Consider the following 141,433-nt stretch of genomic DNA (forward strand, 5'->3'; position numbering starts at 1 on the left):
CCAAAATTTTTCAAAATTTTTTTTTGGGTCAAAATTTTTCGAACTTTTTTTTGGGTCAAAATTTTTTTGGTCCCAAAATTTTTCGAACTTTTTTTTGGGTCAAAATTTTGTTGGTCCCAAAATTTTTCGAACTTTTTTTTTGGCTCAAAATTTTTTTGGTCCCAAAATTTTTCGAACTTTTTTTTTGGCTCAAAATTTTTTTGGGTCAAAATTTTTTCGAACTTTTTTTTGGGTCAAAATTTTTTTGGTCCCAAAATTTTTTCGAACTTTTTTTTGGCTCAAAATTTTTTTGGTCCCAAAATTTTTCGAACTTTTTTTTTGGCTCAAAATTTTTTTGGGTCAAAATTTTTTCGAACTTTTTTTTGGGTCAAAATTTTTTTTGTCCCAAAATTTTTCGAACTTTTTTTTGAGTCAAAATTTTTTTGGTCCCAAAATTTTTCGAACTTTTTTTTTGGCTCAAAATTTTTTTGGGTCAAAATTTTTTCGAACTTTTTTTTGGGTCAAAATTTTTTTGGTCCCAAAATTTTTCGAACTTTTTTTTGGGTCAAAATTTTTTTGGTCCCAAAATTTTTTCGAACTTTTTTTTGGCTCAAAATTTTTTTGGTCCCAAAATTTTTCGAACTTTTTTTTTGGCTCAAAATTTTTTTGGGTCAAAATTTTTTCGAACTTTTTTTTGGGTCAAAATTTTTTTGGTCCCAAAATTTTTTCGAACTTTTTTTTGGCTCAAAATTTTTTTGGTCCCAAAATTTTTCGAACTTTTTTTTTGGCTCAAAATTTTATTGGGTCAAAATTTTTTCGAACTTTTTTTTCGGTCAAAATTTTTTTGGTCCCAAAATTTTTCGAACTTTTTTTTGGGTCAAAATTTTTTCGAAGTTTTTTTTTCGTTCAATATTTTTTTGGTCCCAAAATTTTTCGAACTTTTTTTTGGCTCAAAATTTTTTTGGTCCCAAAATTTTTAGAACTTTGTTTTGGCTCAAAATTTTTTCGAAGTTTTTTTTGGGTTCAATATTTTTTTGGTCCCAAAATTTTTCGAACTTTTTTTTGGCTCAAAATTTTTTTGGTCCCAAAATTTTTCGAACTTTGTTTTGGCTCAAAATTTTTTCGAAGTTTTTTTTGGGTTCAATATTTTTTTGGTCCCAAAATTTTTCGAACTTTTTTTTGGGTCAACATTTTTTTGTTCCCAAAATTTTTCGAACTTTTTTTTGGGTGAGAATTTTTTCGAACTTTTTTTTGGGTCAACATTTTTTTGGTCCCAAAATTTTTCGAACTTTTTTTTGGGTCAAATTTTTTTTGGTCCCAAAATTTTTCGAACTTTTTTTTGGGTCAAATTTTTTTTGGTCCCAAAATTTTTCGAACTTTTTTTTTGGTCCAAAGTTTTTTTGTCCCAAAATTTTTCGAACTTTTTTTTGGTCCCAAAATTTTTTCGAACTTTTTTTTGGCTCAAAATTTTTTTGGTCCCAAAATTTTTCGAACTTTTTTTTTGGCTCAAAATTTTTTTGGGTCAAAATTTTTTCGAACTTTTTTTTAGGGTCAAAATTTTTTTGGTCCCAAAATTTTTCGACCTTTTTTTTGGGTCAAAATTTTTTTGGTCCCAAAATTTTTCGAACTTTTTTTTTGGCTCAAAATATTTTTGGGTCAAAATTTGTTCGAACTTTTTTTTGGGTCAAAATTTTTTTGGTCCCAAAATTTTTCGAACTTTTTTTTGGGTCAAAATTTTTTTGGTCCCAAAATTTTTCGAAGTTTTTTTTGGGTCAAAAGATTTTTCGAACTTTTTTTTGGGTCAAAATTTTTTTGGTCCCAAAATTTTTCAAACTCTTTTTTGGCTCAAAAGTTTTTTTGGGTAAAAATTTTTTCGAACTTTTTTTTTGGTCAAAATTTTTTTGGTCCCAAAAATTTTCGAACTTTGTTTTGGTTCAAAATTTTTTCGAAGTTTTTTTTGGGTTCAATATTTTTCGAACCTTTTTTTGGGTCAAAATTTTTTTGGACCCAAAAATTTTCGAACTATTTTTTGGATCTAAAAATTTTTTTTGGTCCCAAAATCTTTCAAACTTTTTTTTGGGTCAAAATTTTTTTGGTCCCAAAATTTTTCGAATTTTTTTTTGGTCAAAATTTTTTTGGTCCCAAAATTTTTCAAACTTTGTTTTGGCTCAAAATTTTTTCGAAGTTTTTTTTGGGTTCAATATTTTTCGAACCTTTTTTTGGGTCAAAATTTTTTTGGTCTCAAAAATTTTCGAACTTTTTTTTGGCTCAAAATTTTTTTGGTCCCAAAATTTTTCGAACTTTGTTTTGGCTCAAAATTTTTTCGAAGTTTTTTTTGGGTTCAATATTTTTCGAACTTTTTTTTGGTACCAAAATTTTTTTGGTCCCAAAATTTTCGAACTTTTTTTTGGGTCAAATTTTTTTCGAAGTTTTTTTTGGGACAAAATTTTTTTGGTCCCAAAATTTTTCGAACTTTTTTTTGGCTCAAAATTTTTTTGGCTCAAAATTTTTTCGAAGTTTTTTTTGGCTCAAATTTTTTTGGGCTCAAAATTTTTTTGGTCCCAAAATTTTTCGAACTTTTATTTGGGTCAAAATTTTTTCGAAGTTTTTTTTGGGTTCAATATTTTTTTGGTCCCAAAATTTTTCGAACTTTTTTTTGACTCAAAATTTTTTTGGTCCCAAAATTTTTCGAAGTTTTTTTTGGGTCAAAACTTTTTAATCCCAAAATGTTTTCGAACTTTTTTTTGGGTCAAAATTTTTTTGGTCCCAAAATTTTTCAAACTTTTTTTTGGCTCAAAATTTTTTTGGGTCAAAATTTTTCTAACTTTTTTTCGGGTTCAACATTTTTCGAACTTTTTTTGGGTCAAAATTTTTTCGAAGATTTTTTTAGGTCAAAATTTTTCTAACTTTTTTTCGGGTTCAACATTTTTCGAACTTTTTTTGGGTCAAAATTTTTTTGGTCCCAAAATTTTTCGAACTTTTTTTTGGCTCCAAATTTTTTTGGGTCAAAATTTTTTCGAAGTTTTTTTTGGGTCAAAATTATTTTGGACCCAAAATTTTTCAAACTTTTTTTTGGCTCAAAATTTTTTTTGGGTCAAAATTTTTTAGAACATTTTCTTTGGGTCAAATTTGTTTTCGTCTCAAAATTTTTGAACTTTTATTTGGGTCAAAATTTTTTTGGTCCTAAAATTTTTCAACATTTTTTTTGGTTAAAAATTTTTTTGGTCCCGAAATTTTTCAACATTTTTTTTGGTTCAAAATTTTTTTGGTCCCGAAATTTTTCGAACATTTTTTTTGGCTCAAATTTTTTTGGTCCCAAAATTTTTCAAACTTTTTTTTGGCTCAAAATTTTTTGGTCCCAAACTTTTTCGAACTTTGTTTTGGCTCAAAATTTTTTCGAAGTTTTTTTTGGTCCCAAAAATTTTCCAACTTTTTTTTGGCTCAAAATTTTTTTGGTCCCAAAATTTTTCGAACTTTTTTTGGCTCAAAATTTTATTGGTCCCAAAAATTTTCGAACTTTTTTTTGGCTCAAAATTTTTTTGGTCCCAAAAATTTTCGAATTTTTTTTGGCTCAAAATTTTTTTGGTCCCAAAATTTTTCGAACGTTTTTTTGGGTCAAAATTTTTTTGGTCCTAAAATTTTTCGAACATTTTTTTTGGCTCAAAATTTTTTGGTCCCAAAATTTTTCAAACTTTTTTTTGGCTCAAAATTTTTTCAAAGTTTTTTTTGGATTCAATTTTTTTCAAACTTTTTTTTTGGGTCAAAATTTTTTTGGTCCCAAAAATTTTCGAACTTTTATTTGGCTCAAAATTTTTTTGGTCCGAAAATTTTTCGAAGTTTTTTTTTGGTCAAATTTTTTTGGTCCCAAAATTTTTCGATCTTTGTTTTGGCTCAAAATTTTTTCGAAGATTTTTTTGGGGCAAAATTTTTTTGGTCCCAAAATTTTTCGAACTTTTTTTTGGATTCAACATTTTTTAAACTTTTTTTTGGGTCAAATTTTTTTCGAAGTTTTTTTTGGCTCAAAATTTTTTTGGTCCCAAAATTTTTCAAAGTTTTTTTTAGGGCAAAATTTTTTTGGTCCCAAAATTTTTCGGTCTTTGTTTTGGCTCAATTTTTTTTCGAAGATTTTTTTGGGGCAAAATTTTTTTGGTCCCAAAATTTTTCGAACTTTTTTTTGGATTCAACATTTTTTAAACTTTTTTTTGGGTCAAATTTTTTTCGAAGTTTTTTTTGGGTAAAAATTTTTTTGGTCCCAACATTTTTCAAAGTTTTTTTTAGGGCAAAATTTTTTTGGTCCCAAAATTTTTCGGTCTTTGTTTTGGCTCAATTTTTTTTCGAAGATTTTTTTAGGTCAAAATTTTTCTAACTTTTTTTTGGGTCAAACTTTTTTTGGTCCCAAAATTTTACGAACTTTTTTTTTGCTCAAAATTTTTTTGGTCCCAAAATTTTTCGAAGTTTTTTTTGGGTTCAACATTTTTCAAACTTTTTTTTGGGTCAAATTTTTTTTTATCTCAAAATTTTTCAAACTTTTTTTGGGTCAAATTTTTTTGCGAAGTTTTTTTTGGCTCAAAATTATTTTGGGTCAAAATTTTTTCGAACTTTTTTTTGGGTCAAAATTTTTTTGGTCCCAAAATTTTTGGAACTTTTTTTTGGCTCAAAATTTTTTTGGTCCCAAAATTTTTCAAACTTTTTTTTGGGTCAAATTTTTTTAGAACTTTTTTTTGGGTAAAATTTTTTTCGAAGTTTTTTTTGGCTCAAAATTTTTTTGGGTCAAAAATTTTTTCGAACTTTTTTTTGGGTCAAAATTTTTTTGGTCCCAAAATTTTTGGAACTTTTTTTTGGTTCAAAATTTTTTTGGTCCCAAAATTTTTCAAACTTTTTTTTGGGTCAAATTTTTTTCGAACTTTTTTTTGGGTCAAATTTTTTTCGAAGTTTTTTTTGGCTCAAAATTTTTTTGGTCCCAAAATTTTTGTACGTTTTTTTTCTCTAAAATTTTTTTGGTCCCAAAAATTTTCGAAGTTTTTTTTGGTTCAAAATTTTTTTAGTCCCAAAATTTTTCGAAGTTTTTTTTGATCCAAAATTTTTTTGGTCCCAAAATTTTTCGAAGTTTTTTTTTGGGTCAAAATTTGTTTTGGTCCGAAAATTTTTTCGAAGTTTTTTTGGTCCCAAAAACACAAAGGAAATCTAATGGGAAAAAATAGGTATTCAGGGAAATAGGTGCAATTTATTTATTTATTTAAATTTTTTTTTCTGTTCACTTTTTAATCTCTTTTACAAAAGTTTATTTATTTTACAATGTCCATCCTACTTTAAATCACATGTTGGTCATGAGCTCTTTAGTGAGTTAGGTTAGTTGTTTTGCGGCACTGGCTTTGTATTTACTGTTTTTTTTAATATATAAAATAGGAACACACACTGACCAACACATGGTCATGTGATACTGTGACATAGAGCTTACCCATGATGCATTGGGGTGTAGTTGAATTTTTTAATTTGATTAATAATTAGGGAATTGTGTATGGAGGATTTTTTCTGAGGTATTGTGGTGTTAGTTTGTGGTGAAATAGATGTTTTAGGGTTGTTGTTTTGCGTTTTTGGGCGTTTTTGGGTCATTCTGAGCAGTCACCATGAAGAAGTAAAGCGTGCTGGGACCGTGCTTTAAAAGGCCCCCATCCCCCAGGCTCTAATGTATTGGCTCTGTAGTCATTACTAAACACTGGGAAACTGCTACTTGTCTAAAGTATGTGATATATTTTTTGGGTCAAAAATTTTTTGCTCCCAAAATTTTTCAAAGTTTTTTTTGGTCCAAAATTTTTTTGGTCCAAAAATTTTTGGAACTTTTTTTTGGCTCAAAATTTTTTTGGTCCCAAAATTTTTCAAACTTTTTTTTGGGTCAAATTTTTTTCGAACTTTTTTTTGGGTCAAAATTTTTTCGAAGTTTTTTTTGGCTCAAAATTTTTTTGGTCCCAAAATTTTTCAAACTTTTTTTTGGGTCAAATTTTTTTCGAACTTTTTTTTGGGTCAAATTTTTTTCGAAGTTTTTTTTGGCTCAAAATTTTTTTGGTCCCAAAATTTTTGTACGTTTTTTTTCTCTAAAATTTTTTTGGTCCCAAAAATTTTCGAAGTTTTTTTTGGTTCAAATTTTTTTTGGTCCAAAATTTTTCGAAGTTTTTTTTGGGTCAAAATTTGTTTTGGTCCGAAAATTTTTTCGAAGTTTTTTTTGGGTCAAAAATTTTTTGCTCCCAAAATTTTTCAAAGTTTTTTTTGGTCCAAAATTTTTTGGTCGCAAAATTTTTCGAAGTTTTTTTTGGTCCAAAATTGTTTTGGTCCGAAAATCTTTCGAAGTTCTTTTCGGGTCAAAATTTTTTTGGTCACAAAATTTTTCGAAGTTTTTTTTGGGTCAAATTTTTTTTTTGTTTGTTTTGCCTTTTTGGGTGTTTTTGGGTAATTCTGAGCAGTCACCATGAAGAAGTAAAGCGTGCTGGAACCGTGCTTTAAAAAGCCCCCGTCTCCAAGGCACTAACGTATTGGCTTTGTAGTCAGTACTGAACACTGGGAAACTGGTGCTTGCCTGAAGTATGTCAAATCAAAAACACAAAGGAAATCTAATGGGAAAAAATAGGTATTCAGGGAAATAGGTGCAATTTATTTATTTATTTAAATTTTTTTTTCTGTTCACTTTTTAATCTCTTTTACAAAAGTTTATTTATTTTACAATGTCCATCCTACTTTAAATCACATGTTGGTCATGAGCTCTTTAGTGAGTTAGGTTAGTTGTTTTGCGGCACTGGCTTTGTATTTACTGTTTTTTTTAATATATAAAATAGGAACACACACTGACCAACACATGGTCATGTGATACTGTGACATAGAGCTTACCCATGATGCATTGGGGTGTAGTTGAATTTTTTAATTTGATTAATAATTAGGGAATTGTGTATGGAGGATTTTTTCTGAGGTATTGTGGTGTTAGTTTGTGGTGAAATAGATGTTTTAGGGTTGTTGTTTTGCGTTTTTGGGCGTTTTTGGGTCATTCTGAGCAGTCACCATGAAGAAGTAAAGCGTGCTGGGACCGTGCTTTAAAAGGCCCCCATCCCCCAGGCTCTAATGTATTGGCTCTGTAGTCATTACTAAACACTGGGAAACTGCTACTTGTCTAAAGTATGTGATATCAAAAACGCAAGGGAAATCTAATGGGAAAAACTGGGTCTTCAGGGAAATAAGTCAAATTTTTTTATTTATTTATTATTATTTTTTTTCACTTTTTAATCTCTTTTACAAAAGTTTACTTATTTTACAAAATCATCCTACTTTCAATCACTTGTTTGTCATGAGCTCTTTAGTGAGTTATTTTAGCTCCTTTTTGGCATTGGCTGTGTATTTACAGTGTACTTTTTAATATATAAAATAGGAACACACACTGACCCACACAGTGTCATGTGACACTGTGACATAGGCTTTCCCATGATGCATTGGGGTGCAGTTGAATTTTTAAATTTGATTAATATTTGAGGAATTGTGTATGAAGGATTTTTTCTAAGGTATTGTGGTGTTAGTTTGTGGTGAAATAGATGTTTTAAGGTTGTTGTTTTGCGTTTTTGGGCGTTTTTGGGTCATTCTGAGCAGTCACCATGAAGAAGTAAAGCGTGGGGGGACCGTGCTTTAAAAGGCCCCCGTCTCCCAGGCTCTAATGTATTGGCTCTGTAGTCATTACTAAACACTGGGAAACTGCTACTTGTCTAAAGTATGTGATATCAAAAACACAAGGGAAATCTAATGGGAAAAACTGGGTCTTCAGGGAAATAAGTCGAATTTATTTATTTATTTTATATTTTTTTTTTTCACTTTTTAATCTCTTTTACAAAAGTTTACTTATTTTACAAAATCATCCTACTTTCAATCACTTGTTTGTCATGAGCTCTTTAGTGAGTTATTTTAGCTCCTTTTTGGCATTGGCTGTGTATTTACTGTGTACTTTTTAATATATAAAATAGGAACACACACTGACCCACACAGTGTCATGTGACACTGTGACATAGGCTTTCCCATGATGCATTGGGGTGCAGTTGAATTTTTAAATTTGATTAATATTTGAAGAATTGTGTATGAAGGATTTTTTCTAAGGTATTGTGGTGTTAGTTTGTGGTGAAATAGATGTTTTAGGGTTGTTGTTTTGCGTTTTTGGGCGTTTTTGGGTCATTCTGAGCAGTCACCATGAAGAAGTAAAGCGTGGGTGGGACCGTACTTTAAAAGGCCCCCGTCCCCCAGGCTCTAATGTATTGGCTCTGTAGTCATTACTAAACACTGGGAAACTGCTACTTGTCTAAAGTATGTGATATCAAAAACACAAGGGAAATCTAATGGGAAAAACTGGGTCTTCAGGGAAATAAGTCGAATTTATTTATTTATTTTATTTTTATTTTTTTTTCACTTTTTAATCTCTATTACAAAAGTTTACTTATTTTACAAAATCATCCTACTTTCAATCACTTGTTTGTCATGAGCTCTTTAGTGAGTTATTTTAGCTCCTTTTTGGCATTGGCTGTGTATTTACTGTGTACTTTTTAATATATAAAATAGGAACACACACTGACCCACACAGTGTCATGTGACACTGTGACATAGGCTTTCCCATGATGCATTGGGGTGCAGTTGAATTTTTAAATTTGATTAATATTTGAGGAATTGTGTATGAAGGATTTTTTCTAAGGTATTGTGGTGTTAGTTTGTGGTGAAATAGATGTTTTAGGGTTGTTGTTTTGCGTTTTGGGGCGTTTTTGGGTCATTCTGAGCAGTCACCATGAAGAAGTAAAGCGTTGGTGGGACCGTGCTTTAAAAGGCCCCCGTCTCCCTGGGTCTAATGTATTGGCTCTGTAGTCATTACTAAACACTGGGAAACTGCTACTTGTTTAAAGTATGTGATATCAAAAACACAAGGGAAATCTAATGGGAAAAACTGGGTCTTCAGGGAAATAAGTCGAATTTATTTATTTATTTATTTATTATTATTGTTTTTTCACTTTTTAATCTCTTTTACAAAAGTTTACTTATTTTACAAAATCATCCTACTTTCAATCACTTGTTTGTCATGAGCTCTTTAGTGAGTTATTTTAGCTCCTTTTTGGCATTGGCTGTGTATTTACTGTGTACTTTTTAATATATAAAATAGGAACACACACTGACCCACACAGTGTCATGTGACACTGTGACATAGGCTTTCCCATGATGCATTGGGGTGCAGTTGAATTTTTAAATTTGATTAATATTTGAGGAATTGTGTATGAAGGATTTTTTCTAAGGTATTGTGGTGTTAGTTTGTGGTGAAATAGATGTTTTAGGGTTGTTGTTTTGCGTTTTTGGGCGTTTTTGGGTCATTCTGAGCAGTCACCATGAAGAAGTAAAGCGTTGGTGGGACCGTGCTTTAAAAGGCCCCCGTCTCCCAGGGTCTAATGTATTGGCTCTGTAGTCATTACTAAACACTGGGAAACTGCTACTTGTCTAAAGTATGTGATATCAAAAACACAAGGGAAATCTAATGGGAAAAACTGGGTCTTCAGGGAAATAAGTCGAATTTATTTATTTATTTTATTTTTATTTTTTTTTCACTTTTTAATCTCTATTACAAAAGTTTACTTATTTTACAAAATCATCCTACTTTCAATCACTTGTTTGTCATGAGCTCTTTAGTGAGTTATTTTAGCTCCTTTTTGGCATTGGCTGTGTATTTACTGTGTACTTTTTAATATATAAAATAGGAACACACACTGACCCACACAGTGTCATGTGACACTGTGACATAGGCTTTCCCATGATGCATTGGGGTGCAGTTGAATTTTTAAATTTGATTATTATTTGAGGAATTGTGTATGAAGGATTTTTTCTAAGGTATTGTGGTGTTAGTTTGTGGTGAAATAGATGTTTTAGGGTTGTTGTTTTGTGTTTTTGGGTCATTCTGAGCAGTCACCATGAAGAAGTAAAGCGTTGGTGGGACCGTGCTTTAAAAGGCCCCCGTCTCCCAGGGTCTAATGTATTGGCTCTGTAGTCATTACTAAACACTGGGAAACTGCTACTTGTCTAAAGTATGTGATATCAAAAACACAAGGGAAATCTAATGGGAAAAACTGGGTCTTCAGGGAAATAAGTCGAATTTATTTATTTATTTATTATTATTTTTTTTCACTTTTTAATCTCTTTTACAAAAGTTTACTTATTTTACAAAATCATCCTACTTTCAATCACTTGTTTGTCATGAGCTCTTTAGTGAGTTATTTTAGCTCCTTTTTGGCATTGGCTGTGTATTTACTGTGTACTTTTTAATATATAAAATAGGAACACACACTGACCCACACAGTGTCATGTGACACTGTGACATAGGCTTTCCCATGATGCATTGGGGTGCAGTTGAATTTTTAAATTTGATTAATATTTGAGGAATTGTGTATGAAGGATTTTTTCTAAGGTATTGTGGTGTTAGTTTGTGGTGAAATAGATGTTTTAGGGTTGTTGTTTTGCGTTTTTGGGCGTTTTTGGGTCATTCTGAGCAGTCACCATGAAGAAGTAAAGCGTTGGTGGGACCGTGCTTTAAAAGGCCCCCGTCTCCCAGGGTCTAATGTATTGGCTCTGTAGTCATTACTAAACACTGGGAAACTGCTACTTGTTTAAAGTATGTGATATCAAAAACACAAGGGAAATCTAATGGGAAAAACTGGGTCTTCAGGGAAATAAGTCGAATTTATTTATTTATGTATTATTATATTTTTTTTCACTTTTTAATCTCTTTTACAAAAGTTTACTTATTTTACAAAATCATCCTACTTTCAATCACTTGTTTGTCATGAGCTCTTTAGTGAGTTATTTTAGCTCCTTTTTGGCATTGGCTGTGTATTTACTGTGTACTTTTTAATATATAAAATAGGAACACACACTGACCCACACAGTGTCATGTGACACTGTGACATAGGCTTTCCCATGATGCATTGGGGTGCAGTTGAATTTTTAAATTTGATTAATATTTGAGGAATTGTGTATGAAGGATTTTTTCTAAGGTATTGTGGTGTTAGTTTGTGGTAAAATAGATGTTTTAGGGTTGTTGTTTTGCATTTTTGGGTCATTCTGAGCAGTCACCATGAAGAAGTAAAGCGTGGGTGGGACCGTGCTTTAAAAGGCCCCCGTCTCCCAGGCTCTAATGTATTGGCTCTGTAGTCATTACTAAACACTGGGAAACTGCTACTTGTCTAAAGTATGTGATATCAAAAACACAAGGGAAATCTAATGGGAAAAACTGGGTCTTCAGGGAAATAAGTTGAATTCATTTATTTATTATTATTTTTTTCACTTTTTAATCTCTTTTACAAAAGTTTACTTATTTTACAAAATCATCCTACTTTCAATCACTTGTTTGTCATGAGCTCTTTAGTGAGTTATTTTAGCTCCTTTTTGGAATTGGCTGTGTATTTACTGTGTACTTTTTAATATATAAAATAGGAACACACACTGACCCACACAGTGTCATGTGACACTGTGACATAGGCTTTCCCATGATGCATTGGGGTGCAATTGAATTTTTAAATTTGATTAATATTTGAGGAATTGTGTATGAAGGATTTTTTCTAAGGTATTGTGGTGTTAGTTTGTGGTGAAATAGATGTTTTAGGGTTGTTGTTTTGCGTTTTTGGGCGTTTTTGGGTCATTCTGAGTAGTCACCATGAAGAAGTAAAGCGTGGGTGGGACCGTGCTTTAAAAGGCCCCCGTCTCCCAGGCTCTAATGTATTGGCTCTGTAGTCATTACTAAACACTGGGAAACTGCTACTTGTCTAAAGTATGTGATATCAAAAACACAAGGGAAATCTAATGGGAAAAACTGGGTCTTCAGGGAAATAAGTCGAATTTATTTATTTATTATTATTTTTTTTCACTTTTTAATCTCTTTTACAAAAGTTTACTTATTTTACAAAATTATCCTACTTTCAATCACTTGTTTGTCATGAGCTCTTTAGTGAGTTATTTTAGCTCCTTTTTGGCATTGGCTGTGTATTTACTGTGTACTTTTTAATATATAAAATAGGAACACACACTGACCCACACAGTGTCATGTGACACTGTGACATAGGCTTTCCCATGATGCATTGGGGTGCAGTTGAATTTTTAAATTTGATTAATATTTGAGGAATTGTGTATGAAGGATTTTTTCTAAGGTATTGTGGTGTTAGTTTGTGGTGAAATAGATGTTTTAGGGTTGTTGTTTTGCGTTTTTGGGTCATTCTGAGCAGTCACCATGAAGAAGTAAAGCGTTGGTGGGACCGTGCTTTAAAAGGCCCCCGTCTCCCAGGGTCTAATGTATTGGCTCTGTAGTCATTACTAAACACTGGGAAACTGCTACTTGTTTAAAGTATGTGATATCAAAGACACAAGGGAAATCTAATGGGAAAAACTGGGTCTTCAGGGAAATAAGTCGAATTTATTTATTTATTTATTATTATTTTGTTTCACTTTTTAATCTCTTTTACAAAAGTTTACTTATTTTACAAAATTATCCTATTTTCAATCACTTGTTTGTCATGAGCTCTTTAGTGAGTTATTTTAGCTCCTTTTTGGCATTGGCTGTGTATTTACTGTGTACTTTTTAATATATAAAATAGAAACACACACTGACCCACACAGTGTCATGTGACACTGTGACATAGGCTTTCCCATGATGCATTGGGGCGCAGTTGAATTTTTAAATTTGATTAATATTTGAGGAATTGTGTATGAAGGATTTTTTCTAAGGTATTGTGGTGTTAGTTTGTGGTGAAATAGATGTTTTAGGGTTGTTGTTTTGCATTTTTGGGCGTTTTTGGGTCATTCTGAGTAGTCACCATGAAGAAGTAAAGCGTGGGTGGGACCGTGCTTTAAAAGGCCCCCGTCTCCCAGGCTCTAATGTATTGGCTCTGTAGTCATTACTAAACACTGGGAAACTGCTACTTGTCTAAAGTATGTGATATCAAAAACACAAGGGAAATCTAATGGGAAAAACTAGGTCTTCAGGGAAATAAGTCGTATTTATTTGTTATTTTTTTTTTCACTTTTTAATCTCTTTTACAAAAGTTTACTTATTTTACAAAATCATCCTACTTTCAATCACTTGTTTGTCATGAGCTCTTTAGTGAGTTATTTTAGCTCCTTTTTGGCATTGGCTGTGTATTTACTGTGTACTTTTTAATATATAAAATAGGAACACACACTGACCCACACAGTGTCATGTGACACTGTGACATAGGCTTTCCCATGATGCATTGGGGTGCAGTTGAATTTTTAAATTTGATTAATATTTGAGGAATTGTGTATGAAGGATTTTTTCTAAGGTATTGTGGTGTTAGTTTGTGGTGAAATAGATGTTTTAGGGTTGTTGTTTTGCATTTTTGGGCGTTTTTAGGTCATTCTGAGCAGTCACCATGAAGAAGTAAAGCGTGGGGGGGGACTGTGCTTTAAAAGGCCCCCGTCTCCGAGGCTCTAATGTATTGGCTCTGTAGTCATTACTAAACACTGGGAAACTGCTACTTGTCTAAAGTATGTGATATCAAAAACACAAGGGAAATCTAATGGGAAAAACTGGGTCTTCAGGGAAATAAGTCGAATTTATTTATTTATTAATTTTTTTTTTTTTCACTTTTTAATCTCTTTTACAAAAGTTTACATATTTTACAAAATCATCCTACTTTCAATCACTTGTTTGTCATGAGCTCTTTAGTGAGTTATTTTAGCTCCTTTTTGGCATTGGCTGTGTATTTACTGTGTACTTTTTAATATATAAAATAGGAACACACACTGACCCACACAGTGTCATGTGACACTGTGACATAGGCTTTCCCATGATGCATTGGGGTGCAGTTGAATTTTTAAATTTGATTAATATTTGAGGAATTGTGTATGAAGGATTTTTTCTAAGGTATTGTGGTGTTAGTTTGTGGTGAAATAGATGTTTTAGGGTTGTTGTTTTGCGTTTTTGGGCGTTTTTGGGTCATTCTGAGCAGTCACCATGAAGAAGTAAAGCGTTGGTGGGACCGTGCTTTAAAAGGCCCCCGTCTCCCAGGGTCTAATGTATTGGCTCTGTAGTCATTACTAAACACTGGGAAACTGCTACTTGTCTAAAGTATGTGATATCAAAAACACAAGGGAAATCTAATGGGAAAAACTGGGTCTTCAGGGAAATAAGTCGAATTTATTTATTTATTATTATTTTGTTTCACTTTTTAATCTCTTTTACAAAAGTTTACTTATTTTACAAAATCATCCTACTTTCAATCACTTGTTTGTCATGAGCTCTTTAGTGAGTTATTTTAGCTCCTTTTTGGCATTGGCTGTGTATTTACTGTGTACTTTTTAATATATAAAATAGGAACACACACTGACCCACACAGCGTCATGTGACACTGTGACATAGGCTTTCCCATGATGCATTGGGGTGCAGTTGAATTTTTAAATTTGATTAATATTTGAGGAATTGTGTATGAAGGATTTTTTCTAAGGTATTGTGGTGTTAGTTTGTGGTGAAATAGATGTTTTAGGGTTGTTGTTTTGCGTTTTTGGGCGTTTTTGGGTCATTCTGAGCAGTCACCATGAAGAAGTAAAGCGCTGGTGGGACCGTGCTTTAAAAGGCCCCCGTCTCCCAGGGTCTAATTTATTGGCTCTGTAGTCATTACTAAACACTGGGAAACTGCTACTTGTCTAAAGTATGTGATATCAAAAACACAAGGGAAATCTAATGGGAAAAACTGGGTCTTCAGGGAAATAAGTCGAATTTATTTATTTATTATTATTTTGTTTCACTTTTTAATCTCTTTTACAAAAGCTTACTTATTTTACAAAATCATCCTACTTTCAATCACTTGTTTGTCATGAGCTCTTTAGTGAGTTATTTTAGCTCCTTTTTGGCATTGGCTGTGTATTTACTGTGTACTTTTTAATATATAAAATAGGAACACACACTGACCCACACAGTGTCATGTGACACTGTGACATAGGCTTTCCCATGATGCATTGGGGTGCAGTTGAATTTTTAAATTTGATTAATATTTGAGGAATTGTGTATGAAGGATTTTTTCTAAGGTATTGTGGTGTTAGTTTGTGGTGAAATAGATGTTTTAGGGTTGTTGTTTTGCGTTTTTGGGCGTTTTTGGGTCATTCTGAGCAGTCACCATGAAGAAGTAAAGCGTTGGTGGGACCGTGCTTTAAAAGGCCCCCGTCTCCCAGGGTCTAATGTATTGGCTCTGTAGTCATTACTAAACACTGGGAAACTGCTACTTGTCTAAAGTATGTGATATCAAAAACACAAGGGAAATCTAATGGGAAAAACTGGGTCTTCAGGGAAATAAGTCGAATTTATTTATTTATTTATTATTAATTTTTTTCACTTTTTAATCTCTTTTACAAAAGTTTACTTATTTTACAAAATCATCCTACTTTCAATCACTTGTTTGTCATGAGCTCTTTAGTGAGTTATTTTAGCTCCTTTTTGGCATTGGCTGTGTATTTACTGTGTACTTTTTAATATATAAAATAGGAACACACACTGACCCACACAGTGTCATGTGACACTGTGACATAGGCTTTCCCATGATGCATTGGGGTGCAGTTGAATTTTTAAATTTGATTAATATTTGAGGAATTGTGTATGAAGGATTTTTTCTAAGGTATTGTGGTGTTAGTTTGTGGTGAAATAGATGTTTTAGGGTTGTTGTTTTGCGTTTTTGGGCGTTTTTGGGTCATTCTGAGCAGTCACCATGAAGAAGTAAAGCGTTGGTGGGACCGTGCTTTAAAAGGCCCCCGTCTCCCAGGGTCTAATGTATTGGCTCTGTAGTCATTACTAAACACTGGGAAACTGCTACTTGTCTAAAGTATGTGATATCAAAAACACAAGGGAAATCTAATGGGAAAAACTGGGTCTTCAGGGAAATAAGTCGAATTTATTTATTTATTTATTTTTTTTCACTTTTTAATCTCTTTTACAAAAGTTTACTTATTTTACAAAATCATCCTACTTTCAATCACTTGTTTGTCATGAGCTCTTTAGTGAGTTATTTTAGCTCCTTTTTGGCATTGGCTGTGTATTTACTGTGTACTTTTTAATATATAAAATAGGAACACACACTGACCCACACAGTGTCATGTGACACTGTGACATAGGCTTTCCCATGATGCATTGGGGTGCAGTTGAATTTTTAAATTTGATTAATATTTGAGGAATTGTGTATGAAGGATTTTTTCTAAGGTATTGTGGTATTAGTTTGTGGTGAAATAGATGTTTTAGGGTTGTTGTTTTGCATTTTTGGGCGTTTTTGGGTCATTCTGAGCAGTCACCATGAAGAAGTAACGCGTGGGTAGGACCGTGCTTTAAAAGTCCCCCGTCTCCCAGGCTCTAATGTATTGGCTCTGTAGTCATTACTAAACACTGGGAAACTGGTACTTGTCTAAAGTATGTGAAATCAAAAACACAAGGGAAATATAATGGGAAGAACTGGGTATTCAGGGAAAAGAGTGAAATTTATTATTTTTTTTTTCACATTTTTTAATCTCTTTTACAAAAGTTTACTTATTTTACAATATCTATCCCACTTTCAAATACATGTTTTCATGAGCTCTTAAGTGAGTGAGTTTAGTGCTTTTCTGGCACTGACTTCGTATTTACAGTGTACCTTTTAATATATAAAATAGGAACACACACTGAGCCACACATGGTCATGTGATACTGTGACATAGAGCTTACCCATGATGCAATGGGGTGTAGTTGAACTTTTTAATTTGATTAATAATTAGGGAATTGTGTATGGAGGATTTTTTCTGAGGTAATGGGGTGTTAGTTTGTGGTGAAATAGATGTTTTAGGGCTGTTGTATTGCATTTTTTTGTGTTTTTGGTTAATTCTGAGCAGTCACCATGAAGAAGTAAAGCGTGAGGGGACCGTGCTTTAAAAGGCCCCCGTCTCCCAGGTTCTAATGTATTGGCTCTGTAGTCATTACTGAACACTGGGAAACTGGTACTTGTCTAAAGTATGTGAAATCAAAAACACAAGGGAAATATAATGGGAAGAACTGGGTATTCAGGGAAAAGAGTGAAATTTATTATTATTTTTTTTTCACATTTTTTAATCTCTTTTACAAAAGTTTACTTATTTTACAATATCCATCCCACTTTCAAATACATGTTTTCATGAGCTCTGTAGTGAGTAAGTTTAGTGCTTTTTTGGCACTGACTTCGTATTTACAGTGTACCTTTTAATATATAAAATAGGAACACACACTGAGCCACACATGGTCATGTGATACTGTGACATAGTGCTTACCCATGATGCAATGGGGTGTAGTTGAACTTTTTAATTTGATTAATAATTAGGGAATTGTGTATGGAGGATTTTTTCTGAGGTAATGGGTTGTTAGTTTGTGGTGAAATAGATGTTTTAGGGTTGTTGTATTGCGTTTTTTGGTGTTTTTGGTTAATTCTGAGCAGTCACCATGAAGAAGTACAGCGTGGGGGGACCGTGCTTTAAAAGGCCCCCGTCTCCCAGGCTTTAATGTATTGGCTCTGTAGTCATTACTGAGTACTGGGAAACTGGTACTTGTCTAAAGTATGTGAAATCAAAAACACAAGGGAAATATAATGGGAAGAACTGGGTATTCAGGGAAATGAGTGAAATTCATTATTTTTTTTTTTTCACATTTTTTATTCTCTTTTACAAAAGTTTACTTATTTTACAATATCCATCCCACTTTCAAATACATGTTTTCATGAGCTCTTTAGTGAGTAAGTTTAGTGCTTTTCTGGCACTGACTTCGTATTTACAGTGTACCTTTTAATATATAAAATAGGAACACACACTGAGCCACACATGGTCATGTGATACTGTGACATAGAGCTTACCCATGATGCAATGGGGTGTAGTTGAACTTTTTAATTTGATTAATAATCAGGGAATTGTGTATGGAGGATTTTTTCTGAGGTAATGGGGTGTTAGTTTGTGGTGAAATAGATGTTTTAGGGTTGTTGTATTGCGTTTTTTGGTGTTTTTGGTTAATTCTGAGCAGTCACCATGAAGAAGTAAAGCGTGGGGGGACCGTGCTTTAAAAGGCCCCCGTCTCCCAGGCTCTAATGTATTGGCTCTGTAGTCATTACTGAACACTGGGAAACTGGTACTTGTCTAAAGTATGTGAAATCAAAAACACAAGGGAAATATAATGTGAAGAACTGGGTATTCAGGAAAATGAGTGAAATTTATTATTATTTTTTTTCACATTTTTTAATCTCTTTTACAAAAGTTTACTTATTTTACAATATGCATCCCACTTTCAAATACATGTTTTCATGAGCTCTTAAGTGAGTAAGTTTAGTGCTTTTCTGGCACTGACTTCGTATTTACAGTGTACCTTTTAATATATAAAATAGGAACACACACTGAGCCACACATGGTCATGTGATACTGTGACATAGAGCTTACCCATGATGCATTGGGGTGTAGTTGAACTTTTTAATTTGATTAATAATTAGGGAATTGTGTATGGAGGATTTTTTCTGAGGTAATGGGGTGTTAGTTTGTGGTGAAATAGATGTTTTAGGGTTGTTGTATTGCGTTTTTTGGTGTTTTTGGTTAATTCTGAGCAGTCACCATGAAGAAGTAAAGCGTGGGGGGACCGTGCTTTAAAAGGCCCCCGTCTCCCAGGCTCTAATGTGTTGGCTCTGTAGTCATTACTGAACACTGGGAAACTGGTACTTGTCTAAAGTATGTGAAATCAAAAATGCAAGGGAAATATAATGGGAAGAACTGGGTATTCAGGGAAATGAGTGAAATTTATTATTATTTTTTTCACATTTTTTAATCTCTTTTACAAAAGTTTACTTATTTTACAATATCCATCCCACTTTCAAATACATGTTTTCATGAGCTCTTAAGTGAGTAAGTTTAGTGCTTTTCTGGCACTGACTTCGTATTTACAGTGTACCTTTTAATATATAAAATAGGTACACACACTGAGCCACACATGGTCATGTGATACTGTGACATAGAGCTTACCCATGATGCATTGGGGTGTAGTTGAACTTTTTAATTTGATTAATAATTAGGGAATTGTGTATGGAGGATTTTTTCTGAGGTAATGGGGTGTTAGTTTGTGGTGAAATAGATGTTTTAGGGTTGTTGTATTGCGTTTTTGGTTAATTCTGAGCAGTCACCATGAAGAAGTAAAGCGTGGGGGGACCGTGCTTTAAAAGGCCCCCGTCTCCCAGGCTCTAATGTATTGGCTCTGTAGTCATTACTGAACGCTGGGAAACTTGTATTTGTCTAAAGTATGTGAAATCAAAAACACAAGGGAAATATAATGGGAAGAACTGGGTATTCAGGGAAATGAGTGAATTTATTATTATTTTTTTTTTGTTCACATTTTTTAATCTCTTTTACAAAAGTTTATTTATTTTACAATATCCATCCCACTTTCAAATACATGTTTTCATGAGCTCTGTAGTGAGTAAGTTTAGTGCTTTTCTGGCACTGACTTCGTATTTACAGTGTACCTTTTAATATATAAAATAGGAACACACACTGAGCCACACATGGTCATGTGATACTGTGACATAGAGCTTACCCATGATGCAATGGGGTGTAGTTGAACTTTTTAATTTGATTAATAATTAGGGAATTGTGTATGGAGGATTTTTTCTGAGGTAATGGGGTGTTAGTTTGTGGTGAAATAGATGTTTTAGGGTTGTTGTATTGCGTTTTTTGGTGTTTTTGGTTAATTCTGAGCAGTCACCATGAAGAAGTAAAGCGTGGGGGGGACCGTGCTTTAAAAGGCCCCTGTCTCCCAGGCTCTAATGTATTGGCTCTGTAGTCATTACTGAACACTGGGAAACTTGTACTTGTCTAAAGTATGTGAAATCAAAAACACAAGGGAAATATAATGGGAAGAACTGGGTATTCAGGGAAATGAGTGAGATTTTGTATTTTTTTTTTCACATTTTTTAATCTCTTTTACAAAAGTTTACTTATTTTACAATATCTATCCCACTTTCAAATACATGTTTTCATGAGCTCTTTAGTGAGTAAGTTTAGTGCTTTTCTGGCACTGACTTCGTATTTACAGTGTACCTTTTAATATATAAAATAGGAACACACACTGACCCACACATGGTCATGTGATACTGTGACATAGAGCTTACCCATGATGCATTGGGGTGTAGTTGAACTTTTTAATTTGATTAATAATTAGGGAATTGTGTATGGAGGATTTTTTCTGAGGTAATGGGGTGTTAGTTTGTGGTGAAATAGATGTTTTAGGGTTGTTGTATTGCGTTTTTTGGTGTTTTTGGTTAATTCTGAGCAGTCACCATGAAGAAGTAAAGCGTGGGGGGACCGTGCTTTAAAAGGCCCCCGTCTCCCAGGCTCTAATGTATTGGCTCTGTAGTCATTACTGAACACTGGGAAACTGGTACTTGTCTAAAGTATGTGAAATCAAAAACACAAGGGAAATATAATGTGAAGAACTGGGTATTCAGGAAAATGAGTGAAATTTATTATTATTTTTTTTCACATTTTTTAATCTCTTTTACAAAAGTTTACTTATTTTACAATATGCATCCCACTTTCAAATACATGTTTTCATGAGCTCTTAAGTGAGTAAGTTTAGTGCTTTTCTGGCACTGACTTCGTATTTACAGTGTACCTTTTAATATATAAAATAGGAACACACACTGAGCCACACATGGTCATGTGATACTGTGACATAGAGCTTACCCATGATGCATTGGGGTGTAGTTGAACTTTTTAATTTGATTAATAATTAGGGAATTGTGTATGGAGGATTTTTTCTGAGGTAATGGGGTGTTAGTTTGTGGTGAAATAGATGTTTTAGGGTTGTTGTATTGCGTTTTTTGGTGTTTTTGGTTAATTCTGAGCAGTCACCATGAAGAAGTAAAGCGTGGGGGGACCGTGCTTTAAAAGGCCCCCGTCTCCCAGGCTCTAATGTGTTGGCTCTGTAGTCATTACTGAACACTGGGAAACTGGTACTTGTCTAAAGTATGTGAAATCAAAAATGCAAGGGAAATATAATGGGAAGAACTGGGTATTCAGGGAAATGAGTGAAATTTATTATTATTTTTTTCACATTTTTTAATCTCTTTTACAAAAGTTTACTTATTTTACAATATCCATCCCACTTTCAAATACATGTTTTCATGAGCTCTTAAGTGAGTAAGTTTAGTGCTTTTCTGGCACTGACTTCGTATTTACAGTGTACCTTTTAATATATAAAATAGGTACACACACTGAGCCACACATGGTCATGTGATACTGTGACATAGAGCTTACCCATGATGCATTGGGGTGTAGTTGAACTTTTTAATTTGATTAATAATTAGGGAATTGTGTATGGAGGATTTTTTCTGAGGTAATGGGGTGTTAGTTTGTGGTGAAATAGATGTTTTAGGGTTGTTGTATTGCGTTTTTGGTTAATTCTGAGCAGTCACCATGAAGAAGTAAAGCGTGGGGGGACCGTGCTTTAAAAGGCCCCCGTCTCCCAGGCTCTAATGTATTGGCTCTGTAGTCATTACTGAACGCTGGGAAACTTGTATTTGTCTAAAGTATGTGAAATCAAAAACACAAGGGAAATATAATGGGAAGAACTGGGTATTCAGGGAAATGAGTGAATTTATTATTATTTTTTTTTTGTTCACATTTTTTAATCTCTTTTACAAAAGTTTATTTATTTTACAATATCCATCCCACTTTCAAATACATGTTTTCATGAGCTCTGTAGTGAGTAAGTTTAGTGCTTTTCTGGCACTGACTTCGTATTTACAGTGTACCTTTTAATATATAAAATAGGAACACACACTGAGCCACACATGGTCATGTGATACTGTGACATAGAGCTTACCCATGATGCAATGGGGTGTAGTTGAACTTTTTAATTTGATTAATAATTAGGGAATTGTGTATGGAGGATTTTTTCTGAGGTAATGGGGTGTTAGTTTGTGGTGAAATAGATGTTTTAGGGTTGTTGTATTGCGTTTTTTGGTGTTTTTGGTTAATTCTGAGCAGTCACCATGAAGAAGTAAAGCGTGGGGGGGACCGTGCTTTAAAAGGCCCCTGTCTCCCAGGCTCTAATGTATTGGCTCTGTAGTCATTACTGAACACTGGGAAACTTGTACTTGTCTAAAGTATGTGAAATCAAAAACACAAGGGAAATATAATGGGAAGAACTGGGTATTCAGGGAAATGAGTGAGATTTTGTATTTTTTTTTCACATTTTTTAATCTCTTTTACAAAAGTTTACTTATTTTACAATATCTATCCCACTTTCAAATACATGTTTTCATGAGCTCTTTAGTGAGTAAGTTTAGTGCTTTTCTGGCACTGACTTCGTATTTACAGTGTACCTTTTAATATATAAAATAGGAACACACACTGACCCACACATGGTCATGTGATACTGTGACATAGAGCTTACCCATGATGCATTGGGGTGTAGTTGAACTTTTTAATTTGATTAATAATTAGGGAATTGTGTATGGAGGATTTTTTCTGAGGTAATGGGGTGTTAGTTTGTGGTGAAATAGATGTTTTAGGGTTGTTGTATTGCGTTTTTTGGGGTTTTTGGTTAATTCTGAGCAGTCACCATGAAGAAGTAAAGCGTGGGGGGGACCGTGCTTTAAAAGGCCCCCGTCTCCCAGGCTTTAATGTATTGGCTCTGTAGTCATTACTGAACACTGGGAAACTGGTACTTGTCTAAAGTATGTGAAATCAAAAACACAAGGGAAATATAATGGGAAGAACTGGGTATTCAGGGAAATGAGTGAAATTTATTATTATTTTTTTTCACATTTTTTAATCTCTTTTACAAAAGTTTACTTATTTTACAATATCCATCCCACTTTCAAATACATGTTTTCATGAGCTCTGTAGTGAGTAAGTTTAGTGCTTTTCTGGCACTGACTTCGTATTTACAGTGTACCTTTTAATATATAAAATAGGAACACACACTGAGCCACACATGGTCATGTGATACTGTGACATAGAGCTTACCCATGATGCAATGGGGTGTAGTTGAACTTTTTAATTTGATTAATAATTAGGGAATTGTGTATGGAGGATTTTTTCTGAGGTAATGGGGTGTTAGTTTGTGGTGAAATAGATGTTTTAGGGTTGTTGTATTGCGTTTTTTGGTGTTTTTGGTTAATTCTGAGCAGTCACCATGAAGTAAAGCGTGGGGGGACCGTGCTTTAAAAGGCCCCCGTCTCCCAGGCTCTAATGTATTGGCTCTGTAGTCATTACTGAACACTGAGAAACTGGTACTTGTCTAAAGTATGTGAAATCAAAAAACACAAGGGAAATATAATGGGAAGAACTGGGTATTCAGGGAAATGAGTGAGATTTATTATTTTTTTTTTTCACATTTTTTAATTTCTTTTACAAAAGTTTACTTATTTTACAATATCTATCCCACTTTCAAATACATGTTTTCATGAGCTCTTTAGTGAGTAAGTTTAGTGCTTTTCTGGCACTGACTTCGTATTTACAGTGTACCTTTTAATATATAAAATAGGAACACACACTGACCCACACATGGTCATGTGATACTGTGACATAGAGCTTACCCATGATGCATTGGGGTGTAGTTGAACTTTTTAATTTGATTAATAATTAGGGAATTGTGTATGGAGGATTTTTTCTGAGGTAATGGGGTGTTAGTTTGTGGTGAAATAGATGTTTTAGGGTTGTTGTATTGCGTTTTTTGGGGTTTTTGGTTAATTCTGAGCAGTCACCATGAAGAAGTAAAGCGTGGGGGGGACCGTGCTTTAAAAGGCCCCCGTCTCCCAGGCTCTAATGTATTGGCTCTGTAGTCATTACTGAACACTGGGAAACTGGTACTTGTCTAAAGTATGTGAAATCAAAAACACAAGGGAAATATAATGGGAAGAACTGGGTATTCAGGGAAATGAGTGAAATTCATTATTATTATTTTTTTTCACATTTTTTAATCTCTTTTACAAAAGTTTACTTATTTTACAATATCCATCCCACTTTCAAATACATGTTTTCATGAGCTCTTTAGTGAGTAAGTTTAGTGCTTTGCTGGCACTGACTTCGTATTTACAGTGTACCTTTTAATATATAAAATAGGAACACACACTGACCCACACATGGTCATGTGATACTGTGACATAGAGCTTACCCATGATGCAATGGGGTGTAGTTGAACTTTTTAATTTGATTAATAATCAGGGAATTGTGTATGGAGGATTTTTTCTGAGGTAATGGGGTGTTAGTTTGTGGTGAAATAGATGTTTTAGGGTTGTTGTATTGCGTTTTTTGGTGTTTTTGGTTAATTCTGAGCAGTCACCATGAAGAAGTAAAGCGTGGGGGGGACCGTGCTTTAAAAGGCCCCCGTCTCCCAGGCTCTAATGTATTGGCTCTGTAGTCATTACTGAACACTGGGAAACTGGTACTTGTCTAAAGTATGTGAAATCAAAAACACAAGGGAAATATAATGGGAAGAACTGGGTATTCAGGGAAATGAGTGAAATTTATTATTATTTTTTTTCACATTTTTTAATCTCTTTTACAAAAGTTTACTTATTTTACAATATCCATCCCACTTTCAAATACATGTTTTCATGAGCTCTGTAGTGAGTAAGTTTAGTGCTTTTCTGGCACTGACTTCGTATTTACAGTGTACCTTTTAATATATAAAATAGGAACACACACTGAGCCACACATGGTCATGTGATACTGTGACATAGAGCTTACCCATGATGCAATGGGGTGTAGTTGAACTTTTTAATTTGATTAATAGTTAGGGAATTGTGTATGGAGGATTTTTTCTGAGGTAATGGGGTGTTAGTTTGTGGTGAAATAGATGTTTTAGGGTTGTTGTATTGCGTTTTTTTGTGTTTTTGGTTAATTCTGAGCAGTCACCATGAAGAAGTAAAGCGTGGGGGGACCGTGCTTTAAAAGGCCCCCGTCTCCCAGGCTCTAATGTATTGGCTCTGTAGTCATTACTGAACACTGGGAAACTGGTACTTGTCTAAAGTATGTGAAATCAAAAACACAAGGGAAATATAATGGGAAGAACTGGGTATTCAGGGAAATGAGTGAAATTTATTATTATTTTTTTTCACATTTTTTAATCTCTTTTACAAAAGTTTACTTATTTTACAATATCCATCCCACTTTCAAATACATGTTTTCATGAGCTCTGTAGTGAGTAAGTTTAGTGCTTTTCTGGCACTGACTTTGTATTTACAGTGTACCTTTTAATATATAAAATAGGAACACACACTGAGCCACACATGGTCATGTGATACTGTGACATAGAGCTTACCCATGATGCAATGGGGTGTAGTTGAACTTTTTAATTTGATTAATAATTAGGGAATTGTGTATGGAGGATTTTTTCTGAGGTAATGGGGTGTTAGTTTGTGGTGAAATAGATGTTTTAGGGTTGTTGTATTGCGTTTTTTTGTGTTTTTGGTTAATTCTGAGCAGTCACCATGAAGAAGTAAAGCGTGGGGGGACCGTGCTTTAAAAGGCCCCCGTCTCCCAGGCTCTAATGTATTGGCTCTGTAGTCATTACTGAACACTGGGAAACTGGTACTTGTCTAAAGTATGTGAAATCAAAAACACAAGGGAAATATAATGGGAAGAACTGGGTATTCAGGGAAATGAGTGAAATTCATTATTATTATTTTTTTTCACATTTTTTAATCTCTTTTACAAAAGTTTACTTATTTTACAATATCCATCCCACTTTCAAATACATGTTTTCATGAGCTCTTTAGTGAGTAAGTTTAGTGCTTTTCTGGCACTGACTTTGTATTTACAGTGTACCTTTTAATATATAAAATAGGAACACACACTGAGCCACACATGGTCATGTGATACTGTGACATAGAGCTTACCCATGATGCATTGGAGTGTAGTTGAACTTTTTAATTTGATTAATAATTAGGGAATTGTGTATGGAGGATTTTTTCTGAGGTAATGGGGTGTTAGTTTGTGGTGAAATAGATGTTTTAGGGTTGTTGTATTGTGTTTTTTGGTGTTTTTGGTTCATTCTGAGCAGTCACCATGAAGAAGTAAAGCGTGGGGGGACCGTGCTTTAAAAGGCCCCCGTCCCCCAGGCTCTAATGTATTGGCTCTGTAGTCATTACTGAACGCTGGGAAACTTGTATTTGTCTAAAGTATGTGAAATCAAAAACACAAGGGAAATATAATGGGAAGAACTGGGTATTCAGGGAAATGAGTGAATTTATTATTATTTTTTTTTTGTTCACATTTTTTAATCTCTTTTACAAAAGTTTACTTATTTTACAATATCCATCCCACTTTCAAATACATGTTTTCATGAGCTCTGTAGTGAGTAAGTTTAGTGCTTTTCTGGCACTGACTTCGTATTTACAGTGTACCTTTTAATATATAAAATAGGAACACACACTGACCCACACATGGTCATGTGATACTGTGACATAGAGCTTACCCATGATGCATTGGAGTGTAGTTGAACTTTTTAATTTGATTAATAATTTAAGGAATTGTGTATGGAGGATTTTTTCTGAGGTAATGGGGTGTTAGTTTGTGGTGAAATAGATGTTTTAGGGTTGTTGTATTGCGTTTTTTGGTGTTTTTGGTTAATTCTGAGCAGTCACCATGAAGAAGTAAAGCGTGGGGGGGACCGTGCTTTAAAAGGCCCCTGTCTCCCAGGCTCTAATGTATTGGCTCTGTAGTCATTACTGAACACTGGGAAACTTGTACTTGTCTAAAGTATGTGAAATCAAAAACACAAGGGAAATATAATGGGAAGAACTGGGTATTCAGGGAAATGAGTGATATTTATTATTTTTTTTTCACATTTTTTAATCTCTTTTACAAAAGTTTACTTATTTTACAATATCCATCCCACTTTCAAATACATGTTTTCATGAGCTCTTTAGTGAGTAAGTTTAGTGCTTTTCTGGCACTGATTTCGTATTTACAGTGTACCTTTTAATATATAAAATAGGAACACACACTGAGCCACACATGGTCATGTGATACTGTGACATAGAGCTTACCCATGATGCATTGGGGTGTAGTTGAACTTTTTAATTTGATTAATAATTAGGGAATTGTGTATGGAGGATTTTTTCTGAGGTAATGGGGTGTTAGTTTGTGGTGAAATAGATGTTTTAGGGTTGTTGTATTGCGTTTTTTTTGTTGTTTTTGGTTAATTCTGAGCAGTCACCATGAAGAAGTAAAGCGTGGGGGGACCGTGCTTTAAAAGGCCCCCGTCTCCCAGGCTCTAATGTATTGGCTCTGTAGTCATTACTGAACACTGGGAAACTTGTATTTGTCTAAAGTATGTGAAATCAAAAACACAAGGGAAATATAATGGGAAGAACTGGGTATTCAGGGAAATGAGTGAAATTTTTTATTATTTTTTTTCACATTTTTTAATCTCTTTTACAAAAGTTTACTTATTTTACAATATCCATCCCACTTTCAAATACATGTTTTCATGAGCTCTGTAGTGAGTAAGTTTAGTGCTTTTCTGGCACTGACTTCGTATTTACAGTGTACCTTTTAATATATAAAATAGGAACACACACTGAGCCACACATGGTCATGTGATACTGTGACATAGAGCTTACCCATGATGCAATGGGGTGTAGTTGAACTTTTTAATTTGATTAATAATTAGGGAATTGTGTATGGAGGATTTTTTCTGAGGTAATGGGGTGTTAGTTTGTGGTGAAATAGATGTTTTAGGGTTGTTGTATTGCGTTTTTTGGTGTTTTTGGTTAAGTCTGAGCAGTCACCATGAAGTAAAGCGTGGGGGGACCGTGCTTTAAAAGGCCCCCGTCTCCCAGGCTCTAATGTATTGGCTCTGTAGTCATTACTGAACACTGAGAAACTGGTACTTGTCTAAAGTATGTGAAATCAAAAAACACAAGGAAAATATAATGGGAAGAACTGGGTATTCAGGGAAATGAGTGAGATTTATTATTTTTTTTTTCACATTTTTTAATCTCTTTTACAAAAGTTTACTTATTTTACAATATCTATCCCACTTTCAAATACATGTTTTCATGAGCTCTTTAGTGAGTAAGTTTAGTGCTTTTCTGGCACTGACTTCGTATTTACAGTGTACCTTTTAATATATAAAATAGGAACACACACTGAGCCACACATGGTCATGTGATACTGTGACATAGAGCTTACCCATGATGCATTGGGGTGTAGTTGAACTTTTTAATTTGATTAATAATTAGGGAATTGTGTATGGAGGATTTTTTCTGAGGTAATGGGGTGTTAGTTTGTGGTGAAATAGATGTTTTAGGGTTGTTGTATTGCGTTTTTGGGGGTTTTTGGTTAATTCTGAGCAGTCACCATGAAGAAGTAAAGCGTGGGGGGGACCGTGCTTTAAAAGGCCCCCGTCTCCCAGGCTCTAATGTATTGGCTCTGTAGTCTTTACTGAACACTGGGAAACTGGTACTTGTCTAAAGTATGTGAAATCAAAAACACAAGGGAACAGGGCCGCTGCTAAGGTTTTGGAGGCCCTAAGCATAACTGGTCAGGGAGGCCCCCTATTTGTTTATTTTATTTTAAGTTTTTAACTTACACAAATATTGCACTGGACAAGTTTTTGTATAGAATGGCCACATACACTTTAAAAATGGTTAAACATGCGCAAGATTTAGCGCCTCCATGCATTTTTTGATTATTTATTTGACTGGAAAATGTCACATCTGGCAACAACCAACAGAGCAAACCGAGCCGTGCCATTTCAGGCAATAGGGGTGGGGGCATTATATTATGCACAAAAATAATAACGTGCCGCTTTTAAGTAGTGGAGTAGGTGCCCCATGCAATGTTTAAAGACAAAAAAGATGAGCGTATCATAAATAATTCACATTGGGTTTTAAATTTAATAATGTCATAATTTCAACACATTTCATTCTCAGTCAATTTGGCTCTCTGCAACTGCAAAATGGTTGAGGCCTAACGCTGGCTGCGTTGTCTGCGTATGCAGAGCGGCGGCCCTGCAAGGGAAATATAATGGGAAGAACTGGGTATTCAGGGAAATGAGTGAAATTCATTATTATTATTTTTTTTCACATTTTTTAATCTCTTTTACAAAAGTTGACTTATTTTACAATATCCATCCCACTTTCAAATACATGTTTTCATGAGCTCTTTAGTGAGTAAGTTTAGTGCTTTGCTGGCACTGACTTCGTATTTACAGTGTACCTTTTAATATATAAAATAGGAACACACACTGAGCCACACATGGTCATGTGATACTGTGACATAGAGCTTACCCATGATGCAATGGGGTGTAGTTGAACTTTTTAATTTGATTAATAATCAGGGAATTGTGTATGGAGGTTTTTTTCTGAGGTAATGGGGTGTTAGTTTGTGGTGAAATAGATGTTTTAGGGTTGTTGTATTGCGTTTTTTGGTGTTTTTGGTTAATTCTGAGCAGTCACCATGAAGAAGTAAAGCGTGGGGGGACCGTGCTTTAAAAGGCCCCCGTCTCCCAGGCTCTAATGTATTGGCTCTGTAGTCATTACTGAACACTGGGAAACTGGTACTTGTCTAAAGTATGTGAAATCAAAAGCACAAGGGAAATATAATGGGAAGAACTGGGTATTCAGGGAAATGAGTGAGATTTATTATTTTTTTTTTCACATTTTTTAATCTCTTTTACAAAAGTTTACTTATTTTACAATATCTATCCCACTTTCAAATACATGTTTTCATGAGCTCTTTAGTGAGTAAGTTTAGTGCTTTTCTGGCACTGACTTCGTATTTACAGTGTACCTTTTAATATATAAAATAGGAACACACACTGACCCACACATGGTCATGTGATACTGTGACATAGAGCTTACCCATGATGCATTGGGGTGTAGTTGAACTTTTTAATTTGATTAATAATTAGGGAATTGTGTATGGAGGATTTTTTCTGAGGTAATGGGGTGTTAGTTTGTGGTGAAATAGATGTTTTAGGGTTGTTGTATTGCGTTTTTTGGTGTTTTTGGTTCATTCTGAGCAGTCACCATGAAGAAGTAAAGCGTGGGGGGACCGTGCTTTAAAAGGCCCCCGTCCCCCAGGCTCTAATGTATTGGGTCTGTAGTCATTACTGAACACTGGGAAACTTGTACTTGTCTAAAGTATGTGAAATCAAAAACACAAGGGAAATATAATGGGAAGAACTGGGTATTCAGGGAAATGAGTGGAATTTATTATTATTTTTTTTCACATTTTTTAATCTCTTTTACAAAAGTTTACTTATTTTACAATATCCATCCCACTTTCAAATACATGTTTTCATGAGCTCTTTAGTGAGTAAGTTTAGTGCTTTGCTGGCACTGACTTCGTATTTACAGTGTACCTTTTAATATATAAAATAGGAACACACACTGAGCCACACATGGTCATGTGATACTGTGACATAGAGCTTACCCATGATGCAATGGGGTGTAGTTGAACTTTTTAATTTGATTAATAATCAGGGAATTGTGTATGGAGGATTTTTTCTGAGGTAATGGGGTGTTAGTTTCTGGTGAAATAGATGTTTTAGGGTTGTTGTATTGCGTTTTTGGTTAATTCTGAGCAGTCACCATGAAGAAGTAAAGCGTGGGGGGACCGTGCTTTAAAAGGCCCCCGTCTCCCAGGCTCTAATGTATTGGCTCTGTAGTCATTACTGAACACTGAGAAACTGGTACTTGTCTAAAGTATGTGAAATCAAAAAACACAAGGGAAATATAATGGGAAGAACTGGGTATTCAGGGAAATGAGTGAGATTTATTATTATTTTTTTTTCACATTTTTTAATCTCTTTTACAAAAGTTTACTTATTTTACAATATCCATCCCACTTTCAAATACATGTTTTCATGAGCTCTGTAGTGAGTAAGTTTAGTGCTTTTCTGGCACTGACTTCGTATTTACAGTGTACCTTTTAATATATAAAATAGGAACACACACTGAGCCACACATGGTCATGTGATACTGTGACATAGAGCTTACCCATGATGCAATGGGGTGTAGTTGAACTTTTTAATTTGATTAATAATTAGGGAATTGTGTATGGAGGATTTTTTCTGAGGTAATGGGGTGTTAGTTTGTGGTGAAATAGATGTTTTAGGGTTGTTGTATTGCGTTTTTTGGTGTTTTTGGTTAATTCTGAGCAGTCACCATGAAGTAAAGCGTGGGGGGACCGTGCTTTAAAAGGCCCCCGTCTCCCAGGCTCTAATGTATTGGCTCTGTAGTCATTACTGAACACTGGGAAACTGGTACTTGTCTAAAGTATGTGAAATCAGAAACACAAGGGAAGTATAATGGGAAGAACTGGATATTCAGGGAAATGAGTGATATTTATTATTATTATTATTATTTTCACATTTTTTAATCTCTTTTACAAAAGTTTACTTATTTTACAATATCCATCCCACTTTCAAGTACATGTTTTCATGAGCTCTTTAGTGAGTAAGTTTAGTGCTTTGCTGGCACTGACTTCGTATTTACAGTGTACCTTTTAATATATAAAATAGGAACACACACTGAGCCACACATGGTCATGTGATACTGTGACATAGAGCTTACCCATGATGCAATGGGGTGTAGTTGAACTTTTTAATTTGATTAATAATCAGGGAATTGTGTATGGAGGATTTTTTCTGAGGTAATGGGGTGTTAGTTTGTGGTGAAATAGATGTTTTAGGGTTGTTGTATTGCGTTTTTTGGTGTTTTTGGTTAATTCTGAGCAGTCACCATGAAGTAAAGCGTGGGGGGACCGTGCTTTAAAAGGCCCCCGTCTCCCAGGCTCTAATGTATTGGCTCTGTAGTCATTACTGAACACTGGGAAACTGGTACTTGTCTAAAGTATGTGAAATCAGAAACACAAGGGAAGTATAATGGGAAGAACTGGATATTCAGGGAAATGAGTGATATTTATTATTATTATTATTATTTTCACATTTTTTAATCTCTTTTACAAAAGTTTACTTATTTTACAATATCCATCCCACTTTCAAATACATGTTTTCATGAGCTCTTAAGTGAGTGAGTTTAGTGCTTTTCTGGCACTGACTTCGTATTTACAGTGTACCTTTTAATATATAAAATAGGAACACACACTGAGCCACACATGGTCATGTGATACTGTGACATAGAGCTTACCCATGATGCAATGGGGTGTAGTTGAACTTTTTAATTTGATTAATAATCAGGGAATTGTGTATGGAGGATTTTTTCTGAGGTAATGGGGTGTTAGTTTGTGGTGAAATAGATGTTTTAGGGTTGTTGTATTGCGTTTTTTGGTGTTTTTGGTTAATTCTGAGCAGTCACCATGAAGAAGTAAAGCGTGGGGGGACCGTGCTTTAAAAGGCCCCCGTCTCCCAGGCTCTAACGTATTGGCTCTGTAGTCATTACTGAACAATGGGAAACTTGTACTTGTCAAAAGTATGTGAAATCAAAAACACAAGGGAAATATAATGGGAAGAACTGGGTATTCAGGGAAATGAGTGAAATTTATTATTATTTTTTTTTCACATTTTTTAATCTCTTTTACAAAAGTTTACTTATTTTACAATATCCATCCCACTTTCAAATACATGTTTTCATGAGCTCTTAAGTGAGTAAGTTTAGTGCTTTTCTGGCACTGACTTCGTATTTACAGTGTACCTTTTAATATATAAAATAGGAACACACACTGACCCACACATGGTCATGTGATACTGTGACATAGAGCTTACCCATGATGCATTGGGGTGTAGTTGAACTTTTTAATTTGATTAATAATTAGGGAATTGTGTATGGAGGATTTTTTCTGAGGTAATGGGGTGTTAGTTTGTGGTGAAATAGATGTTTTAGGGTTGTTGTATTGCGTTTTTTTGGTGTTTTTGGTTAATTCTGAGCTGTCACCATGAAGAAGTAAAGCGTGGGGGGACCGTGCTTTAAAAGGCCCCCGTCTCCCAGGCTCTAATGTATTGGCTCTGTAGTCATTACTAAACACTGGGAAACTGCTACTTGTCTAAAGTATGTGATATCAAAAACACAAGGGAAATCTAATGGGAAAAACTGGGTCTTCAGGGAAGTAAGTCGAATTTGTTTATTTATTTTTTTTTTTTTCACTTTTTAATCTCTTTTACAAAAGTTTACTTATTTTACAAAATCATCCTACTTTCAATCACTTGTTTGTCATGAGCTCTTTAGTGAGTTATTTTAGCTCCTTTTTGGCATTGGCTGTGTATTTACTGTGAACTTTTTAATATATAAAATAGGAACACACACTGACCCACACAGTGTCATGTGACACTGTGACATAGGCTTTCCCATGATGCATTGGGGTGCAGTTGAATTTTTAAATTTGATTAATATTTGAGGAATTGTGTATGAAGGATTTTTTCTAAGGTATTGTGGTGTTAGTTTGTGGTGAAATAGATGTTTTAGGGTTGTTGTTTTGCATTTTTGGGCGTTTTTGGGTCATTCTGAGCAGTCACCATGAAGAAGTTACGCGTGGGTGGGACCGTGCTTTAAAAGGCCCCCGTCTCCCAGGCTCTAATGTATTGGCTCTGTAGTCATTACTAAACACTGGGAAACTGCTACTTGTCTAAAGTATGTGATATCAAAAACACAAGGGAAATCTAATGGGAAAAACTGGGTCTTCAGGGAAATAAGTCGAATTTATTTATTTATTTATTTATTATTATTTTTTTTCACTTTTTAATCTCTTTTACAAAAGTTTACTTATTTTACAAAATTATCCTACTTTCAATCACTTGTTTGTCATGAGCTCTTTAGTGAGTTATTTTAGCTCCTTTTTGGCATTGGCTGTGTATTTACTGTGTACTTTTTAATATATAAAATAGGAACACACACTGACCCACACAGTGTCATGTGACACTGTGACATAGGCTTTCCCATGATGCATTGGGGTGCAGTTGAATTTTTAAATTTGATTAATATTTGAGGAATTGTGTATGAAGGATTTTTTCTAAGGTATTGTGGTGTTAGTTTGTGGTGAAATAGATGTTTTAGGGTTGTTGTTTTGCGTTTTTGGGCGTTTTTGGGTCATTCTGAGCAGTCACCATGAAGAAGTAAAGCGTTGGTGGGACCGTGCTTTAAAAGGCCCCCGTCTCCCAGGCTCTAATGTATTGGCTCTGTAGTCATTACTAAACACTGGGAAACTGCTACTTGTCTAAAGTATGTGATATCAAAAACACAAGGGAAATCTAATGGGAAAAACTGGGTCTTCAGGGAAATAAGTCAAATTTATTCATTTATTATTATTTTTTTTTTCACTTTTTAATCTCTTTTACAAAAGTTTACTTATTTTACAAAATCATCCTACTTTCAATCACTTGTTTGTCATGAGCTCTTTAGTGAGTTATTTTAGCTCCTTTTTGGCATTGGCTGTGTATTTACTGTGTACTTTTTAAGTAATATAATACAGGAAATTGACAAATCCTGCACCTAAGAGCTGGGGTTATGCATAGGGCTCAGCCAGGATCTACTACTCACTCAACTAACAACAATAGCAAAACCACCACAATCTGATACTGGCTCGACAAGAATCCAGAAGCACAGCCTAACACTATGTTCATGGTCCATTGCCTCAACTGCCAAGTAACAGACCTACCAAAAAATAACCTATGAACAAACAGAATCCCTCCTTAATCTAAGCTCACTTCCTTTAACTATGGCAACAACACATTTACCTAAGCACAATCACACACAATAAATCACATTATAAGTTGCGTGAGCAGAACACAGCAACCACTACCATCTGATACTGGCTCGACAAGAATCCAGAAGCATAGCGAACTATGTTCATGGTCCGTGCCTCAACTGCCAAGTACTCAGACGTCTACAAAAACTCATGAGACAAATTATTACAAGAGCAGGACCACACCAATCCCCTTCATCCAAACTCTAACACAAACTTCAGTGCAAGCTCTTCTCAGGGGTCATCAGGCAGGCACCTTCCTTCGTCAGTGTTTCGCTGAATTAGGCCCACGACACCTCCAGAAGGCTCAACAGTGAAGTCTGGCGTCCCAGACCCACCCCCCTCCAAGCTTGCTGTAGAAGCACAAACTCACTCCCTTCCCCACACAGCCTCAGCCCTTCTGAACCACAACCACTGACTAGATCTTTCAGCTACATCTGACAACTCCTTCACTACAGTCCTTAGCACACGACCTCTAATTCCGAATTCAGACAGCAGTCTTGTGGCAGACTTCGCAACAAAGCCTCTAGTACCTACCTCCACTGGTCTAATATACGCTTGCCACCCACGCTCTCTCACCTCAGCCACCAAGTCTGTATACTTCAGCCTTTTCCTTTCATAAGCTCCATCTACCTCGTCTTCAAACGGAACAGTCAGCTCTATAAAATACACTATCCGCTTACTTTCAGAGTACAACACTACATCCGGCCTCAAGGTTGTAACCAGAATGCACTCTGGGATCTGCAGTTTACTACCTACATCCACTAATAACTTCCAATCTCGTGCATTGGCCCACTTACCCGCAGTTTTCAAGCACTGTGCTGTTTCTCCAGTATGCTGCCCCTCACGCACAAACGTGATTACCCTACTGCAACCTACCACGGGCATGTTATTAACTTCTAACCGTTTCTTATCAAGTGCACCTGCAAGAGATCTAAGTACCTGATTATGCCTCCATGTGTAGCGCCCCTGGGATAGACTCACCTTACATGCCGACAAAATGTGCTTCAGCGTGCCACTTCCTGCACATAGCTTACAACTTGGATCCTCACCCACCCACTGAGCAAGGTTTTGTGGCGTTGGCAGAACATCATATGTAGCTCCCAAAAGAAACTTTATATGGCCTGTATCCAATCCCCATAACTCTCGCCAGGTGATTCTCTGCTTCTCTACACTTTCCCATCTCATCCACTGCCCCTGTTTACTCTGCCCTGCTGCTTTTGCCCTCCTTGCTTCCTCCTCCTGCTCACGAATAAACCCTGTAACCATACGCCTTTTCTCAGGTGATGTGGCCTTGCCGAATGCTTTCCAAGAATCAGCTAAACCTAATCCTGCCCTCCCATTTTGCACCTGCCCCACAACATCCCTGTGCTCCAGTGCCCTCCTTGCGGCTTGAGTAGCTTCTCGAGCATTCCACTTTCTCCCAGACCTAGTCACTGGTGCTGTTGCTTTAACCAGTCCGTCTTTTGACCCTAACAACTGCATTTCACGTCCTACCTTAGCACATTTGAACTCCTCAACCAAGCTCGTCAACGGCAGTTCCAGCATCCCTCTCCCACACTACTAAGGCAACGCGGCACCCCCAACCATGTCCTTATAGCCTTGCTCATAACCCTTTCTAACCTCTCAACCTCAGAAATCGGAATATCATAAACTGTAAGTGGCCACCTTAGACGAGGCAACAAACCAAACTGCAGACACCACAATTTTAATTTACCTGGCAGAAAAGACTTATCAATTCTATTAATGGCCTCCACCATTTCTGTCCTCAACCCTTCCACCTGCTCTTTATCATTCAGTGCTGCAGTATACCACCTACCTAAACTCTTAACTGACTTTTCCAATATAGATGGTATGACTTCTCCCTCCATCATAAACCTTCCTTGTATCAATTTCCCTTTAACGATTGATACACTCCTAGACTTGCTCGGTTTAACTTTCATCCTAGTCAGCCTAAGATTATCATTTAACTTCCCTAGCAGTCGCCGGGTACATGGCACCGTGGTCGTTAATGTTGTCATATCGTCCATAAACGCCCTAACTGGTGGGAGCCGGGTGCCATCATGCAGCCTCTCCCCGCCTACGACCCACTTAGAAGCCCTAATAATCACCTCCATTGCCATCGTAAATGCTAGCGGTGAAATTGTACAACCTGCCATTATACCTATTTCCAGTCGTTGCCAAGATGTGACACACTCCCCTACACTAAAGCAAAACTGTATGTCTTCAAAATAGGCTTTAACTAACCTTGAAATCTCTTCTGGAACCCTAAAAAAATTGAATGCCTTCCACAACAATGCATGCGGTACCGAACCAAAAGCATTAGCCAGATCTAAAAACACCACATGTAGATCCTTTTTCTCGGCTCTTGCTGTTTGAATCTGATGCCAAATCATACTATTATGCTCTATGCAACCAGAAAAACCTGCAATTCCTGCCTTTTGTACAGACGTATCAATTAAATTATTTCTTTTCAGGTACGTTGCTAGTCTACGTGCAACCACACTAAAGAAGATCTTACCCTCCACATTCAACAAGCTTATGGGACGGAACTGATCAATAGCCACAGAATCCTTTTCTTTTGGGATAAGAACACCACCTGCTCTGCGCCACTCCTTTGGAATAATCCCCTTCTTCCACACTATAGCCATTAGTTTCCATAGAAACTTCAAAACATCTGGTGCACTTTTATATAATCTATATGGAACCCCATTTGGCCCTGGGGCAGAACCTGCCTTTGCAGCCTTCACCACCTCCTGAACCTCACTCCACCTAGGGGGGTTACCATCCATCTTCCACTCTATATCACCTAACGGCGGCATGTCTGCTGGTAGGTCCAGGTCGCTAGACCTTTCCTTCTCTGTGTAAACACTCTTAAAATGCTCCTCCAACTCCCTCTTTCCGACCTTTAGATTTCCTGATTTCTCCTTACTAAACAGACTCTTAACAAACCTAAATGGATCTCTAAAGAACTCTATCCTAGCACGCTCCTTCTTCTTCCTCCTTTTCCTCATGGCCTCTGCTCTCCGCAATTTTACCAACTTACTTCTCAACTCCTCCTGCAATAACTCAATGCCCTCTCTTTCTGCCTCATTCCCCTTCTTCCACTTCTTTCTGAGTAACCTTGATTCCTTAACCAGTTTTTCTATTTCTACCTGCCGCCTTGATTTAACTACATCTTGACACTTTACGTTCCTCTGCACAACACCAAATCTTGCCATTCCATAATCATAAATGACTTTACCTAGCCTGTTCAATTTACTCTCTGCTGTTCCCTTCAAACCCTCAAGCATACCTTTCAAATCATCATTAATACTCCTCCATGCCATCTTGTCTCCTGTGCCTGGCCATTTAACTTTGGATCTTTGACCGATTCCTTTTTCCCTACCCATCTGCTTTCCCTTAGCCTTTGACCTATCAACACCTCCTTCATCCTCCACTCCTTCTGTGCTTAAGTTAGCCTCCCTAGTATCAAAGGTATTGATATCCTGCGGACTGTGGCACGTAACCTGCCGCTGGACTGACTCAAACAATTCTGTTCAAAGTATTGTTCAATGCGGGGCCCCTGCACTCCTTCACTCAAGCACCTCATCTTTCCTTGGTGTATCCTCAGCCCTCTCACTGATGTGACCTTGCTCCACCCACACACACAGGTCAGCAACTCCTTTCCACTTACCATCCCACCTGCCTCTATGCTTAACCCACTTCTCGTAGTCATGTCCGTTCCAGAGTCCGTAACCATGTTATCCACCTGTGAGTCATCTTCCACCCCTGCTCTCGCTGACTCCTGGGGTATTGCTTTTAATATATAAAATAGGAACACACACTGACCCACACAGTGTCATGTGACACTGTGACATAGGCTTTCCCATGATGCATTGGGGTGCAGTTGAATTTTTTAATTTGATTAATATTTGAGGAATTGTGTATGAAGGATTTTTTCTAAGGTATTGTGGTGTTAGTTTGTGGTGAAATAGATGTTTTAGGGTTGTTGTTTTGCGTTTTTGGGCGTTTTTGGGTCATTCTGAGCAGTCACCATGAAGAAGTAAAGCGTTGGTGGGACCGTGCTTTAAAAGGCCCCCGTCTCCCAGGGTCTAATGTATTGGCTCTGTAGTCATTACTAAACACTGGGAAACTGCTACTTGTCTAAAGCATGTGATATCAAAAACACAAGGGAAATCTAATGGGAAAAACTGGGTCTTCAGGGAAATAAGTCGAATTTATTTATTTATTTATTATTATTTTTTTTTTCACTTTTTAATCTCTTTTACAAAAGTTTACTTATTTTACAAAATCATCCTACTTTCAATCACTTGTTTGTCATGAGCTCTTTAGTGAGTTATTTTAAAAAATTTTCGAAGTTTTTTTTGGGTCAAAATTTTTTTGGTCCCAAAATTTTTAAAACTTTTTTTTGGCTCAAAATTTTTTTGGTCCCAAAATTTTTCGAACTTTTTTTTGGCTCAAAATTTTTTTGGACCCAAAATTTTTCAAACTTTTTTTTGGGTCCAAAATTTTTCAAACTTTTTTTTTTGGTCAAAATTTTCACGAAGTTTTTTTTGTGTCAAAATTTTTTTGGTCCCAAAATTTTTTCGAACTTTTTTTTGGCTCAAATTTTTTTTTGGTCCCAAAATTTTTCGAACTTTTTTTTTGGTCAAAATTTTCTCTAAGTTTTTTTTGTGTCAAAATTTTTTTGGTCCCAAAATTTTTCAAACTTTTTTTTGGCTCAAATTTTTTTGGGGTCAAAATTTTTCCGAACTTTTTTTTGGCTCAAATTTTTCTGGGGTCAAAATTTTTCCGAACTTTTTTTTGGGTCAAATTTTTTTTGGGTTCAATATTTTTCGAACTTTTTTTTGGGTCAAAATTTTTTTGGTCCTAAAATTTTTCGAACGTTTTTTTGGGTCAAAATTTTTTTGGTCCCAAAATTTTTCGAACTTTTTTTTTGGGTCAAAATTTTTTCGAAATTTTTTTTGGGTCAAAATTTTTTTGGTCCCAAAATTTTTTAAACTTTTTTTTGGTTCAAATTTTTTTTGGGTCAAAATTTTTTCTAACTTTTTTTTGGGTCAAAATTTTTTTGGTCCCAAAATTTTTCGAACTTTTTTTTGGCTCAAAATTTTTTTGGTCCCAAAATTTTTCTAACTTTTTTTTGGCTCAAATTTTTTTTGGTCCCAAAATTTTTCTAACTTTTTTTTGGCTCAAAATTTTTTTGAAGTTTTTTTTGGGTTCAATATTTTTCAAACTTTTTTCTGGGTCAAAATTTTTTTGGTCACAAAATTTTTCAAACTTTTTTTTGGGTCAAAATTTTTTTGGTCACAAAAATTTTTCGAACTTTTTCTGGGTCAAAATTTTTTTGGTCCCAAAATTTTTCGAACTTTTTTTTGGGTCAAAATTTTTTTGGTTCCAAAATTTTTCAAACTTTTTTTTGTTTCAAATTTTTTTCGGGTCAAAATTTTTTCGAACTTTTTTGTGGGTCAAAATTTCTTTGGTCCCAAAATTTTTCAAACTTTTTTTTGGCTCAAAATTTTTTTGGGTCAAAAATTTTTCTAACTTTTTTTTGGGTCAAAATTTTTTTGGTCCCAAAATTTTTCGAACGTTTTTTTGGGTCAAAATTTTTTTGGTCCCAAAATTTTTCGAACTTTTTTTTGTGTCAAAATTTTTTTGGTCCCAAAATTTTTCTAACTTTTTTTTGGGTCAAAATTTTTTTGGTCCCAAAATTTTTCGAACTTTTTTTTGGGTCAAATTTTTTTTGATCCCAAAATTTTTCGAACGTTTTTTTGGCTCAAAATTTTTTTGGTCCCAAAATTTTTCAAACTTTTTTTTGGTCCCAAAATTTTTCAAACTTTTTTTTTGGTCAAAATTTTTTTGGTCCCAAAATTTTTCTAACTTTTTTTTGTGTCAAAATTTTTTTGGTCCCAAAATTTTTCGAACTTTTTTTTGTGTCAAAATTTTTTTGGTCCCAAAATTTTTTCGAACTTTTTTTTGGCTCAAATTTTTTTTGATCCCAAAATTTTTCGAACTTTTTTTTTTGGTCAAAATTTTCTCTAAGTTTTTTTTGTGTCAAAATTTTTTTGGTCCCAAAATTTTTCAAACTTTTTTTTGGCTCAAATTTTTTTGGGGTCAAAATTTTTCCGAACTTTTTTTTGGCTCAAATTTTTTTGGTCCCAAAATTTTTCGAACTTTTTTTTGGGTCAAAATTTTTTTGGTCCCAAAATTTTTCGAACGTTTTTTTGGGTCAAAATTTTTTTGATCCCAAAATTTTTCGAACGTTTTTTTGGGTCAAAATTTTTTTGGTCCCAAAATTTTTCGAACTTTTTTTTGGGTCAAAATTGTTTCGAACTTTTTTTTGGGTCAATTTTTTTTTGGTCCCAAAATTTTTCAAACTTTTTTTTGGCTCAAAATTTTTTTGGGTCAAAAATTTTTCTAACTTTCTTTTGGGTCAAAATGTTTTTGATCCCAAAATTTTTCAAACTTTTTTTTGGCTCAAAATTTTTTTGGGTCAAAAATTTTTCGAACGTTTTTTTGGGTCAAAATTTTTTTGGTCCCAAAATTTTTCGAACTTTTTTTTGGGTCAAAATTTTTTCGAACTTTTTTTTGGGTCAAATTTTTTTTGGTCCCAAAATTTTTCAAACTTTTTTTTGGCTCAAAATTTTTTTGGGTCAAAAATTTTTCTAACATTTTTTTGGGTCAAAATTTTTTTGATCCCAAAATTTTTTGAACGTTTTTTTGGCTCAAAATTTTTTTGGTCCCAAAATTTTTCAAACTTTTTTTTGGTCCCAAAATTTTTAAAACTTTTTTTTTGGTCAAAATTTTCACGAAGTTTTTTTTGTGTCAAAATTTTTTTGGTACCAAAATTTTTTCGAACTTTTTTTTGGCTCAAATTTTTTTTGGTCCCAAAATTTTTCGAACTTTTTTTTGTGTCAAAATTTTTTTGGTCCCAAAATTTTTCAAACTTTTTTTTGGCTCAAATTTTTTTGGGGTCAAAATTTTTCCGAACTTTTTTTTGGCTCAAATTTTTTTGGGGTCAAAATTTTTCCGAACTTTTTTTTGGGTCAAAATTTTTTTGGGTTCAATATTTTTCGAACTTTTTTTTGGGTCAAAATTTTTTTGGTCCCAAAATTTTTCGAACTTTTTTTTGGGTCAAAATTTTTTTGGTCCCAAAATTTTTCGTACGTTTTTTTGGGTCAAAATTTTTTTGGTTCCAAAATTTTTCGAACTTTTTTTTGGGTCAAAATTTTTTTGAAGTTTTTTTTGGGTCAAAATTTTTTTGGTCCCAAAATTTTTCGAACGTTTTTTTGGGTCAAAATTTTTTTGGTCCCAAAATTTTTTGAACTTTTTTTTGTGTCAAAATTTTTTTGGTCCCAAAATTTTTCTAACTTTTTTTTGGGTCAAAATTTTTTGAACTTTTTTTTGGGTCAAATTTTTTTTGATTCCAAAATTTTTCGAACGTTTTTTTGGCTCAAAATTTTTTTGGTCCCAAAATTTTTCAAACTTTTTTTTTGGTCAAAATTTTTTTGGTCCCAAAATTTTTCGAACTTTTTTTTGTGTCAAAATTTTTTTGGTCCCAAAATTTTTCGAACTTTTTTTTGTGTCAAAATTTTTTTGGTCCCAAAATTTTTTCGAACTTTTTTTTGGCTCAAATTTTTTTTGGTCCCAAAATTTTTCGAACTTTTTTTTTGGTCAAAATTTTCTCTACGTTTTTTTTGTGTCAAAATTTTTTTGGTCCCAAAATTTTTCAAACTTTTTTTTGGCTCAAATTTTTTTAGGGTCAAAATTTTTCCGAACTTTTTTTTGGCTCAAATTTTTTTGGGGTCAAAATGTTTCCGAACTTTTTTTTGGGTCAAAATTTTTTTGGGTTCAATATTTTTCGAACTTTTTTTTGGGTCAAAATTTTTTTGGTCCCAAAATTTTTCGAACTTTTTTTTGGGTCAAAATTTTTTTGGTCCCAAAATTTTTCGAACGTTTTTTTGGGTCAAAATTTTTTTGGTCCCAAAATTTTTCGAACTTTTTTTTTGGGTCAAAATTTTTTTGATCCCAAAATTTTTCGAACGTTTTTTTGGCTCAAAATTTTTTTGGTCCCAAAATTTTTCAAACTTTTTTTTGGTCCCAAAATTTTTCAAACTTTTTTTTTGGTCAAAATTTTCACGAAGTTTTTTTTGTGTCAAAATTTTTTTGGTACCAAAATTTTTTCGAACTTTTTTTTGGCTCAAATTTTTTTTGGTCCCAAAATTTTTCTAACTTTTTTTTGGGTCAAAATTTTTTTGGTCCCAAAATTTTTCGAACGTTTTTTTGGGTCAAATTTTTTTTGGTCCCAAAATTTTTCAAACTTTTTTTTGGGTCAAAATTTTTTCGAAGTTTTTTTTGGGTCAAAATTTTTTTGGTCCCAAAATTTTTCGAACGTTTTTTTGGGTCAAAATTTTTTTGGTCCCAAAATTTTTCGAACTTTTTTTTGTGTCAAAATTTTTTAGGTCCCAAAATTTTTCTTACTTTTTTTTGGGTCAAATTTTTTTGATCCCAAAATTTTTCGAACGTTTTTTTGGCTCAAAATTTTTTTGGTCCCAAAATTTTTCAAACTTTTTTTGGTCCCAAAATTTTTCAAACTTTTTTTTGGGTCAAATTTTTTTGATCCCAAAATTTTTCGAACGTTTTTTTGGCTCAAAATTTTTTTGGTCCCAAAATTTTTCAAACTTTTTTTGGTCCCAAAATTTTTCAAACTTTTTTTTTGGTCAAAATTTTTTTGGTCCCAAAATTGTTCTAACTTTTTTTTGTGTCAAAATTTTTTTGGTCCCAAAATTTTTCGAACTTTTTTTTGTGTCAAAATTTTTTTGGTCCCAAAATTTTTTCGAACTTTTTTTTGGCTCAAAATTTTTTTGGGGTCAAAATTTTTCGAACTTTTTTTTTGGTCAAAATTGTCTCTACGTTTTTTTTGTGTCAAAATCTTTTTGGTCCCAAAATTTTTCAAACTTTTTTTTGGCTCAAATTTTTTTGGGGTCAAAATTTTTCCGAACTTTTTTTTGGCTCAAATTTTTTTGGGGTCAAAATGTTTCCGAACTTTTTTTTGGGTCAAAATTTTTTTGGGTTCAATATTTTTCGAACTTTTTTTTGGGTCAAAATGTTTTTGGTCCCAAAATTTTTCGAACTTTTTTTTGGGTCAACATTTTTTTGGTCCCAAAATTTTTCGAACGTTTTTTTGGGTCAAAATTTTTTTGGTCCCAAAATTTTTCGAACTTTTTTTTGGGTCAAAATTTTTTTGGTCCCAAATTTTTTCGAACGTTTTTTTGGGTCAAAATTTTTTTGGTCCCAAAATTTTTCGAACTTTTTTTTGTGTCAAAATTTTTTTGGTCCCAAAATTTTTCTAACTTTTTTTTGGGTCAAAATTTTTTTTGGTCCCAAAATTTTTCAAACTTTTTTTTGGTCCCAAAATTTTTCAAACTTTTTTTTTGGTCAAAATTTTTTTGGTCCCAAAATTTTTCTAACTTTTTTTTGTGTCAAAATTTTTTTGGTCCCAAAATTTTTCGAACTTTTTTTTGTGTCAAAATTTTTTTGGTCCCAAAATTTTTTCGAACTTTTTTTTGGCTCAAATTTTTTTTGGTCCCAAAATTTTTCGAACTTTTTTTTGGGTCAAAATTTTTTTGGGTTCAATATTTTTCGAACTTTTTTTTTGGGTCAAAATTTTTTTGGTCCCAAAATTTTTCTAACTTTTTTTTTGGTCAAAATTTTCACGAAGTTTTTTTTGTGTCAAAATTTTTTTGGTACCAAAATTTTTTCGAACTTTTTTTTGGCTCAAATTTTTTTTGGTCCCAAAATTTTTCGAACTTTTTTTTGGGTCAAAATTTTTTTGGTCCCAAAATTTTTCGAACGTTTTTTTGGGTCAAATTTTTTTTGGTCCCAAAATTTTTCGAACTTTTTTTTGGGTCAAAATTTTTTCGAAGTTTTTTTTGGGTCAAAATGTTTTTGTTCCCAAAATTTTTCGAACGTTTTTTTGGGTCAAAATTTTTTTGGTCCCAAAATTTTTCGAACTTTTTTTGAGGTCAAAATTTTTTTGGTCCCAAAATTTTTCGAACTTTTTTTTGGGTCAAATTTTTTTGATCCCAAAATTTTTCGAACGTTTTTTTGGCTCAAAATTTTTTTGGTCCCAAAATTTTTCAAACTTTTTTTTGGTCCCAAAATTTTTCAAACTTTTTTTTTGGTCAAAATTTTTTTGGTCCCAAAATTTTTCTAACTTTTTTTTGGCTCAAAATTTTTTTGGGGTCAAAATTTTTCGAACTTTTTTTTTGGTCAAAATTTTCTCTACGTTTTTTTTGTGTCAAAATTTTTTTGGTCCCAAAATTTTTCAAACTTTTTTTTGGCTCAAATTTTTTTGGGGTCAAAATTTTTCCGAACTTTTTTTTGGCTCAAATTTTTTTGGGGTCAAAATGTTTCCGAACTTTTTTTTGGGTCAAAATCTTTTTGGGTTCAATATTTTTCGAACTTTTTTTTGGGTCAAAATTTTTTTGGTCCCAAAATTTTTCGAACTTTTTTTTGGGTCAACATTTTTTTGGTCCCAAAATTTTTCGAACGTTTTTTTGGGTCAAAATTTTTTTGGTCCCAAAATTTTTCGAACTTTTTTTTGGGTCAAAATTTTTTTGGTCCCAAATTTTTTCGAACGTTTTTTTGGGTCAAAATTTTTTTGGTCCCAAAATTTTTCGAACTTTTTTTTGTGTCAAAATTTTTTTGGTCCCAAAATTTTTCTAACTTTTTTTTGGGTCAAAATTTTTTTTGGTCCCAAAATTTTTCAAACTTTTTTTTGGTCCCAAAATTTTTCAAACTTTTTTTTTGGTCAAAATTTTTTTGGTCCCAAAATTTTTCTAACTTTTTTTTGTGTCAAAATTTTTTTGGTCCCAAAATTTTTCGAACTTTTTTTTGTGTCAAAATTTTTTTGGTCCCAAAATTTTTTCGAACTTTTTTTTGGCTCAAATTTTTTTTGGTCCCAAAATTTTTCGAACTTTTTTTTGGGTCAAAATTTTTTTGGGTTCAATATTTTTCGAACTTTTTTTTTGGGTCAAAATTTTTTTGGTCCCAAAATTTTTCTAACTTTTTTTTTGGTCAAAATTTTCACGAAGTTTTTTTTGTGTCAAAATTTTTTTGGTACCAAAATTTTTTCGAACTTTTTTTTGGCTCAAATTTTTTTTGATCCCAAAATTTTTCGAACTTTTTTTTTTGGTCAAAATTTTCTCTAAGTTTTTTTTGTGTCAAAATTTTTTTGGTCCCAAAATTTTTCAAACTTTTTTTTGGCTCAAATTTTTTTGGGGTCAAAATTTTTCCGAACTTTTTTTTGGCTCAAATTTTTTTGGTCCCAAAATTTTTCGAACTTTTTTTTGGGTCAAAATTTTTTTGGTCCCAAAATTTTTCGAACGTTTTTTTGGGTCAAAATTTTTTTGATCCCAAAATTTTTCGAACGTTTTTTTGGGTCAAAATTTTTTTGGTCCCAAAATTTTTCGAACTTTTTTTTGGGTCAAAATTGTTTCGAACTTTTTTTTGGGTCAATTTTTTTTTGGTCCCAAAATTTTTCAAACTTTTTTTTGGCTCAAAATTTTTTTGGGTCAAAAATTTTTCTAACTTTCTTTTGGGTCAAAATGTTTTTGATCCCAAAATTTTTCAAACTTTTTTTTGGCTCAAAATTTTTTTGGGTCAAAAATTTTTCGAACGTTTTTTTGGGTCAAAATTTTTTTGGTCCCAAAATTTTTCGAACTTTTTTTTGGGTCAAAATTTTTTCGAACTTTTTTTTGGGTCAAATTTTTTTTGGTCCCAAAATTTTTCAAACTTTTTTTTGGCTCAAAATTTTTTTGGGTCAAAAATTTTTCTAACATTTTTTTGGGTCAAAATTTTTTTGATCCCAAAATTTTTTGAACGTTTTTTTGGCTCAAAATTTTTTTGGTCCCAAAATTTTTCAAACTTTTTTTTGGTCCCAAAATTTTTAAAACTTTTTTTTTGGTCAAAATTTTCACGAAGTTTTTTTTGTGTCAAAATTTTTTTGGTACCAAAATTTTTTCGAACTTTTTTTTGGCTCAAATTTTTTTTGGTCCCAAAATTTTTCGAACTTTTTTTTGTGTCAAAATTTTTTTGGTCCCAAAATTTTTCAAACTTTTTTTTGGCTCAAATTTTTTTGGGGTCAAAATTTTTCCGAACTTTTTTTTGGCTCAAATTTTTTTGGGGTCAAAATTTTTCCGAACTTTTTTTTGGGTCAAAATTTTTTTGGGTTCAATATTTTTCGAACTTTTTTTTGGGTCAAAATTTTTTTGGTCCCAAAATTTTTCGAACTTTTTTTTGGGTCAAAATTTTTTTGGTCCCAAAATTTTTCGTACGTTTTTTTGGGTCAAAATTTTTTTGGTTCCAAAATTTTTCGAACTTTTTTTTGGGTCAAAATTTTTTCGAAGTTTTTTTTTGGGTCAAAATTTTTTTGGTCCCAAAATTTTTCGAACGTTTTTTTGGGTCAAAATTTTTTTGGTCCCAAAATTTTTTGAACTTTTTTTTGTGTCAAAATTTTTTTGGTCCCAAAATTTTTCTAACTTTTTTTTGGGTCAAAATTTTTTGAACTTTTTTTTGGGTCAAATTTTTTTTGATTCCAAAATTTTTCGAACGTTTTTTTGGCTCAAAATTTTTTTGGTCCCAAAATTTTTCAAACTTTTTTTTTGGTCAAAATTTTTTTGGTCCCAAAATTTTTCGAACTTTTTTTTGTGTCAAAATTTTTTTGGTCCCAAAATTTTTCGAACTTTTTTTTGTGTCAAAATTTTTTTGGTCCCAAAATTTTTTCGAACTTTTTTTTGGCTCAAATTTTTTTTGGTCCCAAAATTTTTCGAACTTTTTTTTTGGTCAAAATTTTCTCTACGTTTTTTTTGTGTCAAAATTTTTTTGGTCCCAAAATTTTTCAAACTTTTTTTTGGCTCAAATTTTTTTAGGGTCAAAATTTTTCCGAACTTTTTTTTGGCTCAAATTTTTTTGGGGTCAAAATGTTTCCGAACTTTTTTTTGGGTCAAAATTTTTTTGGGTTCAATATTTTTCGAACTTTTTTTTGGGTCAAAATTTTTTTGGTCCCAAAATTTTTCGAACTTTTTTTTGGGTCAAAATTTTTTTGGTCCCAAAATTTTTCGAACGTTTTTTTGGGTCAAAATTTTTTTGGTCCCAAAATTTTTCGAACTTTTTTTTTGGGTCAAAATTTTTTTGATCCCAAAATTTTTCGAACGTTTTTTTGGCTCAAAATTTTTTTGGTCCCAAAATTTTTCAAACTTTTTTTTGGTCCCAAAATTTTTCAAACTTTTTTTTTGGTCAAAATTTTCACGAAGTTTTTTTTGTGTCAAAATTTTTTTGGTACCAAAATTTTTTCGAACTTTTTTTTGGCTCAAATTTTTTTTGGTCCCAAAATTTTTCTAACTTTTTTTTGGGTCAAAATTTTTTTGGTCCCAAAATTTTTCGAACGTTTTTTTGGGTCAAATTTTTTTTGGTCCCAAAATTTTTCAAACTTTTTTTTGGGTCAAAATTTTTTCGAAGTTTTTTTTGGGTCAAAATTTTTTTGGTCCCAAAATTTTTCGAACGTTTTTTTGGGTCAAAATTTTTTTGGTCCCAAAATTTTTCGAACTTTTTTTTGTGTCAAAATTTTTTAGGTCCCAAAATTTTTCTTACTTTTTTTTGGGTCAAATTTTTTTGATCCCAAAATTTTTCGAACGTTTTTTTGGCTCAAAATTTTTTTGGTCCCAAAATTTTTCAAACTTTTTTTGGTCCCAAAATTTTTCAAACTTTTTTTTGGGTCAAATTTTTTTGATCCCAAAATTTTTCGAACGTTTTTTTGGCTCAAAATTTTTTTGGTCCCAAAATTTTTCAAACTTTTTTTGGTCCCAAAATTTTTCAAACTTTTTTTTTGGTCAAAATTTTTTTGGTCCCAAAATTTTTCTAACTTTTTTTTGTGTCAAAATTTTTTTGGTCCCAAAATTTTTCGAACTTTTTTTTGTGTCAAAATTTTTTTGGTCCCAAAATTTTTTCGAACTTTTTTTTGGCTCAAAATTTTTTTGGGGTCAAAATTTTTCGAACTTTTTTTTTGGTCAAAATTGTCTCTACGTTTTTTTTGTGTCAAAATCTTTTTGGTCCCAAAATTTTTCAAACTTTTTTTTGGCTCAAATTTTTTTGGGGTCAAAATTTTTCCGAACTTTTTTTTGGCTCAAATTTTTTTGGGGTCAAAATGTTTCCGAACTTTTTTTTGGGTCAAAATTTTTTTGGGTTCAATATTTTTCGAACTTTTTTTTGGGTCAAAATGTTTTTGGTCCCAAAATTTTTCGAACTTTTTTTTGGGTCAACATTTTTTTGGTCCCAAAATTTTTCGAACGTTTTTTTGGGTCAAAATTTTTTTGGTCCCAAAATTTTTCGAACTTTTTTTTGGGTCAAAATTTTTTTGGTCCCAAATTTTTTCGAACGTTTTTTTGGGTCAAAATTTTTTTGGTCCCAAAATTTTTCGAACTTTTTTTTGTGTCAAAATTTTTTTGGTCCCAAAATTTTTCTAACTTTTTTTTGGGTCAAAATTTTTTTTGGTCCCAAAATTTTTCAAACTTTTTTTTGGTCCCAAAATTTTTCAAACTTTTTTTTTGGTCAAAATTTTTTTGGTCCCAAAATTTTTCTAACTTTTTTTTGTGTCAAAATTTTTTTGGTCCCAAAATTTTTCGAACTTTTTTTTGTGTCAAAATTTTTTTGGTCCCAAAATTTTTTCGAACTTTTTTTTGGCTCAAATTTTTTTTGGTCCCAAAATTTTTCGAACTTTTTTTTGGGTCAAAATTTTTTTGGGTTCAATATTTTTCGAACTTTTTTTTTGGGTCAAAATTTTTTTGGTCCCAAAATTTTTCTAACTTTTTTTTTGGTCAAAATTTTCACGAAGTTTTTTTTGTGTCAAAATTTTTTTGGTACCAAAATTTTTTCGAACTTTTTTTTGGCTCAAATTTTTTTTGGTCCCAAAATTTTTCGAACTTTTTTTTGGGTCAAAATTTTTTTGGTCCCAAAATTTTTCGAACGTTTTTTTGGGTCAAATTTTTTTTGGTCCCAAAATTTTTCGAACTTTTTTTTGGGTCAAAATTTTTTCGAAGTTTTTTTTGGGTCAAAATGTTTTTGTTCCCAAAATTTTTCGAACGTTTTTTTGGGTCAAAATTTTTTTGGTCCCAAAATTTTTCGAACTTTTTTTGAGGTCAAAATTTTTTTGGTCCCAAAATTTTTCGAACTTTTTTTTGGGTCAAATTTTTTTGATCCCAAAATTTTTCGAACGTTTTTTTGGCTCAAAATTTTTTTGGTCCCAAAATTTTTCAAACTTTTTTTTGGTCCCAAAATTTTTCAAACTTTTTTTTTGGTCAAAATTTTTTTGGTCCCAAAATTTTTCGAACTTTTTTTTGGCTCAAAATTTTTTTGGGGTCAAAATTTTTCGAACTTTTTTTTTGGTCAAAATTTTCTCTACGTTTTTTTTGTGTCAAAATTTTTTTGGTCCCAAAATTTTTCAAACTTTTTTTTGGCTCAAATTTTTTTGGGGTCAAAATTTTTCCGAACTTTTTTTTGGCTCAAATTTTTTTGGGGTCAAAATGTTTCCGAACTTTTTTTTGGGTCAAAATCTTTTTGGGTTCAATATTTTTCGAACTTTTTTTTGGGTCAAAATTTTTTTGGTCCCAAAATTTTTCGAACTTTTTTTTGGGTCAACATTTTTTTGGTCCCAAAATTTTTCGAACGTTTTTTTGGGTCAAAATTTTTTTGGTCCCAAAATTTTTCGAACTTTTTTTTGGGTCAAAATTTTTTTGGTCCCAAATTTTTTCGAACGTTTTTTTGGGTCAAAATTTTTTTGGTCCCAAAATTTTTCGAACTTTTTTTTGTGTCAAAATTTTTTTGGTCCCAAAATTTTTCTAACTTTTTTTTGGGTCAAAATTTTTTTTGGTCCCAAAATTTTTCAAACTTTTTTTTGGTCCCAAAATTTTTCAAACTTTTTTTTTGGTCAAAATTTTTTTGGTCCCAAAATTTTTCTAACTTTTTTTTGTGTCAAAATTTTTTTGGTCCCAAAATTTTTCGAACTTTTTTTTGTGTCAAAATTTTTTTGGTCCCAAAATTTTTTCGAACTTTTTTTTGGCTCAAATTTTTTTTGGTCCCAAAATTTTTCGAACTTTTTTTTGGGTCAAAATTTTTTTGGGTTCAATATTTTTCGAACTTTTTTTTTGGGTCAAAATTTTTTTGGTCCCAAAATTTTTCTAACTTTTTTTTTGGTCAAAATTTTCACGAAGTTTTTTTTGTGTCAAAATTTTTTTGGTACCAAAATTTTTTCGAACTTTTTTTTGGCTCAAATTTTTTTTGGTCCCAAAATTTTTCGAACTTTTTTTTGGGTCAAAATTTTTTTGGTCCCAAAATTTTTCGAACGTTTTTTTGGGTCAAATTTTTTTTGGTCCCAAAATTTTTCGAACTTTTTTTTGGGTCAAAATTTTTTCGAAGTTTTTTTTGGGTCAAAATGTTTTTGTTCCCAAAATTTTTCGAACGTTTTTTTGGGTCAAAATTTTTTTGGTCCCAAAATTTTTCGAACTTTTTTTGAGGTCAAATTTTTTTTGATCCCAAAATTTTTCGAACGTTTTTTTGGCTCAAAATTTTTTTGGTCCCAAAATTTTTCAAACTTTTTTTTGGTCCCAAAATTTTTCAAACTTTTTTTTTGGTCAAAATTTTTTTGGTCCCAAAATTTTTCTAACTTTTTTTTGTGTCAAAATTTTTTTGGTCCCAAAATTTTTCGAACTTTTTTTGTGTCAAAATTTTTTTGGTCCCAAAATTTTTTCGAACTTTTTTTTGGCTCAAAATTTTTTTGGGGTCAAAATTTTTCGAACTTTTTTTTGGCTCAAAATTTTTTTGGGGTCAAAATTTTTCCGAACTTTTTTTTGGCTCAAATTTTTTTGGGGTCAAAATGTTTCCGAACTTTTTTTTGGGTCAAAATTTTTTTGGGTTCAATATTTTTCGAACTTTTTTTTGGGTCAAAATTTTTTTGGTCCCAAAATTTTTTGAACTTTTTTTTGGGTCAAAATTTTTTTGGTCCCAAAATTTTTCGAACGTTTTTTTGTGTCAAAATTTTTTTGGTCCCAAAATTTTTCTAACTTTTTTTTGGGTCAAAATTTTTTTGGTCCCAAAATTTTTCGAACTTTTTTTTGGGTCAAATTTTTTTTGATCCCAAAATTTTTCGAACTTTTTTTTGGCTCAAATTTTTTTTGGTCCCAAAATTTTTCTAACTTTTTTTTGGGTCAAAATTTTTTTGGTCCCAAAATTTTTCGAACGTTTTTTTGGGTCAAATTTTTTTTGGTCCCAAAATTTTTCAAACTTTTTTTTGGGTCAAAATTTTTTCGAAGTTTTTTTTGGGTCAAAATTTTTTTGGTCCCAAAATTTTTCGAACGTTTTTTTGGGTCAAAATTTTTTTGGTCCCAAAATTTTTCGAACTTTTTTTTGTGTCAAAATTTTTTAGGTCCCAAAATTTTTCTTACTTTTTTTTGGGTCAAATTTTTTTGATCCCAAAATTTTTCGAACGTTTTTTTGGCTCAAAATTTTTTTGGTCCCAAAATTTTTCAAACTTTTTTTGGTCCCAAAATTTTTCAAACTTTTTTTTGGGTCAAATTTTTTTGATCCCAAAATTTTTCGAACGTTTTTTTGGCTCAAAATTTTTTTGGTCCCAAAATTTTTCAAACTTTTTTTGGTCCCAAAATTTTTCAAACTTTTTTTTTGGTCAAAATTTTTTTGGTCCCAAAATTTTTCTAACTTTTTTTTGTGTCAAAATTTTTTTGGTCCCAAAATTTTTCGAACTTTTTTTTGTGTCAAAATTTTTTTGGTCCCAAAATTTTTTCGAACTTTTTTTTGGCTCAAAATTTTTTTGGGGTCAAAATTTTTCGAACTTTTTTTTTGGTCAAAATTTTCTCTACGTTTTTTTTGTGTCAAAATTTTTTTGGTCCCAAAATTTTTCAAACTTTTTTTTGGCTCAAATTTTTTTGGGGTCAAAATTTTTCCGAACTTTTTTTTGGCTCAAATTTTTTTGGGGTCAAAATGTTTCCGAACTTTTTTTTGGGTCAAAATTTTTTTGGGTTCAATATTTTTCGAACTTTTTTTTGGGTCAAAATGTTTTTGGTCCCAAAATTTTTCGAACTTTTTTTTGGGTCAACATTTTTTTGGTCCCAAAATTTTTCGAACGTTTTTTTGGGTCAAAATTTTTTTGGTCCCAAAATTTTTCGAACTTTTTTTTGGGTCAAAATTTTTTTGGTCCCAAATTTTTTCGAACGTTTTTTTGGGTCAAAATTTTTTTGGTCCCAAAATTTTTCGAACTTTTTTTTGTGTCAAAATTTTTTTGGTCCCAAAATTTTTCTAACTTTTTTTTGGGTCAAAATTTTTTTTGGTCCCAAAATTTTTCAAACTTTTTTTTGGTCCCAAAATTTTTCAAACTTTTTTTTTGGTCAAAATTTTTTTGGTCCCAAAATTTTTCTAACTTTTTTTTGTGTCAAAATTTTTTTGGTCCCAAAATTTTTCGAACTTTTTTTTGTGTCAAAATTTTTTTGGTCCCAAAATTTTTTCGAACTTTTTTTTGGCTCAAATTTTTTTTGGTCCCAAAATTTTTCGAACTTTTTTTTGGGTCAAAATTTTTTTGGGTTCAATATTTTTCGAACTTTTTTTTTGGGTCAAAATTTTTTTGGTCCCAAAATTTTTCTAACTTTTTTTTTGGTCAAAATTTTCACGAAGTTTTTTTTGTGTCAAAATTTTTTTGGTACCAAAATTTTTTCGAACTTTTTTTTGGCTCAAATTTTTTTTGGTCCCAAAATTTTTCGAACTTTTTTTTGGGTCAAAATTTTTTTGGTCCCAAAATTTTTCGAACGTTTTTTTGGGTCAAATTTTTTTTGGTCCCAAAATTTTTCGAACTTTTTTTTGGGTCAAAATTTTTTCGAAGTTTTTTTTGGGTCAAAATGTTTTTGTTCCCAAAATTTTTCGAACGTTTTTTTGGGTCAAAATTTTTTTGGTCCCAAAATTTTTCGAACTTTTTTTGAGGTCAAAATTTTTTTTGTCCCAAAATTTTTCGAACTTTTTTTTGGGTCAAATTTTTTTGATCCCAAAATTTTTCGAACGTTTTTTTGGCTCAAAATTTTTTTGGTCCCAAAATTTTTCAAACTTTTTTTTGGTCCCAAAATTTTTCAAACTTTTTTTTGGGTCAACATTTTTTTGGTCCCAAAATTTTTCGAACGTTTTTTTGGGTCAAAATTTTTTTGGTCCCAAAATTTTTCGAACTTTTTTTTGGGTCAAAATTTTTTTGGTCCCAAATTTTTTCGAACGTTTTTTTGGGTCAAAATTTTTTTGGTCCCAAAATTTTTCGAACTTTTTTTTGTGTCAAAATTTTTTTGGTCCCAAAATTTTTCTAACTTTTTTTTGGGTCAAAATTTTTTTTGGTCCCAAAATTTTTCAAACTTTTTTTTGGTCCCAAAATTTTTCAAACTTTTTTTTTGGTCAAAATTTTTTTGGTCCCAAAATTTTTCTAACTTTTTTTTGTGTCAAAATTTTTTTGGTCCCAAAATTTTTCGAACTTTTTTTTGTGTCAAAATTTTTTTGGTCCCAAAATTTTTTCGAACTTTTTTTTGGCTCAAATTTTTTTTGGTCCCAAAATTTTTCGAACTTTTTTTTGGGTCAAAATTTTTTTGGGTTCAATATTTTTCGAACTTTTTTTTTGGGTCAAAATTTTTTTGGTCCCAAAATTTTTCTAACTTTTTTTTTGGTCAAAATTTTCACGAAGTTTTTTTTGTGTCAAAATTTTTTTGGTACCAAAATTTTTTCGAACTTTTTTTTGGCTCAAATTTTTTTTGGTCCCAAAATTTTTCGAACTTTTTTTTGGGTCAAAATTTTTTTGGTCCCAAAATTTTTCGAACGTTTTTTTGGGTCAAATTTTTTTTGGTCCCAAAATTTTTCGAACTTTTTTTTGGGTCAAAATTTTTTCGAAGTTTTTTTTGGGTCAAAATGTTTTTGTTCCCAAAATTTTTCGAACGTTTTTTTGGGTCAAAATTTTTTTGGTCCCAAAATTTTTCGAACTTTTTTTGAGGTCAAAATTTTTTTTGTCCCAAAATTTTTCGAACTTTTTTTTGGGTCAAATTTTTTTGATCCCAAAATTTTTCGAACGTTTTTTTGGCTCAAAATTTTTTTGGTCCCAAAATTTTTCAAACTTTTTTTTGGTCCCAAAATTTTTCAAACTTTTTTTTTGGTCAAAATTTTTTTGGTCCCAAAATTTTTCTAACTTTTTTTTGGCTCAAAATTTTTTTGGGGTCAAAATTTTTCGAACTTTTTTTTTGGTCAAAATTTTCTCTACGTTTTTTTTGTGTCAAAATTTTTTTGGTCCCAAAATTTTTCAAACTTTTTTTTGGCTCAAATTTTTTTGGGGTCAAAATTTTTCCGAACTTTTTTTTGGCTCAAATTTTTTTGGGGTCAAAATGTTTCCGAACTTTTTTTTGGGTCAAAATCTTTTTGGGTTCAATATTTTTCGAACTTTTTTTTGGGTCAAAATTTTTTTGGTCCCAAAATTTTTCGAACTTTTTTTTGGGTCAACATTTTTTTGGTCCCAAAATTTTTCGAACGTTTTTTTGGGTCAAAATTTTTTTGGTCCCAAAATTTTTCGAACTTTTTTTTGGGTCAAAATTTTTTTGGTCCCAAATTTTTTCGAACGTTTTTTTGGGTCAAAATTTTTTTGGTCCCAAAATTTTTCGAACTTTTTTTTGTGTCAAAATTTTTTTGGTCCCAAAATTTTTCTAACTTTTTTTTGGGTCAAAATTTTTTTTGGTCCCAAAATTTTTCAAACTTTTTTTTGGTCCCAAAATTTTTCAAACTTTTTTTTTGGTCAAAATTTTTTTGGTCCCAAAATTTTTCTAACTTTTTTTTGTGTCAAAATTTTTTTGGTCCCAAAATTTTTCGAACTTTTTTTTGTGTCAAAATTTTTTTGGTCCCAAAATTTTTTCGAACTTTTTTTTGGCTCAAATTTTTTTTGGTCCCAAAATTTTTCGAACTTTTTTTTGGGTCAAAATTTTTTTGGGTTCAATATTTTTCGAACTTTTTTTTTGGGTCAAAATTTTTTTGGTCCCAAAATTTTTCTAACTTTTTTTTTGGTCAAAATTTTCACGAAGTTTTTTTTGTGTCAAAATTTTTTTGGTACCAAAATTTTTTCGAACTTTTTTTTGGCTCAAATTTTTTTTGGTCCCAAAATTTTTCGAACTTTTTTTTGGGTCAAAATTTTTTTGGTCCCAAAATTTTTCGAACGTTTTTTTGGGTCAAATTTTTTTTGGTCCCAAAATTTTTCGAACTTTTTTTTGGGTCAAAATTTTTTCGAAGTTTTTTTTGGGTCAAAATGTTTTTGTTCCCAAAATTTTTCGAACGTTTTTTTGGGTCAAAATTTTTTTGGTCCCAAAATTTTTCGAACTTTTTTTGAGGTCAAATTTTTTTTGATCCCAAAATTTTTCGAACGTTTTTTTGGCTCAAAATTTTTTTGGTCCCAAAATTTTTCAAACTTTTTTTTGGTCCCAAAATTTTTCAAACTTTTTTTTTGGTCAAAATTTTTTTGGTCCCAAAATTTTTCTAACTTTTTTTTGTGTCAAAATTTTTTTGGTCCCAAAATTTTTCGAACTTTTTTTGTGTCAAAATTTTTTTGGTCCCAAAATTTTTTCGAACTTTTTTTTGGCTCAAAATTTTTTTGGGGTCAAAATTTTTAGAACTTTTTTTTGGCTCAAAATTTTTTTGGGGTCAAAATTTTTCCGAACTTTTTTTTGGCTCAAATTTTTTTGGGGTCAAAATGTTTCCGAACTTTTTTTTGGGTCAAAATTTTTTTGGGTTCAATATTTTTCGAACTTTTTTTTGGGTCAAAATTTTTTTGGTCCCAAAATTTTTTGAACTTTTTTTTGGGTCAAAATTTTTTTGGTCCCAAAATTTTTCGAACGTTTTTTTGTGTCAAAATTTTTTTGGTCCCAAAATTTTTCTAACTTTTTTTTGGGTCAAAATTTTTTTGGTCCCAAAATTTTTCGAACTTTTTTTTGGGTCAAATTTTTTTTGATCCCAAAATTTTTCGAACGTTTTTTTGGCTCAAAATTTTTTTGGTCCCAAAATTTTTCAAACTTTTTTTTGGTCCCAAAATTTTTCAAACTTTTTTTTGGTCAAAATTTTTTTGGTCCCAAAATTTTTCTAACTTTTTTTTGTGTCAAAATTTTTTTGGTCCCAAAATTTTTCGAACTTTTTTTTGTGTCAAAATTTTTTTGGTCCCAAAATTTTTTCGAACTTTTTTTTGGCTCAAATTTTTTTTGGTCCCAAAATTTTTCGAACTTTTTTTTTGGTCAAAATTTTCTCTGAGTTTTTTTTGTGTCAAAATTTTTTTGGTCCCAAAATTTTTCAAACTTTTTTTTGGCTCAAATTTTTTTGGGGTCAAAATTTTTCCGAACTTTTTTTTGGTTCAAATTTTTTTGGGGTCAAAATTTTTCCGAACTTTATTTTGGGTCAAAATTTTTTTGGGTTCAATATTTTTCGAACTTTTTTTTGGGTCAAAATTTTTTTGGTCCCAAAATTTTTCGAACTTTTTTTTGGGTCAAAACTTTTTTGGTCCCAAAATTTTTCGAACGTTTTTTTGGGTCAAAATTTTTTTGGTCTCATAATTTTTCGAACTTTTTTTTGGGTCAAAATTTTTTCGAAGTTTTTTTTGGGTCAAAATTTTTTTGGTCCAAAAATTTTTCGAACGTTTTTTTGGGTCAAAATTTTTTTGGTCCCAAAATTTTTCGAACGTTTTTTTGGGTCAAAATTTTTTTGGTCCCAAAATTTTTCGAACTTTTTTTTGGGTCAAAATTTTTTCGAAGTTTTTTTTGGGTCAAAATTTTTTCGAAGTTTTTTTTGGGTCAAAATTTTTTTGGTCCCAAAATTTTTTAAACTTTTTTTTGGTTCAAATTTTTTTTGGGTCAAAATTTTTTCGAACTTTTTTTTGGCTCAAAATTTTTTTGGTCCCAAAATTTTTCGAACTTTTTTTTGGCTCAAAATTTTTTTGGTCCCAAAATTTTTCAAACTTTTTTTTGGCTCAAAATTTTTTTGAAGTTTTTTTTGGGTTCAATATTTTTCAAACTTTTTTCTGGGTCAAAATTTTTTTGGTCCCAAAATTTTTCGAACTTTTTTTTGGGTCAAAATTTTTTTGGTCACAAAAATTTTTCGAACTTTTTCTGGGTCAAAATTTTTTTGGTCCCAAAATTTTTCGAAAATTTTTTTTGGGTCAAAATTTTTTTGGTTCCAAAATTTTTCAAACTTTTTTTCTTTCAAATTTTTTTCGGGTCAAAATTTTTTCGAACTTTTTTTTGGGTCAAAATTTCTTTGGTCCCAAAATTTTTCAAACTTTTTTTTTGGCTCAAAATTTTTTTGGGTCAAAAATTTTTCTAACTTTTTTTTGGTACCAAAATTTTTTCGAACTTTTTTTTGGCTCAAATTTTTTTTGGTCCCAAAATTTTTCGAACTTTTTTTTGGGTCAAAATTTTTTTGGTCCCAAAATTTTTCGAACGTTTTTTTGGGTCAAATTTTTTTTGGTCCCAAAATTTTTCGAACTTTTTTTTTGGGTCAAAATTTTTTCGAAGTTTTTTTTGGGTCAAAATGTTTTTGGTCCCAAAATTTTTCGAACGTTTTTTTGGGTCAAAATTTTTTTGGTCCCAAAATTTTTCGAACTTTTTTTTGGGTCAAAATTTTTTTGGTCCCAAAATTTTTCGAACTTTTTTTTGGGTCAAATTTTTTTGATCCCAAAATTTTTCGAACGTTTTTTTGCCTCAAAATTTTTTTGGTCCCAAAATTTTTCAAACTTTTTTTTGGTCCCAAAATTTTTCAAACTTTTTTTTTGGTCAAAATTTTTTTGGTCCCAAAATTTTTCAAACTTTTTTTTGGCTCAAAATTTTTTTGGTCCCAAAATTTTTCAAACTTTTTTTTGGCTCAAAATTTTTTTGAAGTTTTTTTTGGGTTCAATATTTTTCAAACTTTTTTCTGGGTCAAAATTTTTTTGGTCCCAAAATTTTTCGAACTTTTTTTTGGGTCAAAATTTTTTTGGTCACAAAAATTTTTCGAACTTTTTCTGGGTCAAAATTTTTTTGGTCCCAAAATTTTTCGAAAATTTTTTTTGGGTCAAAATTTTTTTGGTTCCAAAATTTTTCAAACTTTTTTTCTTTCAAATTTTTTTGGGTCAAAATTTTTTCGAACTTTTTTTTGGGTCAAAATTTCTTTGGTCCCAAAATTTTTCAAATTTTTTTTTGGCTCAAAATTTTTTTGGGTCAAAAATTTTTCTAACTTTTTTTTGGTACCAAAATTTTTTCGAACTTTTTTTTGGCTCAAATTTTTTTTGGTCCCAAAATTTTTCGAACTTTTTTTTGGGTCAAAATTTTTTTGGTCCCAAAATTTTTCGAACGTTTTTTTGGGTCAAATTTTTTTTGGTCCCAAAATTTTTCGAACTTTTTTTTTGGGTCAAAATTTTTTCGAAGTTTTTTTTGGGTCAAAATGTTTTTGGTCCCAAAATTTTTCGAACGTTTTTTTGGGTCAAAATTTTTTTGGTCCCAAAATTTTTCGAACTTTTTTTTGGGTCAAAATTTTTTTGGTCCCAAAATTTTTCGAACTTTTTTTTGGGTCAAATTTTTTTGATCCCAAAATTTTTCGAACGTTTTTTTGCCTCAAAATTTTTTTGGTCCCAAAATTTTTCAAACTTTTTTTTGATCCCAAAATTTTTCAAACTTTTTTTTTGGTCAAAATTTTTTTGGTCCCAAAATTTTTCTAACTTTTTTTTGTGTCAAAATTTTTTTGGTCCCAAAATTTTTCGAACTTTTTTTTGTGTCAAAATTTTTTTGGTCCCAAAATTTTTTCGAACTTTTTTTTGGCTCAAAATTTTTTTGGGGTCAAAATTTTTCGAACTTTTTTTTTGGTCAAAATTTTCTCTACGTTTTTTTTGTGTCAAAATTTTTTTGGTCCCAAAATTTTTCAAACTTTTTTTTGGCTCAAATTTTTTTGGGGTCAAAATTTTTCCGAACTTTTTTTTGGCTCAAATTTTTTTGGGGTCAAAATGTTTCCGAACTTTTTTTTGGGTCAAATTTTTTTTGGGTTCAATATTTTTCGAACTTTTTTTTGGGTCAAAATTTTTTTGGTCCCAAAATTTTTTGAACTTTTTTTTGGGTCAAAATTTTTTTGGTCCCAAAATTTTTCGAACGTTTTTTTGGGTCAAATTTTTTTTGGTCCCAAAATTTTTCGAACTTTTTTTTTGGGTCAAAATTTTTTCGAAGTTTTTTTTGGGTCAAAATGTTTTTGGTCCCAAAATTTTTCGAACGTTTTTTTGGGTCAAAATTTTTTTGGTCCCAAAATTTTTCGAACTTTTTTTTGGGTCAAAATTTTTTTGGTCCCAAAATTTTTCGAACTTTTTTTTGGGTCAAATTTTTTTGATCCCAAAATTTTTCGAACGTTTTTTTGCCTCAAAATTTTTTTGGTCCCAAAATTTTTCAAACTTTTTTTTGGTCCCAAAATTTTTCAAACTTTTTTTTTGGTCAAAATTTTTTTGGTCCCAAAATTTTTCAAACTTTTTTTTGGCTCAAAATTTTTTTGGTCCCAAAATTTTTCAAACTTTTTTTTGGCTCAAAATTTTTTTGAAGTTTTTTTTGGGTTCAATATTTTTCAAACTTTTTTCTGGGTCAAAATTTTTTTGGTCCCAAAATTTTTCGAACTTTTTTTTGGGTCAAAATTTTTTTGGTCACAAAAATTTTTCGAACTTTTTCTGGGTCAAAATTTTTTTGGTCCCAAAATTTTTCGAAAATTTTTTTTGGGTCAAAATTTTTTTGGTTCCAAAATTTTTCAAACTTTTTTTCTTTCAAATTTTTTTCGGGTCAAAATTTTTTCGAACTTTTTTTTGGGTCAAAATTTCTTTGGTCCCAAAATTTTTCAAACTTTTTTTTTGGCTCAAAATTTTTTTGGGTCAAAAATTTTTCTAACTTTTTTTTGGTACCAAAATTTTTTCGAACTTTTTTTTGGCTCAAATTTTTTTTGGTCCCAAAATTTTTCGAACTTTTTTTTGGGTCAAAATTTTTTTGGTCCCAAAATTTTTCGAACGTTTTTTTGGGTCAAATTTTTTTTGGTCCCAAAATTTTTCGAACTTTTTTTTTGGGTCAAAATTTTTTCGAAGTTTTTTTTGGGTCAAAATGTTTTTGGTCCCAAAATTTTTCGAACGTTTTTTTGGGTCAAAATTTTTTTGGTCCCAAAATTTTTCGAACTTTTTTTTGGGTCAAAATTTTTTTGGTCCCAAAATTTTTCGAACTTTTTTTTGGGTCAAATTTTTTTGATCCCAAAATTTTTCGAACGTTTTTTTGCCTCAAAATTTTTTTGGTCCCAAAATTTTTCAAACTTTTTTTTGGTCCCAAAATTTTTCAAACTTTTTTTTTGGTCAAAATTTTTTTGGTCCCAAAATTTTTCTAACTTTTTTTTGTGTCAAAATTTTTTTGGTCCCAAAATTTTTCGAACTTTTTTTTGTGTCAAAATTTTTTTGGTCCCAAAATTTTTTCGAACTTTTTTTTGGCTCAAAATTTTTTTGGGGTCAAAATTTTTCGAACTTTTTTTTTGGTCAAAATTTTCTCTACGTTTTTTTTGTGTCAAAATTTTTTTGGTCCCAAAATTTTTCAAACTTTTTTTTGGCTCAAATTTTTTTGGGGTCAAAATTTTTCCGAACTTTTTTTTGGCTCAAATTTTTTTGGGGTCAAAATGTTTCCGAACTTTTTTTTGGGTCAAAATTTTTTTGGGTTCAATATTTTTCGAACTTTTTTTTGGGTCAAAATTTTTTTGGTCCCAAAATTTTTTGAACTTTTTTTTGGGTCAAAATTTTTTTGGTCCCAAAATTTTTCGAACGTCTTTTTGTGTCAAAATTTTTTTGGTCCCAAAATTTTTCTAACTTTTTTTTGGGTCAAAATTTTTTTGGTCCCAAAATTTTTCGAACTTTTTTTTGGGTCAAATTTTTTTTGATCCCAAAATTTTTCGAACGTTTTTTTGGCTCAAAATTTTTTTGGTCCCAAAATTTTTCTAACTTTTTTTTGTGTCAAAATTTTTTTGGTCCCAAAATTTTTCGAACTTTTTTTTGTGTCAAAATTTTTTTGGTCCCAAAATTTTTTCGAACTTTTTTTTGGCTCAAATTTTTTTTGGTCCCAAAATTTTTCGAACTTTTTTTTTGGTCAAAATTTTCTCTGAGTTTTTTTTGTGTCAAAATTTTTTTGGTCCCAAAATTTTTCAAACTTTTTTTTGGCTCAAATTTTTTTGGGTCAAAATTTTTCCGAACTTTTTTTTGGCTCAAATTTTTTTGGGGTCAAAATTTTTCCGAACTTTTTTTTGGGTCAAAATTTTTTTGGGTTCAATATTTTTCGAACTTTTTTTTGGGTCAAAATTTTTTTGGTCCCAAAATTTTTCGAACTTTTTTTTGGGTCAAAATTTTTTTGGTCCCAAAATTTTTCGAACGTTTTTTTGGGTCAAAATTTTTTTGGTCCCAAAATTTTTCGAACTTTTTTTTGGGTCAAAATTTTTTCGAAGTTTTTTTTGGGTCAAAATTTTTTTGGTCCCAAAATTTTTCGAACGTTTTTTTGGGTCAAAATTTTTTTGGTCCCAAAATTTTTCGAACGTTTTTTTGGGTCAAAATTTTTTTGGTCCCAAAATTTTTCGAACTTTTTTTTGGGTCAAAATTTTTCCGAAGTTTTTTTGGGGTCAAAATTTTTTTGAAGTTTTTTTTGGGTCAAAATTTTTTTGGTCCCAAAATTTTTTAAACTTTTTTTTGGTTCAAATTTTTTTTGGGTCAAAATTTTTTCGAACTTTTTTTTGGCTCAAAATTTTTTTGGTCCCAAAATTTTTCGAACTTTTTTTTTGGCTCAAAATTTTTTTGGTCCCAAAATTTTTCAAACTTTTTTTTGGCTCAAAATTTTTTTGGTCCCAAAATTTTTCAAACTTTTTTTTGGCTCAAAATTTTTTTGAAGTTTTTTTTGGGTTCAATATTTTTCAAACTTTTTTCTGGGTCAAAATTTTTTTGGTCCCAAAATTTTTCGAACTTTTTTTTGGGTCAAAATTTTTTTGGTCACAAAAATTTTTCGAACTTTTTCTGGGTCAAAATTTTTTTGGTCCCAAAATTTTTCGAAAATTTTTTTTGGGTCAAAATTTTTTTGGTTCCAAAATTTTTCAAACTTTTTTTCTTTCAAATTTTTTTCGGGTCAAAATTTTTTCGAACTTTTTTTTGGGTCAAAATTTCTTTGGTCCCAAAATTTTTCAAACTTTTTTTTGGCTCAAAATTTTTTTGGGTCAAAAATTTTTCTAACTTTTTTTTGGGTCAAAATTTTTTTGGTCCCAAAATTTTTCGAACTTTTTTTTGGGTCAAATTTTTTTTTATCCCAAAATTTTTCGAACGTTTTTTTGGGTCAAAATTTTTTTGGTCCCAAAATTTTTCGAACTTTTTTTTGGGTCAAAATTTTTTCGAACTTTTTTTTGGGTCAAATTTTTTTTGGTCCCAAAATTTTTCAAACTTTTTTTTGTCTCAAAATTTTTTTGGTCCCAAAATTTTTTGAACTTTTTTTTGGGTCAAAATTTTTTTGGATCAAAATTTTTTCGAACTTTTTTTTTGGTCAAAATTTTTTTGGTCCCAAAATTTTTCGAACTTTTTTTTGGGTGAAATTTTTTTGGGTCCCAAAATTTTTCGAACTTTTTTTTGGGTGAAAATTTTTTTGGTCCCAAAATTTTTCGAACTTTTTTTTTGGGTCAAAATTTTTTTGGATCAAAATTTTTTCGAACTTTTTTTTTGGTCAAAATTTTTTTGGTCCCAAAATTTTTCGAACTTTTTTTGGGTGAAATTTTTTTTTTTTTTTTTTTTTTTTTTTTTTTGCCCAACCACCACCCCCCCTCTTCGGAGGACAATCAATATTTTATTTTTATTTATTTATTTTATTTTTTATTATTATTATTATTTTTTTTTATTATTTTTTTTTTATTATTATTATTTATATATATATATATATATATATATATATATATATATATATATATATATATATATATATATATATATATATATTTTGTGTGGATATAGTTGTGGGAGTTCAGGGTTGGAAGGATCGGAGTGTGAGGTACAGGAGGGGGTACAAGAAGAAGAAAAATAAAAGAGAGGAAAAAAAAAAAAAAAAAAACTAAACAAAAAACAAACAAACAAACAAACAAAAAAAATAATAATAAAATAAAATAAACAGAAAATAAACAAACATACATATATACACATACTCACATATCTAACTATACATATGCTTATACATATACACACATACATAAATATACATACATATTAATACATACACATAAATACATACACACACACGCACAGTTACTTCTATTCTATTGTTTTTTGCAAAAATATGTCATGTGTTACGGATTATGTCATGAAATGCCTACCACAATGGAGGCAAGAAACCGCCACCATGCCCCTGCGATCCAGAGGCAGATAGGGAAGAACCCAGTGGACCCAGACCATCCACAGCCCATTAGGAGCCCAGAAGACCCGCGGCCACACATCCCGATGGTAACCATGTGCACACCCCAGATGAGGACGGGGGAGACTCCAGACGAAGCCCCCATGGCAAAGAGCAAGAGTCCAGAGAGCCAAAGGAAGCGAGCAGCCCACCCCTCCGGCAGGCCAGCACCCCTTGCACGAGCCGAGCATGCGGCCCCCGAGATCCCAAGCACCCGGGAACAGCCCGACACCCGGCAGGCCCCTCCTCCCACGCCAAGGGGGCCCAAGCCACCCCCAGGCCACGGCCACCTAGGGGGCGAGCCAGAGACCATATTAGGGCATCCGGCCACGCACCCATGGACCCACGGACGCCCACCCCCCCAGGAACGGCAGTGACGATCGGCGGAAAGCAGCGTGGAGCGGTAGGGAGGGCAAAAACCCGCCCTACGCAACCATGTCCCACAGGTGTCCATGCTCAGTCAGCCCCAAACCCAGGACCAACTGTTCACGCACACATGCACATTCACACACCCGTCACACACACATCCGTCACACATACACCCGTCGCACACGTGCACATTCACTCACAGACCAGTCACACACACCAGTCACGCACACCAGTCACACACACCAGTCACACACACCAGTCACACACACCAGTCACACACACCAGTCACACACACAGAACATACATAGACACCTAATGCGGGCATGCGGGCACCAGTACCGAGCCAGCGGCAACCTAGGGAAGCAGCCAGCCCGGCCCCGAACAACCACCCGACCCACACCCCAGGCAGGGTGCACGAAACCAGGGTGTGAGAAGACCTGACCCCCCTCCTTCCCCCACCCAGCATGTTGCAGTGATATGAATGTGTATAATGAGAAGAATGAATGAAAGCTACAGTGCTATTAAAATTGGAGGGACAGCTGTAATATGAGAACTGAATAACAGCACCCAACCACACTGCCCCCCCAAAGGCCCTCAATGTCTAAAATGCAAAATAAAATTGAGGAGCAGGGAGCACCTGCCCCCCAAAACCCTATGTGTAATATGATGTGTGTAAGCTGTATGATGAGTTTGTATGTGTAATGCGATGTTAGACTGAGTAGGAGTCGGGGAAGGGCCAGGAAAGGACCGAGGGGCAGAGGACTACCCCCCGGAGGAAGAGAGCCAACTACTGCTGGCTCACTAGGCACCCAGTTCCATACACCCAACCGCAGTACAGGGAAGGCAAGTCCAGGGTGTAGAGCAGCTACGGCCCCAGGACACCGCCGCTCTGCAAGACAGCGCCCCCATCCCCACACTGCAATACAACATAAATACACACCCCACTCACATACAAAAGACAACAGATATTACACACACGCACACACACACGCACACACACACACACACACAGACACATTTACACTCAACATCCCACTCTTTCTCATACACACACAGTGGTCCTGAGCCCAGGACCAACTGGTCTTAAGTGGGAGACTGCCGCTTCCCCACCTGAGCGCCCCTACCTCCCCACAGGGAGGGCACCCAGAATCCCGGAATGCCAACCAGACACCCCAACACGGACCAAACCACCACCCCCCACGACGGCGCGCCCAAGAGAGGCATAGACCCTCCCCAGCGCAGCGCGGACTCCGCACCCCGACCGCCACAGGGGAACCCAGCCAACCGGACAGGGCCAGCACCCACCACCATGGGCCCCCCAGACCCACACCCCAAGACCACAAGAGCATACATCCAGCCCCCCCCACCAACAACCAGGGCCCGCACACAGAAATCACCAAGCGGCAGCCACCGTCCCCAGTCCAAGGGCCATCAGACACCCGAATCCCCCGATTCCCCCCCAGCCACCTGCCGGACGCACCAGGAGACACGACTACAGCCGCCCACCCCCATCATGTGATGGAGCTGATCAGTGGGAACCAGAGAGATTCAAATGTAGCCAATTGGTTTTTTGAGGTTGCAGACATTCTTTCCAGACTAATGTGGTCTAAAAGTAAATTTCTATAGTGATTTATGCATAAATCATTTTTTGATTTCCACTTCATGAGGATAGTTTTCTTAGCGATGCATAAGACAGTGAGAACTATGTGCAATATATTTGTTTCCATGTTTAGTTCACTTACATCACCTAAAATGCATAGTTTGGGTGAAGCTGGGATATTGCAATTAAACCAGGTAGATAAGTCTTCACATATCATCTTCCAGAATCTCTGAACAGGCATGCAAAACCATATAGCATGTATATAATTCTCAATATGATTGCCCGAACAGTTAGTGCATATATTTGTTTCTCTAAGGCCCATTTGGAACATTCTATGCCCTGTATAATGTGTTCTATGGAGAATTTTGTATTGTATGAGTTGTAAATTTGGACTTTTCGTCATTTTGAAATTGTTTAAACATATCTGTGTCCAAAAGTTCTTATCTGGGTTCATGGAGAGATCTCGATCCCATTTTGTAATTGGGAGGGATATTGAATCATTAATTTTGGATAATAACATATATTTTTGATAACAATTTAGGAGTATAGAGATTCATGAACTCTTTTATCAATACTGGGATTTCTAATGTTAGATTATTTAAATTAAATCTTGCTTGTATAATGGACTTTAATTGTAGATACTCCAGAAATTTGCTACTGCTAATTTCGTATTTTGAAATAAGATCTTCAAATGACATAAAGGTCCCCTCCTGTATAACATGTTCTAAATTCTTAATTCCTTTCTCTTGCCATTGCGAAAAATTAATAACTGTTTTTTTCTGACATATATCTGGGTTGTTCCAAATGGGTGTCCTTTTACATGGTATTAGTGAAGACTTAGCTATCTTTAAAAATTCCCACCAAGCTGTCAGAGTGGTGTTTATGTTTAGGCTTTTAAAGCAGCTATAGTGTTTAATACTGGAGCTAATGAAAGGTAAGTCAGAGATTTTCACTTTTCCACTGAGTGTTTGTTCTAGGTCCAGCCAAGGGCTGCCTAAAGGGTTTGTTTTAATCCAACTTGTAACATATTGCAATCTATTGGCTAAAAAATAGTGATAGAAGTTTGGTAGTTCTAGACCACCATGGCATTTTAGCTTCTGTAAAGTCTTCAGACTTATTCTCGATGTTTTATTTTTCCATAAAAATTTTGAAATGTTTGAGTCTAATGACTTAAACCAAGCAGCAGGAGGTTTATTAGGGATTAATGAAAACAAATAATTGATTTTAGGTAGAATCAGCATTTTTACAGTAGCAACTCTCCCAATAAGAGATATAGGTAGAGAATTCCATCGTGTGAGATCGTCCTCTATTGTTTTTAGTAGAGGAGTATGATTCAATCGTATCAGGTCTGATAGCTTGGGGGAAAAATGTATACCTAAATATTTAATGTTGCCCGACTGTAGTGAAGTAGTGCTCTGAAATGTACAATTCAGAGGTAGAACTGTTGATTTACTCCAGTTAATGGAATAATCTGATACAGATGAGAACTTATCTATGAGTGTGATTGTCTTTAGCAGAGAAGTTTGTGAGTCCCTAAGGAAAAGTAATACATCGTCAGCATAAAGGCTTATCTTATGGTCTGTATTTTCTGTTTGAATTCCTTTAATATCTACACTTTGTCGTATTTTTGCTGCTAGTGGTTCAATAAAAAATACAAAAAGTGAGGGAGAGAGCGGGCAGCCCTGTCTGGTGCCTCTCTGCAGACTAAAGCTTTGTGAAATAAGATCATTTGTCCTAACCCGTGCATTGGGAGAGCTATATAATGTTTCAATCCAGTTTATGAAGGATGGACCAAATCCAAATTTATTTAGAACTGCTAACAGAAATTTCCAATTTACCCGGTCGAATGCTTTCTCTGCATCTAAAGAGACAACTATGGTTTCTAATTTGTTAATGGAACAGTAATCTATTACATTTATTAGTCGACGTGTGTTATCGGCTGAGTGCCGGCCTTTGATAAAACCTGTTTGGTCCGAATGTATAATGGATGGAGTGATTTTTTCTAACCTCCTTGCAAGAACTTTGCAAATTATTTTAAGGTCTACATTTATAAACGAAATTGGGCGATAGCTGGATGGGAGTGTTGGATCTTTGCCTGGTTTAAGAAGCAAGGTAATGTTGGCAGAGTTCATGTTTGGAGATATTATGCGGTCCTTCTTGATTTGAGTGACCATTCTAAAAAAAATGGGTTCTAACACAGACCAGAATTCTTTATATAACTCTGCAGGAAAGCCATCTGGACCTGGAGCTTTATTATTTGGGAGATCCTGTATTGCTTTAAAGAATTCGGAAGATGAAAAAGGTGAATCAAGAGTCATAACCTGTTCCTCATCTAGTTTAGGTAGATTTATATTTTTCAAAAATTCTTCAATGTCAGCATCAGATGGATTAATCTGTGATGAGTATAATGCCTCATAAAAGTCTTTAAAATTGTTATTAATTTCCTGTGGGTCATGAGTAATGTTACCAACAGAGTCTTTAATTGAAGAAATAGCTGTTTTTTCTTTATTTAGTTTTAATTGGTTTGCCAGGAATTTTCCAGATTTATTTCCATGCTCGAAGTTTTCCAAACGCAGCCTCTGCAACATAAATTGTGTCCTTTTATCAATGATTTCATTTAGTTCCAATCTTAATTTCCGCAGGGTGTTAATTATATGTTCTTGTGGTGAAGCAGCATAGGCTGTTTCTAATGATTTTATTTTCTGTTCCAATTCTGACACACGAGTTTTTTCTTTAATTTTCTTATGTGCGCAGTAAGATATTATTTTACCCCGCATTACTGCCTTCCCTGCTTCCCAAAGAACACATGGCGATATTCCAGGCAGGTCATTATGTTATAAATATATAGCCCACTCTTTTTTGAAGTAATTAATGAAATCTTGTTCATTAAGTAATGATGTATTAAATCTCCAGTTCCTAGCTGGTGGTATAACTCTTTTCCGTGTCAAAGACATAGACACCGGTGCGTGATCGCTAATAATGATAGGGTGAATTTGAGTGTCTGTGATTTCCCTCAACATAGAGCTGCTAACTAAAAAGTAATCTAAGCGAGAGTGAGATTTATGTGCGTGTGAGAAAAAACTATACTCTCTCAGAGTGGGGTGATGTGAACGCCAAGCATCGCATAGACCAAAATCCTTCATGTACTGTTTAAGAATGTCTGCAGACTGCCAGTTCCTTTGACTCACTGCTGTACTGAGCCTGTCAATCTCTTCATTAAGTACCAAGTTGAAGTCTCCTCCTATCACCAGTGTGGTGTCAGAGTGATCAGAAAGTGAAGTGAAAAAGGTATGAAAGAAGGAGGGGTCATCAACATTTGGCGCATATATACTAGCAATGCAAAAATTAATATTTTGAATAGATAAATTAAGTATTATAAATCTGCCTTCTGGGTCTGATATAGTGTTTCTGATGGTGAAGTTTAACTTTTTGTTAATCAATATAGCTACACCTCTTTGTTTGGAGTTATAACAGGCTGAGTATGTGTGAGGAAACTGTGGAAAGGAGAATGTTTGCGCAGATGTTTTAGATACATGTATCTCCTGTAGAAACACAATGTCAGCCTTTAAATCATTTAACCGATGGGCAATTTTTACCCTCTTTTCCCCCGAACCAGCTCCACGTACATTCCATGAGACAAACCTCAGCATGCTCATATTTGAGTTACCTGGGAAAGTCACGTGTGCTCACTAACGGTGTGTGTGTGTGTGTGTGTGTGTGTGCTCTCGCATGTAACCTGTATGACTGTGTGCTCGTGTGGTAAACATGTTGGGTGCAAAAAAAAAACAAAAAAAAAAACAATAAAAAATTTTTTTGGTCCCAAAATTTTTCGAACTTTTTTTTGGGTCAAAATTTTTTTGGTCCCAAAATTTTTCGAACGTTTTTTTGGGTCAAAATTTTTTTGGTCCCAAAATTTTTCTAACTTTTTTTTGGGTCAAAATTTTTTCGAAGTTTTTTTTGGGTCAAAATTTTTTTGGTCCCAAAATTTTTCAAACTGTTTTTGGCTCAAAAATTTTTTAGTCCCAAAATTTTTCGAACTTTGTTTTGGCTCAAAAAATTTTCGAAGTTTTTTTTTGGGTTCAATATTTTTTGAACTTTTTTTTGGGTCAAAATTTTTTTGGTCCCAAAATTTTTTCGAAGTTTTTTTTGGCTCATATTTTTTTTGGTCCCAAAATTTTTCAAACTTTTTTTTTGGTCAAAATTTTCTCGAAGTTTTTTTTGTGTCAAAATTTTTTTGGTCCCAAAATTTTTCAAACTTTTTTTTTGGCTCAAATTTTTTTTGGGACAAAATTTTTCCGAACTTTTTTTTGGGTCAAATTTTTTTTGGTCCCAAAATTTTTCGAACTTTTTTTGGCTCAAATTTTTTTTGGTCCCAAAATTTTTCAAACTTTTTTTTGGCTCACAATTTTTTTTTCGAACTTTCTTTTGGCTCAAAATTTTTTCGAAGTTTTTTTTGGGTTCAATATTTTTCGAACTTTTTTCTGGGTCAAAATTTTTTTGGTCCCAAAATTTTTCGAACTTTTTTTTGGCTCAAAATTTTTTTGGTCCCAAAATTTTTCGAACTTTTTTTTTGGCTCAAAATTTTTTTGGTCCCAAAATTTTTTCAAACTTTTTTTTGGCTCAAAATTTTTTTGGTCCCAAAATTTTTCGAACTTTTTTTTTGGCTCAAAATTTTTTTGGGTCAAAATTTTTTCGAAGTTTTTTTTTGGGTCAAAATTTTTTTGGTCCCAAAATTTTTCGAACTTTTTTTTGGGTCAAAATTTTTTTAGTCCCAAAATTTTTTGAAGTTTTTTTTGGGTCAAAATTTTTTTGGTCCCAAAATTTTTCGAAGTTTTTTTTGGGTCAAAATTTTTTTGGTCCCAAAATTTTTCGAACTTTTTTTTTGGTCCAAATTTTTTTGGTCCCAAAATTTCTCGAACTTTTTTTTGGTCCCAAAATTTTTTCGAACTTTTTTTTGGCTCAAAATTTTTTTGGTCCCAAAATTTTTCGAAGTTTTTTTTGGGTCCAAATTTTTTTGGTCCCAAAATTTTTCGAACTTTTTTTTGGTCCCAAAATTTTTTCGAACTTTTTTTTGGCTCAAAATTTTTTTGGTCCCAAAATTTTTCGAAGTTTTTTTTGGGTCAAAATTTTTTTGGTCCCAAAATTTTTCGAACTTTTTTTTGGGTCAAAATTTTTTTGGTCCCAAAATTTTTCGAACTTTTTTTTGGGTCAAAATTTTTTTGGTCCCAAAATTTTTAAACTTTTTTTTTGCTCCAAATTTTTTTGGTCCCAAAATTTTTTCGAACTTTTTTTTGGCTCAAAATTTTTTTGGTCCCAAAATTTTTCGAACTTTTTTTTTGGCTCAAAATTTTTTTGGGTCAAAATTTTTTCGAACTTTTTTTTGGGTCAAAATTTTTTTGGTCCCAAAATTTTTGAACTTTTTTTTTGGTCCAAATTTTTTTGGTCCCAAAATTTTTCGAACTTTTTTTTGGTCCCAAAATTTTTTCGAACTTTTTTTTGGCTCAAAATTTTTTTGGTCCCAAAATTTTTCGAAGTTTTTTTTGGGTCAAAATTTTTTTGGTCCCAAAATTTTTCGAACTTTTTTTTGGGTCCAAATTTTTTTGGTCCCAAAATTTTTGAACTTTTTTTTTGGTCCAAATTTTTTTGGTCCCAAAATTTTTCGAACTTTTTTTTGGTCCCAAAAGTTTTTCGAACTTTTTTTTGGCTCAAAATTTTTTTGGTCCCAAAATTTTTCGAAGTATTTTTTTGGGTCAAAATTTTTTTGGTCCCAAAATTTTTCGAACTTTTTTTGGGTCAAAATTTTTTTGGTCCCAAAATTTTTGAACTTTTTTTTTGGTCCAAATTTTTTTGGTCCCAAAATTTTTCGAACTTTTTTTTGGTCCCAAAATTTTTTCGAACTTTTTTTTGGGTCAAAATTTTTTTGGTCCCAAAATTTTTCGAAGTTTTTTTTGGGTCAAAATTTTTTTGGTCCCAAAATTTTTCGAACTTTTTTTTGGGTCCAAATTTTTTTGGTCCCAAAATTTTTCGAACTTTTTTTTGGGTCCAAATTTTTTTGGTCCCAAAATTTTTCGAACTTTTTTTTGGTCCCAAAATTTTTTCGAACTTTTTTTTGGCTCAAAATTTTTTTGGTCCCAAAATTTTTCGAACTTTTTTTTTTTGGCTCAAAATTTTTTTGGGTCAAAATTTTTTCGAACTTTTTTTTAGGTCAAAATTTTTTGGGTCCCAAAATTTTTCGAAGTTTTTTTTGGGTCAAAATTTTTTTGGTCCCAAAATTTTTCGAACTTTTTTTTGGGTCAAATTTTTTTTGGTCCCAAAATGTTTCGAAGTTTTTTTTGGGTCAAAATTTTTTTGGTCCCAAAATTTTTCGAACTTTTTTTTGGGTCAAAATTTTTTCGAACTTTTTTTTGGGTCAAAATTTTTTTGGTCCCAAATTTTTTCGAACTTTTTTTTGGGTCAAAATGTTTTTAGTCCCAAAATTTTTCGAAGTTTTTTTTGGGTCAAAATTTTTTTGGTCCCAAAATTTTTCGAACTTTTTTTTGAGTCAACATTTTTTCGAACTTTTTTTTGGGTCAAAATTTTTTTGGTCCCAAATTTTTTCGAACTTTTTTTTGGGTCAAAATTTTTTTAGTCCCAAAATTTTTTTAGTCCCAAAATTTTTCGAAGTTTTTTTTGGGTCAAAATTTTTTTGGTCCCAAAAATTTTTCGAAGTTTTTTTTGGGTCAAAATTTTTTTGGTCCCAAAATTTTTCGAACTTTTTTTTTGGTCCAAATTTTTTTGGTCCCAAAATTTTTCGAACTTTTTTTTGGTCCCAAAATGTTTTCGAACTTTTTTTTGGCTCAAAATTTTTTTGGTCCCAAAATTTTTCGAACTTTTTTTTTGGCTCAAAATTTTTTTGGGTCAAAATTTTTCGAACTTTTTTTTGGGTCAAAATTTTTTTGGTCCCAAAATTTTTCGAACTTTTTTTTTGGTCCAAATTTTTTTGGTCCCAAAATTTTTCGAACTTTTTTTTGGTCCCAAAATTTTTTCGAACTTTTTTTTGGCTCAAAATTTTTTTGGTCCCAAAATTTTTCGACCTTTTTTTTTGGCTCAAAATTTTTTTGGGTCAAAATTTTTTCGAACTTTTTTTTGGGTCAAAATTTTTTTGGTCCCAAAATTTTTCGAACTTTTTTTTGGGTCAAAATTTTTTCGAACTTTTTTTTTGGGTCAAAATTTTTTTGGTCCCAAAATTTTTCGAACTTTTTTTTTGGTCCAAATTTTTTTGGTCCCAAAATTTTTCGAACTTTTTTTTGGTCCCAAAATTTTTTCGAACTTTTTTTTGGGTCAAAATTTTTTTGGTCCCAAAATTTTTCGAAGTTTTTTTTGGGTCAAAATTTTTTTGGTCCCAAAATTTTTCGAACTTTTTTTTGGGTCCAAATTTTTTTGGTCCCAAAATTTTTCGAACTTTTTTTTGGGTCCAAATTTTTTTGGTCCCAAAATTTTTGAACTTTTTTTTTGGTCCAAATTTTTTTGGTCCCAAAATTTTTCGAACTTTTTTTTGGTCCCAAAATTTTTTCGAACTTTTTTTTGGCTCAAAATTTTTTTGGTCCCAAAATTTTTCGAACTTTTTTTTTTTGGCTCAAAATTTTTTTGGGTCAAAATTTTTTCGAACTTTTTTTTAGGTCAAAATTTTTTGGGTCCCAAAATTTTTCGAAGTTTTTTTTGGGTCAAAATTTTTTTGGTCCCAAAATTTTTCGAACTTTTTTTTGGGTCAAATTTTTTTTGGTCCCAAAATTTTTCGAAGTTTTTTTTGGGTCAAAATTTTTTTGGTCCCAAAATTTTTCGAACTTTTTTTTGGGTCAAAATTTTTTCGAACTTTTTTTTGGGTCAAAATTTTTTTGGTCCCAAATTTTTTCGAACTTTTTTTTGGGTCAAAATTTTTTTAGTCCCAAAATTTTTCGAAGTTTTTTTTGGGTCAAAATTTTTTTGGTCCCAAAATTTTTCGAACTTTTTTTTGGGTCAACATTTTTTCGAACTTTTTTTTGGGTCAAAATTTTTTTGGTCCCAAATTTTTTCGAACTTTTTTTTGGGTCAAAATTTTTTTAGTCCCAAAATTTTTTTAGTCCCAAAATTTTTCGAAGTTTTTTTTGGGTCAAAATTTTTTTGGCCCCAAAAATTTTTCGAAGTTTTTTTTGGGTCAAAATTTTTTTGGTCCCAAAATTTTTCGAACTTTTTTTTTGGTCCAAATTTTTTTGGTCCCAAAATTTGTCGAACTTTTTTTTGGTCCCAAAATTTTTTCGAACTTTTTTTTGGCTCAAAATTTTTTTGGTTCCAAAATTTTTCGAACTTTTTTTTTGGCTCAAAATTTTTTTGGGTCAAAATTTTTCGAACTTTTTTTTGGGTCAAAATTTTTTTGGTCCCAAAATTTTTCGAACTTTTTTTTTGGTCCAAATTTTTTTGGTCCCAAAATTTTTCGAACTTTTTTTTGGTCCCAAAATTTTTTCGAACTTTTTTTTGGCTCAAAATTTTTTTGGTCCCAAAATTTTTCGAACTTTTTTTTTGGCTCAAAATTTTTTTGGGTCAAAATTTTTTCGAACTTTTTTTTGGGTCAAAATTTTTTTGGTCCCAAAATTTTTCGAACTTTTTTTTGGGTCAAAATTTTTTCGAACTTTTTTTTTGGGTCAAAATTTTTTTGGTCCCAAAATTTTTCGAACTTTTTTTTGGGTCAACATTTTTTTGGTCCCAAAATTTTTCGAACTTTTTTTTGGGTCCAAATTTTTTTGGTCCCAAAATTTTTGAACTTTTTTTTTGGTCCAAATTTTTTTGGTCCCAAAATTTTTCGAACTTTTTTTTGGTCCCAAAATTTTTTCGAACTTTTTTTTGGCTCAAAATTTTTTTGGTCCCAAAATTTTTCGAACTTTTTTTTTGGCTCAAAATTTTTTCGAACTTTTTTTTGGGTCAAAATTTTTTGGGTCCCAAAATTTTTCGAAGTTTTTTTTGGGTCAAAATTTTTTTGGTCCCAAAATTTTTCGAACTTTTTTTTGGGTCAAAATTTTTTTGGTCCCAAAATTTTTCGAACTTTTTTTTGGGTCAAAATTTTTTTGGTCCCAAAATTTTTGAACTTTTTTTTTGCTCCAAATTTTTTTGGTCCCAAAATTTTTTCGAACTTTTTTTTGGGTCAAAATTTTTTTGGTCCCAAAATTTTTCGAACTTTTTTTTTGGCTCAAAATTTTTTTGGGTCAAAATTTTTTCGAACTTTTTTTTGGGTCAAAATTTTTTTGGTCCCAAAATTTTTGAACTTTTTTTTTGGTCCAAATTTTTTTGGTCCCAAAATTTTTCGAACTTTTTTTTGGTCCCAAAATTTTTTCGAACTTTTTTTTGGCTCAAAATTTTTTTGGTCCCAAAATTTTTCGAAGTTTTTTTTGGGTCAAAATTTTTTTGGTCCCAAAAATTTTTCGAAGTTTTTTTTGGGTCAAAATTTTTTTGGTCCCAAAATTTTTCGAACTTTTTTTTTGGTCCAAATTTTTTTGGTCCCAAAATTTGTCGAACTTTTTTTTGGTCCCAAAATTTTTTCGAACTTTTTTTTGGCTCAAAATTTTTTTGGTTCCAAAATTTTTCGAACTTTTTTTTTGGCTCAAAATTTTTTTGGGTCAAAATTTTTCGAACTTTTTTTTGGGTCAAAATTTTTTTGGTCCCAAAATTTTTCGAACTTTTTTTTTGGTCCAAATTTTTTTGGTCCCAAAATTTTTCGAACTTTTTTTTGGTCCCAAAATTTTTTCGAACTTTTTTTTGGCTCAAAATTTTTTTGGTCCCAAAATTTTTCGAACTTTTTTTTTGGCTCAAAATTTTTTTGGGTCAAAATTTTTTCGAACTTTTTTTTGGGTCAAAATTTTTTTGGTCCCAAAATTTTTCGAACTTTTTTTTGGGTCAAAATTTTTTCGAACTTTTTTTTTGGGTCAAAATTTTTTTGGTCCCAAAATTTTTCGAACTTTTTTTTGGGTCAACATTTTTTTGGTCCCAAAATTTTTCGAACTTTTTTTTGGGTCCAAATTTTTTTGGTCCCAAAATTTTTGAACTTTTTTTTTGGTCCAAATTTTTTTGGTCCCAAAATTTTTCGAACTTTTTTTTGGTCCCAAAATTTTTTCGAACTTTTTTTTGGCTCAAAATTTTTTTGGTCCCAAAATTTTTCGAACTTTTTTTTTGGCTCAAAATTTTTTCGAACTTTTTTTTGGGTCAAAATTTTTTGGGTCCCAAAATTTTTCGAAGTTTTTTTTGGGTCAAATTTTTTTTGGTCCCAAAATTTTTCGAACTTTTTTTTGGGTCAAAATTTTTTTGGTCCCAAAATTTTTCGAACTTTTTTTTGGGTCAAAATTTTTTTGGTCCCAAAATTTTTGAACTTTTTTTTTGCTCCAAATTTTTTTGGTCCCAAAATTTTTTCGAACTTTTTTTTGGCTCAAAATTTTTTTGGTCCCAAAATTTTTCGAACTTTTTTTTTGGCTCAAAATTTTTTTGGGTCAAAATTTTTTCGAACTTTTTTTTGGGTCAAAATTTTTTTGGTCCCAAAATTTTTGAACTTTTTTTTTGGTCCAAATTTTTTTGGTCCCAAAATTTTTCGAACTTTTTTTTGGTCCCAAAATTTTTTCGAACTTTTTTTTGGGTCAAAATTTTTTTGGTCCCAAAGTTTTTCGAAGTTTTTTTTGGGTCAAAATTTTTTTGGTCCCAAAATTTTTCGAACTTTTTTTTGGGTCCAAATTTTTTTGGTCCCAAAATTTTTGAACTTTTTTTTTGGTCCAAATTTTTTTGGTCCCAAAATTTTTCGAACTTTTTTTTGGGTCCAAATTTTTTTGGTCCCAAAATTTTTCGAACTTTTTTTTGGGTCCAAATTTTTTTGGTCCCAAAATTTTTGAACTTTTTTTTTGGTCCAAATTTTTTTGGTCCCAAAATTTTTCGAACTTTTTTTTTGGCTCAAAATTTTTTTGGGTCAAAATTTTTTAGAACTTTTTTTTGGGTCAAAATTTTTTTGATCCCAAAATTTTTGAACTTTTTTTTTGGTCCAAATTTTTTTGGTCCCAAAATTTTTCGAACTTTTTTTTGGTCCCAAAATTTTTTCGAACTTTTTTTTGGCTCAAAATTTTTTTGGTCCTAAAATTTTTCGAAGTTTTTTTTGGGTCAAAATTTTTTTGGTCCCAAAATTTTTCGAACTTTTTTTTGGGTCCAAATTTTTTTAGTCCCAAAATTTTTCGAAGTTTTTTTTGGGTCAAAATTTTTTTGGTCCCAAAATTTTTCGAACTTTTTTTTTGGGTCCAAATTTTTTTGGTCCCAAAATTTTTCGAACTTTTTTTTGGGTCCAAATTTTTTTGGTCCCAAAATTTTTGAACTTTTTTTTTGGTCCAAATTTTTTTGGTCCCAAAATTTTTCGAACTTTTTTTTGGTCCCAAAATTTTTTCGAACTTTTTTTTGGCTCAAAATTTTTTTGGTCCCAAAATTTTTCGAAGTTTTTTTTGGGTCAAAATTTTTTTGGTCCCAAAATTTTTCGAACTTTTTTTGGGGTCAAAATTTTTTTGGTCCCAAAATTTTTGAACTTTTTTTTTGGTCAAAATTTTTTTGGTCCCAAAATTTTTGAACTTTTTTTTTGCTCCAAATTTTTTTGGTCCCAAAATTTTTTCGAACTTTTTTTTGGCTCAAAATTTTTTTGGTCCCAAAATTTTTCAAACTTTTTTTTTGGCTCAAAATTTTTTTGGGTCAAAATTTTTTAGAACTTTTTTTTGGGTCAAAATTTTTTTGGTCCCAAAATTTTTGAACTTTTTTTTTGGTCCAAATTTTTTTGGTCCCAAAATTTTTCGAACTTTTTTTTGGTCCCAAAATTTTTTCGAACTTTTTTTTGGCTCAAAATTTTTTTGGTCCTAAAATTTTTCGAAGTTTTTTTTGGGTCAAAATTTTTTTGGTCCCAAAATTTTTCGAACTTTTTTTTGGGTCCAAATTTTTTTAGTCCCAAAATTTTTCGAAGTTTTTTTTGGGTCAAAATTTTTTTGGTCCCAAAATTTTTCGAACTTTTTTTTTGGGTCCAAATTTTTTTGGTCCCAAAATTTTTCGAACTTTTTTTTGGGTCCAAGTTTTTTGGTCCCAAATTTTTTGAACTTTTTTTATTGGTCCAAATTTTTTTGGTCCCAAAATTTTTCGAACTTTTTTTTGGTCCCAAAATTTTTTCGAACTTTTTTTTGGCTCAAAATTTTTTTGGTCCCAAAATTTTTCGAACTTTTTTTTTTGGCTCAAAATTTTTTTGGGTCAAAATTTTTTCGAACTTTTTTTTAGGTCAAAATTTTTTGGGTCCCAAAATTTTTCGAAGTTTTTTTTGGGTCAAAATTTTTTTGGTCCCAAAATTTTTCGAACTTTTTTTTGGGTCAAAATTTTTTTGGTCCCAAAATTTTTCGAACTTTTTTTTGGGTCAAAATTTTTTTGGTCCCAAAATTTTTGAACTTTTTTTTTGCTCCAAATTTTTTTGGTCCCAAAATTTTTTCGAACTTTTTTTTGGCTCAAAATTTTTTTGGTCCCAAAATTTTTCGAACTTTTTTTTTGGCTCAAAATTTTTTTGGGTCAAAATTTTTTCGAACTTTTTTTTGGGTCAAAATTTTTTTGGTCCCAAATTTTTTCGAACTTTTTTTTGGGTCAAAATTTTTTTAGTCCCAAAATTTTTCGACGTTTTTTTTGGGTCAAAATTTTTTTGGTCCCAAAATTTTTCGAACTTTTTTTTGGGTCAACATTTTTTCGAACTTTTTTTTGGGTCAAAATTTTTTTGGTCCCAAATTTTTTCGAACTTTTTTTTGGGTCAAAATTTTTTTAGTCCCAAAATTTTTTTAGTCCCAAAATTTTTCGAAGTTTTTTTTGGGTCAAAATTTTTTTGGCCCCAAAAATTTTTCGAAGTTTTTTTTGGGTCAAAATTTTTTTGGTCCCAAAATTTTTCGAACTTTTTTTTTGGTCCAAATTTTTTTGGTCCCAAAATTTGTCGAACTTTTTTTTGGTCCCAAAATTTTTTCGAACTTTTTTTTGGCTCAAAATTTTTTTGGTTCCAAAATTTTTCGAACTTTTTTTTTGGCTCAAAATTTTTTTGGGTCAAAATTTTTCGAACTTTTTTTTGGGTCAAAATTTTTTTGGTCCCAAAATTTTTCGAACTTTTTTTTTGGTCCAAATTTTTTTGGTCCCAAAATTTTTCGAACTTTTTTTTGGTCCCAAAATTTTTTCGAACTTTTTTTTGGCTCAAAATTTTTTTGGTCCCAAAATTTTTCGAACTTTTTTTTTGGCTCAAAATTTTTTTGGGTCAAAATTTTTTCGAACTTTTTTTTGGGTCAAAATTTTTTTGGTCCCAAAATTTTTCGAACTTTTTTTTGGGTCAAAATTTTTTCGAACTTTTTTTTTGGGTCAAAATTTTTTTGGTCCCAAAATTTTTCGAACTTTTTTTTGGGTCAACATTTTTTTGGTCCCAAAATTTTTCGAACTTTTTTTTGGGTCCAAATTTTTTTGGTCCCAAAATTTTTGAACTTTTTTTTTGGTCCAAATTTTTTTGGTCCCAAAATTTTTCGAACTTTTTTTTGGTCCCAAAATTTTTTCGAACTTTTTTTTGGCTCAAAATTTTTTTGGTCCCAAAATTTTTCGAACTTTTTTTTTGGCTCAAAATTTTTTCGAACTTTTTTTTGGGTCAAAATTTTTTGGGTCCCAAAATTTTTCGAAGTTTTTTTTGGGTCAAAATTTTTTTGGTCCCAAAATTTTTCGAACTTTTTTTTGGGTCAAAATTTTTTTGGTCCCAAAATTTTTCGAACTTTTTTTTGGGTCAAAATTTTTTTGGTCCCAAAATTTTTGAACTTTTTTTTTGCTCCAAATTTTTTTGGTCCCAAAATTTTTTCGAACTTTTTTTTGGCTCAAAATTTTTTTGGTCCCAAAATTTTTCGAACTTTTTTTTTGGCTCAAAATTTTTTTGGGTCAAAATTTTTTCGAACTTTTTTTTGGGTCAAAATTTTTTTGGTCCCAAAATTTTTGAACTTTTTTTTTGGTCCAAATTTTTTTGGTCCCAAAATTTTTCGAACTTTTTTTTGGTCCCAAAATTTTTTCGAACTTTTTTTTGGGTCAAAATTTTTTTGGTCCCAAAATTTTTCGAAGTTTTTTTTGGGTCAAAATTTTTTTGGTCCCAAAATTTTTCGAACTTTTTTTTGGGTCCAAATTTTTTTGGTCCCAAAATTTTTGAACTTTTTTTTTGGTCCAAATTTTTTTGGTCCCAAAATTTTTCGAACTTTTTTTTGGGTCCAAATTTTTTTGGTCCCAAAATTTTTCGAACTTTTTTTTGGGTCCAAATTTTTTTGGTCCCAAAATTTTTGAACTTTTTTTTTGGTCCAAATTTTTTTGGTCCCAAAATTTTTCGAACTTTTTTTTTGGCTCAAAATTTTTTTGGGTCAAAATTTTTTCGAACTTTTTTTTAGGTCAAAATTTTTTGGGTCCCAAAATTTTTCGAAGTTTTTTTTGGGTCAAAATTTTTTTGGTCCCAAAATTTTTCGAACTTTTTTTTTGGTCCAAATTTTTTTGGTCCCAAAATTTTTCGAACTTTTTTTTGGTCCCAAAATTTTTTCGAACTTTTTTTTGGCTCAAAATTTTTTTGGTCCTAAAATTTTTCGAAGTTTTTTTTGGGTCAAAATTTTTTTGGTCCCAAAATTTTTCGAACTTTTTTTTGGGTCCAAATTTTTTTAGTCCCAAAATTTTTCGAAGTTTTTTTTGGGTCAAAATTTTTTTGGTCCCAAAATTTTTCGAACTTTTTTTTTGGGTCCAAATTTTTTTGGTCCCAAAATTTTTCGAACTTTTTTTTGGGTCCAAGTTTTTTGGTCCCAAATTTTTTGAACTTTTTTTATTGGTCCAAATTTTTTTGGTCCCAAAATTTTTCGAACTTTTTTTTGGTCCCAAAATTTTTTCGAACTTTTTTTTGGCTCAAAATTTTTTTGGTCCCAAAATTTTTCGAACTTTTTTTTTTGGCTCAAAATTTTTTTGGGTCAAAATTTTTTCGAACTTTTTTTTAGGTCAAAATTTTTTGGGTCCCAAAATTTTTCGAAGTTTTTTTTGGGTCAAAATTTTTTTGGTCCCAAAATTTTTCGAACTTTTTTTTGGGTCAAAATTTTTTTGGTCCCAAAATTTTTCGAACTTTTTTTTGGGTCAAAATTTTTTTGGTCCCAAATTTTTTGAACTTTTTTTTTGCTCCAAATTTTTTTGGTCCCAAAATTTTTTCGAACTTTTTTTTGGCTCAAAATTTTTTTGGTCCCAAAATTTTTCGAACTTTTTTTTTGGCTCAAAATTTTTTTGGGTCAAAATTTTTTCGAACTTTTTTTTGGGTCAAAATTTTTTTGGTCCCAAAATTTTTGAACTTTTTTTTTGGTCCAAATTTTTTTGGTCCCAAAATTTTTCGAACTTTTTTTTGGTCCCAAAATTTTTTCGAACTTTTTTTTGGCTCAAAATTTTTTTGGTCCCAAAATTTTTCGAAGTTTTTTTTGGGTCAAAATTTTTTTGGTCCCAAAATTTTTCGAACTTTTTTTTGGGTCCAAATTTTTTTGGTCCCAAAATTTTTGAACTTTTTTTTTGGTCCAAATTTTTTTGGTCCCAAAATTTTTCGAACTTTTTTTTGGGTCCAAATTTTTTTGGTCCCAAAATTTTTCGAACTTTTTTTTGGGTCCAAATTTTTTTGGTCCCAAAATTTTTGAACTTTTTTTTTGGTCCAAATTTTTTTGGTCCCAAAATTTTTCGAACTTTTTTTTGGTCCCAAAATTTTTTCGAACTTTTTTTTGGCTCAAAATTTTTTTGGTCCCAAAATTTTTCGAAGTTTTTTTTGGGTCAAAATTTTTTTGGTCCCAAAATTTTTCGAACTTTTTTTTGGTCCCAAAATTTTTTCGAACTTTTTTTTGGCTCAAAATTTTTTTGGTCCTAAAATTTTTCGAAGTTTTTTTTGGGTCAAAATTTTTTTGGTCCCAAAATTTTTCGAACTTTTTTTTGGGTCCAAATTTTTTTAGTCCCAAAATTTTTCGAAGTTTTTTTTGGGTCAAAATTTTTTTGGTCCCAAAATTTTTCGAACTTTTTTTTTGGGTCCAAATTTTTTTGGTCCCAAAATTTTTCGAACTTTTTTTTGGGTCCAAGTTTTTTGGTCCCAAATTTTTTGAACTTTTTTTATTGGTCCAAATTTTTTTGGTCCCAAAATTTTTCGAACTTTTTTTTGGTCCCAAAATTTTTTCGAACTTTTTTTTGGCTCAAAATTTTTTTGGTCCCAAAATTTTTCGAACTTTTTTTTTTGGCTCAAAATTTTTTTGGGTCAAAATTTTTTCGAACTTTTTTTTAGGTCAAAATTTTTTGGGTCCCAAAATTTTTCGAAGTTTTTTTTGGGTCAAAATTTTTTGGGTCCCAAAATTTTTCGAACTTTTTTTTGGGTCAAAATTTTTTTGGTCCCAAAATTTTTCGAACTTTTTTTTGGGTCAAAATTTTTTTGGTCCCAAAATTTTTTGAACTTTTTTTTTGCTCCAAATTTTTTTGGTCCCAAAATTTTTTCGAACTTTTTTTTGGCTCAAAATTTTTTTGGTCCCAAAATTTTTCGAACTTTTTTTTTGGCTCAAAATTTTTTTGGGTCAAAATTTTTTCGAACTTTTTTTTGGGTCAAAATTTTTTTGGTCCCAAAATTTTTGAACTTTTTTTTTGGTCCAAATTTTTTTGGTCCCAAAATTTTTCGAACTTTTTTTTGGTCCCAAAATTTTTTCGAACTTTTTTTTGGCTCAAAATTTTTTTGGTCCCAAAATTTTTCGAAGTTTTTTTTGGGTCAAAATTTTTTTGGTCCCAAAATTTTTCGAACTTTTTTTTGGGTCCAAATTTTTTTGGTCCCAAAATTTTTGAACTTTTTTTTTGGTCCAAATTTTTTTGGTCCCAAAATTTTTCGAACTTTTTTTTGGGTCCAAATTTTTTTGGTCCCAAAATTTTTCGAACTTTTTTTTGGGTCCAAATTTTTTTGGTCCCAAAATTTTTGAACTTTTTTTTTGGTCCAAATTTTTTTGGTCCCAAAATTTTTCGAACTTTTTTTTGGTCCCAAAATTTTTTCGAACTTTTTTTTGGCTCAAAATTTTTTTGGTCCCAAAATTTTTCGAAGTTTTTTTTGGGTCAAAATTTTTTTGGTCCCAAAATTTTTCGAACTTTTTTTTGGGTCAAAATTTTTTTGGTCCCAAAATTTTTGAACTTTTTTTTTGGTCAAAATTTTTTTGGTCCCAAAATTTTTGAACTTTTTTTTTGCTCCAAATTTTTTTGGTCCCAAAATTTTTTCGAACTTTTTTTTGGCTCAAAATTTTTTTGGTCCCAAAATTTTTCGAACTTTTTTTTGGCTCAAAATTTTTTTGGGTCAAAATTTTTTCGAACTTTTTTTTGGGTCAAAATTTTTTTGGTCCCAAAATTTTTGAACTTTTTTTTTTGGTCCAAATTTTTTTGGTCCCAAAATTTTCCGAACTTTTTTTTGGTCCCAAAATTTTTTCGAACTTTTTTTTGGCTCAAAATTTTTTTAGTCCCAAAATTTTTCGAAGTTTTTTTTGGGTCAAAATTTTTTTGGTCCCAAAATTTTTCGAACTTTTTTTTGGGTCCAAATTTTTTTAGTCCCAAAATTTTTCGAAGTTTTTTTTGGGTCAAAATTTTTTTGGTCCCAAAATTTTTCGAACTTTTTTTTGGGTCCAAATTTTTTTGGTCCCAAAATTTTTCGAACTTTTTTTTGGGTCCAAGTTTTTTGGTCCCAAATTTTTTGAACTTTTTTTATTGGTCCAAATTTTTTTGGTCCCAAAATTTTTCGAACTTTTTTTTGGTCCCAAAATTTTTTCGAACTTTTTTTTGGCTCAAAATTGTTTTGGTCCCAAAATTTTTCGAACTTTTTTTTTTGGCTCAAAATTTTTTTGGGTCAAAATTTTTTCGAACTTTTTTTTAGGTCAAAATTTTTTGGGTCCCAAAATTTTTCGAAGTTTTTTTTGGGTCAAAATTTTTTTGGTCCCAAAATTTTTCGAACTTTTTTTTGGGTCAAATTTTTTTTGGTCCCAAAATTTTTCGAAGTTTTTTTTGGGTCAAAATTTTTTTGGTCCCAAAATTTTTCGAACTTTTTTTTGGGTCAAAATTTTTTCGAACTTTTTTTTGGGTCAAAATTTTTTTGGTCCCAAATTTTTTCGAACTTTTTTTTGGGTCAAAATTTTTTTAGTCCCAAAATTTTTCGAAGTTTTTTTTGGGTCAAAATTTTTTTGGTCCCAAAATTTTTCGAACTTTTTTTTGGGTCAACATTTTTTCGAACTTTTTTTTGGGTCAAAATTTTTTTAGTCCCAAATTTTTTCGAACTTTTTTTTGGGTCAAAATTTTTTTGGTCCCAAAATTTTTCGAAGTTTTTTTTGGGTCAAAATTTTTTTGGTCCCAAAATTTTTCGAACTTTTTTTTTGGTCCAAATTTTTTTGGTACCAAAATTTTTCGAACTTTTTTTTGGTCCCAAAATTTTTTCGAACTTTTTTTTGGCTCAAAATTTTTTTGGTCCCAAAATTTTTCGAACTTTTTTTTTGGCTCAAAATTTTTTTGGGTCAAAATTTTTCGAACTTTTTTTTGGGTCAAAATTTTTTTGGTCCCAAAATTTTTCGAACTTTTTTTTTGGTCCAAATTTTTTTGGTCCCAAAATTTTTCGAACTTTTTTTTGGTCCCAAAATTTTTTCGAACTTTTTTTTGGCTCAAAATTTTTTTGGTCCAAAAATTTTTCGAACTTTTTTTTTGGCTCAAAATTTTTTTGGGTCAAAATTTTTTCGAACTTTTTTTTGGGTCAAAATTTTTTTGGTCCCAAAATTTTTCGAACTTTTTTTTGGGTCAATATTTTTTCGAACTTTTTTTTTGGGTCAAAATTTTTTTGGTCCCAAAATTTTTCGAACTTTTTTTTGGGTCCAAATTTTTTTGGTCCCAAAATTTTTCGAACTTTTTTTTGGGTCCAAATTTTTTTGGTCCCAAAATTTTTCGAACTTTTTTTTGGGTCCAAATTTTTTTGGTCCCAAAATTTTTCGAACTTTTTTTTGGTCCCAAAATTTTTTCGAACTTTTTTTTGGCTCAAAATTTTTTTGGTCCCAAAATTTTTCGAACTTTTTTTTTGGCTCAAAATTTTTTTCGGTCAAAATTTTTTCGAACTTTTTTTTGGGTCAAAATTTTTTGGGTCCCAAAATTTTTCGAAGTTTTTTTTGGGTCAAAATTTTTTTGGTCCCAAAATTTTTCGAACTTTTTTTTGGGTCAAATTTTTTTTGGTCCCAAAATTTTTCGAAGTTTTTTTTGGGTCAAAATTTTTTTGGTCCCAAAATTTTTCGAACTTTTTTTTGGGTCAAAATTTTTTCGAACTTTTTTTTGGGTCAAAATTTTTTTGGTCCCAAATTTTTTCGAACTTTTTTTTGGGTCAAAATTTTTTTGGTCCCAAATTTTTTCGAACTTTTTTTTGGGTCAAAATTTTTTTAGTCCCAAAATTTTTCGAAGTTTTTTTTGGGTCAAAATTTTTTTGGTCCCAAAATTTTTCGAACTTTTTTTTGGGTCAACATTTTTTCGAACTTTTTTTTGGGTCAAAATTTTTTTGGTCCCAAATTTTTTCGAACTTTTTTTTGGGTCAAAATTTTTTTGGTCCCAAAATTTTTCGAAGTTTTTTTTGGGTCAAAATTTTTTTGGTCCCAAAATTTTTCGAACTTTTTTTTTGGTCCAAATTTTTTTGGTCCCAAAATTTTTCGAACTTTTTTTTGGTCCCAAAATTTTTTCGAACTTTTTTTTTGGCTCAAAATTTTTTTGGTCCCAAAATTTTTCGAACTTTTTTTTTGGCTCAAAATTTTTTTGGGTCAAAATTTTTCGAACTTTTTTTTGGGTCAAAATTTTTTTGGTCCCAAAAATTTTTCGAACTTTTTTTTGGTCCCAAAATTTTTTCGAACTTTTTTTTGGCTCAAAATTTTTTTGGTCCCAAAATTTTTCGAACTTTTTTTTTGGCTCAAAATTTTTTTGGGTCAAAATTTTTCGAACTTTTTTTTGGGTCAAAATTTTTTTGGTCCCAAAATTTTTCGAACTTTTTTTTTGGTCCAAATTTTTTTGGTCCCAAAATTTTTCGAACTTTTTTTTGGTCCCAAAATTTTTTCAAACTTTTTTTTGGCTCAAAATTTTTTTGGTCCAAAAATTTTTCGAACTTTTTTTTTGGCTCAAAATTTTTTTGGGTCAAAATTTTTTCGAACTTTTTTTTGGGTCAAAATTTTTTTGGTCCCAAAATTTTTCGAACTTTTTTTTGGGTCAAAATTTTTTCGAACTTTTTTTTTGGGTCAAAATTTTTTTGGTCCCAAAATTTTTCGAACTTTTTTTTGGGTCCAAATTTTTTTGGTCCCAAAATTTTTCGAACTTTTTTTTGGGTCCAAATTTTTTTGGTCCCAAAATTTTTCGAACTTTTTTTTGGGTCCAAATTTTTTTGGTCCCAAAATTTTTCGAACTTTTTTTTGGTCCCAAAATTTTTTCGAACTTTTTTTTGGCTCAAAATTTTTTTGGTCCCAAAATTTTTGAACTTTTTTTTTGGTCCAAATTTTTTTGGTCCCAAAATTTTTCGAACTTTTTTTTGGTCCCAAAATTTTTTCGAACTTTTTTTTGGCTCAAAATTTTTTTGGTCCCAAAATTTTTCGAAGTTTTTTTTGGGTCAAAATTTTTTTGGTCCCAAAATTTTTCGAACTTTTTTTTGGGTCCAAATTTTTTTGGTCCCAAAATTTTTGAACTTTTTTTTTGGTCCAAATTTTTTTGGTCCCAAAATTTTTCGAACTTTTTTTTGGGTCCAAATTTTTTTGGTCCCAAAATTTTTCGAACTTTTTTTTGGGTCCAAATTTTTTTGGTCCCAAAATTTTTGAACTTTTTTTTTGGTCCAAATTTTTTTGGTCCCAAAATTTTTCGAACTTTTTTTTGGTCCCAAAATTTTTTCGAACTTTTTTTTGGCTCAAAATTTTTTTGGTCCCAAAATTTTTCGAACTTTTTTTTGGGTCAAAATTTTTTTGGTCCCAAAATTTTTCGAACTTTTTTTTGGGTCAAAATTTTTTTGGTCCCAAAATTTTTGAACTTTTTTTTTGGTCAAAATTTTTTTGGTCCCAAAATTTTTGAACTTTTTTTTTGCTCCAAATTTTTTTGGTCCCAAAATTTTTTCGAACTTTTTTTTGGCTCAAAATTTTTTTGGTCCCAAAATTTTTCGAACTTTTTTTTGGCTCAAAATTTTTTTGGGTCAAAATTTTTTCGAACTTTTTTTTGGGTCAAAATTTTTTTGGTCCCAAAATTTTTGAACTTTTTTTTTTGGTCCAAATTTTTTTGGTCCCAAAATTTTTCGAACTTTTTTTTGGTCCCAAAATTTTTTCGAACTTTTTTTTGGCTCAAAATTTTTTTAGTCCCAAAATTTTTCGAAGTTTTTTTTGGGTCAAAATTTTTTTGGTCCCAAAATTTTTCGAACTTTTTTTTGGGTCCAAATTTTTTTAGTCCCAAAATTTTTCGAAGTTTTTTTTGGGTCAAAATTTTTTTGGTCCCAAAATTTTTCGAACTTTTTTTTGGGTCCAAATTTTTTTGGTCCCAAAATTTTTCGAACTTTTTTTTGGGTCCAAGTTTTTTGGTCCCAAATTTTTTGAACTTTTTTTATTGGTCCAAATTTTTTTGGTCCCAAAATTTTTCGAACTTTTTTTTGGTCCCAAAATTTTTTCGAACTTTTTTTTGGCTCAAAATTTTTTTGGTCCCAAAATTTTTCGAACTTTTTTTTTTGGCTCAAAATTTTTTTGGGTCAAAATTTTTTCGAACTTTTTTTTAGGTCAAAATTTTTTGGGTCCCAAAATTTTTCGAACTTTTTTTTGGGTCAAAATTTTTTTGGTCCCAAAATTTTTCGAACTTTTTTTTGGGTCAAATTTTTTTTGGTCCCAAAATTTTTCGAAGTTTTTTTTGGGTCAAAATTTTTTTGGTCCCAAAATTTTTCGAACTTTTTTTTGGGTCAAAATTTTTTCGAACTTTTTTTTGGGTCAAAATTTTTTTGGTCCCAAATTTTTTCGAACTTTTTTTTGGGTCAAAATTTTTTTAGTCCCAAAATTTTTCGAAGTTTTTTTTGGGTCAAAATTTTTTTGGTCCCAAAATTTTTCGAACTTTTTTTTGGGTCAACATTTTTTCGAACTTTTTTTTGGGTCAAAATTTTTTTGGTCCCAAATTTTTTCGAACTTTTTTTTGGGTCAAAATTTTTTTGGTCCCAAAATTTTTCGAAGTTTTTTTTGGGTCAAAATTTTTTTGGTCCCAAAATTTTTCGAACTTTTTTTTTGGTCCAAATTTTTTTGGTCCCAAAATTTTTCGAACTTTTTTTTGGTCCCAAAATTTTTTCGAACTTTTTTTTGGCTCAAAATTTTTTTGGTCCCAAACTTTTTCGAACTTTTTTTTTGGCTCAAAATTTTTTTGGGTCAAAATTTTTCGAACTTTTTTTTGGGTCAAAATTTTTTTGGTCCCAAAATTTTTCGAACTTTTTTTTTGGTCCAAATTTTTTTGGTCCCAAAATTTTTCGAACTTTTTTTTGGTCCCAAAATTTTTTCGAACTTTTTTTTGGCTCAAAATTTTTTTGGTCCAAAAATTTTTCGAAGTTTTTTTTGGGTCAAAATTTTTTTGGTCCCAAAATTTTTCGAACTTTTTTTTGGGTCAAAATTTTTTTGGTCCCAAAATTTTTGAACTTTTTTTTTGGTCAAAATTTTTTTGGTCCCAAAATTTTTGAACTTTTTTTTTGCTCCAAATTTTTTTGGTCCCAAAATTTTTTCGAACTTTTTTTTGGCTCAAAATTTTTTTGGTCCCAAAATTTTTCGAACTTTTTTTTGGCTCAAAATTTTTTTGGGTCAAAATTTTTTCGAACTTTTTTTTGGGTCAAAATTTTTTTGGTCCCAAAATTTTTGAACTTTTTTTTTTGGTCCAAATTTTTTTGGTCCCAAAATTTTCCGAACTTTTTTTTGGTCCCAAAATTTTTTCGAACTTTTTTTTGGCTCAAAATTTTTTTGGTCCCAAAATTTTTGAACTTTTTTTTTGGTCAAAATTTTTTTGGTCCCAAAATTTTTGAACTTTTTTTTTGCTCCAAATTTTTTTGGTCCCAAAATTTTTTCGAACTTTTTTTTGGCTCAAAATTTTTTTGGTCCCAAAATTTTTCGAACTTTTTTTTGGCTCAAAATTTTTTTGGGTCAAAATTTTTTCGAACTTTTTTTTGGGTCAAAATTTTTTTGGTCCCAAAATTTTTGAACTTTTTTTTTTGGTCCAAATTTTTTTGGTCCCAAAATTTTTCGAACTTTTTTTTGGTCCCAAAATTTTTTCGAACTTTTTTTTGGCTCAAAATTTTTTTAGTCCCAAAATTTTTCGAAGTTTTTTTTGGGTCAAAATTTTTTTGGTCCCAAAATTTTTCGAACTTTTTTTTGGGTCCAAATTTTTTTAGTCCCAAAATTTTTCGAAGTTTTTTTTGGGTCAAAATTTTTTTGGTCCCAAAATTTTTCGAACTTTTTTTTGGGTCCAAATTTTTTTGGTCCCAAAATTTTTCGAACTTTTTTTTGGGTCCAAGTTTTTTGGTCCCAAATTTTTTGAACTTTTTTTATTGGTCCAAATTTTTTTGGTCCCAAAATTTTTCGAACTTTTTTTTGGTCCCAAAATTTTTTCGAACTTTTTTTTGGCTCAAAATTTTTTTGGTCCCAAAATTTTTCGAACTTTTTTTTTTGGCTCAAAATTTTTTTGGGTCAAAATTTTTTCGAACTTTTTTTTAGGTCAAAATTTTTTGGGTCCCAAAATTTTTCGAACTTTTTTTTGGGTCAAATTTTTTTTGGTCCCAAAATTTTTCGAAGTTTTTTTTGGGTCAAAATTTTTTTGGTCCCAAAATTTTTCGAACTTTTTTTTGGGTCAAAATTTTTTCGAACTTTTTTTTGGGTCAAAATTTTTTTGGTCCCAAATTTTTTCGAACTTTTTTTTGGGTCAAAATTTTTTTAGTCCCAAAATTTTTCGAAGTTTTTTTTGGGTCAAAATTTTTTTGGTCCCAAAATTTTTCGAACTTTTTTTTGGGTCAACATTTTTTCGAACTTTTTTTTGGGTCAAAATTTTTTTGGTCCCAAATTTTTTCGAACTTTTTTTTGGGTCAAAATTTTTTTGGTCCCAAAATTTTTCGAAGTTTTTTTTGGGTCAAAATTTTTTTGGTCCCAAAATTTTTCGAACTTTTTTTTTGGTCCAAATTTTTTTGGTCCCAAAATTTTTCGAACTTTTTTTTGGTCCCAAAATTTTTTCGAACTTTTTTTTGGCTCAAAATTTTTTTGGTCCCAAACTTTTTCGAACTTTTTTTTTGGCTCAAAATTTTTTTGGGTCAAAATTTTTCGAACTTTTTTTTGGGTCAAAATTTTTTTGGTCCCAAAATTTTTCGAACTTTTTTTTTGGTCCAAATTTTTTTGGTCCCAAAATTTTTCGAACTTTTTTTTGGTCCCAAAATTTTTTCGAACTTTTTTTTGGCTCAAAATTTTTTTGGTCCAAAAATTTTTCGAAGTTTTTTTTGGGTCAAAATTTTTTTGGTCCCAAAATTTTTCGAACTTTTTTTTGGGTCAAAATTTTTTTGGTCCCAAAATTTTTGAACTTTTTTTTTGGTCAAAATTTTTTTGGTCCCAAAATTTTTGAACTTTTTTTTTGCTCCAAATTTTTTTGGTCCCAAAATTTTTTCGAACTTTTTTTTGGCTCAAAATTTTTTTGGTCCCAAAATTTTTCGAACTTTTTTTTGGCTCAAAATTTTTTTGGGTCAAAATTTTTTCGAACTTTTTTTTGGGTCAAAATTTTTTTGGTCCCAAAATTTTTGAACTTTTTTTTTTGGTCCAAATTTTTTTGGTCCCAAAATTTTCCGAACTTTTTTTTGGTCCCAAAATTTTTTCGAACTTTTTTTTGGCTCAAAATTTTTTTAGTCCCAAAATTTTTCGAAGTTTTTTTTGGGTCAAAATTTTTTTGGTCCCAAAATTTTTCGAACTTTTTTTTGGGTCCAAATTTTTTTAGTCCCAAAATTTTTCTAAGTTTTTTTTGGGTCAAATTTTTTTTGGTCCCAAAATTTTTCGAACTTTTTTTTGGGTCCAAATTTTTTTGGTCCCAAAATTTTTCGAACTTTTTTTTGGGTCCAAGTTTTTTGGTCCCAAATTTTTTGAACTTTTTTTATTGGTCCAAATTTTTTTGGTCCCAAAATTTTTCGAACTTTTTTTTGGTCCCAAAATTTTTTCGAACTTTTTTTTGGCTCAAAATTTTTTTGGTCCCAAAATTTTTCGAACTTTTTTTTTTGGCTCAAAATTTTTTTGGGTCAAAATTTTTTCGAACTTTTTTTTAGGTCAAAATTTTTTGGGTCCCAAAATTTTTCGAAGTTTTTTTTGGGTCAAAATTTTTTTGGTCCCAAAATTTTTCGAACTTTTTTTTGGGTCAAAATTTTTTTGGTCCCAAAATTTTTGAACTTTTTTTTTGGTCAAAATTTTTTTGGTCCCAAAATTTTTGAACTTTTTTTTTGCTCCAAATTTTTTTGGTCCCAAAATTTTTTCGAACTTTTTTTTGGCTCAAAATTTTTTTGGTCCCAAAATTTTTCGAACTTTTTTTTGGCTCAAAATTTTTTTGGGTCAAAATTTTTTCGAACTTTTTTTTGGGTCAAAATTTTTTTGGTCCCAAAATTTTTGAACTTTTTTTTTTGGTCCAAATTTTTTTGGTCCCAAAATTTTCCGAACTTTTTTTTGGTCCCAAAATTTTTTCGAACTTTTTTTTGGCTCAAAATTTTTTTAGTCCCAAAATTTTTCGAAGTTTTTTTTGGGTCAAAATTTTTTTGGTCCCAAAATTTTTCGAACTTTTTTTTGGGTCCAAATTTTTTTAGTCCCAAAATTTTTCGAAGTTTTTTTTGGGTCAAATTTTTTTTGGTCCCAAAATTTTTCGAACTTTTTTTTGGGTCCAAATTTTTTTGGTCCCAAAATTTTTCGAACTTTTTTTTGGGTCCAAGTTTTTTGGTCCCAAATTTTTTGAACTTTTTTTATTGGTCCAAATTTTTTTGGTCCCAAAATTTTTCGAACTTTTTTTTGGTCCCAAAATTTTTTCGAACTTTTTTTTGGCTCAAAATTTTTTTGGTCCCAAAATTTTTCGAACTTTTTTTTTTGGCTCAAAATTTTTTTGGGTCAAAATTTTTTCGAACTTTTTTTTAGGTCAAAATTTTTTGGGTCCCAAAATTTTTCGAAGTTTTTTTTGGGTCAAAATTTTTTTGGTCCCAAAATTTTTCGAACTTTTTTTTGGGTCAAATTTTTTTTGGTCCCAAAATTTTTCGAAGTTTTTTTTGGGTCAAAATTTTTTTGGTCCCAAAATTTTTCGAACTTTTTTTTGGGTCAAAATTTTTTCGAACTTTTTTTTGGGTCAAAATTTTTTTGGTCCCAAATTTTTTCGAACTTTTTTTTGGGTCAAAATTTTTTTAGTCCCAAAATTTTTCGAAGTTTTTTTTGGGTCACAATTTTTTTGGTCCCAAAATTTTTCGAACTTTTTTTTGGGTCAACATTTTTTCGAACTTTTTTTTGGGTCAAAATTTTTTTGGTCCCAAATTTTTTCGAACTTTTTTTTGGGTCAAAATTTTTTTGGTCCCAAAATTTTTCGAAGTTTTTTTTGGGTCAAAATTTTTTTGGTCCCAAAATTTTTCGAACTTTTTTTTTGGTCCAAATTTTTTTGGTCCCAAAATTTTTCGAACTTTTTTTTGGTCCCAAAATTTTTTCGAACTTTTTTTTGGCTCAAAATTTTTTTGGTCCCAAAATTTTTCGAACTTTTTTTTTGGCTCAAAATTTTTTTGGGTCAAAATTTTTCGAACTTTTTTTTGGGTCAAAATTTTTTTGGTCCCAAAATTTTTCGAACTTTTTTTTTGGTCCAAATTTTTTTGGTCCCAAAATTTTTCGAACTTTTTTTTGGTCCCAAAATTTTTTCGAACTTTTTTTTGGCTCAAAATTTTTTTGGTCCAAAAATTTTTCGAACTTTTTTTTTTGGCTCAAAATTTTTTTGGGTCAAAATTTTTTCGAACTTTTTTTTGGGTCAAAATTTTTTTGGTCCCAAAATTTTTCGAACTTTTTTTTGGGTCCAAATTTTTTTGGTCCCAAAATTTTTCGAACTTTTTTTTGGGTCCAAATTTTTTTGGTCCCAAAATTTTTCGAACTTTTTTTTGGTCCCAAAATTTTTTCGAACTTTTTTTTGGCTCAAAATTTTTTTGGTCCCAAAATTTTTTCGAACTTTTTTTTGGCTCAAAATTTTTTTGGTCCCAAAATTTTTCGAACTTTTTTTTTGGCTCAAAATTTTTTTGGGTCAAAATTTTTCGAACTTTTTTTTGGGTCAAAATTTTTTTGGTCCCAAAATTTTTCGAACTTTTTTTTTGGTCCAAATTTTTTTGGTCCCAAAATTTTTCGAACTTTTTTTTGGTCCCAAAATTTTTTCGAACTTTTTTTTGGCTCAAAATTTTTTTGGTCCAAAAATTTTTCGAACTTTTTTTTTGGCTCAAAATTTTTTTGGGTCAAAATTTTTTCGAACTTTTTTTTGGGTCAAAATTTTTTTGGTCCCAAAATTTTTCGAACTTTTTTTTGGGTCCAAATTTTTTTGGTCCCAAAATTTTTCGAACTTTTTTTTTGGCTCAAAATTTTTTTGGGTCAAAATTTTTTCGAACTTTTTTTTGGGTCAAAATTTTTTTGGTCCCAAAATTTTTCGAACTTTTTTTTGGGTCCAAATTTTTTTGGTCCCAAAATTTTTTCGAACTTTTTTTTGGGTCCAAATTTTTTTGGTCCCAAAATTTTTCGAACTTTTTTTTGGGTCCAAATTTTTTTGGTCCCAAAATTTTTCGAACTTTTTTTTGGGTCCAAATTTTTTTGGTCCCAAAATTTTTCGAACTTTTTTTTGGTCCCAAAATTTTTTCGAACTTTTTTTTGGCTCAAAATTTTTTTGGTCCCAAAATTTTTCGAACTTTTTTTTTGGCTCAAAATTTTTTTGGGTCAAAATTTTTTCGAACTTTTTTTTGGGTCAAAATTTTTTGGGTCCCAAAATTTTTCGAAGTTTTTTTTGGGTCAAAATTTTTTTGGTCCCAAAATTTTTCGAACTTTTTTTGGGTCAAATTTTTTTTGGTCCCAAAATTTTTCGAAGTTTTTTTTGGGTCAAAATTTTTTTGGTCCCAAAATTTTTCGAACTTTTTTTTGGGTCAAAATTTTTTCGAACTTTTTTTTGGGTCAAAATTTTTTTGGTCCCAAATTTTTTCGAACTTTTTTTTGGGTCAAAATTTTTTTGGTCCCAAATTTTTTCGAACTTTTTTTTGGGTCAAAATTTTTTTAGTCCCAAAATTTTTCGAAGTTTTTTTTGGGTCAAAATTTTTTTGGTCCCAAAATTTTTCGAACTTTTTTTTGGGTCCCAAATTTTTTCGAACTTTTTTTTGGGTCAAAATTTTTTTGGTCCCAAATTTTTTCGAACTTTTTTTTGGGTCAAAATTTTTTTGGTCCCAAAATTTTTCGAAGTTTTTTTTGGGTCAAAATTTTTTTGGTCCCAAAATTTTTCGAACTTTTTTTTTGGTCCAAATTTTTTTGGTCCCAAAATTTTTCGAACTTTTTTTTGGTCCCAAAATTTTTTCGAACTTTTTTTTTGGCTCAAAATTTTTTTGGTCCCAAAATTTTTCGAACTTTTTTTTTGGCTCAAAATTTTTTTGGGTCAAAATTTTTCGAACTTTTTTTTGGGTCAAAATTTTTTTGGTCCCAAAATTTTTCGAACTTTTTTTTGGCTCAAAATTTTTTTGGTCCCAAAATTTTTCGAACTTTTTTTTTGGCTCAAAATTTTTTTGGGTCAAAATTTTTCGAACTTTTTTTTGGGTCAAAATTTTTTTGGTCCCAAAATTTTTCGAACTTTTTTTTTGGTCCAAATTTTTTTGGTCCCAAAATTTTTCGAACTTTTTTTTGGTCCCAAAATTTTTTCAAACTTTTTTTTGGCTCAAAATTTTTTTGGTCCAAAAATTTTTCGAACTTTTTTTTTGGCTCAAAATTTTTTTGGGTCAAAATTTTTTCGAACTTTTTTTTGGGTCAAAATTTTTTTGGTCCCAAAATTTTTCGAACTTTTTTTTGGGTCAAAATTTTTTCGAACTTTTTTTTTGGGTCAAAATTTTTTTGCTCCCAAAATTTTTCGAACTTTTTTTTGGGTCCAAATTTTTTTGGTCCCAAAATTTTTCGAACTTTTTTTTGGGTCCAAATTTTTTTGGTCCCAAAATTTTTCGAACTTTTTTTTGGGTCCAAATTTTTTTGGTCCCAAAATTTTTCGAACTTTTTTTTGGTCCCAAAATTTTTTCGAACTTTTTTTTGGCTCAAAATTTTTTTGGTCCCAAAATTTTTGAACTTTTTTTTTGGTCCAAATTTTTTTGGTCCCAAAATTTTTCGAACTTTTTTTTGGTCCCAAAATTTTTTCGAACTTTTTTTTGGCTCAAAATTTTTTTGGTCCCAAAATTTTTCGAAGTTTTTTTTGGGTCAAAATTTTTTTGGTCCCAAAATTTTTCGAACTTTTTTTTGGGTCCAAATTTTTTTGGTCCCAAAATTTTTGAACTTTTTTTTTGGTCCAAATTTTTTTGGTCCCAAAATTTTTCGAACTTTTTTTTGGGTCCAAATTTTTTTGGTCCCAAAATTTTTCGAACTTTTTTTTGGGTCCAAATTTTTTTGGTCCCAAAATTTTTGAACTTTTTTTTTGGTCCAAATTTTTTTGGTCCCAAAATTTTTCGAACTTTTTTTTGGTCCCAAAATTTTTTCGAACTTTTTTTTGGCTCAAAATTTTTTTGGTCCCAAAATTTTTCGAACTTTTTTTTGGGTCAAAATTTTTTTGGTCCCAAAATTTTTCGAACTTTTTTTTGGGTCAAAATTTTTTTGGTCCCAAAATTTTTGAACTTTTTTTTTGGTCAAAATTTTTTTGGTCCCAAAATTTTTGAACTTTTTTTTTGCTCCAAATTTTTTTGGTCCCAAAATTTTTTCGAACTTTTTTTTGGCTCAAAATTTTTTTGGTCCCAAAATTTTTCGAACTTTTTTTTGGCTCAAAATTTTTTTGGGTCAAAATTTTTTCGAACTTTTTTTTGGGTCAAAATTTTTTTGGTCCCAAAATTTTTGAACTTTTTTTTTTGGTCCAAATTTTTTTGGTCCCAAAATTTTTCGAACTTTTTTTTGGTCCCAAAATTTTTTCGAACTTTTTTTTGGCTCAAAATTTTTTTAGTCCCAAAATTTTTCGAAGTTTTTTTTGGGTCAAAATTTTTTTGGTCCCAAAATTTTTCGAACTTTTTTTTGGGTCCAAATTTTTTTAGTCCCAAAATTTTTCGAAGTTTTTTTTGGGTCAAAATTTTTTTGGTCCCAAAATTTTTCGAACTTTTTTTTGGGTCCAAATTTTTTTGGTCCCAAAATTTTTCGAACTTTTTTTTGGGTCCAAGTTTTTTGGTCCCAAATTTTTTGAACTTTTTTTATTGGTCCAAATTTTTTTGGTCCCAAAATTTTTCGAACTTTTTTTTGGTCCCAAAATTTTTTCGAACTTTTTTTTGGCTCAAAATTTTTTTGGTCCCAAAATTTTTCGAACTTTTTTTTTTGGCTCAAAATTTTTTTAGGTCAAAATTTTTTCGAACTTTTTTTTAGGTCAAAATTTTTTGGGTCCCAAAATTTTTCGAACTTTTTTTTGGGTCAAAATTTTTTTGGTCCCAAAATTTTTCGAACTTTTTTTTGGGTCAAATTTTTTTTGGTCCCAAAATTTTTCGAAGTTTTTTTTGGGTCAAAATTTTTTTGGTCCCAAAATTTTTCGAACTTTTTTTTGGTCCCAAAATTTTTTCGAACTTTTTTTTGGCTCAAAATTTTTTTGGTCCCAAAATTTTTCGAACTTTTTTTTTTGGCTCAAAATTTTTTTGGGTCAAAATTTTTTCGAACTTTTTTTTAGGTCAAAATTTTTTGGGTCCCAAAATTTTTCGAACTTTTTTTTGGGTCAAAATTTTTTTGGTCCCAAAATTTTTCGAACTTTTTTTTGGGTCAAATTTTTTTTGGTCCCAAAATTTTTCGAAGTTTTTTTTGGGTCAAAATTTTTTTGGTCCCAAAATTTTTCGAACTTTTTTTTGGGTCAAAATTTTTTCGAACTTTTTTTTGGGTCAAAATTTTTTTGGTCCCAAATTTTTTCGAACTTTTTTTTGGGTCAAAATTTTTTTAGTCCCAAAATTTTTCGAAGTTTTTTTTGGGTCAAAATTTTTTCGAACTTTTTTTTGGCTCAAAATTTTTTTGGTCCCAAAATTTTTCGAACTTTTTTTTTGGCTCAAAATTTTTTTGGGTCAAAATTTTTCGAACTTTTTTTTGGGTCAAAATTTTTTTGGTCCCAAAATTTTTCGAACTTTTTTTTTGGTCCAAATTTTTTTGGTCCCAAAATTTTTCGAACTTTTTTTTGGTCCCAAAATTTTTTCGAACTTTTTTTTGGCTCAAAATTTTTTTGGTCCAAAAATTTTTCGAACTTTTTTTTTGGCTCAAAATTTTTTTGGGTCAAAATTTTTTCGAACTTTTTTTTGGGTCAAAATTTTTTTGGTCCCAAAATTTTTCGAACTTTTTTTTGGGTCCAAATTTTTTTGGTCCCAAAATTTTTCGAACTTTTTTTTTGGCTCAAAATTTTTTTGGGTCAAAATTTTTCGAACTTTTTTTTGGGTCCAAATTTTTTTGGTCCCAAAATTTTTCGAACTTTTTTTTTGGGTCCAAATTTTTTTGGTCCCAAAATTTTTCGAACTTTTTTTTGGGTCCAAATTTTTTTGGTCCCAAAATTTTTCGAACTTTTTTTTGGGTCCAAATTTTTTTGGTCCCAAAATTTTTCGAACTTTTTTTTGGGTCCAAATTTTTTTGGTCCCAAAATTTTTCGAACTTTTTTTTGGTCCCAAAATTTTTTCGAACTTTTTTTTGGCTCAAAATTTTTTTGGTCCCAAAATTTTTCGAACTTTTTTTTTGGCTCAAAATTTTTTTGGGTCAAAATTTTTTCGAACTTTTTTTTGGGTCAAAATTTTTTGGGTCCCAAAATTTTTCGAAGTTTTTTTTGGGTCAAAATTTTTTTGGTCCCAAAATTTTTCGAACTTTTTTTGGGTCAAATTTTTTTTGGTCCCAAAATTTTTCGAAGTTTTTTTTGGGTCAAAATTTTTTTGGTCCCAAAATTTTTCGAACTTTTTTTTGGGTCAAAATTTTTTCGAACTTTTTTTTGGGTCAAAATTTTTTTGGTCCCAAATTTTTTCGAACTTTTTTTTGGGTCAAAATTTTTTTGGTCCCAAATTTTTTCGAACTTTTTTTTGGGTCAAAATTTTTTTAGTCCCAAAATTTTTCGAAGTTTTTTTTGGGTCAAAATTTTTTTGGTCCCAAAATTTTTCGAACTTTTTTTTGGGTCCCAAATTTTTTCGAACTTTTTTTTGGGTCAAAATTTTTTTGGTCCCAAATTTTTTCGAACTTTTTTTTGGGTCAAAATTTTTTTGGTCCCAAAATTTTTCGAAGTTTTTTTTGGGTCAAAATTTTTTTGGTCCCAAAATTTTTCGAACTTTTTTTTTGGTCCAAATTTTTTTGGTCCCAAAATTTTTCGAACTTTTTTTTGGTCCCAAAATTTTTTCGAACTTTTTTTTTGGCTCAAAATTTTTTTGGTCCCAAAATTTTTCGAACTTTTTTTTTGGCTCAAAATTTTTTTGGGTCAAAATTTTTCGAACTTTTTTTTGGGTCAAAATTTTTTTGGTCCCAAAATTTTTCGAACTTTTTTTTGGCTCAAAATTTTTTTGGTCCCAAAATTTTTCGAACTTTTTTTTTGGCTCAAAATTTTTTTGGGTCAAAATTTTTCGAACTTTTTTTTGGGTCAAAATTTTTTTGGTCCCAAAATTTTTCGAACTTTTTTTTTGGTCCAAATTTTTTTGGTCCCAAAATTTTTCGAACTTTTTTTTGGTCCCAAAATTTTTTCAAACTTTTTTTTGGCTCAAAATTTTTTTGGTCCAAAAATTTTTCGAACTTTTTTTTTGGCTCAAAATTTTTTTGGGTCAAAATTTTTTCGAACTTTTTTTTGGGTCAAAATTTTTTTGGTCCCAAAATTTTTCGAACTTTTTTTTGGGTCAAAATTTTTTCGAACTTTTTTTTTGGGTCAAAATTTTTTTGCTCCCAAAATTTTTCGAACTTTTTTTTGGGTCCAAATTTTTTTGGTCCCAAAATTTTTCGAACTTTTTTTTGGGTCCAAATTTTTTTGGTCCCAAAATTTTTCGAACTTTTTTTTGGGTCCAAATTTTTTTTGTCCCAAAATTTTTCGAACTTTTTTTTGGTCCCAAAATTTTTTCGAACTTTTTTTTGGCTCAAAATTTTTTTGGTCCCAAAATTTTTGAACTTTTTTTTTGGTCCAAATTTTTTTGGTCCCAAAATTTTTCGAACTTTTTTTTGGTCCCAAAATTTTTTCGAACTTTTTTTTGGCTCAAAATTTTTTTGGTCCCAAAATTTTTCGAAGTTTTTTTTGGGTCAAAATTTTTTTGGTCCCAAAATTTTTCGAACTTTTTTTTGGGTCCAAATTTTTTTGGTCCCAAAATTTTTGAACTTTTTTTTTGGTCCAAATTTTTTTGGTCCCAAAATTTTTCGAACTTTTTTTTGGGTCCAAATTTTTTTGGTCCCAAAATTTTTCGAACTTTTTTTTGGGTCCAAATTTTTTTGGTCCCAAAATTTTTGAACTTTTTTTTTGGTCCAAATTTTTTTGGTCCCAAAATTTTTCGAACTTTTTTTTGGTCCCAAAATTTTTTCGAACTTTTTTTTGGCTCAAAATTTTTTTGGTCCCAAAATTTTTCGAACTTTTTTTTGGGTCAAAATTTTTTTGGTCCCAAAATTTTTCGAACTTTTTTTTGGGTCAAAATTTTTTTGGTCCCAAAATTTTTGAACTTTTTTTTTGGTCAAAATTTTTTTGGTCCCAAAATTTTTGAACTTTTTTTTTGCTCCAAATTTTTTTGGTCCCAAAATTTTTTCGAACTTTTTTTTGGCTCAAAATTTTTTTGGTCCCAAAATTTTTCGAACTTTTTTTTGGCTCAAAATTTTTTTGGGTCAAAATTTTTTCGAACTTTTTTTTGGGTCAAAATTTTTTTGGTCCCAAAATTTTTGAACTTTTTTTTTTGGTCCAAATTTTTTTGGTCCCAAAATTTTTCGAACTTTTTTTTGGTCCCAAAATTTTTTCGAACTTTTTTTTGGCTCAAAATTTTTTTAGTCCCAAAATTTTTCGAAGTTTTTTTTGGGTCAAAATTTTTTTGGTCCCAAAATTTTTCGAACTTTTTTTTGGGTCCAAATTTTTTTAGTCCCAAAATTTTTCGAAGTTTTTTTTGGGTCAAAATTTTTTTGGTCCCAAAATTTTTCGAACTTTTTTTTGGGTCCAAATTTTTTTGGTCCCAAAATTTTTCGAACTTTTTTTTGGGTCCAAGTTTTTTGGTCCCAAATTTTTTGAACTTTTTTTATTGGTCCAAATTTTTTTGGTCCCAAAATTTTTCGAACTTTTTTTTGGTCCCAAAATTTTTTCGAACTTTTTTTTGGCTCAAAATTTTTTTGGTCCCAAAATTTTTCGAACTTTTTTTTTTGGCTCAAAATTTTTTTAGGTCAAAATTTTTTCGAACTTTTTTTTAGGTCAAAATTTTTTGGGTCCCAAAATTTTTCGAACTTTTTTTTGGGTCAAAATTTTTTTGGTCCCAAAATTTTTCGAACTTTTTTTTGGGTCAAATTTTTTTTGGTCCCAAAATTTTTCGAAGTTTTTTTTGGGTCAAAATTTTTTTGGTCCCAAAATTTTTCGAACTTTTTTTTGGTCCCAAAATTTTTTCGAACTTTTTTTTGGCTCAAAATTTTTTTGGTCCCAAAATTTTTCGAACTTTTTTTTTTGGCTCAAAATTTTTTTGGGTCAAAATTTTTTCGAACTTTTTTTTAGGTCAAAATTTTTTGGGTCCCAAAATTTTTCGAACTTTTTTTTGGGTCAAAATTTTTTTGGTCCCAAAATTTTTCGAACTTTTTTTTGGGTCAAATTTTTTTTGGTCCCAAAATTTTTCGAAGTTTTTTTTGGGTCAAAATTTTTTTGGTCCCAAAATTTTTCGAACTTTTTTTTGGGTCAAAATTTTTTCGAACTTTTTTTTGGGTCAAAATTTTTTTGGTCCCAAATTTTTTCGAACTTTTTTTTGGGTCAAAATTTTTTTAGTCCCAAAATTTTTCGAAGTTTTTTTTGGGTCAAAATTTTTTTGGTCCCAAAATTTTTCGAACTTTTTTTTGGGTCAACATTTTTTCGAACTTTTTTTTGGGTCAAAATTTTTTTGGTCCCAAATTTTTTCGAACTTTTTTTTGGGTCAAAATTTTTTGGGTCCCAAAATTTTTCGAAGTTTTTTTTGGGTCAAAATTTTTTTGGTCCCAAAATTTTTCGAACTTTTTTTTTGGTCCAAATTTTTTTGGTCCCAAAATTTTTCGAACTTTTTTTTGGTCCCAAAATTTTTTCGAACTTTTTTTTGGCTCAAAATTTTTTTGGTCCCAAACTTTTTCGAACTTTTTTTTTGGCTCAAAATTTTTTTGGGTCAAAATTTTTTTGGTCCCAAAATTTTTCGAACTTTTTTTTTGGTCCAAATTTTTTTGGTCCCAAAATTTTTCGAACTTTTTTTTGGTCCCAAAATTTTTTCGAACTTTTTTTTGGCTCAAAATTTTTTTGGTCCAAAAATTTTTCGAACTTTTTTTTTGGCTCAAAATTTTTTTGGGTCAAAATTTTTTCGAACTTTTTTTTGGGTCAAAATTTTTTTGGTCCCAAAATTTTTCGAACTTTTTTTTGGGTCAATATTTTTTCGAACTTTTTTTTTGGGTCAAAATTTTTTTGGTCCCAAAATTTTTCGAACTTTTTTTTGGGTCCAAATTTTTTTGGTCCCAAAATTTTTCGAACTTTTTTTTGGGTCAAAATTTTTTCGAACTTTTTTTTGGGTCAAAATTTTTTTGGTCCCAAATTTTTTCGAACTTTTTTTTGGTCAAAATTTTTTTAGTCCCAAAATTTTTCGAACTTTTTTTTGGGTCAAAATTTTTTTGGTCCCAAATTTTTTCGAACTTTTTTTTGGGTCAAAATTTTTTTAGTCCCAAAATTTTTCGAAGTTTTTTTTGGGTCAAAATTTTTTTGGTCCCAAAATTTTTCGAACTTTTTTTTGGGTCAACATTTTTTCGAACTTTTTTTTGGGTCAAAATTTTTTTGGTCCCAAATTTTTTCGAACTTTTTTTTGGGTCAAAATTTTTTTGGTCCCAAAATTTTTCGAAGTTTTTTTTGGGTCAAAATTTTTTTGGTCCCAAAATTTTTCGAACTTTTTTTTTGGTCCAAATTTTTTTGGTCCCAAAATTTTTTGAACTTTTTTTTGGTCCCAAAATTTTTTCGAACTTTTTTTTTGGCTCAAAATTTTTTTGGTCCCAAAATTTTTCGAACTTTTTTTTTGGCTCAAAATTTTTTTGGGTCAAAATTTTTCGAACTTTTTTTTGGGTCAAAATTTTTTTGGTCCCAAAATTTTTCGAACTTTTTTTTGGTCCCAAAATTTTTTCGAACTTTTTTTTGGCTCAAAATTTTTTTGGTCCCAAAATTTTTCGAACTTTTTTTTTGGCTCAAAATTTTTTTGGGTCAAAATTTTTCGAACTTTTTTTTGGGTCAAAATTTTTTTGGTCCCAAAATTTTTCGAACTTTTTTTTTGGTCCAAATTTTTTTGGTCCCAAAATTTTTCGAACTTTTTTTTGGTCCCAAAATTTTTTCAAACTTTTTTTTGGCTCAAAATTTTTTTGGTCCAAAAATTTTTCGAACTTTTTTTTTGGCTCAAAATTTTTTTGGGTCAAAATTTTTTCGAACTTTTTTTTGGGTCAAAATTTTTTTGGTCCCAAAATTTTTCGAACTTTTTTTTGGGTCAAAATTTTTTCGAACTTTTTTTTTGGGTCAAAATTTTTTTGGTCCCAAAATTTTTCGAACTTTTTTTTGGGTCCAAATTTTTTTGGTCCCAAAATTTTTCGAACTTTTTTTTGGGTCCAAATTTTTTTGGTCCCAAAATTTTTCGAACTTTTTTTTGGGTCCAAATTTTTTCGAACTTTTTTTTGGCTCAAAATTTTTTTGGTCCCAAAATTTTTCGAACTTTTTTTTTGGCTCAAAATTTTTTTGGGTCAAAATTTTTTCGAACTTTTTTTTGGGTCAAAATTTTTTGGGTCCCAAAATTTTTCGAAGTTTTTTTTGGGTCAAATTTTTTTGGTCCCAAAATTTTTCGAAGTTTTTTTTGGGTCAAAATTTTTTTGGTCCCAAAATTTGTCTAACTTTTTTTTGGGTCAAAATTTTTTCGAACTTTTTTTTGGGTCAAAATTTTTTTGGTCCCAAATTTTTTCGAACTTTTTTTTGGGTCAAAATTTTTTTAGTCCCAAAAGTTTTCGAACTTTTTTTTTGGTCCAAATTTTTTTGGTCCCAAAATTTTTCGAACTTTTTTTTTGGTCCAAATTTTTTTGGTCCCAAAATTTTTCGAACTTTTTTTTGGTCCCAAAATTTTTTCGAACTTTTTTTTGGCTCAAAATTTTTTTGGTCCCAAAATTTTTCGAAGTTTTTTTTGGGTCAAAATTTTTTTGGTCCCAAAATTTTTCGAACTTTTTTTTGGGTCAAAATTTTTTTGGTCCCAAAATTTTTGATCTTTTTTTTTGGTCCAAATTTTTTTGGTCCCAAAATTTTTCGAACTTTTTTTTGGTCCCAAATTTTTTTCGAACTTTTTTTTGGGTCAAAAGTTTTTTGGTCCCAAAATTTTTCGAAGTTTTTTTTGGGTCAAAATTTTTTTGGTCCCAAAATTTTTCGAACTTTTTTTTGGGTCAAAATTTTTTTGGTCCCAAAATTTTTCGAACTTTTTTTTGGGTCCAAATTTTTTTGGTCCCAAAATTTTTGAACTTTTTTTTTTGGTCCAAATTTTTTTGGTCCCAAAATTTTTCGAACTTTTTTTTGGTCCCAAAATTTTTTCGAACTTTTTTTTGGCTCAAAATTTTTTTGGTCCCAAAATTTTTCGAACTTTTTTTTTTGGCTCAAAATTTTTTTGGGTCAAAATTTTTTCGAACTTTTTTTTAGGTCAAAATTTTTTGGGTCCCAAAATTTTTCGAAGTTTTTTTTGGGTCAAAATTTTTTTGGTCCCAAAATTTTTCGAACTTTTTTTTGGGTCAAATTTTTTTTGGTCCCAAAATTTTTCGAAGTTTTTTTTGGGTCAAAATTTTTTTGGTCCCAAAATTTTTCGAACTTTTTTTTGGGTCAAAATTTTTTCGAACTTTTTTTTGGGTCAAAATTTTTTTGGTCCCAAATTTTTTCGAACTTTTTTTTGGGTCAAAATTTTTTTAGTCCCAAAATTTTTCGAAGTTTTTTTTGGGTCAAAATTTTTTTGGTCCCAAAATTTTTCGAACTTTTTTTTGGTCCCAAAATTTTTTCGAACTTTTTTTTGGCTCAAAATTTTTTTGGTCCCAAAATTTTTCGAAGTTTTTTTTGGGTCAAAATTTTTTTGGTCCCAAAATTTTTCGAACTTTTTTTTGGGTCAAAATTTTTTTGGTCCCAAAATTTTTGATCTTTTTTTTGGTCCAAATTTTTTTGGTCCCAAAATTTTTCGAACTTTTTTTTGGTCCCAAATTTTTTTCGAACTTTTTTTTGGGTCAAAAGTTTTTTGGTCCCAAAATTTTTCGAAGTTTTTTTTGGGTCAAAATTTTTTTGGTCCCAAAATTTTTCGAACTTTTTTTTGGGTCAAAATTTTTTTGGTCCCAAAATTTTTCGAACTTTTTTTTGGGTCCAAATTTTTTTGGTCCCAAAATTTTTGAACTTTTTTTTTTGGTCCAAATTTTTTTGGTCCCAAAATTTTTCGAACTTTTTTTTGGTCCCAAAATTTTTTCGAACTTTTTTTTGGCTCAAAATTTTTTTGGTCCCAAAATTTTTCGAACTTTTTTTTTTGGCACAAAATTTTTTTGGGTCAAAATTTTTTCGAACTTTTTTTTAGGTCAAAATTTTTTGGGTCCCAAAATTTTTCGAAGTTTTTTTTGGGTCAAAATTTTTTTGGTCCCAAAATTTTTCGAACTTTTTTTTGGGTCAAATTTTTTTTGGTCCCAAAATTTTTCGAAGTTTTTTTTGGGTCAAAATTTTTTTGGTCCCAAAATTTTTCGAACTTTTTTTTGGGTCAAAATTTTTTCGAACTTTTTTTTGGGTCAAAATTTTTTTGGTCCCAAATTTTTTCGAACTTTTTTTTGGGTCAAAATTTTTTTAGTCCCAAAATTTTTCGAAGTTTTTTTTGGGTCAAAATTTTTTTGGTCCCAAAATTTTTCGAACTTTTTTTTGGTCCCAAAATTTTTTCGAACTTTTTTTTGGCTCAAAATTTTTTTGGTCCCAAAATTTTTCGAAGTTTTTTTTGGGTCAAAATTTTTTTGGTCCCAAAATTTTTCGAACTTTTTTTTGGGTCAAAATTTTTTTGGTCCCAAAATTTTTGATCTTTTTTTTTGGTCCAAATTTTTTTGGTCCCAAAATTTTTCGAACTTTTTTTTGGTCCCAAATTTTTTTCGAACTTTTTTTTGGGTCAAAATTTTTTTGGTCCCAAAATTTTTCGAAGTTTTTTTTGGGTCAAAATTTTTTTGGTCCCAAAATTTTTCGAACTTTTTTTTGGGTCAAAATTTTTTTGGTCCCAAAATTTTTCGAACTTTTTTTTGGGTCCAAATTTTTTTGGTCCCAAAATTTTTGAACTTTTTTTTTGGTCCAAATTTTTTTGGTCCCAAAATTTTTCGAACTTTTTTTTGGTCCCAAAATTTTTTCGAACTTTTTTTTGGCTCAAAATTTTTTTGGTCCCAAAATTTTTCGAACTTTTTTTTTTGGCTCAAAATTTTTTTGGGTCAAAATTTTTTCGAACTTTTTTTTAGGTCAAAATTTTTTGGGTCCCAAAATTTTTCGAAGTTTTTTTTGGGTCAAAATTTTTTTGGTCCCAAAATTTTTCGAACTTTTTTTTGGGTCAAATTTTTTTTGGTCCCAAAATTTTTCGAAGTTTTTTTTGGGTCAAAATTTTTTTGGTCCCAAAATTTTTCGAACTTTTTTTTGGGTCAAAATTTTTTCGAACTTTTTTTTGGGTCAAAATTTTTTTGGTCCCAAATTTTTTCGAACTTTTTTTTGGGTCAAAATTTTTTTAGTCCCAAAATTTTTCGAAGTTTTTTTTGGGTCAAAATTTTTTTGGTCCCAAAATTTTTCGAACTTTTTTTTGGGTCAAAATTTTTTCGAACTTTTTTTTGGGTCAAAATTTTTTCGAACTTTTTTTTGGGTCAAAATTTTTTTGGTCCCAAATTTTTTCGAACTTTTTTTTGGGTCAAAATTTTTTTAGTCCCAAAATTTTTCGAAGTTTTTTTTGGGTCAAAATTTTTTTGGTCCCAAAATTTTTCGAACTTTTTTTTTGGGTCAACATTTTTTCGAACTTTTTTTTGGGTCAAAATTTTTTTGGTCCCAAATTTTTTCGAAGTTTTTTTTGGGTCAAAATTTTTTTGGTCCCAAAATTTTTCGAACTTTCTTTTTGGTCCAAATTTTTTTGGTCCCAAAATTTTTCGAACTTTTTTTTGGTCCCAAAATTTTTTCGAACTTTTTTTTGGCTCAAAATTTTTTTGGTCCCAAAATTTTTCGAACTTTTTTTTTGGCTCAAAATTTTTTTGGGTCAAAATTTTTCGAACTTTTTTTTGGGTCAAATTTTTTTTGGTCCCAAAATTTTTCAAACTTTTTTTTGGTCAAAATTTTTTTGGTCCCAAAATTTTTCGAAATTTTTTTGGTCCCAAAATTTTTTCGAACTTTTTTTTGGCTCAAAATTTTTTTGGTCCCAAAATTTTTCGAACTTTTTTTTTGGCTCAAAATTTTTTTGGGTCAAAATTTTTTCGAACTTTTTTTTGGGTCAAAATTTTTTTGGTCCCAAAATTTTTCGAACTTTTTTTTGGATCAAAATTTTTTCGAACTTTTTTTTGGCTCAAAATTTTTTTGGTCCCAAATTTTTTCGAACTTTTTTTTGGGTCAAAATTTTTTTAGTCCCAAAATTTTTCGAAGTTTTTTTTGGGTCAAAATTTTTTTTGGTCCCAAAATTTTTCGAAGTTTTTTTTTGGTCAAAATTTTTTTGGTCCCAAAATTTTTCGAAGTTTTTTTTGGGTCAAATTTTTTTGGTCCCAAAATTTTTCGAACTTTTTTTTGGGTCAAAATTTTTTTGGTCCCAAAATTTTTCGAACTTTTTTTTGGGTCAAATTTTTTTTGGTCCCAAAATTTTTCGAAGTTTTTTTTGGGTCAAAATTTTTTTGGTCCCAAAATTTTTCGAACTTTTTTTTGGGTCAAAATTTTTTCGAACTTTTTTTTGGCTCAAAATTTTTTTGGTCCCAAATTTTTTCGAACTTTTTTTTCGGTCAAAATTTTTTTAGTCCCAAAATTTAACGAAGTTTTTTTTGGGTCAAAATTTTTTTGGTCCCAAAATTTTTCGAAGTTTTTTTTGGGTCAAAATTTTTTTGGTCCCAAAATTTTTCGAACTTTTTTTTTGTCTCAAAATTTTTTTGGGTCAAAATTTTTTCGAACTTTTTTTTGGGTCAAAATTTTTTGGGTCCCAAAATTTTTCGAAGTTTTTTTTGGGTCAAAATTCTTTTGGTCCCAAAATTTTTCGAACTTTTTTTTGGGTCAAATTTTTTTTGGTCCCAAAATTTTTCGAAGTTTTTTTTGGGTCAAAATTTTTTTGGTCCCAAAATTTTTCGAACTTTTTTTTGGGTCAAAATTTTTTCGAACTTTTTTTTGGGTCAAAATTTTTTTGGTCCCAAATTTTTTCGAACTTTTTTTTGGGTCAAAATTTTTTTAGTCCCAAAATTTTTCGAAGTTTTTTTGGGTCAAAATTTGTTTGGTCCCAAAATTTTTCGAACTTTTTTTTGGGTCAACATTTTTTCGAACTTTTTTTTGGGTCAAAATTTTTTTGGTCCCAAATTTTTTCGAAGTTTTTTTTGGGTCAAAATATTTTTGGTCCCAAAATTTTTCGAACTTTCTTTTTGGTCCAAATTTTTTTGGTCCCAAAATTTTTCGAACTTTTTTTTGGTCCCAAAATTTTTTCGAACTTTTTTTTGGGTCAAAATTTTTTTGGTCCCAAAATTTTTCGAACTTTTTTTTTGGCTCAAAATTTTTTTGGGTCAAAATTTTTCGAACTTTTTTTTGGGTCAAAATTTTTTTGGTCCCAAAATTTTTCGAACTTTTTTTAGGTCAAAATTTTTTTGGTCCCAAAATTTTTCGAACTTTTTTTTGGTCCCAAAATTTTTTCGAACTTTTTTTTGGCTCAAAATTTTTTTGGTCCCAAAATTTTTCGAACTTTTTTTTTGGCTCAAAATTTTTTTGGGTCAAAATTTTTTCGAACTTTTTTTTGGGTCAAAATTTTTTTGGTCCCAAAATTTTTCGAACTTTTTTTTGGATCAAAAATTTTTCGAACTTTTTTTTGGCTCAAAATTTTTTTGGTCCCAAATTTTTTCGAACTTTTTTTTGGGTCAAAATTTTTTTAGTCCCAAAATTTTTCGAACTTTTTTTTGGGTCAAAATTTTTTTTGGTCCCAAAATTTTTCGAAGTTTTTTTTTGGTCAAAATTTTTTTGGTCCCAAAATTTTTCGAAGTTTTTTTTGGGTCAAATTTTTTTGGTCCCAAAATTTTTCGAACTTTTTTTTGGGTCAAAATTTTTTTGGTCCCAAAATTTTTCGAACTTTTTTTTTGGCTCAAAATTTTTTTGGGTCAAAATTTTTTCGAACTTTTTTTTGGGTCAAAATTTTTTTGGTCCCAAAATTTTTCGAACTTTTTTTTGGTCCCAAAATTTTTTCGAACTTTTTTTTGGCTCAAAATTTTTTTGGTCACACATTTTTTCGAACTTTTTTTTGGGTCAAATTTTTTTTAGTCCCAAAATTTAACGAAGTTTTTTTTGGGTCAAAATTTTTTTAGTCCCAAAATTTTTCGAACTTTTTTTTGGGTCAAAATTTTTTTGGTCCCAAAATTTTTCGAACTTTTTTTTTGGTCCAAATTTTTTTGGTCCCAAAATTTTTCGAACTTTTTTTTGGTCCCAAAATTTTTTCGAACTTTTTTTTGGCTCAAAATTTTTTTGGTCCCAAAATTTTTCAAACTTTTTTTTTGCTCAAAATTTTTTTGGTCCCAAAATTTTTCGAACTTTTTTTTGGGTCAAAATTTTTTTGGTCCCAAAATTTTTCGAACTTTTTTTTTGGTCCAAATTTTTTTGGTCCCAAAATTTTTCGAACTTTTTTTTGGTCCCAAAATTTTTTCGAACTTTTTTTTGGCTCAAAATTTTTTTGGTCCCAAAATTTTTCGAAGTTTTTTTTTGGCTCAAAATTTTTTTGGGTCAAAATTTTTCGAACTTTTTTTTGGTCAAAATTTTTTTGGTCCCAAAATTTTTCGAACTTTTTTTTGGGTCAAAATTTTTTCTAACTTTTTTTTGGGTCAAAATTTTTTTGGTCTCAAATTTTTTCGAACTTTTTTTTGGGTCAAAATTTTTTTAGTCCCAAAATTTTTCGAAGTTTTTTTTGGCTCAAAATTTTTTTGGGTCAAAATTTTTTCGAACTTTTTTTTCGGTCAAAATTTTTTTGGTCCCAAAATTTTTCGAACTTTTTTTTGGGTCAAAATTTTTTTAGTCCCAAAATTTTTCGAAGTTTTTTTTGGGTCAAAATTTTTTTGGTCCCAAAATTTTTCGAAGTTTTTTTTGGGTCAAAATTTTTTTGGTCCCAAAATTTTTAGAACTTTTTTTTGGGTCAAAATTTTTTTGGTCCCAAAATTTTTCGAACTTTTTTTTGGTCCAAATTTTTTTGGTCCCAAAATTTTTGAACTTTTTTTTTGGTCCAAATTTTTTTGGTCCCAAAATTTTTTCGAACTTTTTTTTGGGTCAAAATTTTTTTAGTCCCAAAATTTAACGAACTTTTTTTTGGGTCAAAATTTTTTTAATCCCAAAATTTTTAGAACTTTTTTTTGGGTCAAAATTTTTTTGGTCCCAAAATTTTTCGAACTTTTTTTTGGGTCCAAATTTTTTTGGTCCCAAAATTTTTCGAACTTTTTTTTGGGTCCAAATTTTTTTGGTCCCAAAATTTTTGAACTTTTTTTTTGGTCCAAATTTTTTTGGTCCCAAAATTTTTCGAACTTTTTTTTGGTCCCAAAATTTTTTCGAACTTTTTTTTGGGTCAAAATTTTTTTGGTCCCAAAATTTTTCGAAGTTTTTTTTGGGTCAAAATTTTTTTGGTCCCAAAATTTTTCGATCTTTTTTTTGGGTCAAATTTTTTTTGGTCCCAAAATTTTTCGAAGTTTTTTTTGGGTCAAAATTTTTTTGGTCCCAAAATTTTTCGAACTTTTTTTTGGGTCAAAATTTTTTCGAACTTTTTTTTGGGTCAAAATTTTTTTGGTCCCAAATTTTTTCGAACTTTTTTTTGGGTCAAAATTTTTTTGGTCCCAAAATTTTTCGAACTTTTTTTTGGGTCAAAATTTTTTCGAACTTTTTTTTGGGTCAAAATTATTTTGGTCCCAAAATTTTTCGAACTTTTTTTTTGGTCAAAATTGTTTTGGTCCCAAAATTTTTCGAACTTTTTTTTGGGTCAAATTTTTTTTGGTACCAAAATTTTTCGAAGTTTTTTTTTGCTCAAAATTTTTTTGGTCCCAAAATTTTTCGAACTTTTTTTTGGGTAAAAATTTTTTCGAACTTTTTTTTGCTCAAAATTTTTTTGGGTCAAAATGTTTTCGAACTTTTTTTTGGGTCAAAATTTTTTTGGTCCCAAAATTTTTCGAACTTTTTTTTGGGTCAAAATTTTTTCGAACTTTTTTTTGGGTCAAAATTTTTTTGGTCCCAAATTTTTTCGAACTTTTTTTTGGCTCAAAATTTTTTTGGTCCCAAAATTTTTCGAACTTTTTTTTTGGCTCAAAATTTTTTTGGGTCAAAATTTTTTCGAACTTTTTTTTGGGTCAAAATTTTTTTGGTCCCAAAATTTTTCGAACTTTTTTTTTGGCTCAAAATTTTTTTGGGTCAAAATTTTTCGAACTTTTTTTTGGGTCCAAATTTTTTTGGTCCCAAAATTTTTCGAACTTTTTTTTGGTCCCAAAATTTTTTCGAACTTTTTTTTGGCTCAAAATTTTTTTGGTCCCAAAATTTTTCGAACTTTTTTTTTGGCTCAAAATTTTTTTGGGTCAAAATGTTTCGAACTTTTTTTTGGGTCAAAATTTTTTTGGTCCCAAAATTTTTCGAACTTTTTTTTGGGTCAAAATTTTTTTAGTCCCAAAATTTTTCGAAGTTTTTTTTGGGTCAAAATTTTTTTGGTTCCTAAATTTTTCGAAGTTTTTTTTGGGTCAAAATTTTTTTGGTCCCAAAATTTTTCGAAATTTTTTTTGGGTCAAAATTTTTTTGGTCCCAAAATTTTTCGAACTTTTTTTTGGGTCAAAATTTTTTTGGTCCCAAAATTTTTGAACTTTTTTTTTGGTCCAAATTTTTTTGGTCCCAAAATTTTTCGAACTTTTTTTTGGTCCCAAAATTTTTTCAAACTTTTTTTTGGCTCAAAATTTTTTTGGTCCCAAAATTTTTCGAACTTTTTTTTTGGCTCAAAATTTTTTTGGGTCAAAATTTTTTCGAACTTTTTTTTGGGTCAAAATTTTTTTGGTCCCAAAATTTTTCGAACTTTTTTTTGGGTCAAAATTTTTTTAATCCCAAAATTTTTTGAAGTTTTTTTTGGGTCAAAATTTTTTTGGTCCCAAAATTTTTCGAACTTTTTTTTGGGTCCAAATTTTTTTGGTCCCAAAATTTTTCGAACTTTTTTTTGGGTCAAAATTTTTTTGGTCCCAAAATTTTTCGAACTTTTTTTTTGGTCCAAATTTTTTTGGTCCCAAAATTTTTCGAACTTTTTTTTGGTCCCAAAATTTTTTCGAACTTTTTTTTGGCTCAAAATTTTTTTGGTCCCAAAATTTTTCGAAGTTTTTTTTTGGCTCAAAATTTTTTTGGGTCAAAATTTTTCGAACTTTTTTTTGGTCAAAATTTTTTTGGTCCCAAAATTTTTCGAACTTTTTTTTGGTCCCAAAATTTTTTCGAACTTTTTTTTGGCTCAAAATTTTTTTGGTCCCAAAATTTTTCGAACTTTTTTTTTGGCTCAAAATTTTTTTGGGTCAAAATTTTTTCGAACTTTTTTTGGGGTCAAAATTTTTTTGGTCCCAAAATTTTTCGAACTTTTTTTTGGGTCAAAATTTTTTCTAACTTTTTTTTGGGTCAAAATTTTTTTGGTCTCAAATTTTTTCGAACTTTTTTTTGGGTCAAAATTTTTTTAGTCCCAAAATTTTTCGAAGTTTTTTTTGGCTCAAAATTTTTTTGGGTCAAAATTTTTTCGAACTTTTTTTTCGGTCAAAATTTTTTTGGTCCCAAAATTTTTCGAACTTTTTTTTGGGTCAAAATTTTTTTAGTCCCAAAATTTTTCGAAGTTTTTTTTGGGTCAAAATTTTTTTGGTCCCAAAATTTTTCGAAGTTTTTTTTGGGTCAAAATTTTTTTGGTCCCAAAATTTTTAGAACTTTTTTTTGGGTCAAAATTTTTTTGGTCCCAAAATTTTTCGAACTTTTTTTTGGGTCCAAATTTTTTTGGTCCCAAAATTTTTGAACTTTTTTTTTGGTCCAAATTTGTTTGGTCCCAAAATTTTTTCGAACTTTTTTTTGGGTCAAAATTTTTTTAGTCCCAAAATTTAACGAACTTTTTTTTGGGTCAAAATTTTTTTAATCCCAAAATTTTTAGAACTTTTTTTTGGGTCAAAATTTTTTTGGTCCCAAAATTTTTCGAACTTTTTTTTGGGTCCAAATTTTTTTGGTCCCAAAATTTTTCGAACTTTTTTTTGGGTCCAAATTTTTTTGGTCCCAAAATTTTTGAACTTTTTTTTTGGTCCAAATTTTTTTGGTCCCAAAATTTTTCGAACTTTTTTTTGGTCCCAAAATTTTTTCGAACTTTTTTTTGGGTCAAAATTTTTTTGGTCCCAAAATTTTTCGAAGTTTTTTTTGGGTCAAAATTTTTTTGGTCCCAAAATTTTTCGATCTTTTTTTTGGGTCAAATTTTTTTTGGTCCCAAAATTTTTCGAAGTTTTTTTTGGGTCAAAATTTTTTTGGTCCCAAAATTTTTCGAACTTTTTTTTGGGTCAAAATTTTTTCGAACTTTTTTTTGGGTCAAAATTTTTTTGGTCCCAAATTTTTTCGAACTTTTTTTTGGGTCAAAATTTTTTTGGTCCCAAAATTTTTCGAACTTTTTTTTGGGTCAAAATTTTTTCGAACTTTTTTTTGGGTCAAAATTATTTTGGTCCCAAAATTTTTCGAACTTTTTTTTTGGTCAAAATTGTTTTGGTCCCAAAATTTTTCGAAATTTTTTTTGGGTCAAATTTTTTTTGGTACCAAAATTTTTCGAAGTTTTTTTTTGCTCAAAATTTTTTTGGTCCCAAAATTTTTCGAACTTTTTTTTGGGTAAAAATTTTTTCGAACTTTTTTTTGCTCAAAATTTTTTTGGGTCAAAATGTTTTCGAACTTTTTTTTGGGTCAAAATTTTTTTGGTCCCAAAATTTTTCGAACTTTTTTTTGGGTCAAAATTTTTTCGAACTTTTTTTTGGGTCAAAATTTTTTTGGTCCCAAATTTTTTCGAACTTTTTTTTGGCTCAAAATTTTTTTGGTCCCAAAATTTTTCGAACTTTTTTTTTGGCTCAAAATTTTTTTGGGTCAAAATTTTTTCGAACTTTTTTTTGGGTCAAAATTTTTTTGGTCCCAAAATTTTTCGAACTTTTTTTTTGGCTCAAAATTTTTTTGGGTCAAAATTTTTCGAACTTTTTTTTGGGTCCAAATTTTTTTGGTCCCAAAATTTTTCGAACTTTTTTTTGGTCCCAAAATTTTTTCGAACTTTTTTTTGGCTCAAAATTTTTTTGGTCCCAAAATTTTTCGAACTTTTTTTTTGGCTCAAAATTTTTTTGGTCCCAAAATTTTTCGAACTTTTTTTTGGGTCAAAATTTTTTTGGTTCCTAAATTTTTCGAAGTTTTTTTTGGGTCAAAATTTTTTTGGTCCCAAAATTTTTCGAACTTTTTTTTGGGTCAAAATTTTTTTGGTCCCAAAATTTTTCGAACTTTTTTTTGGGTCAAAATTTTTTTGGTCCCAAAATTTTTGAACTTTTTTTTTGGTCCAAATTTTTTTGGTCCCAAAATTTTTCGAACTTTTTTTTGGGTCAAAATTTTTTTAGTCCCAAAATTTTTCGAAGTTTTTTTTGGGTCAAAATTTTTTTGGTTCCTAAATTTTTCGAAGTTTTTTTTGGGTCAAAATTTTTTTGGTCCCAAAATTTTTCGAACTTTTTTTTGGGTCAAAATTTTTTTGGTCCCAAAATTTTTCGAACTTTTTTTTGGGTCAAAATTTTTTTGGTCCCAAAATTTTTGAACTTTTTTTTTGGTCCAAATTTTTTTGGTCCCAAAATTTTTCGAACTTTTTTTTGGTCCCAAAATTTTTTCAAACTTTTTTTTGGCTCAAAATTTTTTTGGTCCCAAAATTTTTCGAACTTTTTTTTTGGCTCAAAATTTTTTTGGGTCAAAATTTTTTCGAACTTTTTTTTGGGTCAAAATTTTTTTGGTCCCAAAATTTTTCGAACTTTTTTTTGGGTCAAAATTTTTTTGGTCCCAAAATTTTTCGAACTTTTTTTTGGGTCCAAATTTTTTTGGTCCCAAAATTTTTCGAACTTTTTTTTGGGTCAAAATTTTTTTGGTCCCAAAATTTTTGAACTTTTTTTTTGGTCCAAATTTTTTTGGTCCCAAAATTTTTCGAACTTTTTTTTGGTCCCAAAATTTTTTCGAACTTTTTTTTGGGTCAAAATTTTTTTGGTCCCAATTTTTTTCGAACTTTTTTTTGGGTCAAAATTTTTTTAGTCCCAAAATTTTTCGAAGTTTTTTTTGGGTCAAAATTTTTTTGGTCCCAAAATTTTTCGAACTTTTTTTTGGGTCAAAATTTTTTCGAACTTTTTTTTGGGTCAAAATTATTTTGGTCCCAAAATTTTTCGAACTTTTTTTTTGGTCAAAATTGTTTTGGTCCCAAAATTTTTCGAACTTTTTTTTGGATCAAATTTTTTTTGGTACCAAAATTTTTCGAAGTTTTTTTTTGCTCAAAATTTTTTTGGTCCCAAAATTTTTCGAACTTTTTTTTGGGTAAAAATTTTTTCGAACTTTTTTTTGCTCAAAATTTTTTTGGGTCAAAATGTTTTCGAACTTTTTTTTGGGTCAAAATTTTTTTGGTCCCAAAATTTTTCGAACTTTTTTTTGGGTCAAAATTTTTTCGAACTTTTTTTTGGCTCAAAATTTTTTTGGTCCCAAAATTTTTCGAACTTTTTTTTTGGCTCAAAATTTTTTTGGGTCAAAATTTTTTCGAACTTTTTTTTGGGTCAAAATTTTTTTGGTCCCAAAATTTTTCGAACTTCTTTTTGGGTCAAAATTTTTTTAATCCCAAAATTTTTTTAAGTTTTTTTTGGGTCAAAATTTTTTTGGTCCCAAAATTTTTCGAACTTTTTTTTGGGTCCAAATTTTTTTGGTCCCAAAATTTTTCGAACTTTTTTTTGGGTACAAATTTTTTTGGTCCCAAAATTTTTGAACTTTTTTTTTGGTCCAAATTTTTTTGGTCCCAAAATTTTTCGAACTTTTTTTTTGTCCCAAAATTTTTTCGAACTTTTTTTTGGGTCAAAATTTTTTTGGTCCCAAAATTTTTCGAAGTTTTTTTTGGGTCAAAATTTTTTTGGTCCCAAAATTTTTCGATCTTTTTTTTGGGTCAAATTTTTTTGGTCCCAAAATTTTTCGAAGTTTTTTTTGGGTCAAAATTTTTTCGAACTTTTTTTTGGGTCAAAATTTTTTTGGTCCCAAATTTTTTCGAACTTTTTTTTGGGTCAAAATTTTTTTAGTCCCAAAATTTTTCGAAGTTTTTTTTGGGTCAAAATTTTTTTGGTCCCAAAATTTTTCGAACTTTTTTTTGGGTCAAAATTTTTTCGAACTTTTTTTTGGGTCAAAATTATTTTGGTCCCAAAATTTTTCGAACTTTTTTTTTGGTCAAAATTGTTTTGGTCCCAAAATTTTTCGAACTTTTTTTTGGGTCAAATTTTTTTTGGTACCAAAATTTTTCGAAGTTTTTTTTTGCTCAAAATTTTTTTGGTCCCAAAATTTTTCGAACTTTTTTTTGGGTAAAAATTTTTTCGAACTTTTTTTTGGGTCAAAATTTTTTTGGTCCCAAAATTTTCCGAACTTTTTTTTGGGTCAAAATTTTTTTAGTCCCAAAATTTTTCGAAGTTTTTTTTGGGTCAAAATTTTTTTGGTCCCAAAATTTTTCGAAGTTTTTTTTGGGTCAAAATTTTTTTGGTCCCAAAATTTTTCGAACTTTTTTTTGGGTCAAAATTTTTTTGGTCCCAAAATTTTTCGAACTTTTTTTTGGGTCAAAATTTTTTTAGTCCCAAAATTTTTCGAGTTTTTTTTGGGTCAAAATTTTTTTGGTCCCAAAATTTTTGAACTTTTTTTTTGGTCCAAATTTTTTTGGTCCCAAAATTTTTCGAACTTTTTTTTGGTCCCAAAATTTTTTCGAACTTTTTTTTGGGTCAAAATTTTTTTGGTCCCAAAATTTTTCGAAGTTTTTTTTGGGTCAAAATTTTTTTGGTCCCAAAATTTTTCGATCTTTTTTTTGGGTCAAATTTTTTTTGGTCCCAAAATTTTTCGAAGTTTTTTTTGGGTCAAAATTTTTTTGGTCCCAAAATTTTTCGAACTTTTTTTTGGGTCAAAATTTTTTCGAACTTTTTTTTGGGTCAAAATTTTTTTGGTCCCAATTTTTTTCGAACTTTTTTTTGGGTCAAAATTTTTTTAGTCCCAAAATTTTTCGAAGTTTTTTTTGCGTCAAAATTTTTTTGGTCCCAAAATTTTTCGAACTTTTTTTTGGGTAAAAATTTTTTTGAACTTTTTTTTGTGTCAAAATTATTTTGGTCCCAAAATTTTTCGAACTTTTTTTTTGGTCAAAATTGTTTGGGTCCCAAAATTTTTCGAACTTTTTTTTGGGTCAAATTTTTTTTGGTACCAAAATTTTTCGAAGTTTTTTTTTGCTCAAAATTTTTTTGGTCCCAAAATTTTTCGAACTTTTTTTTGGGTAAAAATTTTTTCGAACTTTTTTTTGCTCAAAATTTTTTTGGGTCAAAATGTTTTCGAACTTTTTTTTGGGTCAAAATTTTTTTGGTCCCAAAATTTTTCGAACTTTTTTTTGGGTCAAAATTTTTTCGAACTTTTTTTTGGGTCAAAATTTTTTTGGTCCCAAATTTTTTCGAACTTTTTTTTGGCTCAAAATTTTTTTGGTCCCAAAATTTTTCGAACTTTTTTTTTGGCTCAAAATTTTTTTGGGTCAAAATTTTTTCGAACTTTTTTTTGGGTCAAAATTTTTTTGGTCCCAAAATTTTTCGAACTTTTTTTTGGGTCAAAATTTTTTTAGTCCCAAAATTTTTCGAAGTTTTTTTTGGGTCAAAATTTTTTTGGTCCCAAAATTTTTCGAAGTTTTTTTTGGGTCAAAATTTTTTTGGTCCCAAAATTTTTCGAACTTTTTTTTGGGTCAAAATTTTTTTGGTCCCAAAATTTTTCGAACTTTTTTTTGGTCCCAAATTTTTTTTGAACTTTTTTTTGGCTCAAAATTTTTTTGGTCCCAAAATTTTTCGAACTTATTTTTTGGCTCAAAATTTTTTTGGGTCAAAATTTTTTCGAACTTTTTTTTGGGTCAAAATTTTTTTGGTCCCAAAATTTTTCGAACTTTTTTTTGGGTCAAAATTTTTTTAGTCCCAAATTTTTTCGAAGTTTTTTTTGGGTCAAAATTTTTTTTGTCCCAAAATTTTTCGAACTTTTTTTTGGTCCCAAAATTTTTTCGAACTTTTTTTTGGGTCAAAATTTTTTTGGTCCCAAAATTTTTCGAAGTTTTTTTTGGGTCAAAATTTTTTTGGTCCCAAAATTTTTCGATCTTTTTTTTGGGTCAAATTTTTTTTGGTCCCAAAATTTTTCGAAGTTTTTTTTGGGTCAAAATTTTTTCGAACTTTTTTTTGGGTCAAAATTTTTTTGGTCCCAAATTTTTTCGAACTTTTTTTTGGGTCAAAATTTTTTTAGTCCCAAAATTTTTCGAAGTTTTTTTTGGGTCAAAATTTTTTTGGTCCCAAAATTTTTCGAACTTTTTTTTGGGTCAAATTTTTTTCGAACTTTTTTTTGGGTCAAAATTTTTTTGGTCCCAAAATTTTTCGAAGTTTTTTTTGGGTCAAAATTTTTTTGGTCCCAAAATTTTTCGATCTTTTTTTTGGGTCAAATTTTTTTTGGTCCCAAAATTTTTCGAAGTTTTTTTTGGGTCAAAATTTTTTCGAACTTTTTTTTGGGTCAAAATTTTTTTGGTCCCAAATTTTTTCGAACTTTTTTTTGGGTCAAAATTTTTTTAGTCCCAAAATTTTTCGAAGTTTTTTTTGGGTCAAAATTTTTTTGGTCCCAAAATTTTTCGAACTTTTTTTTGGGTCAAATTTTTTTCGAACTTTTTTTTGGGTCAAAATTATTTTGGTCCCAAAATTTTTCGAACTTTTTTTTTGGTCAAAATTGTTTTGGTCCCAAAATTTTTCGAACTTTTTTTTTGGCTCAAAATTTTTTTGGGTCAAAATTTTTTCGAACTTTTTTTTGGGTCAAAATTTTTTTGGTCCCAAAATTTTTCGAACTTTTTTTTTGGCTCAAAATTTTTTTGGGTCAAAATTTTTCGAACTTTTTTTTGGGTCCAAATTTTTTTGGTCCCAAAATTTTTCGAACTTTTTTTTGGTCCCAAAATTTTTTCGAACTTTTTTTTGGCTCAAAATTTTTTTGGTCCCAAAATTTTTCGAACTTTTTTTTTGGCTCAAAATTTTTTTGGTCCCAAAATTTTTCGAACTTTTTTTTGGGTCAAAATTTTTTTGGTTCCTAAATTTTTCGAAGTTTTTTTTGGGTCAAAATTTTTTTGGTCCCAAAATTTTTCGAACTTTTTTTTGGGTCAAAATTTTTTTGGTCCCAAAATTTTTCGAACTTTTTTTTGGGTCAAAATTTTTTTGGTCCCAAAATTTTTGAACTTTTTTTTTGGTCCAAATTTTTTTGGTCCCAAAATTTTTCGAACTTTTTTTTGGGTCAAAATTTTTTTAGTCCCAAAATTTTTCGAAGTTTTTTTTGGGTCAAAATTTTTTTGGTTCCTAAATTTTTCGAAGTTTTTTTTGGGTCAAAATTTTTTTGGTCCCAAAATTTTTCGAACTTTTTTTTGGGTCAAAATTTTTTTGGTCCCAAAATTTTTCGAACTTTTTTTTGGGTCAAAATTTTTTTGGTCCCAAAATTTTTGATTTTTTTTTTTGGTCCAAATTTTTTTGGTCCCAAAATTTTTCGAACTTTTTTTTGGTCCCAAAATTTTTTCAAACTTTTTTTTGGCTCAAAATTTTTTTGGTCCCAAAATTTTTCGAACTTTTTTTTTGGCTCAAAATTTTTTTGGGTCAAAATTTTTTCGAACTTTTTTTTGGGTCAAAATTTTTTTGGTCCCAAAATTTTTCGAACTTTTTTTTGGGTCAAAATTTTTTTGGTCCCAAAATTTTTCGAACTTTTTTTTGGGTCCAAATTTTTTTGGTCCCAAAATTTTTCGAACTTTTTTTTGGGTCAAAATTTTTTTGGTCCCAAAATTTTTGAACTTTTTTTTTGGTCCAAATTTTTTTGGTCCCAAAATTTTTCGAACTTTTTTTTGGTCCCAAAATTTTTTCGAACTTTTTTTTGGGTCAAAATTTTTTTGGTCCCAATTTTTTTCGAACTTTTTTTTGGGTCAAAATTTTTTTAGTCCCAAAATTTTTCGAAGTTTTTTTTGGGTCAAAATTTTTTTGGTCCCAAAATTTTTCGAACTTTTTTTTGGGTCAAAATTTTTTTCGAACTTTTTTTTGGGTCAAAATTATTTTGGTCCCAAAATTTTTCGAACTTTTTTTTTGGTCAAAATTGTTTTGGTCCCAAAATTTTTCGAACTTTTTTTTGGATCAAATTTTTTTTGGTACCAAAATTTTTCGAAGTTTTTTTTTGCTCAAAATTTTTTTGGTCCCAAAATTTTTCGAACTTTTTTTTGGGTAAAAATTTTTTCGAACTTTTTTTTGCTCAAAATTTTTTTGGGTCAAAATGTTTTCGAACTTTTTTTTGGGTCAAAATTTTTTTGGTCCCAAAATTTTTCGAACTTTTTTTTGGGTCAAAATTTTTTTGGTTCCTAAATTTTTCGAAGTTTTTTTTGGGTCAAAATTTTTTTGGTCCCAAAATTTTTCGAACTTTTTTTTGGGTCAAAATTTTTTTGGTTCCTAAATTTTTCGAAGTTTTTTTTGGGTCAAAATTTTTTTGGTCCCAAAATTTTTCGAACTTTTTTTTGGGTCAAAATTTTTTTGGTCCCAAAATTTTTCGAACTTTTTTTTGGGTCAAAATTTTTTTGGTCCCAAAATTTTTGAACTTTTTTTTTGGTCCAAATTTTTTTGGTCCCAAAATTTTTCGAACTTTTTTTTGGGTCAAAATTTTTTTAGTCCCAAAATTTTTCGAAGTTTTTTTTGGGTCAAAATTTTTTTGGTTCCTAAATTTTTCGAAGTTTTTTTTGGGTCAAAATTTTTTTGGTCCCAAAATTTTTCGAACTTTTTTTTGGGTCAAAATTTTTTTGGTCCCAAAATTTTTCGAAGTTTTTTTTGGGTCAAAATTTTTTTGGTCCCAAAATTTTTGAACTTTTTTTTTGGTCCAAATTTTTTTGGTCCCAAAATTTTTCGAACTTTTTTTTGGTCCCAAAATTTTTTCAAACTTTTTTTTGGCTCAAAATTTTTTTGGTCCCAAAATTTTTCGAACTTTTTTTTTGGCTCAAAATTTTTTTGGGTCAAAATTTTTTCGAACTTTTTTTTGGGTCAAAATTTTTTTGGTCCCAAAATTTTTCGAACTTTTTTTTGGGTCAAAATTTTTTTGGTCCCAAAATTTTTCGAACTTTTTTTTGGGTCCAAATTTTTTTGGTCCCAAAATTTTTCGAACTTTTTTTTGGGTCAAAATTTTTTTGGTCCCAAAATTTTTGAACTTTTTTTTTGGTCCAAATTTTTTTGGTCCCAAAATTTTTCGAACTTTTTTTTGGTCCCAAAATTTTTTCGAACTTTTTTTTGGGTCAAAATTTTTTTGGTCCCAATTTTTTTCGAACTTTTTTTTGGGTCAAAATTTTTTTAGTCCCAAAATTTTTCGAAGTTTTTTTTGGGTCAAAATTTTTTTGGTCCCAAAATTTTTCGAACTTTTTTTTGGGTCAAAATTTTTTTCGAACTTTTTTTTGGGTCAAAATTATTTTGGTCCCAAAATTTTTCGAACTTTTTTTTTGGTCAAAATTGTTTTGGTCCCAAAATTTTTCGAACTTTTTTTTGGATCAAATTTTTTTTGGTACCAAAATTTTTCGAAGTTTTTTTTTGCTCAAAATTTTTTTGGTCCCAAAATTTTTCGAACTTTTTTTTGGGTAAAAATTTTTTCGAACTTTTTTTTGCTCAAAATTTTTTTGGGTCAAAATGTTTTCGAACTTTTTTTTGGGTCAAAATTTTTTTGGTCCCAAAATTTTTCGAACTTTTTTTTGGGTCAAAATTTTTTCGAACTTTTTTTTGGCTCAAAATTTTTTTGGTCCCAAAATTTTTCGAACTTTTTTTTTGGCTCAAAATTTTTTTGGGTCAAAATTTTTTCGAACTTTTTTTTGGGTCAAAATTTTTTTGGTCCCAAAATTTTTCGAACTTCTTTTTGGGTCAAAATTTTTTTAATCCCAAAATTTTTTTAAGTTTTTTTTGGGTCAAAATTTTTTTGGTCCCAAAATTTTTCGAACTTTTTTTTGGGTCCAAATTTTTTTGGTCCCAAAATTTTTCGAACTTTTTTTTGGGTACAAATTTTTTTGGTCCCAAAATTTTTGAACTTTTTTTTTGGTCCAAATTTTTTTGGTCCCAAAATTTTTCGAACTTTTTTTTTGTCCCAAAATTTTTTCGAACTTTTTTTTGGGTCAAAATTTTTTTGGTCCCAAAATTTTTCGAAGTTTTTTTTGGGTCAAAATTTTTTTGGTCCCAAAATTTTTCGATCTTTTTTTTGGGTCAAATTTTTTTGGTCCCAAAATTTTTCGAAGTTTTTTTTGGGTCAAAATTTTTTCGAACTTTTTTTTGGGTCAAAATTTTTTTGGTCCCAAATTTTTTCGAACTTTTTTTTGGGTCAAAATTTTTTTAGTCCCAAAATTTTTCGAAGTTTTTTTTGGGTCAAAATTTTTTTGGTCCCAAAATTTTTCGAACTTTTTTTTGGGTCAAAATTTTTTCGAACTTTTTTTTGGGTCAAAATTATTTTGGTCCCAAAATTTTTCGAACTTTTTTTTTGGTCAAAATTGTTTTGGTCCCAAAATTTTTCGAACTTTTTTTTGGGTCAAATTTTTTTTGGTACCAAAATTTTTCGAAGTTTTTTTTTGCTCAAAATTTTTTTGGTCCCAAAATTTTTCGAACTTTTTTTTGGGTAAAAATTTTTTCGAACTTTTTTTTGGGTCAAAATTTTTTTGGTCCCAAAATTTTTCGAACTTTTTTTTGGGTCAAAATTTTTTTAGTCCCAAAATTTTTCGAAGTTTTTTTTGGGTCAAAATTTTTTTGGTCCCAAAATTTTTCGAAGTTTTTTTTGGGTCAAAATTTTTTTGGTCCCAAAATTTTTCGAACTTTTTTTTGGGTCAAAATTTTTTTGGTCCCAAAATTTTTCGAACTTTTTTTTGGGTCAAAATTTTTTTAGTCCCAAAATTTTTCGAGTTTTTTTTGGGTCAAAATTTTTTTGGTCCCAAAATTTTTGAACTTTTTTTTTGGTCCAAATTTTTTTGGTCCCAAAATTTTTCGAACTTTTTTTTGGTCCCAAAATTTTTTCGAACTTTTTTTTGGGTCAAAATTTTTTTGGTCCCAAAATTTTTCGAAGTTTTTTTTGGGTCAAAATTTTTTTGGTCCCAAAATTTTTCGATCTTTTTTTTGGGTCAAATTTTTTTTGGTCCCAAAATTTTTCGAAGTTTTTTTTGGGTCAAAATTTTTTTGGTCCCAAAATTTTTCGAACTTTTTTTTGGGTCAAAATTTTTTCGAACTTTTTTTTGGGTCAAAATTTTTTTGGTCCCAATTTTTTTCGAACTTTTTTTTGGGTCAAAATTTTTTTAGTCCCAAAATTTTTCGAAGTTTTTTTTGCGTCAAAATTTTTTTGGTCCCAAAATTTTTCGAACTTTTTTTTGGGTAAAAATTTTTTTGAACTTTTTTTTGTGTCAAAATTATTTTGGTCCCAAAATTTTTCGAACTTTTTTTTTGGTCAAAATTGTTTGGGTCCCAAAATTTTTCGAACTTTTTTTTGGGTCAAATTTTTTTTGGTACCAAAATTTTTCGAAGTTTTTTTTTGCTCAAAATTTTTTTGGTCCCAAAATTTTTCGAACTTTTTTTTGGGTAAAAATTTTTTCGAACTTTTTTTTGCTCAAAATTTTTTTGGGTCAAAATGTTTTCGAACTTTTTTTTGGGTCAAAATTTTTTTGGTCCCAAAATTTTTCGAACTTTTTTTTGGGTCAAAATTTTTTCGAACTTTTTTTTGGGTCAAAATTTTTTTGGTCCCAAATTTTTTCGAACTTTTTTTTGGCTCAAAATTTTTTTGGTCCCAAAATTTTTCGAACTTTTTTTTTGGCTCAAAATTTTTTTGGGTCAAAATTTTTTCGAACTTTTTTTTGGGTCAAAATTTTTTTGGTCCCAAAATTTTTCGAACTTTTTTTTGGGTCAAAATTTTTTTAGTCCCAAAATTTTTCGAAGTTTTTTTTGGGTCAAAATTTTTTTGGTCCCAAAATTTTTCGAAGTTTTTTTTGGGTCAAAATTTTTTTGGTCCCAAAATTTTTCGAACTTTTTTTTGGGTCAAAATTTTTTTGGTCCCAAAATTTTTCGAACTTTTTTTTGGTCCCAAATTTTTTTTGAACTTTTTTTTGGCTCAAAATTTTTTTGGTCCCAAAATTTTTCGAACTTATTTTTTGGCTCAAAATTTTTTTGGGTCAAAATTTTTTCGAACTTTTTTTTGGGTCAAAATTTTTTTGGTCCCAAAATTTTTCGAACTTTTTTTTGGGTCAAAATTTTTTTAGTCCCAAATTTTTTCGAAGTTTTTTTTGGGTCAAAATTTTTTTTGTCCCAAAATTTTTCGAACTTTTTTTTGGTCCCAAAATTTTTTCGAACTTTTTTTTGGGTCAAAATTTTTTTGGTCCCAAAATTTTTCGAAGTTTTTTTTGGGTCAAAATTTTTTTGGTCCCAAAATTTTTCGATCTTTTTTTTGGGTCAAATTTTTTTTGGTCCCAAAATTTTTCGAAGTTTTTTTTGGGTCAAAATTTTTTCGAACTTTTTTTTGGGTCAAAATTTTTTTGGTCCCAAATTTTTTCGAACTTTTTTTTGGGTCAAAATTTTTTTAGTCCCAAAATTTTTCGAAGTTTTTTTTGGGTCAAAATTTTTTTGGTCCCAAAATTTTTCGAACTTTTTTTTGGGTCAAATTTTTTTCGAACTTTTTTTTGGGTCAAAATTTTTTTGGTCCCAAAATTTTTCGAAGTTTTTTTTGGGTCAAAATTTTTTTGGTCCCAAAATTTTTCGATCTTTTTTTTGGGTCAAATTTTTTTTGGTCCCAAAATTTTTCGAAGTTTTTTTTGGGTCAAAATTTTTTCGAACTTTTTTTTGGGTCAAAATTTTTTTGGTCCCAAATTTTTTCGAACTTTTTTTTGGGTCAAAATTTTTTTAGTCCCAAAATTTTTCGAAGTTTTTTTTGGGTCAAAATTTTTTTGGTCCCAAAATTTTTCGAACTTTTTTTTGGGTCAAATTTTTTTCGAACTTTTTTTTGGGTCAAAATTATTTTGGTCCCAAAATTTTTCGAACTTTTTTTTTGGTCAAAATTGTTTTGGTCCCAAAATTTTTCGAACTTTTTTTTGGGTCAAATTTTTTTTGGTACCAAAATTTTTCGAAGTTTTTTTTTGCTCAAAATTTTTTTGGTCCCAAAATTTTTCGAACTTTTTTTTGGGTAAAAATTTTTTCGAACTTTTTTTTGCTCAAAATTTTTTTGGGTCAAAATGTTTTCGAACTTTTTTTTGGGTCAAAATTTTTTTGGTCCCAAAATTTTTGAACTTTTTTTTTGGTCCAAATTTTTTTGGTCCCAAAATTTTTCGAACTTTTTTTTGGTCCCAAAATTTTTTCGAACTTTTTTTTGGCTCAAAATTTTTTTGGTCCCAAAATTTTTCGAACTTTTTTTTTGGCTCAAAATTTTTTTGGGTCAAAATTTTTTTGGTCCCAAAATTTTTCGAACTTTTTTTTGGGTCAAAATTTTTTTAATCCCAAAATTTTTTGAAGTTTTTTTTGGGTCAAAATTTTTTTGGTTCCAAAATTTTTCGAACTTTTTTTTGGGTCCAAATTTTTTTGGTCCCAAAATTTTTCGAACTTTTTTTTGGGTCAAATTTTTTTTGGTCCCAAAATTTTTGAACTTTTTTTTTGGTCCAAATTTTTTTGGTCCCAAAATTTTTCGAACTTTTTTTTGGTCCCAAAATTTTTTCGAACTTTTTTTTGGGTCAAAATTTTTTTGGTCCCAAAATTTTTCGAAGTTTTTTTTGGGTCAAAATTTTTTTGGTCCCAAAATTTTTCGATCTTTTTTTTGGGTCAAATTTTTTTTGGTCCCAAAATTTTTCGAAGTTTTTTTTGGGTCAAAATTTTTTTGGTCCCAAAATTTTTCGAACTTTTTTTTGGGTCAAAATTTTTTCGAACTTTTTTTTGGGTCAAAATTTTTTTGGTCCCAATTTTTTTCGAACTTTTTTTTGGGTCAAACTTTTTTTAGTCCCAAAATTTTTCGAAGTTTTTTTTGGGTCAAAATTTTTTTGGTCCCAAAATTTTTCGAACTTTTTTTTGGGTCAAAATTTTTTCGAACTTTTTTTTGGGTCAAAATTATTTTGGTCCCAAAATTTTTCGAACTTTTTTTTTGGTCAAAATTGTTTTGGTCCCAAAATTTTTCGAACTTTTTTTTGGGTCAAATTTTTTTTGGTACCAAAATTTTTCGAAGTTTTTTTTTGCTCAAAATGTTTTTGGTCCCAAAATTTTTCGAACTTTTTTTTGGGTAAAAATTTTTTCGAACTTTTTTTTGCTCAAAATTTTTTTGGGTCAAAATGTTTTCGAACTTTTTTTTGGGTCAACATTTTTTTGGTCCCAAAATTTTTCGAACTTTTTTTTGGGTCAAATTTTTTTCGAACTTTTTTTTGGGTCAAAATTTTTTTGGTCCCAAATTTTTTCGAACTTTTTTTTGGCTCAAAATTTTTTTGGTCCCAAAATTTTTCGAACTTTTTTTTTGGCTCAAAATGGGTCAAAATTTTTTCGAACTTTTTTTTGGGTCAAAATTTTTTTGGTCCCAAAATTTTTCGAACTTTTTTTTGGGTCAAAATTTTTTTAATCCCAAAATTTTTTGAAGTTTTTTTTGGGTCAAAATTTTTTTGGTCCCAAAATTTTTCGAACTTTTTTTTGGGTCCAAATTTTTTTGGTCCCAAAATTTTTGAACTTTTTTTTGGGTCCAAATTTTTTTGGTCCCAAAATTTTTGAACTTTTTTTTTGGTCCAAATTTTTTTGGTCCCAAAATTTTTCGAACTTTTTTTTGGTCCCAAAATTTTTTCGAACTTTTTTTTGGGTCAAAATTTTTTTGGTCCCAAAATTTTTCGAAGTTTTTTTTGGGTCAAAATTTTTTTGGTCCCAAAATGTTTCGATCTTTTTTTTGGGTCAAATTTTTTTTGGTCCCAAAATTTTTCGAAGTTTTTTTTTGGTCAAAATTTTTTCGAACTTTTTTTTGGGTCAAAATTTTTTTGGTCCCAAATTTTTTCGAACTTTTTTTTGGGTCAAAATTATTTTAGTCCCAAAATTTTTCGAAGTTTTTTTTGGGTCAAAATTTTTTTGGTCCCAAAATTTTTCGAACTTTTTTTTGGGTCAAAATTTTTTCGAACTTTTTTTTGGGTCAAAATTATTTTGGTCCCAAAATTTTTCGAACTTTTTTTTTGGTCAAAATTGTTTTGGTCCCAAAATTTTTCGAACTTTTTTTTGGGTCAAATTTTTTTTGGTACCAAAATTTTTCGAAGTTTTTTTTTGCTCAAAATTTTTTTGGTCCCAAAATTTTTCGAACTTTTTTTTGGGTAAAAATTTTTTCGAACTTTTTTTTGCTCAAAATTTTTTTGGGTCAAAATGTTTTCGAACTTTTTTTTGGGTCAAAATTTTTTTGGTCCCAAAATTTTTCGAACTTTTTTTTGGGTCAAAATTTTTTCGAACTTTTTTTTGGGTCAAAATTTTTTTGGTCCCAAATTTTTTCGAACTTTTTTTTGGGTCAAAATTTTTTTAGTCCCAAAATTTTTCGAAGTTTTTTTTTGGGTCAAAATTTTTTTGGTCCCAAAATTTTTCGAAGTTTTTTTTGGGTCAAAATTTTTTTGGTCCCAAAATTTTTCGAACTTTTTTTTGGGTCAAAATTTTTTTGGTCCCAAAATTTTTCGAACTTTTTTTTGGTCCCAAATTTTTTTCGAACTTTTTTTTGGCTCAAAATTTTTTTGGTCCCAAAATTTTTCGAACTTTTTTTTTGGCTCAAAATTTTTTTGGGTCAAAATTTTTTCGAACTTTTTTTTGGGTCAAAATTTTTTTGGTCCCAAAATTTTTCGAACTTTTTTTTGGGTCAAAATTTTTTCAAACTTTTTTTTGGGTCAAAATTTTTTTGGTCCCAAATTTTTTCGAACTTTTTTTTAGGTCAAAATTTTTTTAGTCCCAAAATTTTTCAAAGTTTTTTTTGGGTCAAATTTTTTTTGGTCCCAAAATTTTTCGAAGTTTTTTTTTGGTCAAAATTTTTTTGGTCCCAAAATTTTTCGAAGTTTTTTTTGGGTCAAAATTTTTTTGGTCCCAAAATTTTTCGAACTTTTTTTTGGGTCAAAATTTTTTTGGTCCCAAAATTTTTCGAACTTTTTTTTGGGTCAAAATTTTTTCGAACTTTTTTTTGGGTCAAAATTTTTTTGGTCCCAAATTTTTTCGAACTTTTTTTTGGGTCAAAATTTTTTTAGTCCCCAAAATTTAACGAAGTTTTTTTTGGGTCAAAATTTTTTTGGTCCCAAAATTTTTCGAACTTTTTTTTGGGTCAAAATTTTTTTGGTCCCAAAATTTTTCGAACTTTTTTTTTGGTCCAAATTTTTTTGGTCCCAAAATTTTTCGAACTTTTTTTTGGTCCCAAAATTTTTTCGAACTTTTTTTTGGCTCAAAATTTTTTTGGTCCCAAAATTTTTCAAACTTTTTTTTTGCTCAAAATTTTTTTGGTCCCAAATTTTTTCTAACTTTTTTTTGGGTCAAAATTTTTTTGGTCCCAAAATTTTTCCAACTTTTTTTTTGGCTCAAAATTTTTTTGGGTCAAAATTTTTTCGAACTTTTTTTTGGGTCAAAATTTTTTTGGTCCCAAAATTTTTCGAATTTTTTTTGGGTCAAAATTTTTTCGAACTTTTTTTTGGGTCAAAATTTTTTTGGTCCCAAATTTTTTCGAACTTTTTTTTGGGTCAAAATTTTTTTGGTCCCAAAATTTTTCGAACTTTTTTTTTGGTCCAAATTTTTTTGGTCCCAAAATTTTTCGTACTTTTTTTTGGGTCCAAATTTTTTTGGTCCCAAAATTTTTCGAACTTTTTTTTGGGTCAAATTTTTTTTGGTCCCAAAATTTTTGAACTTTTTTTTTGGTCCAAATTTTTTTGGTCCCAAAATTTTTCAAACTTTTTTTTGGTCCCAAAATTTTTTCGAACTTTTTTTTGGGTCAAAATTTTTTTGGTCCCAAAATTTTTCGAAGTTTTTTTTGGGTCAAAATTTTTTTGGTCCCAAAATTTTTCGATCTTTTTTTTGGGTCAAATTTTTTTTGGTCCCAAAATTTTTCGAAGTTTTTTTTGGGTCAAAATTTTTTTGGTCCCAAAATTTTTCGAACTTTTTTTTGGGTCAAAATTTTTTCGAACTTTTTTTTGGGTCAAAATTTTTTTGGTCCCAATTTTTTTCGAACTTTTTTTTGGGTCAAAATTTTTTTAGTCCCAAAATTTTTCGAAGTTTTTTTTGGGTCAAAATTTTTTTGGTCCCAAAATTTTTCGAACTTTTTTTTGGGTAAAAATTTTTTCGAACTTTTTTTTGCTCAAAATTTTTTTGGGTCAAAATGTTTTCGAACTTTTTTTTGGGTCAAAATTTTTTTGGTCCCAAAATTTTTCGAAGTTTTTTTTGGGTCAAAATTTTTTCGAACTTTTTTTTGGGTCAAAATTTTTTTGGTCCCAAATTTTTTCGAAACTTTTTTTTGGCTCAAAATTTTTTTGGTCCCAAAATTTTTCGAACTTTTTTTTTGGCTCAAAATTTTTTTGGGTCAAAATTTTTTCGAACTTTTTTTTGGGTCAAAATTTTTTTGGTCCCAAAATTTTTCGAACTTTTTTTTGGGTCAAAATTTTTTTAATCCCAAAATTTTTTGAAGTTTTTTTTGGGTCAAAATTTTTTTGGTCCCAAAATTTTTCGAACTTTTTTTTGGGTCCAAATTTTTTTGGTCCCAAAATTTTTCGAACTTTTTTTTGGGTCCAAATTTTTTTGGTCCCAAAATTTTTGAACTTTTTTTTTGGTCCAAATTTTTTTGGTCCCAAAATTTTTCGAACTTTTTTTTGGTCCCAAAATTTTTTCGAACTTTTTTTTGGGTCAAAATTTTTTTGGTCCCAAAATTTTTCGAAGTTTTTTTTGGGTCAAAATTTTTTTGGTCCCAAAATTTTTCGATCTTTTTTTTGGGTCAAATTTTTTTTGGTCCCAAAATTTTTCGAAGTTTTTTTTTGGTCAAAATTTTTTCGAACTTTTTTTTGGGTCAAAATTTTTTTGGTCCCAAATTTTTTCGAACTTTTTTTTGGGTCAAAATTTTTTTAGTCCCAAAATTTTTCGGAGTTTTTTTTGGGTCAAAATTTTTTTGGTCCCAAAATTTTTCGAACTTTTTTTTGGGTCAAAAATTTTTCGAACTTTTTTTTGGGTCAAAATTATTTTGGTCCCAAAATTTTTCGAACTTTTTTTTGGGTAAAAATTGTTTTGGTCCCAAAATTTTTCGAACTTTTTTTTGGGTCAAATTTTTTTTGGTACCAAAATTTTTCGAAGTTTTTTTTTGCTCAAAATTTTTTTGGTCCCAAAATTTTTCGAACTTTTTTTTGGGTAAAAATTTTTTCGAACTTTTTTTTGCTCAAAATTTTTTTGGGTCAAAATGTTTTCGAACTTTTTTTTGGGTCAAAATTTTTTTGGTCCCAAAATTTTTCGAACTTTTTTTTGGGTCAAAATTTTTTCGAACTTTTTTTTGGGTCAAAATTTTTTTGGTCCCAAATTTTTTCGAACTTTTTTTTGGGTCAAAATTTTTTTAGTCCCAAAATTTTTCGAAGTTTTTTTTTGGGTCAAAATTTTTTTGGTCCCAAAATTTTTCGAAGTTTTTTTTGGGTCAAAATTTTTTTGGTCCCAAAATTTTTCGAACTTTTTTTTGGGTCAAAATTTTTTTGGTCCCAAAATTTTTCCGAACTTTTTTTTGGTCCCAAAATTTTTCCGAACTTTTTTTTGGCTCAAAATTTTTTTGGTCCCAAAATTTTTCGAACTTTTTTTTTGGCTCAAAATTTTTTTGGGTCAAAATTTTTTCGAACTTTTTTTTGGGTCAAAATTTTTTTGGTCCCAAAATTTTTCGAACTTTTTTTTGGGTCAAAATTTTTTCGAACTTTTTTTTGGGTCAAAATTTTTTTGGTCCCAAATTTTTTCGAACTTTTTTTTAGGTCAAAATTTTTTTAGTCCCAAAATTTTTCAAAGTTTTTTTTGGGTCAAATTTTTTTTGGTCCCAAAATTTTTCGAAGTTTTTTTTTGGTCAAAATTTTTTTGGTCCCAAAATTTTTCGAAGTTTTTTTTGGGTCAAAATTTTTTTGGTCCCAAAATTTTTCGAACTTTTTTTTGGGTCAAAATTTTTTTGGTCCCAAAATTTTTCGAACTTTCGTTTGGGTCAAAATTTTTTCGAACTTTTTTTTGGGTCAAAATTTTTTTGGTCCCAAATTTTTTCGAACTTTTTTTTGGGTCAAAATTTTTTTAGTCCCCAAAATTTAACGAAGTTTTTTTTGGGTCAAAATTTTTTTGGTCCCAAAATTTTTCGAACTTTTTTTGGGTCAAAATTTTTTTGGTCCCAAAATTTTTCGAACTTTTTTTTTGGTCCAAATTTTTTTGGTCCCAAAATTTTTCGAACTTTTTTTTGGTCCCAAAATTTTTTCGAACTTTTTTTTGGCTCAAAATTTTTTTGGTCCCAAAATTTTTCAAACTTTTTTTTTGCTCAAAATTTTTTTGGTCCCAAATTTTTTCTAACTTTTTTTTGGGTCAAAATTTTTTTGGTCCCAAAATTTTTCCAACTTTTTTTTTGGCTCAAAATTTTTTTTGGTCAAAATTTTTTCGAACTTTTTTTTTGGGTCAAAATTTTTTTGGTCCCAAAATTTTTCGAACTTTTTTTTGGGTCAAAATTTTTTCGAACTTTTTTTTGGGTCAAAATTTTTTTGGTCCCAAATTTTTTCGAACTTTTTTTTGGGTCAAAATTTTTTTGGTCCCAAAATTTTTCGAAGTTTTTTTTGGGTCAAAATATTTTTGGTCCCAAAATTTTTCGAACTTTTTTTTGGGTCAAAATTTTTTTGGTCCCAAAATTTTTCGAACTTTTTTTTTGGTCCAAATTGTTTTGGTCCCAAAATTTTTTGAACTTTTTTTTGGTCCCAAAATTTTTTCGAACTTTTTTTTGGCTCAAAATTTTTTTGGTCCCAAAATTTTTCGAACTTTTTTTTTGGCTCAAAATTTTTTTTGGTCAAAATTTTTCGAACTTTTTTTTGGGTCAAAATTTTTTTGGTCCCAAAATTTTTCGAACTTTTTTTTGGTCCCAAAATTTTTTCGAACTTTTTTTTGGCTCAAAATTTTTTTGGTCCCAAAATTTTTCGAACTTTTTTTTTGGCTCAAAATTTTTTTGGGTCAAAATTTTTCGAACTTTTTGTTGGGTCAAAATTTTTTTGGTCCCAAAATTTTTCGAACTTTTTTTTGGGTCAAAATTTTTTTAGTCCCAAAATTTTTCGAAGTTTTTTTTGGGTCAAAATTTTTTTGGTCCCAAAATTTTTCGAAGTTTTTTTTGGGTCAAAATTTTTTTGGTCCCAAAATTTTTCGAACTTTTTTTTGGGTCAAAATTTTTTTGGTCCCAAAATTTTTCGAACTTTTTTTTGGGTCAAAATTTTTTTAGTCCCAAAATTTTTCGAGTTTTTTTTGGGTCAAAATTTTTTTGGTCCCAAAATTTTTCGAACTTTTTTTTTGGTCCAAAATTTTTTGGTCCCAAAATTTTTCGAACTTTTTTTTGGTCCCAAAATTTTTTCGAACTTTTTTTTGGCTCAAAATTTTTTTGGTCCCAAAGTTTTTCGAACTTTTTTTTTGGCTCAAAATTTTTTTGGGTCAAAATTTTTCGAACTTTTTTTTGGGTCAAAATTTTTTTGGTCCCAAAATTTTTCGAACATTTTTTTGGTCCCAAAATTTTTTCGAACTTTTTTTTGGCTCAAAATTTTTTTGGTCCCAAAATTTTTCGAACTTTTTTTTTGGCTCAAAATTTTTTTGGGTCAAAATTTTTCGAACTTTTGTTTGGGTCAAAATTTTTTTGGTCCCAAAATTTTTCGAACTTTTTTTTGGGTCAAAATTTTTTTAGTCCCAAAATTTTTCGAAGTTTTTTTTGGGTCAAAATTTTTTTGGTCCCAAAATTTTTCGAAGTTTTTTTTGGGTCAAAATTTTTTTGGTCCCAAAATTTTTCGAACTTTTTTTTGGGTCAAAATTTTTTTGGTCCCAAAATTTTTCGAACTTTTTTTTCGGTCAAAATTTTTTTAGTCCCAAAATTTTTCGATGTTTTTTTTGGGTCAAAATTTTTTTGGTCCCAAAATTTTTCGAAGTTTTTTTTGGGTCAAAATTTTTTTGGTCCCAAAATTTTTGAACTTTTTTTTTGGTCCAAATTTTTTTGGTCCCAAAATTTTTCGAACTTTTTTTTGGTCCCAAAATTTTTTCGAATTTTTTTTGGCTCAAAATTTTTTTGGTCCCAAAATTTTTCGAACTTTTTTTTTGGATCAAAATTTTTTTGGGTCAAAATTTTTTCGAACTTTTTTTTGGGTCAAAATTTTTTTGGTCCCAAAATTTTTCGAACTTTTTTTTGGCTCAAAATTTTTTTGGTCCCAAAATTTTTCGAACTTTTTTTTTGGCTCAAAATTTTTTTGGGTCAAAATTTTTCGAACTTTTTTTTGTGTCAAAATTTTTTTGGTCCCAAAATTTTTCGAACTTTTTTTTGGGTCAAAATTTTTTTAGTCCCAAAATTTTTCGAAGTTTTTTTTGGGTCAAAATTTTTTTGGTCCCAAAATTTTTCGAAGTTTTTTTTGGGTCAAAATTTTTTTGGTCCCAAAATTTTTCGAACTTTTTTTTGGGTCAAAATTTTTTTGGTCCCAAAATTTTTCGAACTTTTTTTTGGGTCAAAATTTTTTTAGTCCCAAAATTTTTCGAAGTTTTTTTTGGGTCAAAATTTTTTTGGTCCCAAAATTTTTCGAAGTTTTTTTTGGGTCAAAATTTTTTTGGTCCCAAAATTTTTGAACTTTTTTTTTGGTCCAAATTTTTTTGGTCCCAAAATTTTTCGAACTTTTTTTTGGTCCCAAAATTTTTTCGAACTTTTTTTTGGCTCAAAATTTTTTTGGTCCCAAAATTTTTCGAACTTTTTTTTTGGATCAAAATTTTTTTGGGTCAAAATTTTTTCGAACTTTTTTTTGGGTCAAAATTTTTTTGGTCCCAAATTTTTTCGAACTTTTTTTTGGGTCAAAATTTTTTTAGTCCCCAAAATTTAACGAAGTTTTTTTTGGGTCAAAATTTTTTTGGTCCCAAAATTTTTCGAACTTTTTTTTGGGTCAAAATTTTTTTGGTCCCAAAATTTTTCGAACTTTTTTTTTGGTCCAAATTTTTTTGGTCCCAAAATTTTTCGAACTTTTTTTTGGTCCCAAAATTTTTTCGAACTTTTTTTTGGCTCAAAATTTTTTTGGTCCCAAAATTTTTCAAACTTTTTTTTTGCTCAAAATTTTTTTGGTCCCAAATTTTTTCTAACTTTTTTTTGGGTCAAAATTTTTTTGGTCCCAAAATTTTTCCAACTTTTTTTTTGGCTCAAAATTTTTTTGGGTCAAAATTTTTTCGAACTTTTTTTTTGGGTCAAAATTTTTTTGGTCCCAAAATTTTTCGAACTTTTTTTTGGGTCAAAATTTTTTCGAACTTTTTTTTGGGTCAAAATTTTTTTGGTCCCAAATTTTTTCGAACTTTTTTTTGGGTCAAAATTTTTTTGGTCCCAAAATTTTTCGAAGTTTTTTTTGGGTCAAAATATTTTTGGTCCCAAAATTTTTCGAACTTTTTTTTGGGTCAAAATTTTTTTGGTCCCAAAATTTTTCGAACTTTTTTTTTGGTCCAAATTTTTTTGGTCCCAAAATTTTTCGAACTTTTTTTTGGTCCCAAAATTTTTTCGAACTTTTTTTTGGCTCAAAATTTTTTTGGTCCCAAAATTTTTCGAACTTTTTTTTTGGCTCAAAATTTTTTTGGGTCAAAATTTTTCGAACTTTTTTTTGGGTCAAAATTTTTTTGGTCCCAAAATTTTTCGAACTTTTTTTTGGTCCCAAAATTTTTTCGAACTTTTTTTTGGCTCAAAATTTTTTTGGTCCCAAAATTTTTCGAACTTTTTTTTTGGCTCAAAATTTTTTTGGGTCAAAATTTTTCGAACTTTTTTTTGGGTCAAAATTTTTTTGGTCCCAAAATTTTTCGAACTTTTTTTTGGGTCAAAATTTTTTTAGTCCCAAAATTTTTCGAAGTTTTTTTTGGGTCAAAATTTTTTTGGTCCCAAAATTTTTCGAAGTTTTTTTTGGGTCAAAATTTTTTTGGTCCCAAAATTTTTCGAACTTTTTTTTGGGTCAAAATTTTTTTGGTCCCAAAATTTTTCGAACTTTTTTTTGGGTCAAAATTTTTTTAGTCCCAAAATTTTTCGAGTTTTTTTTGGGTCAAAATTTTTTTGGTCCCAAAATTTTTCGAACTTTTTTTTTGGTCCAAATTTTTTTGGTCCCAAAATTTTTCGAACTTTTTTTTGGTCCCAAAATTTTTTCGAACTTTTTTTTGGCTCAAAATTTTTTTGGTCCCAAAGTTTTTCGAACTTTTTTTTTGGCTCAAAATTTTTTTGGGTCAAAATTTTTCGAACTTTTTTTTGGGTCAAAATTTTTTTGGTCCCAAAATTTTTCGAACATTTTTTTGGTCCCAAAATTTTTTCGAACTTTTTTTTGGCTCAAAATTTTTTTGGTCCCAAAATTTTTCGAACTTTTTTTTTGGCTCAAAATTTTTTTGGGTCAAAATTTTTCGAACTTTTGTTTGGGTCAAAATTTTTTTGGTCCCAAAATTTTTCTAACTTTTTTTTGGGTCAAAATTTTTTTAGTCCCAAAATTTTTCGAAGTTTTTTTTGGGTCAAAATTTTTTTGGTCCCAAAATTTTTCGAAGTTTTTTTTGGGTCAAAATTTTTTTGGTCCCAAAATTTTTCGAACTTTTTTTTGGGTCAAAATTTTTTTGGTCCCAAAATTTTTCGAACTTTTTTTTCGGTCAAAATTTTTTTGGTCCCAAAATTTTTGAACTTTTTTTTGGGTCAAAATTTTTTTGGTCCCAAAATTTTTGAACTTTTTTTTTGGTCCAAATTTTTTTGGTCCCAAAATTTTTCGAACTTTTTTTTGGTCCCAAAATTTTTTCGAATTTTTTTTGGCTCAAAATTTTTTTGGTCCCAAAATTTTTCGAACTTTTTTTTTGGATCAAAATTTTTTTGGGTCAAAATTTTTTCGAACTTTTTTTTGGGTCAAAATTTTTTTGGTCCCAAAATTTTTCGAACTTTTTTTTGGTCTCAAAATTTTTTCGAACTTTTTTTTGGCTCAAAATTTTTTTGGTCCCAAAATTTTTCGAACTTTTTTTTGGCTCAAAATTTTTTTGGGTCAAAATTTTTCGAACTTTTTTTTGTGTCAAAATATTTTTGGTCCCAAAATTTTTCGAACTTTTTTTTGGGTCAAAATTTTTTTAGTCCCAAAATTTTTCGAAGTTTTTTTTGGGTCAAAATTTTTTTGGTCCCAAAATTTTTCGAACTTTTTTTTGGGTCAAAATTTTTTTGGTCCCAAAATTTTTCGAACTTTTTTTTGGGTCAAAATTTTTTTGGTCCCAAAATTTTTCGAACTTTTTTTTGGGTCAAAATTTTTTTAGTCCCAAAATTTTTCGAACTTTTTTTTGGGTCAAAATTTTTTTGGTCCCAAAATTTTTCGAAGTTTTTTTTGGGTCAAAATTTTTTTGGTCCCAAAATTTTTGAACTTTTTTTTTGGTCCAAATTTTTTTGGTCCCAAAATTTTTCGAACTTTTTTTTGGTCCCAAAATTTTTTCGAACTTTTTTTTGGCTCAAAATTTTTTTGGTCCCAAAATTTTTCGAACTTTTTTTTTGGATCAAAATTTTTTTGGGTCAAAATTTTTTCGAACTTTTTTTTGGGTCAAAATTTTTTTGGTCCCAAAATTTTTCGAAGTTTTTTTGGGTCAAAATTTTTTTGGTCCCAAAATTTTTCGAACTTTTTTTTGGGTCCAAATTTTTTTGGTCCCAAAATTTTTCGAACTTTTTTTTGGGTCCAAATTTTTTTGGTCCCAAAATTTTTGAACTTTTTTTTGGGTCAAAATTTTTTCGAACTTTTTTTTGGGTCAAAATTTTTTTGGTTCCAAATTTTTCGAAGTTTTTTTTTGGTCAAAATTTTTTTGGTTCCAAAATTTTTCGAACTTTTTTTTGGGTCAAAATTTTTTTGGTCCCAAAATTTTTTCGAACTTTTTTTTGGCTCAAAATTTTTTTGGTCCCAAAATTTTTCGAACTTTTTTTTTGGGTCAAAATTTTTTTGGGTCAAAATTTTTCGAACTTTTTTTTGGGTCAAAATTTTTTTGGTCCCAAAATTTTTCGAACTTTTTTTTGGTCCCAAAATTTTTTCGAACTTTTTTTTGGCTCAAAATTTTTTTGGTCCCAAAATTTTTCGAACTTTTTTTTTGGCTCAAAATTTTTTTGGGTCAAAATTTTTCGAACTTTTTTTTGGGTCCAAATTTTTTTGGTCCCAAAATTTTTCGAACTTTTTTTTGGGTCAAAATTTTTTTGGTCCCAAAATTTTTGAACTTTTTTTTTGGTCCAAATTTTTTTGGTCCCAAAATTTTTCGAACTTTTTTTTGGTCCCAAAATTTTTTCGAACTTTTTTTTGGCTCAAAATTTTTTTGGTCCCAAAATTTTTCGAACTTTTTTTTTGGATCAAAATTTTTTTGGGTCAAAATTTTTTCGAACTTTTTTTTGGGTCAAAATATTTTTGGTCCCAAAATTTTTCGAACTTTTTTTTGGGTCAAAATTTTTTTGGTCCCAAAATTTTTCGAACTTTTTTTTTGGTCCAAATTTTTTTGGTCCCAAAATTTTTCGAACTTTTTTTTGGTCCCAAAATTTTTTCGAACTTTTTTTTGGCTCAAAATTTTTTTGGTCCCAAAATTTTTCGAACTTTTTTTTTGGCTCAAAATTTTTTTGGGTCAAAATTTTTCGAACTTTTTTTTGGGTCAAAATTTTTTTGGTCCCAAAATTTTTCGAACTTTTTTTTGGTCCCAAAATTTTTTCGAACTTTTTTTTGGCTCAAAATTTTTTTGGTCCCAAAATTTTTCGAACTTTTTTTTTGGCTCAAAATTTTTTTGGGTCAAAATTTTTCGAACTTTTTTTTGGGTCAAAATGTTTTTGGTCCCAAAATTTTTCGAACTTTTTTTTGGGTCAAAATTTTTTTAGTCCCAAAATTTTTCGAAGTTTTTTTTGGGTCAAAATTTTTTTGGTCCCAAAATTTTTCGAAGTTTTTTTTGGGTCAAAATTTTTTTGGTCCCAAAATTTTTCGAACTTTTTTTTGGGTCAAAATTTTTTTGGTCCCAAAATTTTTCGAACTTTTTTTTGGGTCAAAATTTTTTTAGTCCCAAAATTTTTCGAAGTTTTTTTTGGGTCAAAATTTTTTTGGTCCCAAAATTTTTCGAACTTTTTTTTTGGTCCAAATTTTTTTGGTCCCAAAATTTTTCGAACTTTTTTTTGGTCCCAAAATTTTTTCGAACTTTTTTTTGGCTCAAAATTTTTTTGGTCCCAAAGTTTTTCGAACTTTTTTTTTGGCTCAAAATTTTTTTGGGTCAAAATTTTTCGAACTTTTTTTTGGGTCAAAATTTTTTTGGTCCCAAAATTTTTCGAACATTTTTTTGGTCCCAAAATTTTTTCGAACTTTTTTTTGGCTCAAAATTTTTTTGGTCCCAAAATTTTTCGAACTTTTTTTTTGGCTCAAAATTTTTTTGGGTCAAAATTTTTCGAACTTTTTTTTGGGTCAAAATTTTTTTGGTCCCAAAATTTTTCGAACTTTTTTTTGGGTCAAAATTTTTTTAGTCCCAAAATTTTTCGAAGTTTTTTTTGGGTCAAAATTTTTTTGGTCCCAAAATTTTTCGAAGTTTTTTTTGGGTCAAAATTTTTTTGGTCCCAAAATTTTTCGAAGTTTTTTTTGGCTCAAAATTTTTTTGGTCCCAAAATTTTTCGAACTTTTTTTTGGCTCAAAATTTTTTTGGGTCAAAATTTTTCGAACTTTTTTTTGTGTCAAAATATTTTTGGTCCCAAAATTTTTCGAACTTTTTTTTGGGTCAAAATTTTTTTAGTCCCAAAATTTTTCGAAGTTTTTTTTGGGTCAAAATTTTTTTGGTCCCAAAATTTTTCGAACTTTTTTTTGGGTCAAAATTTTTTTGGTCCCAAAATTTTTCGAACTTTTTTTTGGGTCAAAATTTTTTTGGTCCCAAAATTTTTCGAACTTTTTTTTGGGTCAAAATTTTTTTAGTCCCAAAATTTTTCGAACTTTTTTTTGGGTCAAAATTTTTTTGGTCCCAAAATTTTTCGAAGTTTTTTTTGGGTCAAAATTTTTTTGGTCCCAAAATTTTTGAACTTTTTTTTTGGTCCAAATTTTTTTGGTCCCAAAATTTTTCGAACTTTTTTTTGGTCCCAAAATTTTTTCGAACTTTTTTTTGGCTCAAAATTTTTTTGGTCCCAAAATTTTTCGAACTTTTTTTTTGGATCAAAATTTTTTTGGGTCAAAATTTTTTCGAACTTTTTTTTGGGTCAAAATTTTTTTGGTCCCAAAATTTTTCGAAGTTTTTTTGGGTCAAAATTTTTTTGGTCCCAAAATTTTTCGAACTTTTTTTTGGGTCCAAATTTTTTTGGTCCCAAAATTTTTCGAACTTTTTTTTGGGTCCAAATTTTTTTGGTCCCAAAATTTTTGAACTTTTTTTTGGGTCAAAATTTTTTCGAACTTTTTTTTGGGTCAAAATTTTTTTGGTTCCAAATTTTTCGAAGTTTTTTTTTGGTCAAAATTTTTTTGGTTCCAAAATTTTTCGAACTTTTTTTTGGGTCAAAATTTTTTTGGTCCCAAAATTTTTTCGAACTTTTTTTTGGCTCAAAATTTTTTTGGTCCCAAAATTTTTCGAACTTTTTTTTTGGGTCAAAATTTTTTTGGGTCAAAATTTTTCGAACTTTTTTTTGGGTCAAAATTTTTTTGGTCCCAAAATTTTTCGAACTTTTTTTTGGTCCCAAAATTTTTTCGAACTTTTTTTTGGCTCAAAATTTTTTTGGTCCCAAAATTTTTCGAACTTTTTTTTTGGCTCAAAATTTTTTTGGGTCAAAATTTTTCGAACTTTTTTTTGGGTCCAAATTTTTTTGGTCCCAAAATTTTTCGAACTTTTTTTTGGGTCAAAATTTTTTTGGTCCCAAAATTTTTGAACTTTTTTTTTGGTCCAAATTTTTTTGGTCCCAAAATTTTTCGAACTTTTTTTTGGTCCCAAAATTTTTTCGAACTTTTTTTTGGCTCAAAATTTTTTTGGTCCCAAAATTTTTCGAACTTTTTTTTTGGATCAAAATTTTTTTGGGTCAAAATTTTTTCGAACTTTTTTTTGGGTCAAAATATTTTTGGTCCCAAAATTTTTCGAACTTTTTTTTGGGTCAAAATTTTTTTGGTCCCAAAATTTTTCGAACTTTTTTTTTGGTCCAAATTTTTTTGGTCCCAAAATTTTTCGAACTTTTTTTTGGTCCCAAAATTTTTTCGAACTTTTTTTTGGCTCAAAATTTTTTTGGTCCCAAAATTTTTCGAACTTTTTTTTTGGCTCAAAATTTTTTTGGGTCAAAATTTTTCGAACTTTTTTTTGGGTCAAAATTTTTTTGGTCCCAAAATTTTTCGAACTTTTTTTTGGTCCCAAAATTTTTTCGAACTTTTTTTTGGCTCAAAATTTTTTTGGTCCCAAAATTTTTCGAACTTTTTTTTTGGCTCAAAATTTTTTTGGGTCAAAATTTTTCGAACTTTTTTTTGGGTCAAAATGTTTTTGGTCCCAAAATTTTTCGAACTTTTTTTTGGGTCAAAATTTTTTTAGTCCCAAAATTTTTCGAAGTTTTTTTTGGGTCAAAATTTTTTTGGTCCCAAAATTTTTCGAAGTTTTTTTTGGGTCAAAATTTTTTTGGTCCCAAAATTTTTCGAACTTTTTTTTGGGTCAAAATTTTTTTGGTCCCAAAATTTTTCGAACTTTTTTTTGGGTCAAAATTTTTTTAGTCCCAAAATTTTTCGAAGTTTTTTTTGGGTCAAAATTTTTTTGGTCCCAAAATTTTTCGAACTTTTTTTTTGGTCCAAATTTTTTTGGTCCCAAAATTTTTCGAACTTTTTTTTGGTCCCAAAATTTTTTCGAACTTTTTTTTGGCTCAAAATTTTTTTGGTCCCAAAGTTTTTCGAACTTTTTTTTTGGCTCAAAATTTTTTTGGGTCAAAATTTTTCGAACTTTTTTTTGGGTCAAAATTTTTTTGGTCCCAAAATTTTTCGAACATTTTTTTGGTCCCAAAATTTTTTCGAACTTTTTTTTGGCTCAAAATTTTTTTGGTCCCAAAATTTTTCGAACTTTTTTTTTGGCTCAAAATTTTTTTGGGTCAAAATTTTTCG

Source organism: Astyanax mexicanus, chromosome 6, assembly GCF_023375975.1.
Source record: "Astyanax mexicanus isolate ESR-SI-001 chromosome 6, AstMex3_surface, whole genome shotgun sequence".
NCBI classification, from domain to species: domain Eukaryota; kingdom Metazoa; phylum Chordata; class Actinopteri; order Characiformes; family Acestrorhamphidae; genus Astyanax; species Astyanax mexicanus.